Source organism: Natator depressus, chromosome 3 (assembly GCF_965152275.1).
Source record: "Natator depressus isolate rNatDep1 chromosome 3, rNatDep2.hap1, whole genome shotgun sequence".
Taxonomy (NCBI): domain Eukaryota; kingdom Metazoa; phylum Chordata; order Testudines; family Cheloniidae; genus Natator; species Natator depressus.
Genome location: NC_134236.1, coordinates 4251432 through 4390880, shown reverse-complemented (window position 1 = coordinate 4390880; position 139449 = coordinate 4251432). Strand labels below are relative to the sequence as shown.

Genomic DNA, 139449 nt, shown 5'->3' with positions numbered 1-139449 from the left:
CAGGTGTTCTGAATACTAATCCTACCTTACCATGTGACCTTGGGCACTTCCTTCACCTTTTCTGTGCCTCAGTTTCCCCAGTTGTAAAATGGGGCTATTACCACATTCGTGGGGGAGGAGGGGCTCTGAGGCTTAGTTCATGCTTCTCAAGCACTGTGAGACCCTCCCATGAAATACATAGGACTGTAGCAAATCTGGACATCACAGATTCTGCCCACCATCACCATTTGGACCGTTATGGCAGCAGGATTAGAAACTTCTTGCTCCAAAATCCCATGCTTCTGCCATTTGAACTAAAGAAGACTCTCCATTAGATGTTTGCAGTACAGGGCCTAGGACACACAGTTCAGCAGTTCTGATTTTTTTCCAAAAAAGGGTCAGGGTAACACAGACACCCCAGCTAGTTCTTCATCAGTCATTTAACCTGACAGTGCCTCTTTGGTTTGCCTGGTATTTCTTCTTGGGGTCTAAAAGTCCCCCAGATTAGGTGCAATAACAATGTGAAACAGCCAGGTGGAGACTGATGGAGCAAGGCAGGTAGAGGATCTCTGAGTCTCAGCTCCCAGCAAGTGTGCACAGAGATCAGGAGACAAGGGGTTAATCTGGTGGGGGTTGGGGTGCTCTCACCCCCATTTACACATGGGGGGCTTCCTTTCCAGGTTGCACCGGGAATATCTCTCACCCCTTCTCACTTGGTTTGGCCGGAGAGCAGCTCTTGCGTGCCGCGCTTGGCATCCAGCGATAACACGAGTGGTAAACGTTACCAGCCGCTCTCTTGGCTCCAGGTGAAAGAGGTTCTTGTGCCGAGGGGGAGGTTTGCCTCCCCGCGTATGTAAACGATCATCCGATTATTCCCAGGGCCTCTGGCTCAGGCGTATCCTCGCTGAGGAGGGATGGGCTGAGAGCCTGAGCTACTGCTGATTCTCTCCTTCTCACTAAGCATATTGGGGCTCAGAGGGTGGCGATTTTGTCACCAGTCTTGCAATGCTGGGGGGGGTTCCCCTCAAGCCCCAGCTGCTGGAGTCATGGGATTAGGTGAGATCTCAGCTTGCGTTACACTAAGAAAAGGAAGCTGCTAGCCCATCTGCTGCAGAGCAATGCTTGGAAACACAAATGGCAGGCGACCCTAAAGGCTCTGGAGCCAGAAGGGAGTGAAGCAGAACCCACCATCGGCTATATAAATCTCACGATTTTTAAAGTCGATCTCATGGGCCCTGACTCATGAGTCGGGAACCCCACAGGCTGGCGAGGCTGGGGCGGCTGGAATTCAGGTGCCCGTCTGGGCCTGCCTCCCTCCTGGGAACAGCCATCACCCATGCCTCCTGCAGGGCCGGGTTCTGCCCATTATCATAGGCAGGGCTGGACCCAAAACATTTGGCAGAGCCTCTCAGCTGGAGGCAGCCCTGGGCATATTTCCACCCAAAGTGGGGGTGGCTGTGATGGGGGCTTGGAGCCAGCGCCAAGGGGACCCCTGTGGCTGGAGGTGTTTTTATCCTTCCATCTGGTGTGGCCCGTGGCTCCCCCGTGATGGCCCCTAGGCAGCGGCTGCAGAGCGCACATCTGGGCTTGGTTAGCGGATGGCGCTCAACTTCTGCCAGTCCCTCTTACGCCCCCGGGTCCCTGGAGCCCTGCCTCGCCCTTTCCCTCACTGCTGACCTGTTGCTGCTGTTGGAGACCTGCCAGGGTCTCTGCCAGCCCAGCGGAGGGGGCCTGCCCAGCACAGAATCCCAGCCTTGCCTTTAACCCTCAGGCCGCTGCTGGAGTCCTGGAGGTCGACACCCATTATCTGGACAAAATAACCAAGCTGCATCGTCCTCTTGGGACAGGCACCAGACTGACAGCCCTGGAGATCGCTGGCTACCCCCGGAGCAGCTTCCCCGCCAGCCCCCCCACCTCTGGGACCTGGGCAGAACCCCTCCAGGAGGAAAATCTACGGCCCACTCCTTGCTTCCAATAGAGATGTAGATTTGCGAGGGACATGGCTGCTTGGGGGGAACAGCGCTGAGACCCCCACCTGCTCAGATAGCAATGCCTTGGGGTCGGCAGGAACCGGGGCCAGTTTCAAACCCAGCCCTCCATGCCCCAACACGGGCTGCTGGGAGTTGGGCTGTGGGGGAAGCCGGCCCCTGGGGTGGGGGGAGCCGAACCCGGCCCTGGAGGCATTTGGGTTTGCATTAAAAACACGGGAACTGCCAGACTGGCTCAGACCTGAGATCCGTCCGGCCAACTAGCCTGTCTCTGACCCTGGCCAGCACCAGCAACTTCAGAGGAAAGGCCAAGACCTGCCGGATAATCTAGGTCCAACCCGCCACAGAGACTGGCTGACGCAGGGGGTTTTGAACATCTGGTCACCCTAGGACCAAAGGCCACTCGCCCCGTGCCTTCCCCCAACCTCTCCTCGCCTCGGCTGGGTTTTGCTAATGCATTTGAAACGTTATCCTCCCTCCCCGGCAGGCGAACGCCCGGGAAGGGCTGCCCACGGCACTAGTCAGCTGCCCTGGCCACGGGAGGCTGCCAAGCCAGGCCCTGCACGTTCTCCCGCAGCAGGGGAAGGCATCCACACGCCGGCTGCCCGGTGTTATCATCAAGCAGTTTGCAGGCCTCTCCTGCCAGCGGGGCTCTAGACCCGCCCTCTTCCCCCAGCAGAGAGCGGGTTCCCTAGGGTGACCGGATAGCAACTGTGAACAAATGGGACATCTGGTCACCCTAGTGTTCCCGGGACATCGGTTCCAGTGGGCTTTTGTGATCCAGGCCATGCAAGTTTCCATGGACTCGAGGAGTTCCTGGGAAAGAGGCTGCCGGCTCCTTTAACAGCTCCAGGGGCTTGTTTGGGGAGAGGAAGCGTTTTCGTATCCCTGCCAGCTGGGCTTTTACCCAGCCCTGGTGTAACCTGGAGCCATTTAAAGGGCCAACTGGGGTAAATGAAAGGGCCAGGGAGACCTCCTCGGGCTTTGGGTATAAGATCAGCTGCTCCTCCTTGGATCCAGCCCTGCGGAGGGACTGTCGGCAAAGGGATTTAGCGGCAGGGCTCTTGTCTGTGCAGGAGGCGGCAGAGTGGGCTAGTGTAGAAGGGGCTGTGCTATGAGACCTGGGTTTTAGTCCTAGCTCTGCTACGGACGAGTGACAGCCCTGTTCCGTGCCTCAGTTTCCCTGTGGGTGCAACGTGATGCTATAAATAGAGTTGGGTGGGGAGAGAAAGCCGTTGGTTTTGTTCCATGCAAGATCAAAAGCCCAGCCTTGCATGGGATCAGAGGGAAGAGACTTTGTTAAGTTCTCTTGCAACGGCAGAATAGAGGCTTCTGGGTACTGGATGAATCGACTGATGAGGTCACTGGATCGTGGACAAAAAGTGCTCCTCCCAAACCCCTCCAAGAACCCCTCTTCCCCACTCCCTGCCCTGACCCCGCCCTGGGTGGGAGCATTGTCTTTCATGGGACTCAAAGGGGAAAAGAAAACACACACACACCCACACTCTGGAAAGCTGGGGGCTTGTTTGGTTTCTTTGGTTGTTTCTTTTGAAAATCGAACGTACCTTTGGCTTGAGGCACCATTGCTGAGAGCAGCAGAAATGCCCAGCTCCTGCACATGACCCCACCCCACCCCCAAAACACACAGACACACGCACACCCGCTCAGCTCCCAGTAACCACAGATGGTAACAGATCTACGAAGCAAGCTGACACCCCAGCCATCTCCCCACTCGCCGGTCATTACGAGGCTGCTTAGCCCTGGAAGGCGACACCAGCAGGGAAAATCCAAACTGGTTGTGGGAGCCTTTTGCTCCACACATCCAGAGGCCTAGCGCCCTGCGAGAGGAGGATCCGCTTAGATCCGGGGTGGGCAAACTTTTTGGCCCAAGGGCCACATCGGGGTGTGAAACTGTATGGAGGGCCGGGTAGAGAAGGCTGTGCCCCCCCAAATAGCCTAGACCCCCCCATCTGCCCCCTCCCACTTCCCGCCCCCCTCAGAACCCCCAACCCATCCAACCCTCCCTGCTCCTTGTCCCCTGACCGCCCCCTCCCAGGACCCCCGCCCCTATCTGGCCCCCGGACCCCATCCCCTATCCAACCCCCCCCCCCCCGGCTCCCTGTCCCCGGACTGCCCCCCTGGACCCTCTGCCCCTTTATCCAACCTCCCGCCCCCCACTGCTGCCCCCTCCTTACCATGCAGCTCAGAGCAGCAGGAGCTTGTAGCCACGCCACCGGGACGGAGCCAGCCACGCCGTCCGCGCAGAGGCGTGGCTGCGGGGGAAGGGGGCTAGTGGGGGAGGGGCCTCCCCAGCCGGGAGCTCAGGGGCCAGGCAGGACTCTCCTGCAGGCCGGATGTGGCCCGCGGGCCATAGTTCGCCCACTTCTGTCTTAGATCCATCCTACACCCATCTCTCGGGGGTTCTGTGCCTGCCCCTGGCCCATGGTTCTGCTGCACGCTGCCCTCCACTGACGTGCCCCGGCCCTGACCTTCAGGGGGTGACAGAGGAGAGTTAGTCTCCATGCTGCCTCTGTCCTTGGCCTCTTTGCTGACTCTGAGTTCCCTCCCACTTTCTCCGCCCTCCAATTCCCTTTTTCTTGCCATAAAATGTATAACAAATCTGTGGTGGTCAGGAGGGCTAGAATTGGATCCTCCTGTGCCAAAGGTTTCTGCCTGTTGAGCTAATGGAGAACCACCATTAGCACTTAGCAGTATAGGGTTTATGACACACACAGATGAGCCATTTGGATTCCAACCAGCAGAGGGCAGCGGTACAGCACACACCATCCAGTATACTACAAGTTCAAATGAAAGCAGACCATAGAAACCGATGGGGCTGTTTACAGCTTCCAGTTACACTTTGCTTCTGGATTAGTCTGTATTAAAAGGCAGTGTGGCCTAGTGGATAGAGCACTAGGCCGAAGGAAACCTGGGTTCTATTCCCGGCTCTGCTGCTGGGTGACCTTGGGCAAGTCATTTCCCCTCCCCGTGCCTCAGTTTCCCCATATTTGAAATGGGGAGCATGACACTGACCTCCCTTGTAAAGCGCTTTAAGATGTGTGGCTGAGGAGTGCTACGTAAGCGTTGGGTGTTATTACAGGGACTCTCGTTACTGTGGGGAAAAAGAAGTTTCACCGTCATCATCCTGATAAACAAAGAGCAATCTGCTTGGCCCCTCTGCGGCATCGGCAGACACGTCTCAAGCATCGCGGGACCTTTCCTCCGGCTCTTTACTTCTCCGGCCGTCAAGCCAGAACGCTGGGGAAGGAGACGCAGCTCATCAGGGAAAGCAAACCAGTCAATCAATGGTGCCCCCCAGCGTGAGCAAGCTACCTTGTCCCCAAGAGAAGGGACTGGAGCTGCGGAAGAAGTGGGAGATGGGAGACAAGGGAAAGGTTAGCCCCATTTTATGGGGAAACGGAGGCACAAAGTGATGAAAATCAGTGTTTTCCACAGCGATCTCTGATTTTGGGTCAGCCTCCCACTGACTTCAGCTGCAGTTGTGGATGCTCGGCCTCCCCTGAAAACCAGGCCGCACTGGTCTAAAGTTGGGAAGCTGTGGCATCCAAACTCTGAGCTCACTTTTGAAACCCCTGGCCCCAGTGACTTGCCACAGGGTTGCCCAGGGAGTCAGGGGCAGAAGGCCGGGAGCAAACCCAGGTGTCCTGTCTCCCAATGTCCTGCTCTAACGGCTAGGCACCACTTTCAGCAAACAACAACAAAGGAATACAATGCAGAATGGGCCGTTTTAATGTGGTGTTCACAATTCAAGAGAGGGGTTCAGAGAAGAGCCACGAGAATGATCAAAGGGTTAGAAACCATGTCTCAGAATGACAGACGCAAGGAGCTCAGCCTGTTTAGCTTAACACGAGACGGTTAAGGGGTGACTTGATCACAGTCTGTAAGTACCTACATGGGGAGCAAATATTTAGTCATGGACTCTTCAGTCTAGCAGAGAAAGGGATCTCACGATCCAATGGCTGGAAGTTGAAGCTAGACAAATTCAGACTGGAAACAAGGATACATTTTTAGCACTGAGAGTAATAAACCATTGGAACAATTTACCAAAGGCCATGGTGGATTCTCCATCACTGACCATTTTTAAATCTACTGGATGTTTTCCTAAAAGACCTGCTCTAGGAATTATCAAGGGGCAGTTCTCTGGCCAGTGCTATACAGAAGGTCAGACTAGATGATTACAATGGTTCCTTCTGGCCTTGGGATCTATGAATATTTTTATCATCCAAACCCGGTTTACCCCAGCAATGGAGAAAGAAATCGATGGAAGCAGAAGCCACCAGCTGGCACTATGGTTCAGGGCACTGGCCTTTCATATCAGCCAGACACGTCTCCAGCTGCCATCATACAAAGGGTTGGGTTTGTAGCATGTTGACATTTTTTGCAAAGAAAAAATTAAGAAGTAGCTTCGGTTTGGGACGGAAGACAGTTTGTTTGAAGGCTGACGAGCCGCTCAGGTCATAAGGCAGGATGCGGTTGCTGGTCTCTCAACCATGAGGTCACGCGCATCCCACAACCGCACACAGTTCAGTACTGCCGGAAGGGTCTGTTTAGAAGATATCCGGGAGCAGGATAACGGGGAGCAGGGGCCTGCAGGCCAGGACCCAGGGAAAGCAGCAGAGCTACTGTGCGGGGAGCCTGGGGCTGGGCTAGCAGAAAGAGCTGCAGCTCCAAAGTTTGGAGCCCCAGACTGGGCTAACAGGGAATGCCGTGGCTCAGAATTTAAGGTGGCTTTTCAACCCTGGGTCGCGATTGCAGGGAGTTCCCCAGATACAGCCTGAGGCACTCTGGCAGAGTCAAGAGGGCAGAACTGGAATAAGGGGGGCAGAGATGCCCTAGGTCAGGATTGAGGGGCACTGGCATGGAACAGAATGGCCATTTCACCACTTCTGGGGTGTATCATGGCAGCTGTTTAACAGCCCACAGCAACACTACACAACAGTTTAGGACAGGAAGTTGTAGAAGGGCAGACCCACTGCTGGCCGCCCCCTCATGGCTCAGTGTAGCATAGCAGGCTCTCTTTCTCTAGAGCCCTCTGCTGACAGTCAGTCCAGGCCCATGGCAGTCGGCCTCTTCTCACAACTTGGTTTTCTGGCCAGGTCTTGTTTTAGCCTCACTCCTTCCAGGGTAACAAATAGTCCAACCAACCAGTCCAATAGCTTCACAAAAGATCTTCAGCCCTCTCTCTGGGCCCCAGGATCCTCATGTCATCCATATCCCCTTCTCAGGGCCGCACGCCGCCTTCCCAGTGGCTGGCTGGGGAGGCCCAGGCCCTCCCACTATATGGGGTTCCAGTCCGGAGACCCTATAACCAGCTGCCTCGGTCTGCTCCCTCAGACTCTTTGCTGTGGCTTCCCTGGACTTCTGTCTACCGTAGCCTGCCAGCGGCCCTCTCCCACAGCTTCTCTAGATCCAGCCTTTCCTCAGGGCTGGGATGTGCAGGGCTCTCCCTGGGGATCCCCCAACAAAGCCAAAGCAGAGGTGCCAACTTTCACCAGCTTCTGCTCTCCTCGGGCTTGGCCTTTCATGCCACCTACGTTCCCCTAATGCAGCCGTGATTGCACAGTGTATCATGTAGCTCTGTCCTTTATCCCATGGATGCCACCTCCACAGGGGCACACACGCCCCTGGCGTTGCCCTGGTAAACCCAGGCGCCAGCCGGGACAGGCTGAGAGAGCGTTCAGAACAGGTTCCTAGCAACTGGACAATACCAGCAAGTCGTTTGGAATAACAAATACTAATAAAGGCAGGCCCCAAAGCAATGGCGTTGGGAGACTCATTCTGTCAATTACCCAACCTCTTCCGCAGCCCTCCGAGCTATTTCTGTACCAGAGGCCGGGGGCAAAGCCTACTTTAATTATACAGTGAATCAGAGCATTATCACAGCACTCCGGCTCATCAACTCTATGGCCACCAGAAGTCCCAGGGCATCATTAACCTCCCTAGCGCCGCTTCTCCGCCATCTTGCTGGCAGGCTGTGGGCTGCCGAGGCGTGCTGCTTCATAAACGCAGGCAGCTCGCAGGAGGTGCCTTGCTTGGCGACTCCGCTTGCTCCCAGCCGGTCCGTTTTGGACGACTAGAACGTACCACCCGAGCGGTCAGAGCTGCCTGGCCTGGCCCTACCCACGTCGGTCGAGTCCAAGGGAAGAGCTAGCTGGGCAGTGACAGACTAGGACTGTCACGTTAGAGAGGGTTGGGGGTGGGTGGGCGCTCAGGATTACAGGAGCAGGGTGGGGTTTGGGGACAGCAGCAGACCTAGGGGTGGACGGGGAGACTTTGGCAAACTAGTAAAGTGCCTGAAGCCACTATGGCTTATTGCTAAAAGCAGCCAAGTCAGCAGGCTGTAAATTGGCCAAGTCAGCAGGCTTAGCTTAACCAAGGCAGGAGGAGAGGGGGGGTCTTTGGGTGCCACAGAGAGGGCAGCTTGACCCCGCGTCCTTCCTGATAAGAATTGCCTTGAAGTAGCTGATACATGCATCTTAGAAGAGCAGGATGTGCCCCAGGAATGTCTATTGGGGCCTCAAGGCTGCAAACTCTGGAAAAACCCACACCTGGCTAATCGATAATCAGAAGGAGCCTCTTGCTTGACTATTGAAACGGCTTACTTAGCAAGTTTTCTGTAAGGGACATGTCATTCTATTACTAATGTATAAATAAGGGAGGAAAGTTTGAGGTAGTTGGACTCTTTTTGGACTCTCCCTCTGGATACAACTTGCCGTCCCCACGGGCAGACGGAAGATTTGCCCCTGTGCCACTCGAGAGCCACACTCAGCTTTGGTCATTATCAAGGGTTGGGGGGTTTTACTAACCTGTTTGCTTGAGACTAAGTCAAGCTTAGCTTTAAGTGAAAGCCCGCTTGTGTTGTCCTGTTTGTGCCAGCCATCGATCGGCCCCGTGTCTCCCCTGATTTATTTCCTGACCCCACCTCGCACAGAGTAAAGGTTACCAAGAGCTTTGGGTTGAAAGAACCTCGGGTAACAGGGGAGGCCCAGGACTGGAATAGCCGGAGCTGGGTCAGGACTGAGGGGCAGCCGCAGGGGAGCGCTTGCACTGGAATAGCAGGTGGGGCTGCAGATGAGGACAGGAAGACTTTGGCACGGTTGGGTAGAGGAGAAAGAGCAGTGACTGCAAACCTTGCTGGCTCCTAGCTTCACCCTCTTGGAGGCTCTGCGAAAGGGGAAACTGCGTGCGTTAGCTTCCCACCCAAAAGTCCAGCCAGGCAGGTTGGTCGGAACATTTCAGTCCAGCGAGCCCCAGTCACATGGAACCGCCACCAGAGCCCTGGTTGCTTTGCCTTCCCCATATGACTCAGCCTCTCCGTTCAGCCTGAACTCAGCTGGGTTCTCCGGCCGGGGGAGAACCAGCTTTAAAGGGGAAAATCATTGGCTGGAAGACGAAGGGCCGCCCTGATCCCAGGGCACTTCAGCGACGGGTACAGGAAATCAAGCCACAAGGAAGGGTGGAGGGCGCAGGGGAGCGTTAAAAGCACCTTCACCTCTTGATTGCATGTTTGAGTCCAGCAGCAGGCACTGCCAGTTATTTGCCCAGCCAGCAGGACTGTTTGGTGGCCTCTGTGTAATGAATTCACTGGCCCTCTGGTTAGCAATCCTAGCAGAGGGGCCAGGCGTCAGACTTCACTGGAGATGAATCACCTGCCACAGAGCCCTGTTATATAAACCACACATGCAGTGGGGAAGCCCAGGTCTAGAACCCTTGACCTCCAGGGCCCCAGACATCTAGATCTTGAGCTAAAGAGCAGCTCCCTTAGCTGTAAAAAGAAAAGGAGGACTCGTGGCACCCTAGAGACTAACCAATTTATCTGAGCATAAGCTTTCGTGAGCTACAGCTCACTTCATCAGGTGCATGCAGTGGAAAATACAGTGGGGAGATTTGCAGCAGCAGGTCTGTTGCACACCTTTGTCCCCGGGGCTCAAACCTGTGGTCAGTGCAGGGTTCTGAACTGAAGTGCAAGGGAGGAGCAGCTGGTGTCTCTCCCTGTCTAATTTATTCCCCCAGTTCCTTACTTCTTCCATTGCCAGTGGATCTTTTCTTTGCCGTCCCCCCAGTCCCGCTCCTTCTGCAGCGAGGTGGCAGGACATGGGTTATTTGACTGGCTTAACAAACAGCCCCACAGCCAGGCTTAGGCAATTAGTAACTCTGGGAAGAAAACAGGAAGCAGCATTGCCAACAGCAACAAGCAGCCTGGGGAGCTGGATCCCTCGCCCTGCGGGGGAGCAGAGGGGTGGGGAGCGACTGCCTTTCCCACCGAAAGTCTGCAAATACCCTGACAAAGGAACGGACCCAGGAGTGGAGCCCCTCTCCCCAAGCACCTCTTCTCGAGGTCCGGTCCAGCCCCACGTCTCTGATTCTGTAAGAGACTTGGCAGTGCCGCGCAAATCGCTGTCGCTCCGTCCCTGCTCTTCGCAGCGCTCCGAGCGTCTTCCAACAGCAAAGACGCAGCCTAACCAGTAGGAAAGGGGGCCGGCCAGTGAATGGTGGCCCAGAGCTTCTGGAGGAGTTTTTGAGCAGTAGCACCTGGCAGGCCTGGTCCTGGGACCAAGGACTACGTCGCGCCAGGCGCTGTACAAACACAGAACCAAGAAACAGTCCCTGCCCCAAAGCGCTGCCAGTCAAAGTACTGTATAAGAGACAATGGCTGGAGACAGACGGGGAGTCCAAGGAAACACCGAGACGCTATTGGTCAGCCTGACGGTGGTCTCGGCACACCAGCAGCCGAACCGTTGTCAGGCTTTGTCCAGGCCTCATGGCAAAGGAGGGGTTTGACGGAAGATAACAGGTAGTTTGGTGGTCGGTTACGGGAGTGCCTCCCACACGTGAGGGGCAGCAGGGGAGAAGGCACAAGGGTGCTTGTTTGAAAATGTAATATGGGGGTGACGGAGGGCAGAGGTTGCCCTCTAGCGACTGAGACCCCAGACAGGGTAAAGGACCTGCTACTGCTGCTAGCTAAGGGAGCTGTCCTGTAGCTCCAGAGCTTAGAGGCCTGTGTCTTTGGAGCTGCTGGGCCAAAGCTACCTGGGGAGGAGCACGCTCAGGTGGGAACAGGAGACAAACACATCCAATGCGGGGCAGCACCTGCTGGATACAGGGAGAGGGGCCGGCCCCTCCAAGAGAGCGGGGCTCTTAGGGGCAGGGGGACACCTTCAGCTGGGCTAGTTGGAGCCACGTGACGCTCACGCCTGCACCTTTGCAGGCAGACTTTCACCAGCAGGCACGGGGGCTTCAGCAGGGCCCTGAAACAACGGAAGAGCTTCGCAGCCGCCTGGCTTCGCCTTTCACATGCGTTGGCCCCACTGGTGTAGCGATGTCTCTACTGCCCTCCACTGGAGAGAACCAGAACTGCTCCAGTGTGTGTCCCAAGCCCTCTACTGCACACAGCTACTGAGGGAGGATCCGATTCCAGCTGGTGTGGCAGGGGCCTGTGGAGCGGGAGGGGCGGCATTCTGCCCTTGCTGTCCCTGGGACATTCAGAGAGGCTGCAGGAAAGTGACAAGGGCAACGGTCCCAGTGGCCCTAAATGGGGGGGCCCAGCTTCCGTGGAAGGATGGCTGGTACAGGGCCGGGCAGCGTGCACGTAACAGAGAGCCTTTGTGCGCTGGGCTCTTGCGGGCTGAGCAGAGCTGTACCTGGCCAGTGTGCGGGCGGGAGACCACCGCGAAGGACAGCTCAGCAGATGCAGACAGCCACCCTGGAGGAGCAGGAGCGGGCAGCGTGGCCCCTTGCTTGACAGCTGGCAAAGGCGCCTCCGACCCCATTCAGTCCTCCACAGCTGAAGGAGGCGTGGGTGGCAGATAAGGAGGCCGGTGAGACACAGGCATCTGGGGGGTCCCTGAGCGGGGTGCGTGGAGGAGGGGGGCGGGGTAATAGGTGTGCTATGGCATTTCCCCTGCCCCCTGCTTTAGGAGAAAACAGTCTTCTGCAGGAGGCAGCAATGTGTAGTGGTTAGGGAAGGGGAGTGGGGATCAGGACTCCTGGGTTCTATTCCCAGCTGTGACCTTGGCCTCAGTCTCCCCGCTGCCTACGGGGCAGCCCCCAGCCCAGTGCCGCCCCGCTGTGTGTGCTCGGTTACTAGTCAGAGCGCTGGGCCCTGCAGCAGGAGACGGTCGCGTTTGCTCCGGAACCTCGATCCTTTGCTCAGCCGCAGTCATCCAGCAGGCTCCTCACCAGGGCCCTGGGCTTCTGCCTCCCTCTTCTCCTTCCCCACACAGGGGTTTGGCTGCTTTTCCCTGCTCAGCTCCACACGGCTTTCCATAAAACTGCTGCTGCCCTCAGGCCAGGCCCTGGGCCCGTCCCCTGACACACCCCAGGCACAGAGCGGATGTCATCTACTCCCGGAGCCCTCAGCTTCAGTTTCTCGGTTAAGACCTGGTGAAACCCCACAGCATCAAGGGTCAGGACACCCCTAAGACGGCCCCCAGGTGTGTTCTGTCTGGTCCCACGGAAACACCTGGGCAGGGGCATAGCCGGATACTCAGGAGTGCAAACAGACCTGTTCTAGCCTGTCCCCCGACACGCACATTTGTACCAACCCCTCTTCTGTTGTCTCTCAACCAGGTTTGAACCCAGGTCCTTCGAGGCAAACAGCATAAGCCTGACCTACCTGAGCTAAAAGGAGTCCCTCTGTGAGCTTGCAGCAGTATTAGGCTGTTAGCCAGTTACAGGAGGAAGGACACTGAGCACACACTCAGGATTGGATGTTCTTCTAAAAGACGTTCTCTAGTTCAAACAGGAAAGATTTCGGGGAAGTCCTCTGGCCTGTGTCATACAGGAGGTCAGACTAGTTGATCACAGCAGTTCCTTCTGGCCTTACAATCTATGAATAAACCAGACAGTTACATGTACCTGGAGTTATTCCCAGCAGACATGGGCCCAGATACATGGTGACGGGGGTGACACAAGTACCAGGACGGACTGAGGGCCGTCAGCCAGCCCCAGTGACTCAGCAATGCCCTGATCCAGCCACAAGAAACCAACAACAATGCCACTTTCCTTTAACCACACACGACCTGGCGTTTTCGTCACAATCAGAATTAGGGTTGCCAGGCGTACGGTTTTTTACCAGAATGCTCTCTCGAAAAGCGACCTTGGTGGCTCCAGCCAGCACCACTGACCAGGCTGCTAAAAGTCTGGTTGGCGGCACAGAGGGGCTAAGGCAGGCTCCCTGCCTGCCCTGGCTCTTTGTGGCTCCCGGGAGTGGCCGGCAGGTGTGACTCCTAGGTGCAGGGGCAGCCACGGGGGCTCCGTGCGCTGCCCCCACCTGGAGCTCCGGCTCCGGAGCTCTCTTTGGCTGGGAACCATGGCCAATGGGAGCTGCGGGGGCAGCGCCTGCTGGCAGGAAGCAGAGCGCCCTGATGCCTCCCCTAGGAGCTGGACATGCCGGCCGCTTCCAGGAGCAGCATGGAGTCAGGGCAGGCAGGAAGCCTGCCTTAGCCCTGCTGCGCCATGGCCTGGGAGCCGCCTGAGGTAAGTGCTGCCTGGCCGGAGCCAGCACCCCGAATCCCCTCCTGCACCCCAACCCCCTGCCCCAGGTAGGAACCCCTTCCTGCACCCAAACTCCCTCCTGGAGCCCACACCCTGCACCCCCTCCTGCACCCCAACCCCCTGCCCCAGGTAGGAACCCCTTCCTGCACCCAAACTCCCTCCTGGAGCCCACACCCTGCACCCCCTCCTGCACCCCAACCCCCTGCCCCAGCCCTGAGCCCCGCACCCAAATTCCCTCCTGGAGCTCACACCCTGTACCTCCTCCTGCACCCCAACCCCCTGCCCCAGGTTGGAACCCCATCCTGCACCCAAATTCCCTCCCGGAGCCCATACCCTGTACCCCAAACCCCTCATCCCCAGCCCCACCCCACAGCCTGCACCCCTAGCCAGAGCCCTCACTCTCTCTCACTCCCCAACCCCCTTACCCAGCCCAGAGCCCTCTCCCGCACCCTGAACCTCTCATTTGTGGCCCCATCCCAAAGCCTGCACCCGCCAGCCAGAGCCCTCACCCCCTCCTGCACCCCAACCCTCTGCCCCAGCCCGGTGAAAATGAGCGAGTGAGTGAGGGTGGGCGATGGGGGGGGGCGGATTGAGCAGAGGGCGGGGCCTCAGGGCAGGGGGTGGGGCTAGGGTGTTCGGTTTTGTGTGATTAGAAAGTTGGCAGCCCTAAACAGAATGTCTGCGCGTCAAGCCCCACACGGAGCAGCCGTCTTCCCTCCAAGAGCCCGGCAAAGGAAACTGGATCCTCCCACCCGGACCAGTGCCATGAATCCCCACAGCTGGTGGGGTTTACCTTGGCAGGCCGCCTGACTCTGTGACCCTCTCCCCTGCTCCACCTGCCACCCCCCCTTATCCCATTTAAGCCTGGCCAAGCTTCCTAGAGCTTGGAAGTGGCTGGAAAAGCGAGATCTGGAGGGTTTGCTTACGTCTCAGCACCTCCAAGGCCTGACATGCTCACCCGGTGGGGCATGGGGGGCAGGCAGGATTTGCTCTTTTCCTGCCGGGCTGTTTGCAAGCGGATCCCGAAACCAGAAGGAGTTTGGGGGGTTGGGAGCCACCCCCCTGAGGCAGGGGTTGGCCCTGGTTTCTGATGGGAAGAAGCAAGCAGAAGGACATGGGGACGGGGACATCCTGCAAGGGACGGCGAGGCAGAGGGTGCCGGATGGGGACAGGGGGTTTTGCTGCCTAGGAGAAACTCTGGCACGCCACAGCTCCAGGTGGTGGGACTGGGACGGGAGAGCAAGGGCCACTGCAGGGGCATTGGCAGAAATGTTCCCAGGACTGGGATAGCGGGGGCGGGTGCGGGGCGGGTTGGACAACTGCAGGTCGGGATTGAGGGGCATTGACAGAGCTGTGGGGTGGGGGGAGCCCAGGGCTGGGATAATGTGGGGGGCTCTGGGTCAGGATTGAGGGGCATCGGCAGAGCTGTGTGGGGAGCCCAGGACTGGGATAATGTGGGGGGGGTATAGGGCTGGATTGAGGGGCATCGGCAGAGCTGTGTGGGGAGCCCAGGGCTGGCACAGTGGGGAAGGGGGGCTCTGGGTCAGGATTAAGGGGTATCGGCAGAGCTGTGTGGGGAGCCCAGGACTGGGATAATGGGGGGGGGTATAGGGCTGGATTAAGGGGCATCGGCAGAGCTGTGTGGGGAGCCCAGGGCTGGCACAGTGGGCAAGGGGGGCTGTGGGTCAGGATTGAGGGGTATCGGCAGAGCTGTGTGGGGAGCCCAGGACTGGGATAATGGGGAGGGGGGTATAGGGCTGGATTGAGGGGCATCGGCAGAGCTGTGTGGGGAGCCCAGGGCTGGCACAGTGGGGAAGGGGGGCTGTGGGTCAGGATTAAGGGGCATCGGCAGAGCTGTATTGGGAGCCCAGGGCTGGCACAGTGGGGAAGGGGGGCTGTGGGTCAGGATTAAGGGGCATCGGCAGAGCTGTATGGGGAGCCCGGGGCTGGCACAGTGGGGAAGGGGGGCTCTGGGTCAGGATTAAGGGGCATCGGCAGAGCTGTGTGGGGAGCCCGGGGCTGGCACAGTGGGGAAGGGGGGCTCTGGGTCAGGATTGAGGGGTATCGGCAGAGCTGTGTGGGGAGCCCAGGGCTGGCACAGTGGGGAAGGGGGGCTCTGGGTCAGGATTGAGGGGTATCGGCAGAGCTGTGTGGGGAGCCCAAGGCTGGCACAGTGGGGAAGGGGGGCTCTGGGTCAGGATTGAGGGGTATCGGCTGAGCTGTGTGGGGAGCCCGGGGCTGGCACAGTGGGGAAGGGGGGCTCTGGGTCAGGATTAAGGGGCATCAGCAGAGCTGTGTGGGGAGCCCAGGGCTGGCACAGTGGGGAAGGGGGGCTGTGGGTCAGGATTGAGGGGCATCGGCAGAGCTGTGTGGGGAGCCCAGGGCTGGGGTAGCGGGGATCGGCACAGAGAAGGCTCGGTAACACAGATGGTCGGCCACCACAACCCACCAGGCTGGGGACCCTTCAGGAGGTGCCTTCGTGCTGTGATCTCCTCCTGCATTAGTCCTCAGTGGCCTGCCGCTGCCTGCACTTCCTACGCTCGCCCTGCTCAGCAAATACGGCAGCCGGGCCAAGCCAAAGCACCGGCCCCGTCTGGCCGCACAGCCGCCTCCACCAGGGTTATCCTCCCAGGGCGGGGTGAGGCCGAACGGTATAAAGCAGGGAGTCCTGCGTATACCCGGGAGGAGCGAGAGGAGGGGGCTCTGTAGCTTTTCTGATGCACCCTGCTGCTCTTTTCCACAGCGGGTCTCTGCCCACCTGTGTCCACAGGTGCACCCCGAGTGCAGCCGTTGCTGTTTCTCTCCAAGGCCTCCTGGAATCGCTCAGCTCAGCACAAGCTGCTGCCTCTGTAGCCGTTCCTTTGTCCCTTCCCGAGATCTCTGCAAGGTGAGTAGCTGTGAGGTTCCGGCAACGGGACTCAGAGCAGGGAGGACACTCCGCAAAGGGGACATGGGGTGAACCCCGCCAGCAGAACCAGAGGAAGTCAGCCGAAGTTCATAGAAATGACTCCAGGCCACAAATGAGAGCAAGACCTCATTGTGCTAGGCGCTGCACAGACATGGCAGGAGAGACGGCCCCTGCCCCAATGACCTTGCAATCTAAACAGAGATGGGGAAGCCCCACACAAAGTCTGTGGGAGAACTGGGGATTGAATTCAGATCTCAGCTTATTACCCTCAGCACTGGAGCAGCCTTTCTCACACTCTGTGTTATTACACACACAAAACTATGTTCAAAGACATTTATTAAGGCTGCAAAGCCAAGTGCTCTAAAGATAGAGCATGCCTGAATTAAGCTTGCCTGTGTAACCTTAATTCAGCCCCCTTGTGTGTATGCAGTATGATACGGTCTTTAATTACATGCTCACATGCTATGGTTTCCAAATCTCCGAACTTTTCCAGAATCATTCAGCCTGAGGCCAACATCCAACATGGAAACTTTTAGCCTAAATGGTTGAAGTCTGACAAAGTTATAAGCAGCTGAAAACAGGGTCTGAGACGGGGAGGTGTTTCCAGCCCAACCCACACTGTTGTAAAACGGCATGAGCGTCAATGGACATAGGGGCGTGATAATAGCAGAACCGTAATGCAGGCTCATACAAATGCATCGCACTTATGTGGCCTCTTTAAGCACTTTGCAAACATAAGCCCCACCCCTTCTCTCAGAGGTGAGCATCATGTATCCCCATTTTACAGATGGGGAAACTGAGGCATAAAGAGGGGCTGGGACTCTTGGTTAAGGTTATACAGGAAATCAGTGGCAGAGACAGGACTGGAACCCAGGCGGCGTCCTGACTCTTGTTTTGATACCCTCCCAATGCCAGTTCCTGGCGATCTGACTCACAGCCTGGTGTTCTACCCACCAGACAACTCTCCCTCCTAGAGCTTAGAATAGGCAGGTGTCCTGGCTGCCAGCACCCGGCTTTGGCTACTAGACAGCCCTGTGCTACTTACGATCCTCTTTCTTCTCCTTCTCAAGAAATAGAAATCAGGGCTGGCTGCCACCAGGCCCCCAGAGCCTCCAGGAAGCCCATGAAACAAGCCCATAAATTTTGCTAAGTGGGGTCGGGTGTGGGGAGCAGCACTGCCAGCCACTTGAAATAAACCAACTCCTCTGCCATGCTGCAGATGGGGAGAGCCATCCAACCCAGCTTTTCCCTTGAGCTGTGTATTTCTCTTGGCACTGGCGGCTGTAGCCCAGATCCCCATGCCAGGGAAACCTGGTACACAGAGTGAAGTTGGCTTGGAGGCAGAGAGGGGAGAGATGGCTGCCAGCAGACACCATCTGTTCCACTTACAGAGAGAGGAAAACAACTCACGCCCACCTGCCCTCCTGTCTACCCTGGCATTTCTATGCTGGGGCCTGAGCTGAGACAGCCAGTTGGGATTTTAAGCACAGCTCTGAGCAGGGTTCGAGATTGATCAGTTTCATTATCCCCAGGTAACCGATGGGCAAACTGAGGCACAGAGCAGTGATGTGACTTGCCAGAGGTCGCCCAGCCGGCCAATGGCAGAGCCGGAACTAGAAACCCATGTGTCTGGGACTCTATCCTCTAGACCACACTGCCTCCTCCTAGGTGACAAGGTTGTCACGGCGCCAGCACCTCATCTACACCAGGCCCCTCCCCATTGCCAGCAGCCAGAGCAATGATGGGAAAGCTAGACAAGGTGTGTGACCCGGCTGATCAGCTCCTGGGGCCCTTGTGGGGAATACAGCAGGGGACGGGCTGATTGCAAATGACTGGACTGCTGCATGCCTCTGTGTCAGCATGTCTAGACTTAAGGTCTGATTCAGTTCCTGTTGAAATCAAAGGGAATCCTTTCCTTGACTTCCCATACACGGCCAGCCAAAGAGCTCAGCACGGCTGCCCTTGTAGTCGGAGCGCCGTGCTCGGTGTGAGGAGACCTGGCTTCAAGGCCTGGCTCTGTTACAGGTTCCCTCTGTGACCATCCACGGGCAAGTCACTTTGGGGTGAGGAGGGACCGAGTGGTGTACTTGTGCCGTGCAGATGCAGTGATAGGGCTATAGAAGTGCTCATACCAGGAGAGCTGGTGTCGGTTCCCCTGACTGGCACAAGCTATCCTGGGATAATTGTACCCACGCGAGGGTTCAGTGAAAAATCACCTCCCTAAGCAACAGAGCTCTGCTAAGAACTTCAATCTGAGTCTCTCTGGGATTCACTTCCCCAGCTATAAAATGGGAGTAAAATCATCATAGCAACGCGGGGCTGGAAGGGACCTCGAGAGGCCGTCTAGTCCAGCCCCCTGCGCTGAGGCAGGACCAAGTAAACCTGGCCCACCCCTAACAGGAGTGTGTCCAACTTGGTCTTACAAACCTCCAGTCATGGGGATTCCACAACCTCTCTGGAAAGCCAGAGTTTAGCCACCCTGAGAGTTGGGAAGTTTTTCCTAATATCGAACCTAGCTCTCCCTTGCTGCAGATAAGGCCCTTTACGTCTTGTCCTCCCTTCCGTGGGCATGGAGAACAACTGATCCCCGTCCTCTCTGTAACGGCCCTTCACGGATTTGAAGCCTGTTACCAGGTTGCCCTCAGTTTTCTTTTCTCAAGACTAAACGTGCCCGGTTTCTTCACACTTGCCTCCTGGGTCAGATTTTCTAAACCTTTTGTAGCCAGTTATTTGAGTTTATTGTTCATTTATTGTGTTACAATTAACTAACATGTTATGTCATATATAATCACTGTATGCTAAATAGATATGGTCAATGCTCCATTTTTTACTAAGCTTTGACATTTGGTTTGGTTTTTCCATAATCCATATGGGATTTCATCATTTATTGGAGAAGATTTACCTTCACTTGTAATATGATTTATATCTTCCCCGCCCCAGGATTCCTTAATTAAGGGAGAGATTCTATTCAATCCACAAAAGGCATTTGTTCCTTTTCTTTTATGTCATATTTAAGAACAAGTTTTTTTACCTATTACTTTTAACCTTTCAATAAAATTTGGAAAATAATTCCTCCAAGTTTCTGGACCTCCAGTGGAAAATCCTTCAACAATACAAACTTTCACTTAGTCTTTAATGCGAACCATATTCCAATCTATACAGACTTGACACATGACTCTGTACCTTATGTACTGTCACAGTTGTATTATTGGTCCATGTGGAAAACAAAGTTTTATCCCAAGTCTTATTTATAAATTGTCTGTTTCCTAGTGGACAGGACCCCTGTTTTTCCTCCTCACCGAAACTCAAATCACATCTGGAACTACCGGGCTCCTTTGGTGGAAGCGGTGGGGATAGCAGACTGAATGGGCCATAGACACCTAGTCCCCCTCTCGCTCCAGTGATGGCCATTCTGGGTCACAGGTCATGAGCTTCACCCCACCCTGGTCTGACCTATGTGGGGCACCACGGCAGCATGGCTCACACACACCTTCCGAGTCCCAGGCCTGGCCAGGAGATATTCCCTAGGTGGGGGGAGGGTTGCAGTCCGTCGGCAACCTGGAAGGAGCATGGGCGCATGATGGGTGGGGGTCTATGAGGCGACTGCATGGAGGAGGGTACAGAGGTGAGAGTGTGAGAAAGACACGGGGCGTGGATGGATGTGCGGCTGGGGGTGAGCAGATGGGGACATGGCAAGAGTTTAAAAAGTCCTGTAAAGGGGCAGCACATGACTTATGAGGAGAGGCTGAGGGAGCTGGGATTGTTTAGTCTGCGGAAGAGAAGAATGAGGGGGGATTTGATAGCTGCTTTCAACTACCTGAAAGGGGGTTCCAAAGAGGATGGCTCTAGACTGTTCTCAATGGTAGCAGATGACAGAACGAGGAGTAATGGTCTCAAGTTGCAATGGGGGAGGTTTAGATTGGATATTAGGAAAAACTTTTTCACTAAGAGGGTGGTTAAACACTGGAATGCGTTACCTAGGGAGGTGGTAGAATCTCCTTCCTTAGAGGTTTTTAAGGTCAGGCTTGACAAAGCCCTGGCTGGGATGATTTAACTGGGAATTGGTCCTGCTTCGAGCAGGGGGTTGGACTAGATGACCTTCTGGGGTCCCTTCCAACCCTGATATTCTATGATTCTATGATTAAGTTTCACTGGTCTCAGAGGACCCAGGAACGCCATGTCCCTGAGGGCCGCCTCCTGGTGCCAGCTCTAGTCACTGCCTATTTTCCCGTAAGAACATAAGAACGGCCACACTGGGTCAGACCAAAGGTCCATCTAGCCCGGAGTCCTGTCTTCCCACAGTGGCCAGTGCCAGGTGCCCCAGAGGGAATGAACAGAACAGGTAATCCTCAAGTGATCCATCCCCTGTCGCCATTCCCAGCTTCTGGCAAACAGAGGGTAGGGACACCAGCCCTGCCCAGCCTGGCTAAGAGTTCCTTGGGTTGACTGTGCGTTGTGTGAAGAAATACTTCCTTTGTTGTTTTCAACCTGCTGCCTTTTATTTTCATTTGGTAGCCCCTAGTTCTTGTGCTATGAGAAGGAGTAAATAACACTTCCTTATTCCCTTTCTCCACACCAGTCATGATTTTACAGACCTCTATCATATCCCCCCTTAGTCATCTCTTTCCCAAGATGAAAAGTCCCAGTCTTATTAATCTCTCCTCATATGGAAGCCTTTCCATATCCCTAGTCATTTTTGTGGCCCTTTTCTGACCTTTTCCAATTCCAATATCTCTTTTTTGAGATGGGGAGACCACATCCGCACACAGTATTCAAGATGTGGGCGTCCCATGGATTTCTATAGAGGCAACAGGATATTTTCTGTCTTATTATCTCTCCCTTTCTTAATGATTCCCAACATTCAGTTCACTTTTTTGACTGCCACTGCACACTGAGTGGATGTTTTCAGAGAACTATCCACAATGCCTCCAAGATCTTTCTTAAGCAGTAACAGCTCATTTAGCCCCCATCATTTTATATGTATAGCTGAGATTATGTTTTCCAATGTGCATTACTTTGCATTTATCCACCTTGAATTTCATCTGCCATTTTGTTGCCCAGTCACCCAGTTTTGTGAGATCCTTTTGTAGCTCTTCGCAGTCTGCCTGGGACTTAACCATCTTGAGTAGTTTTGTATCATCTGCACATTTTGCCACCTCACTGTTTACCCCTTTTTCCAGATCATGGTGACTATGTTGAATAGGACTGGTCCCAGAACAGACTCCTGGGGGACACCACTACTTACCTCTCTTCATTTTGAAAACTGACCATTTATTCCTGTCCTTTGTTTCCTATCTTTTAATCAGTTTCCAGTTACCGAACCATGAGAGCACCTTCCCTCTTAGCCCATGACAGTTTACACCAGCGTCTCACTTACAGCGCACTCCCGGCACAGCCAGCTCCTAGGCCATGCAGAGCCGAGGCAAGCAGCCGCCACGGGAGAGATGGCCAGGGGTGGAGTGGCTCTGAAGTTGCCAGCAGGCCTGCAGCTTTAAAATGGACTGCACCAGAGCCCTGGATGCAACACGCCCGGATTTTGGGGTGGTTTGGATCTGGGGCTGAAATTCTCAGCTTGGGCCCATCACCTGCCGTGAACTACAACCTCGAGGTAGAAGAACGTGCCAAACCTCTTGCTGATTCAGCGTCGGGGCTGCTCGCCCCTTCCCTCGAAGAGTTTTCTACAGACCCTTTCCAGGCTGTTTCCTCTGCCTCGCGCCAGAATCACCCCTAATTAGAACCAGCCTCTGGCTCGGCTGCCGGGGCGTTTGTTTCCCTTTGATGGTGGCCGATGGACATTTGCTGTTTGAAATCCGAGCTGCAGGCGTATCGGTTCCCGCAAGGCATGAAGCTTGCGCTTGAGCTCTGGGAAATGCCTTTGTTCCACAGGGTCATCCTTGCTTTCAAAGCCACAGCAGGAGACGGGACAACAGTCTCCTGGTGGCATGGATTGTGTGACCTGCCTCCCAGAGTTCAGCCCAGCCTAGACACCTGGGACCTGTGCTTTGTCCCTCTGTGCATCGCAAAGGGCCTTAGCGTGGGTGGAACCAGCCCTTTGACAACAGCTCCAGCACAGAGTACGTCAGGGTCCTGCTCTCAGCCCCTGGGGCGGGGAGCGGGTTGGACTGTGGCTGTTCTTCATGTCCCAGAGACCGTCCAGGGCCATGGGCAGCACAGCGTAAATTTGAGCATCCTGAGGCTGCTCTGACTCCCAGCAGGGGCCAGGCAGGACCCCGCACGGCCCCAGAACCCGGGGAGGCTAAAAGTGACACCTCTCGCCCTCCCACCCCATCTTCGCCCCGGACCTGGCTCTGGGGAAGCTCAGATCTGTCTCGTGCGTGGATGGCGCAGACCCAGACATCTCGGCACAGGGCCAGCCTGTGCACACCAACCCGAACGCCCCGAGCTTTGGGGCCAATAGACTCAGCTCCGGTTCTGGAACTGGCCGGCAGGGCTTGGGCTGAGCTTGGCTACGAACCCAGAGCTCTCAGCTTGGCTGGCAAAGTGGTGAGCTGCAGGGTGATCACGGCTTGTTCGAGTCTTTGCATTAAAAGCCAACACAGGGGCCAAAGGGCTGCTGGAAAGCCACCTAGTGGTGAGAGCAGGCGTCTGGGAGCCAGGACTCCTGGGTTCTCTCTCCTGTTCGGCCAAGCTGTTGTGTGACCTGAGGCCCTTGATTTTGGCTGTCCCCATTTCTGGGAGCCCAGCTAGAGACACGCAGGAGCTGCTTTCCAGCACCGCTGGCCCCTCGCAGGCCTTGTTGCTGCCAACTGGAATTGTGGGTGAAAATCAGACCCTGGATCCCAGCATGCACCTGGGCAATTGGGACCCAGCAAGGAGATTTCCCAGTGGAAAATCTGAGCTAAACACGCATGTCCAGAATAAAAACTCTGGGGCCACCTCGACAGCTGTCACTGGGCTGCAGTCACTTGGCCCTTCTGGAATTCAGATCCTCTAGTTCCAAAAGCCCATGTCCCTGCTACTGGGGCTAAAGGAGAATCTCCACTAGCTGGTGGCAGTTATAAGGCCTATGACACACAGTAGATTCATTAGGACCCCTCCCAGTATAGGGCAGGGACACATGCACACACGCTCACTTGCACACATGCTTACTTGCACACACACGTGCGTACGCCCTCACTGGCCAGTTGGTTACGTATGGAGATGTACAGCTTACTCCTGGCCTTTCAGATCATCCATGGGGGCAACACAGCTGAGTCTTTGCTCCCTTGTTCCCCTCCCAGGCTCCTCTCCCCCCTTCCCCAGCTGATTTACAATGTCAGTCCCTCCCACAGCGCCGAGCCCGGCTGGATCTCAGGGGTTTATGTCAAACCTGCAATTTTAGTTGGCTGCAGCCTTTTGCAACTCATGGCTTGCTGGTTCCCATGGCATCTGCCGTTCCCATTGCGAAGGGCCGGAGGTGCTTGGCTTCCAGGCCATGTAGAAATTAGGGGTCAGCGCTAGCGGTGTCTTCCTGCCGCGCAGGGGTTGAGGGGAGAGTGCTGGGGGTTGGGGGGTGAGCGAGGGGCCGGGCGCTTCAGCCCAGAGCTTGCGTTTCCTCCAAGCACAGAAGGGAGGCCTCTGGAGCTGGCCAAGGCCGGCTGGGTCCTGTCTCCTCCACCTCGCTGCCAGCCAGTAGATGAGATACTCTCGGGAGACTCTTCCTCAGCGTGTCTCATTGTCACTGGGTGCCCGGGGTCGGGGGGCTGCCCAAATCCCCCTCCCTGCCACCAAACCCTTCCTGCCTGGCACGTGCAGCCTCAGTGCACAGAGCTCTCTGTCCACCCAACCCCCCTCCCCACTCGGCACCCAGTGCCAGGAGGAGAGCCACTTAAAGATGGCCTGGAGCCAGCTGCCTGGACCCCGGCATCTACTGCACGGGCTCGACCCCTTGCCGCTGCCAGCCGCCGGGCGCCGGCACAGGTCTCTGGAGGGGAGGCTGCTGGGCCTCTCTGTAATTCCCTCCTGGCGTCGCCCGTTTCCCGTGGAACGAGCGGTGACTTCAGGGAAATGAGTCTGGGTTCGGCGCAGGCCGGTCACTCGATCCCGGCAAGCTTTCTGCCATGGGACGAGGGGGTTTCGCCAGCTGGACTTTGTTACAGGCTTTCTCTGTACTGCGGGGAGCCACCTGCCCATCCAGCTGTGCACCGAGCCAGAGGGGGGTTTGGTCTGGACCCAGGCGGGCTGTGGCACTACCTGGAGCCATGATGGGCCGACTCCCAGGCAAGCTCCTCACTGTGGAGAGAGCTGCTGCCCACCCCACCCTGTGTGGCCCCGTGGGGGTGTTTTCACCCCACTGTTCATCGGTTCCAATCTGCCCCAGGGACTGAAAGTCACGGCCCCCTGCTCAGCAGCCTTGCTGAAGCGAGACCATGCAGAGGTGGTTTCCTGAGCTTCTGTGGCTCCTTGGGTGGGGCGCGGTCGCAGACTCAGACCCATTGAATTTCACCTGCCGCTTCGTTGCCAGTCCCCCAGTTTTGTGAGTTCTGTTCCAACTGGAAATAACCAGGGCCATAGGGGCTGTCCCAGGACTAGGCCAAGTGTCCACATGACGTACAGCAGGGTCCTGCCTCCGCTGGAGAGCCGCACCTCTGGCTGGTTGTACAACACACGGGGACTTTTCCTCCTGGTCCCAGCAGCTCTTGGGCTTGTGCCCGTAGCCGGACGGGTGCTCTCCCCCGGTAATTTTATCCCAGCGAGGTGTCGTTGCGTTCACTCTCCCCATCTGTCTCCAGCTCTGGCTCCCCCTAATCCATGCAGCTAGTGGTTATGCCGCTCGCTTTCCCTTTCATGCACCCACAGTCGCGGGCCCCTGTGTAAACAGAACCAAAGGTCACAGTAGCTACCAAGGCTGTTCCCCGGGGGACTCGTCCGGCTCCTCTTCCTTTCCTGTGCCAGGCCAAGCTAGCAGCCATGGCAGAGATTCCCAGGACACGGAGAGCCCCCGGAGCCAGTTATCGGCCAGGGCCAGCAGACTGGTGGCTCCAGCGGTGAAAACCGACGCCTCCCGACCTCTGACTGGCACTCTCTTAGCAGCTGGCACCGGGACAGCTGGCGCAGGGGTGGGATCAGAGGGATACACTGTGGAAAGGCCCCCGCAGGGTCTGTTTGCTCGACTGAGTTCCCCGGCTGGTTTGACCAGGGCGCTGAGCCAGTCATGCCGCAATGCGGCCCACCCAGCACGTCGTGATAGAGAGCTCGGCACCGGGTTCTGGGTCTCCTCTCACTTATGCTGGTGCAAACCGGGCCCGAGGTCGCCGAGTTAGCCCAGTGTCGGTGAGAGCAGGACCAGCCCCGGAGCCCTAACTGCCCCTGTCCCCCACAACTTGCAGCCCCTGCTACAGAACGTGCTGGGGGATGGGAAGGGTGAACTTGGCCCTCCAGCTCTCTGGGGCAGCGGAGTGGCCCATAGACAGCCATTCAAAGCTGGGGTTTCGTGTGCAGGGGCTGCGTGCTGTTGGTGGCCTCTGATCTACAGGAGGTCAGACAGATGATCTGGTGGGCCCGTTTGGACGCTAAAGCATTTAGAGCAGCCTGGGGGTTGCTCTAATTTATATCGGGGGCCAGGCCCGGCATCCTTCGGGGTACAGATCTGGCCTAATGCCACCCAATGTGCTTACGCTGAGTGCTCTGAAGGGCGCAGCACAGAATGGTGGCAGGGCCTTGAATTCGGGTGGGCTCTTTGAGTGCGATTGTGAGGGAGAGGGTGGGGGTGTTGTGGGAGGCACCGTGGGCTGCGGGCTCTGGGAGACGTCCTGCTAAGTAGCTGGGCGGGCGACAGCCAGTCGGGATTGTAACGTTGCCTAAACGGGCGATTTCCTGGGTGTTTACTAGCTATGTGGGTAGCAAATGAGCAATCAGAACTGTGAGTTAAAGACTTTTGTGGGGGGGGGCACATGCACGCACCCACACCCCCACACATGTGTGCACACGCGCACACACACACACACACACACACACACACCGCACACATACACCCACCCCCACCCCCACGCACACCGCACACATACACCCACGCCTGCCCGCACACCCACACCCGTGGACACAAGCGCACACCCACATGCACGCGCGCACTCACACACGTGCATACACATCCACACACACCCACACACAGGCGCACATTCTCTACTCCCGCCAGCCCAAGGCGCGTGAAATCAGTGGGGTTGCGCTCATGAGGACTGTACTGAACGCGGAAGGAAGTGAGGAATCAGAACGGGTGTTTCCATCCAAGAAAGAATACCAAAAGCCCATCAGTGCCATCGTCCAGACAGCCTGTATGCCCTTAACTCTGCCCCCTTGTGTGTGCGTTATGAGGCATGCTCTAATTTCACAGCCACACGTTTTTTTTCTCCAGGACCCTGCCTTGTTCAGGGCACCGGGTGGGTGATGCCCAGAGAATGAGGCCGGGATATATTAGGAATGAGGCTGGGGCCTACCCCAAGGCTGAGCCCCTCCGCTGATGCTCCTCAGCCCTGAGCACCATTGCTAGTCCAGCCCGTAATCTCCACTGCGGCTCCTGCCCCCTCTCCACCTCAGGGCGCCCGCAGGCTGCGGTTTGCTCTCTACCACGCTCCCTCCCTGCACGCCTCGCCCTGTCCCCGTGAGGCACGTGGAGGTCGAATCAATTGCCAAGGCCACACAGAAAGTCAGGGGTAGAACCCCAGAGTTCCTGGCACTCAGGCCTGTGTGCAGGCCACTAGGCCATGCAGAGAAGACAATGGAAAGGAGAACAGCTGCCCCCTTGGAATCATGGGGGAACTGATGAGGTGGGAGATGCTCCCCTGATCTGTCAGTCCCCCACCTGGTGTTAGACTAACAGGGGCGCTCCCCGAGCGATCCCCAATCGGTGCTTCCATGGGGAAGGCAAGATCCACCGAGGCCCCACTGTGACCCCTTGATGCTCACTAGGGGCAGCCTCGGAGCGTACAGGGATCCCCTGGGTCTGATCTCGACATAATCATCAAAGGGTGTCAAGTAAGGTCTCTCCTGAAAGCCCGATCATTGTGAATTGTCTGTACGGGTAATAGGGAAAGAGTGATGTGTCCCCACTAAACTACGGGCTTAAGGGCTGTGAGTTGGGGCTGGTCACCAGAAGGTGATAAACAAGTTTCTTTCATGCTTATCTCCCCGTCTGGCTAACTGTAAACTGAGTACTGGGTATGTCGCAATGGAGGCCTGTCTGCAGTCCAAGCCAAACCAAGCCATTGTAAAAGCAACAGGAAAGGAACCTGCAGGAAAAAAACAAAACCAGGGGGGGCCGGGGGGCGGGGAGGGCATAACCTGTCTATGAGTGAAGACAATGGATTGTTGGGGGTATAACTTGGGGTGCAAAGAGACACCCTTCCCCTAGGGGACAAGCTGGCCGCAGGCTTGGCTTACAGTTTCACTGGGTATCCCCTTTTTCTAGTTAACACTGCGCATGATACAAGGAACTCCCGATTTACCTGCTTCATAATCATCCATTATTTCATAGGCTTCAATCAGACGCTCTCCTGCTTGGCTCGTCTTGAAACAATGTTGATATTCCAGTCTCTCCTGTGACAGAGTCTCTCCTAGCTTTGAATAACCGTGGACCCCTTCTACCTTGTTTTTATTCAGCAGTATAATGTCACTGTCTAGTCAGAGCAGTCCCCGCACCCGGAGCGAGCACCGCGGTGTCGGCTGGTTTCAGTGACTGAACCCAGCGTTCCCTGTGAAGGGGGCAGTCTGAGCTACGTGCTGTCCGTGAAGCGGCGCAGTGATCCGGAGGGGTGACTGGTAAACTGGGGGGGCGGGGGGGACGACTGTTCCTTTGGAAATAGCGGTATGACGCTGGCAGACCAGATGCCAGCTCGTGCCCAGGCCTCAGTGGACACTTAGAAATGCATCGCTGGAAAGTGGGCTTGCTGCCCTGTGTGTTAGCATCACCACAATGGGCATCAGATGTTCAGTTGATGAGTGGTGGTTAGTGTTTTTTAAAAATGCTTGTAAGCCGCTGCATGTATTGTCCTCAATCACCTGTACCCCAGGTTATAAAGTGATAGCCAGCGTCTGCGCTGTAAACCGCTGTGACTACGTAACTCATCAAACAGAGCAGAACATAAGAGCGGCCAGACTGGGTCAGACCAAAGGTCCATCTAGCCCAGTATCCTGTCCTCTGACTGTGCCCAATGCCAGGTGCCCCAGAGGGAATGAACAGAACAAGGAATCATCAAGTGATCCATCCCCTGTCGCCCATTCCCACCTTCTGGCAGACAGAGGCTAGGGACACCATCCCTGCCCATCCTGCCTAATAGCCATTGATGGACCTACCCCCCATGCATTTATCTAGTTCTTTTTTGATCCCTGTTATAGTCTTGACCTTCACAACATCCTCTGGCAAGGAGTTCCACAGGTTGTCTGTGCGTTGTGTGAAGAAATACTTCCTTTTGTTTGTTTTCAACCTGCTGCCTATTCATTTCATTTGGTGACCCTGAGTTCTTGTGTTATGTGAAGGAGTAAATAACACTTCCTTCTTTACTTTCTCCACACCAGTCATGACTTTATAGACCTCTATCATACCTCTCTATAGTTGTCTCTTTCCCAAACTGAAAAGTCCCAGTCTTATTAATCTCTCCTCAGACGGAAGCTGTTCCAGACCCCTAATCATTTTTGTGGCCCTTTCTGAACCTTTTCCAATTCCAATATATCTTTTTTGAGATGGGGAGACCAGATCTGTGTGCAGTATTCAAGATGTGGGCGTATTATGGATTTGTATAGCGGCAACATGATATTTTCTGTCCTATTATCTCTCCCATTCTTAATGATTCCCAGCTTTCTGTTCGGTTTTTTGGCTGCCATTGCACATTGAATGGTTGTTTTCAGAGAACTATCCACAATGCCTCCAAGATCTCCTTCTTGAGTGGTAACAGCTAATTTAGACCCCATCATTTTCTATCTATAGTAGGGATTATGTTTTCCAATGTGCATTACTTTGCATTTATCAACCTTGAATTTCATCTACCATTTTCTTGCCCAGTCACCCAGTTTTGTGAGATCCCTTCGCAGTCTGCTTTGGACTCAACTAGCTTGAGTAGTTTTGTAGCATCTGCAAATTTTGCCACTGCACTGTTTACCCCTTTTCCCAGATCGTTTATGAACAGGGAGAAAGCCTTGTAGAATGCAGACGACGGTCTCTAACTAGAAGGTGCTAAATCCTGTTCATTAAACACAAATGAGCCATTGTGCTAGAACAGGGCTCTCAACCTTTCCAGACTACTGTGCCCTTTCAGGAGTCGGATTTGTCTTGCGTACCCCAAGTTACACCTCACTTCAAAACAACTTGCTCACAAAATCAGACATAAAAATACAAGTGTCCCAGCCCACTGTTACTGACAAATGGCTGACTTTCTCATTTCCCCATATAATTATAAAATACATCGATTGGAATATAAATATTGTACTTACGTGTCAGTGTATAGCATATAGAGCAGTATAAACAAGTCATTGTCTGTATGAAATTTTAATTTGTACTGACTTGGCTAGTGCTTTTTGTGTAGCCTCTTGTAAAACGAGGCAAATATCTACATGAGTTGAGGTACCCCCTGGAAGAGCTCTGCGCACCCCCAGAGGTACGTGTATCCCTGGTTGAGAATCACTGTGCTAGATCAAGGATCAAAGACTTTTTTAAGTGCATCCCCCCCACCCTCCACCCGCATGAAGCAGGGACCTGTGTGGGAACTGTTGCTATCAGCTTGATTTCCGAGGGAAGAAGATATAAAAATGCCTCACAAGGAAAAAGCATCGTCTCTTTGAACTCTCACGGGGCCAGAGACAGTAGCTAAAGCGGAGACCCCCGAGGGCCAACCTGGGTCCGCCCTGAAAGACATTTTGATGGGACAGATTATTACAGCCTTGTCACCTTTAGGAACCATAAATGGTAACTCAGGTGCGTGTATGTTTCCTTGCTTTAACATGAAAATGACTCTCATTTCTTCTTCCTAGTTAATAAACGGTTAGTTTTATGCCAGGGTTGTCTTTGGTGTAAGATCTAGAGTACCAGTTGATCTGCGGTAAGTGACTGGTCTCTTGGCACTGGGAGCAACCTAAATGTGGTGTGATTTTTGGTGTAAGTGACCAGGGATCTCTAAATCCAGCTTGCCTGGTGGCAACATAGATCCGGAGAGCCCAAAGGGACTGTCTTTGACTCCATGGTAAGACTGTTGCAGAGATCCAGGAGTTCACACCACCAGCTTGGGGCGTCTGCCCTGCTTTCGACAGTCTGCCCGGGGGTGGGGACTCACGGTTGTGAGTGCCTCCAGACAGTGTGACAAGCAGGTCTGTGAATTCGGGGAGCATCCAGTGGGCCAGGGGCTGGGCGTGCCAGGGTGATGCTTAGAGGGATCGGGGGACGGGGTGTAGCTATCGCTAATCTGCAGCGAGACAGCAGAGTCTGCGTAGGCTGGGGGAGGGCAGTGCTTGAGTTGCTGGGGGTCAGTGGAGTCGGGGAGCTGACCCTCGGCAGGCACAGACAAGGCTCCCTCACGCTAAGGGCAGGTGGCAACGCTGAGTACCCCCAGGAAGTGTCACATTCACCAACATGCCCTGGGGGACCATCCTCCCTCACCCCAATCTGGCAGTCCAGGTACCTTCCATCTCCAATTGATACCCCAGGGCATGGCTGGTGCCTGCCATTCCCAGGGAATGGATCTGTCTGGGGCCTGGTGGGGTGGGGTGGGGGGTGGACAGAGGTTTCAGAAGGCCAATTCCCCTTGGAGGGGAAAAGCCCTGTAACATCTTGAGTCATTTGAGCCACACCAGCTGATCACTGCCCCCCTCTTTCTGGAGGGAGCCAGATGTGCCGGAGCGGCCGCAGGAGCTGGGAGCAGTGGAGAGCCTCCCATGTCCTCGTCAGAAAGCAGCTCCGTTGTACTGGTGAACTACCCATCTTGGGAGCTTTGCCGCTGTGAATACCCCGTCTGCGATCACACCCCAGGACTGCAGGATCGCTCCCTGGTTCTTGTAAACCTTGATGGTCGGTTGTGCCCCTGGAAAGAGCTTTAGTCCAAAAACCATCGGATGTCTGAAATATTTCTTACCCACAATAGGTAAGACAGGCGGTAACGTGATAAGCACTAAATAAGTGCACCGAGCATACCCCAGCAACAGCTCCAGGCTCGGCGTGGCTTGCTGTTCTGGGCGTTGCAACTGCTGCAGCCAGGGTCTGCAAGCAAGGCCCCCACATCAGAGGGGCTGGGTCAAAACGTGTGTGAGCGGCATGTGCCCTGATGCATGGGGGCGCAGTGCCACTCGCTCATCTTTGGCTTGGCCGATCTCCTGCCATCATGCCGGAGGGGTGGCTGGGCCGAAGCTGAGTGGTGCTGTGAACCCCATGCACCAGGTCGCAGCTTCCGCAGTGGGGAGCAGCCCAGCCAGCCCCATTGGACTGGAGCTGCAGAGCTGCCACTGTGGGGTCAGTGCAGGGCAGGCTCTGCAACCCTCCCCCAGGGACAGGACCTGACCCCCCAGGTCTCCCAGCCTCCCGGGGACAGGACCTGCTTCCCCCACCTCTCTGGCCCTCCCACATGGTTGTGACCCACAGGTTGAGTAACCCTGGTATAGACACACCCAGTGAGTCCTGGCTTCATTTGGGGGCGGCAGGAGGTGTCTCCTCTTGGATCCCCAATTCTTGCTCCCTTCCTCATGTGGGGAGGGTCCACCCTTCCACCCCTGCTGTGCCCTAAACAGCTGGTCAGCACCAATCTGGGGCCTGCCAGCATGATTGATGCTGAAATCTCCCCGTCAGGAGGGGGGCCCCTCACCCCCCGAGGTGCCAGCCGGGAGTGGGGTGTCTCCAGGAGCCAGCCATGCATTGGGCACTCGTCTCTTTGCCTAAACATCAAAGCAATGGGAAATGCCGCACACACAAAGCCAGGGCGCGGGCTCTCCCCATACAGTCATATCTTTATTGATCCAGGAATACATTTGCCACTATATCGTAGGTAGATACTGGGGTGAAAAGGGCAGGAGATGACGCAAACCAGCTGCACCATGTAGCACACACGCGACATCACACCAGCCTGCGACATGTCTCATCGCGTAAGGCACCCTCGGCGCTCAGCAGGAATGGGGCAGGACCCCCTCCTGCCCTACGGCTGCCTGGTCCCAGATCCAAGCGCTTGTCCCTTTCCCAAGGGAAGGGCAGGGGACTTTGTCTAGGGGATGGGTTCCTCGGGCCTGGCACAGGGGTGACAGCCAGACCGGGCACTCCCCAGCGTGCTGGTGTTTTAGGTGGGTTTGGGGCGTTGAGGCAGGCTGGGGGATAGGGCTGGACGGTCCTGCAGGTAGATGCCCACGCCAGCCCGGGCTCAGAGCACGAGAGACAGGGTCTGAACCGTAATACAGTGGCTGTTCCGGGGCAGGGCCGGCTCAGATAGCGAGGCTGAGCGTTGTGTTCCCACGGGCCTCTGGGAGGCCGTTTTGCCCAAAGTTTTGTGCCTGCATGAACCGTGGGCCCCATGTTTGAACAGAGGCAGGGCCTGGGCCCGTCATCCTGGTGCAGCGCTGGGGCTGCTTGCCGGTCAGGGTCTCAGATCCAGGGTCTCCCTAGCCTCTTCACTGCTCCTCTTCCCAATCCCTCCCAGTTCCCCAGACAGCCCGAGACCTCCCCCAGCCTGCTTCACGTCTAGGCCCCCCATCCAGACTGCTCCCCAGCGCTGTCTCCCACCAAACACTTCCTCTTCCATTTGGCTCATGACCCCGGTCCCACAGCTCAGCCTCCCCCACCGCCCTGGGTGCTCCCCAAAAGCCACGTAGTGCCTCTCCCCAGCCTTTTGCCACTTCTCTAGGCCTCCCCTTCCTTCCCCACCACTAGCTTCCTGCTCTCCCCTGTACTTCCCAGCCGCTGCAGCTGTGTAAAGTCCCCCGCATGGCTGGTTCCCCCATGCTCCAACAGACATTGACCCCATGGTGATGGATTGCTGAATAGGAACAGACGGGGACTGAGCTGGGCCAGCGGCAGATCTCCCTCCATCTCTATCTAACCCCACGCTGCAAACAGGCCTGAATGGCTGTAACAAGCAGCGCTCTCCAGCCACACCTCTTGAAGCTGGGGGCTGGGGTGAGTCTGGTTGTTCCCATTTCACAGATGAGGAAACTGAGGGGGACGTGCAAAGAAAATTAGAAGGGGGCAGATTCAGAAGGTGATAAAAGGAAATATTTTTTTCACAGAAGGCACAGTTAGTCTGTGGAACTCACTGACACTGGAGGCCATTGAGGCCAACAACTTAGCATGAGTCAAAGGGGACTTGGGCATGTCTGTGGGTAACAGGAATATCCAGACTTATAACTAACCATTAGAAATCAGGATTAGCTCTTTGTCAGGGGCAGGTTCTCCCTCATCAGCAACTGGCGGGGGGGGTCTCAGACCGTCCTCTGAAACATCTGATGCTAACTGCTGCCGGAGACAGGATGCTGGGCTAGCTGGGCCGCGGGGCTGAGCCAGTCTGCCAATTCCTGTGAAACCCTGGTCTTCTGGCTCCCGCCGCGGGCACCGGCTCCTGCAGCTCTCTGCCAGGGACTGCCGCGTCCCGCAGCCGGAATCCGGAGACCGGGGTTCAGTTCCCAGCTGTCCGGCTGACTCGCTGTGTGACCCCTTCCTAGCCTCTCATTGACTCCCACCCAGCTTCTGCCATGAGCACGGGGCGATCTAAACATGATTCCGAGCTGTGCAGACCAGCCACGGAGGTAGCGGTGCTCCTCTTGATCAGCCACCGGCCAGGGAGTCAGGGGCTTTGGGTCTAATGCCAGCCCTACCCCTGGCTCAGCAAGTGGCTTTCGGCAGGTCACCAGGGCCTCGGTAGCTGTCAAATGAGCTTTTCATGGATCCCAAGGCCAGAAGGGCCCACTGTGATCGTTTAGTCTGACCCCCCCTGCATGACACAGGCCAGAGACCCGCCCCAGAATAATTCCTAGAGCAGAAGCTTTGAGACAAAAGTCCAGTCGTGATTTAAAAATGGGACTGATGACAAATCGAGCATGGCCCGTGGTAAGTTGCTCTAATGGTTAAGTACCCCCCACTTTGTAAATTGCACACCTTATTTCCAGTCTGAATTTGTCTAGCTTCAACTCCAAGCCATTGTGTAGTGTTGGACCTTTCTCACCTAGACTCAAGAGCCCACGATTAGATACTTGTAGACTGTAATCAAGTCACCCCCACCCGGCTCTTTGTGAAGCTAAATAGATTGAGCTCCTTGAGCCTGTCACCATAGCATACGTTCTCTGACCCTTTCATCAGTCATGGCTCCTCTCTGACCCCTCTGCAGTTTGTCAGCATCCTTTTTAGGGGCTCTCGATGCAAAGAGGCTGGAGGTTTTACACGGGAATTTGGAGCCTGCTGGCTTGGCTGCCTAGGGCACAGTGTCTGCTCCCCAAATCCCTCGATCCTGACTTAGAGGGAACCCTTTTCATGGGGAGCAGGGATTCCAGGGATCATTCGATCCTTGGCCCCTCTATCGCAAGCAGCCAGGGAGGATGCCATCCGAGATGGCGGGTGATGGTGCCGTGGGCCTCTGCCTACCAGGAGCTGAACGGGTACCGACAGCTGAGGCCACCTGGACCAAGCCCAGCTGGCTGCCATGCGGGTCAGGAGGGAGAATCGAAATGTCCGAATACAGAACTGTGGGATGCTCAGGGATGGCCCCGACCAGCTGTGGCATGAGAGCGCGGTGCCCAGACCCACTTGCAGTGAGCGAGGTCTGGAGCAGAGGCTGCAGGGAAAGAAGTGGATGATGGAAACCAAGGCAATGATGCGACTGGAGGCACGTCCATCTGTGCCAGGCAGCAAAAGGCCCAGGCTCTGCCAGCGAAAGGGAGACATGGGAAACCTGCTGGGGCCCAGCTCCCCAGATCCCAGCAGCAGGGCAAAGCCCAGTGCATTCTTGGCAAGGCCTAGCAGAGTCCCGAAGCCAGAGTCTCTCTCACACACACACGCACTCCCATTGACACACGGCGATTTAGCTCTTTGCCTTTCAAACATCCCCGCGTGTCTGGGTCAAACAGGTGCAAGCAGTGTCTTGGAAAGGGAAGGGCAGGACATGGACAGCGCTGGTTTCCCATCCAGGGGGGGCCGTGCTGCCCTCGGCTGTCTCTGAGGGCGTGTGAACGAACAAGGGGTGCTGGCTGCTGGAGGCGCTGTGCAGGTCAGCATGGATCCAGGTCCTAACAGTGAGCGGGGATCCCAGCCGCTCTGCTCAGGCAGGACGTCCCGGGAGGGATGCGGGGGGGTCGGGCTCCCTGCTGGGATCGCCGGCTGAATCTCCTGCAGGGCCAGGGGAATGCTGGTGACAGACCTTGGGATGCGCCTCTGGCCAGCTGGCACATTTACTCAGCACTGCAGAGACCTCCCCTCCCCGTCCCAGCTGGGCCAGCATCCCGTAGGGCAGGGCTGCGGGTGGGGCTGGCTTAGACACCCGGCGGCCCCTGTAAGCCTGGGGGCCCACGCACACCGGGGTCTCCCTTCAGACCCGGTGGCCCAAGCTGGCCTGGTGACCCTGGCTTCCCTGGGATCCCTGGTTTCCCTTGTGGCCCTGCTGGACCCACTGGCCCTGGAGCTCCCTCCGGCCCCTGAGGGCCTATGTCGCCTTTCAGGCCCATCTGTCCTTTGAGGCCAGCTTGCCCAAAGCTGCCCTTAGCACCTTTAAAGCCCGGCAAGCCTTTCACGCCAATAGGTCCCCTCTCGCCTTGAGGGCCTGGGATGCCTGGAGGTCCTCTGGAGCCCTGTGGGCCAGGAGAGCCCAGGCCCCCGGCATCGCCCTTCTCCCCCTTTCTTCCTGCAGGCCCCTTCACTCCCATGTCGCCTTTGAGTCCTCTGGGTCCAGGGAGGCCAGGCACACCTGCGGGGGAAAGGATCAAGTGGTGAGTGCAGAGCATCGTTAACCAGTGTTACCTGGGTTACAGTAACCAGGCAACATGAAAGGAACAGGTGGGGAGGGCAGAGCATTGTTAACCAGTGTTACCTTGGTTACAGTGTCCTGGCAATGGGAGCCTGAGTGGTCCTCCTGCCCCGCAAGGGGCATGCCACTGGATAGCACTGAGCTCTGCAGCTGGAGACCCCCCGCCCTACCCCAGGCAGGTGACACATTAAGGCAACGAAGGACCAAAGTCCATGGGCACAAATCACATGGGAGATGCCTACCCCATCCTAACCCTGCTCAATGTCACAGAAGGGAGGGAGCCTAGCCAACGCACCCAGGGAGGGAAGCATCTTTCCTGCCCCTGCTCCCCGCCCCAGGGTTTGGAGAGCGGGTTGACCCTCTGCCAGAATCGTTGGGGTTAATCGTCCAGCTCCCAGGAAACGGCTGGTCTCTGAGTAATTGTCCGATCTCCAGCTGGGGGAGACTGTTGTGGAATTGACTGGCATCCCTTGGGGACCACATGGAGAAGTCCACCAGCAGGAGCCAAGGGAAGGCGCCAGGTGCCCATCCCCTGCCAGCTCCTCCTGTTTACCCTCCCTGCCCATTAGAGATGCCGTCATGTGTTGACTCAAGCGGCCCTGCCAGCAGACGGACACACAGCGAGGCACTGTCTGAGGCTAGGGGCTTTGTGGGAGGAACTGCACCTACTGCCCGGCCCTGCCAGGTCCACAGCTTGTTTTGCATTGCTCCCTTTTTCCGTAACAGGACAACAGCAACAAGAATGGCAGCCAGGAGAGCTGGGTGTGTTTGTGCCGGGGCCGCTCTCTGGGAAGCTGGGATTAACCCCTGCTCCCCCTTCACCTCTAAGCACTAGATGCGTGCTCTGTCTCTGGACTGCAACATGCTGCTAGAGGGGGGTTAGCTAATATGGGATGTCAATAGGATGTTCCCTGGTGCTGGAGCACCCTGGCCATCCTGGCCAAATTCCAGCATGGGCAATGATCTCCCTTTCTATACTCCCTCCTGCAGCTTTCTCTTGCCCTGGCTGCAGTGTGTTGCCAACCAGCTGCTGTGCTCCATCCCAGAGGTGGCTGCATTTCAGTGGTCGCTAAAGTAATTCCTATGCCCTGGCTTTCACCCAGCAGGTTCCCAAAGCGCTTTCCAAAAGGCACCCAGGCTCAGCGCTCAATAGGAGAGTGGGGGCTGGCTCGGCAGCAGGGGGAGGCAAGAGAGCTGGGGCCGGGGTGGGGGGGAACATGCGACAGCTGGAAGGCGGGGTTTGGAAGTCTGCCTGCGCAGCTGGGGGAATAGTGACTAGGCTGGGGAAGGGTTTGAGGTGGAAACTGGGCCTAGGCACTTGTCCAGTGGTGGTGCTGGGGGGGGGGGCAGGACATGGGGAGGGGGGGCTCTGTAGCTGCTTGGGCGGGGGTTGGATATAGATGATAGTGTTATTTATAGCACCCCTGTGTGGGTCAGACCCCCCTCATCACAGAGCAAGACACAGCAGACCTGAAATGGGCCCTGGCTTCAGAATTCAGAGCTGCTGCTGCCTGAGGTGACGGGGTAGCTCCCCTGGGAGGCAGCAGTAATAGGCTATTATCCTGCAAGCAGGGCAGCTACGGGAGGGACGAAGCCAACGCACGCTCGACAAGCCCGTCACTCCAGCAGCCCGTGACGCTGCTAAGCTCACCCTCACTTGATCAATTCTGCAGTCGTTAGAAAACCCAGGAGACATCGCTCAATCAGACCCCGGGGGAAGGACGGGACAGAGGCTTGGCTGAGATGGTCCAGTGCTGACTTAATACGGGGAGTGAGGGGCTGCAACACACGCTTTGGGGCACTAGGGGGCACTCGCGGGGAGGGTAATAACAGGGAAGCCAGCTGCTGGCCAGGGCGAATTATCTTAATTAAAGGAGCCAGCCCTGATCGGGGGGAGGGAGGAGACTGAGCAGGGTCATTGACAAACGAGCGCCCTACAACACAAATGACCGGCTAGACATAGGTGGTTTGCTAACAGATGAGCTGCCGGTGGATGGGGAAGGTCCCAGGCCTGGCCCCCTTGCCGGAGACAGGGCCATTCGAGTGACCGTGTGGGGCATGATAAAACTGGGGATGGGAAGAGAGAGGAAGCCGGGTGAACAGCAGGAGCCCGTTAATGACAGCAGAGGAGCGGGCAACCCAGTAAGGATGCAGCTGAGGTCGGTCCATGAATGCCTCCAAGTCTGGCAGGGCTGGGTGGGCCACGGCCGAGGGAGAGCCCTGCGGCCGTGTCTCGTGGTGTCCTTGCGGAGCCGGGCACGCAGCCAGCCCAGCCCGCGCTCTGCACATCCCAGAATCAAGGACAATCCTTCTCCCCTCCAGAGACAGCCCGGAGGGCAGGCAAGACAGCATCAGCGGCCCAGAGCCAATGGCCAAGAGCAGGGCTGGAGGAAGGCCGAAGAGACCCACTTAGTGGGACGGCGAGGGGAGGGAGTTTGGGGAGGTCCACCAGCCTCCTGCATGACCCGGGGACCCCAGACCCCAGGACTTTCTGGGGGTACGTCAGCACACTTGGCAGTGCTGTCCTCGGGGCATTTCCAGCAGCTGCACTGGGAGCGAGGGCCCCTGGCTAGCCACAGAACAGGGGGTCAGAGTCCACGCAAGCCACCCCCACGCTGCCCCCTGCTGGCGCACCCCAGCCGCGCCCAGCAGCGACCCCCTGTCGTGCGGAGGGAGAAACAAGTGGCCCATTGAATACACAGCCTGTGTATGAGGGTGGGGGAGGAAGAGGGTGTTGGGTGTGTTGTGATGTGTGTGTGTGTGTGTGTTACAGTGTGTGGATGAGTGTATGTGGGTGTGGGAGGAGGAGGGTGTTGTGTGTGTGTGTTGTGATGTATGGGTGGATGTATGTGGGTGTGGAGGGGTGTCGTGGGTGTGTGATGATGTATGAGTGCGGATGGGTGCATGTGGGTGTGGAGAGAAGGGGGTTCAGTGTATGTGTAGGGGTGTGTTGTGATGTGTGTGTTACAGTGTGTGGATAAGTGTATGTGTGTGTGGAACGGAGAAGGGGTCGGGTGTGGGGGGATGCGTTGTGATGTGTGTGGGTATGTTATGTGTGGGGGTGTGGGAGGACAGGAGAATTGTGGGGGGGGATACGTAGTGATCTGTGTGTGTGTGTTACAGTGTGTGGATGAGTGTATGTGGGTTTGGAGGGGAGAGGGGGTTAGGTGTGGGGGATGCGTTGTGATGGGGGGTGTTATGGTGTATGGGTGAGTATATATGGGTGTAGAGGGGAGAGGATGTTGGGTGTAGGGGGATGTGTTGTGATGTGTGTGTTACAGTGTGTGGGTGAGTGGATGTGGATGTGGAGAGGAGAGTGGGTAGGGTGTGGGGATGTATTGTGATGTGTGTGCGTTATGGTATGTAGGTGAGTGTATATGGGTGTAGAGGGGAGAGGGTGTTGGTTGGAGGTGCATTGCGATGTGTGTGTTACAGCGTGTGGGTGAGTGTATATAGGTATGAAGGGGAGAGGGGGTTGGGTGTGGGGATGCGTTGTGATGTGTGTGTGTTATGGTATGTGGCTGTTTGTATATGGGTGTGCAGGGAGAGGGGGTTGGAGGTGTGGGGGGATGCACTGTGATGAGGTATGTGTGTATTATGGTGGGTAGGTGAGTGTATATGGGTGTAGAGGGGAGAGAGGGTTGGATGTGGGGATACGTTGTGATGTGTGTGTGTGTGTGTTACAGTGTGTGGGTGAGTGTCTATTGGTGAGGAGTGGAGGGGTGTGGGAGGTGCATTGTGATGTGTGTGTTACGGTGTGGGGGTGAGTGTCTATTGGTGAGGAGTGGAGGGGTGTGGGAGGTGCATTGCGATGTGTGTGTTACGGTGTGGGGGTGTCTATTGCTGAGGCGTGGAGGGGTGGGGGAGGTGCATTGTGATGTGTGTGTTACGGTGTGGGGGTGAGTGTCTATTGGTGAGGCGTGGAGGGGTGTGGGAGGTGCATTGTGATGTGTGTGTTACAGTGTGGGGGTGAGTGTCTATTGGTGAGGAGTGAAGGGGTGTGGGAGGTGCATTGCAATGTGTGTGTTACGGTGTGGGGGTGAGTGTCTATTGGTGAGGCGTGGAGGGGTGGGGGAGGTGCATTGTGATGTGTGTGTTACGGTGTGGGGGTGAGTGTCTATTGGTGAGGAGTGGAGGGGTGGGGGAGGTGCATTGCGATGTGTGTGTTACGGTGTGGGGGTGAGTGTCTATTGGTGAGGCGTGGAGGGGTGTGGGAGGTGCATTGTGATGTGTGTGTTACGGTGTGGGGGTGAGTGTCTATTGCTGAGGCGTGGAGGGGTGGGGGAGGTGCATTGCGATGTGTGTGTTACGGTGTGGGGGTGAGTGTCTATTGCTGAGGCGTGGAGGGGTGGGGGAGGTGCATTGCGATGTGTGTGTTACGGTGTGGGGGTGAGTGTCTATTGGTGAGGCGTGGAGGGGTGGGGGAGGTGCATTGTGATGTGTGTGTTACGGTGTGGGGGTGAGTGTCTATTGCTGAGGCGTGGAGGGGTGGGGGAGGTGCATTGCGATGTGTGTGTTACGGTGTGGGGGTGAGTGTCTATTGCTGAGGTGTGGAGGGGTGGGGGAGGTGCATTGCGATGTGTGTGTTACGGTGTGGGGGTGAGTGTCTATTGCTGAGGCGTGGAGGGGTGGGGGAGGTGCATTGCGATGTGTGTGTTACGGTGTGGGGGTGAGTGTCTATTGCTGAGGCGTGGAGGGGTGGGGGAGGTGCATTGCGATGTGTGTGTTACGGTGTGGGGGTGTCTATTGCTGAGGCGTGGAGGGGTGGGGGAGGTGCATTGCGATGTGTGTGTTACGGTGTGGGGGTGTGTGTCTATTGCTGAGGCGTGGAGGGGTGTGGGAGGTGCATTGTGATGTGTGTGTTACGGTGTGGGGGTGAGTGTCTATTGGTGAGGAGTGGAGGGGTGTGGGAGGTGCATTGTGATGTGTGTGTTACGGTGTGGGGGTGAGTGTCTATTGGTGAGGCGTGGAGGGGTGGGGGAGGTGCATTGTGATGTGTGTGTTACGGTGTGGGGGTGAGTGTCTATTGGTGAGGAGTGGAGGGGTGTGGGAGGTGCATTGTGATGTGTGTGTTATGGTGTGGGGGTGAGTGTCTATTGGTGAGGAGTGGAGGGGTGTGGGAGGTGCATTGCGATGTGTGTGTTACGGTGTGGGGGTGAGTGTCTATTGGTGAGGCGTGGAGGGGTGGGGGAGGTGCATTGCGATGTGTGTGTTACGGTGTGGGGGTGAGTGTCTATTGCTGAGGCGTGGAGGGGTGGGGGAGGTGCATTGTGATGTGTGTGTTACGGTGTGGGGGTGAGTGTCTATTGGTGAGGAGTGGAGGGGTGGGGGAGGTGCATTGCGATGTGTGTGTTACGGTGTGGGGGTGAGTGTCTATTGCTGAGGCGTGGAGGGGTGGGGGAGGTGCATTGCGATGTGTGTGTTACGGTGTGGGGGTGAGTGTCTATTGCTGAGGCGTGGAGGGGTGGGGGAGGTGCATTGCGATGTGTGTGTTACGGTGTGGGGGTGTCTATTGCTGAGGCGTGGAGGGGTGGGGGAGGTGCATTGCGATGTGTGTGTTACGGTGTGGGGGTGAGTGTCTATTGCTGAGGCGTGGAGGGGTGGGGGAGGTGCATTGCGATGTGTGTGTTACGGTGTGGGGGTGAGTGTCTATTGCTGAGGCGTGGAGGGGTGGGGGAGGTGCATTGTGATGTGTGTGTTACGGTGTGGGGGTGAGTGTCTATTGGTGAGGCGTGGAGGGGTGGGGGAGGTGCATTGTGATGTGTGTGTTACGGTGTGGGGGTGAGTGTCTATTGCTGAGGCGTGGAGGGGTGGGGGAGGTGCATTGTGATGTGTGTGTTACGGTGTGGGGGTGAGTGTCTATTGGTGAGGCGTGGAGGGGTGGGGGAGGTGCATTGTGATGTGTGTGTTACGGTGTGGGGGTGAGTGTCTATTGGTGAGGCGTGGAGGGGTGGGGGAGGTGCATTGTGATGTGTGTGTTACGGTGTGGGGGTGACTGTCTATTGCTGAGGCGTGGAGGGGTGGGGGAGGTGCATTGCGATGTGTGTGTTACGGTGTGGGGGTGAGTGTCTATTGCTGAGGCGTGGAGGGGTGGGGGAGGTGCATTGTGATGTGTGTGTTACGGTGTGGGGGTGAGTGTCTATTGCTGAGGCGTGGAGGGGTGGGGGAGGTGCATTGCGATGTGTGTGTTACGGTGTGGGGGTGACTGTCTATTGCTGAGGCGTGGAGGGGTGGGGGAGGTGCATTGCGATGTGTGTGTGTTTGTGACGTGTGGACTCCAGCCCTGTTTTCACCAGGGCGCCGCAGGCCGTGGTTTCCCTCTGTGCTGTGGGTGCCACGCTTCCCTAGGGGTGGCACCCACAGCAGCAGCAGTGGTTACCCCAGCTGCCCGGGGCCGAGCACGTCACAGCGGCTAGGGCTTCGGGGAGCCCGGCTGGAGACACCATAAAGGGGCCTGCAAGCGCTGAGCCCCCTCCCCACCACTGAAAACCAGGCCCCTTCAAGTGTCTCCTGTCAAGCACCAAAGATCACTCATCACTTCTGAAATCACGGCCCTGAGATTTTTGTGGTAGAACCAGTGGCCCAAGATACCTCCAAAAGCCCCTGTCTGCAACCAAAATCCTCCCATTCAGACACATAACAAGAGCTAGCTCCCCCATTTGGGTCACCTGTCTGCTGCCTCAGTTTCCCCTCTGGGCTCCCTGGTGAACGCACACACACTCGCGTGGGTCACCACCACAGAAGAGCTTTATGAGCTTGCTCCTTCTTCCACCCCAGGGGCCTGGTCCTTCACCGCTGGCAGTCCCGGGTCCGAGCCCCGGACAAGATGTACCCACGTGCAACTCGCCTCGTAAGATGGTGACGTTGCGCAGGATCTCCCCGTGCCTGACGTCCACCACTTTCATTTCCTCCATGACCATGGACAGGTTGCGGATGTCGAAGTCCAGCCGGGCGCTGAGGAGGCTGAACCGCTCCCTCAGCAGGTCCGTGGTGCCCAGCATCAGGCTGACGGACTTGTTCAGGTAATACAGCTCCTCGGCGTGGGCGTGGAAGCCCAAGGTGCAGGAGAGCCGCACGTCGTCCAGGTACTTGAGCATGCTGTGCACGTGGCTGTCTGTGGCGTTGATGTTGGTGAAGATGGTGCTGATCTCGATCTCGTGGGAGGTCATGCGCCCCTCCAGGGTCTCGAACTGCTCCGCCGTCCGGTTCTGCGTGTACCTGGTGTGGTACTGCAGGTCGTGCATGTTCTCCTCGTGGTCGTCCAGGAAGGAGGAGATATTATCCAGCTGCAGCTGGAGCCCCATCACCTGTAACACCAGGTCATGCATGCCTTCTGAGTTCTGGCTGATCCTCTGCGAGGCCAAGCTCATGCTGGCCTGGATGCTCTTGACCAGCTCGCTGGTCTTGGAGGAGGTGGCCCTCAAGCTCCCGAAGAGCCGGGTGTAGTTCTGCCACTCGGTCACGACCTTCTGCAGTGTCAGCGTCTCCTCGTCCGTCTTCCGCTGGATGGCGCGGATCCACTCCGAGGTCTGCCCCACCGTGAAGTTCATCTGCTCCACCACCGCCTTGACGTCGTACCGCTCCTGCAGCAGCCCCTTCAGGGAGTCATCCAGCGCCGAGGTGGCCGCCTGCCAGCCTCTCACCTGGGCTAGGAAATGCCCCAAGGTCTGGTTGACCTGCCGGATGGAGAATGAGCAGCCGTCCATCTCACTGGTGATCTTGCTGCTGGTGGATGAGAGCTGCTGGTAACTCTGCGAGGTCCGGTCCAGCAGGATCTCCTGGACCAAGAGCATCTTCTGAATCTCCTCCAGCTCTTCCTGCAACTTGCTTATCTCCTGCCCCAGCTGCCTTGTGTCATGGCAAAAGGAGCAGTTCCCCGAGGATTTCTGATCTGAACGAGAGATACAGAGCTCTTCATGCTGTGCGCCAAGCAACGACACACAAGTCAGCTGTGGAGAATGGACACATCCCCCTCGGACTAGACCCCGGTGTCTGCGAGGCTCTCTCCACAACACGTTCTTCTCCCCATGTGCTCTGGGATTCCTACTAGTTGGACACAGGTCCTGCTAAGCCACATGTGGGCAAACTACAGATCTCTACAGTGGGGGAGGCCCAAGAACCAGGATTGCCTGGGTTCTAATCCCAGCTCTGACACTGACTCCCTGCATAGCTTTGGGCAAGTCACCTATCACTATGTGCCTCAGTTTCCCCCACATGTAAAACAAGGACAGTGATACTTAACCTGCCTTTGGAACACACTTTGCCATCGACCCATAGAGTGTGCTCAGGATTATTATGATCCAGCTTTCCCATATTTCCTACAGGAACTTTTACAAGGAAATTGTGGGAGAGATGTAGGCCTTCCCTCCTCCCCCTCGGACTTCCTCCTAGTTCTTTCTCCAGTCAGGATAGAGGCTCTCACTGAAGGCTCTGTAAGACCTTCCCTGCACCAGCCCCCTTCCAACTGCTAGAGCAAACAGCAGCTTCCACCCAGCTGACTGGCAGCAGAATTGCCCTTCTCATGTGGTGCTTGCACCACTGACCACCAACCCCCCTAATCCCATCTGACTAGTGACCCCGCAAAGTCCCTGAAGTCCAAGGGCTACGCTGCTGCCCGAGGGTTCGCAGCCCATGGTAAGGAGATATAATGGGGCCAGTGCTCCGTGGGGATCAGAACACTCACCGAGCTCCTGGAGGTTCTCCTGGACAGACACGATCTTCTTCTCATAGTAAGTCTGGGCCGAGCTGATGTCATCGGCTATGGAATTGACCTTCTTAAAGACTGCGGGGAAGAGAGAGATGGGAATATGGAGGGTGGTCTGTGCTTTCAGCTCTTCTAGGTAAAGTGAGTGAATAATGATATTTTCTGGAAACCAATTTGTCCGAAATGGATTCTCTTCCAATAGAAAGAGCTGTTAGTTGGTTTTAGCATTAGCAGACATTTTGGGCCAAATCCCCAGCTGGTAGAAACTGATGAAGCTCCTCTGAACTCAATGGGGCCAGATCCCTATCTGGTGTAAATAAGCATAGCTCCATTTAAATCAATGGGGTCAGATGCTCAGCTGGCATACATTTACACCAGCTAAAGTCCTGACCTCTAATCTTTTGAATATATAAGAAATGGAAGAAAGTGGAATTTGACAGTAATGAAAATAAATCATAAGCTAGGTATTGTAGAACAATGATAAGCGATGCAAAGGGACACATGGAGAAATCCATGGCCAGCAGAGTTAAGGACAATAAGGAGTTTTCTAAGTATATTAGGAACAAAAAGAATCCTGACAATGGTATTGGTCCATTACTAGATGGAAATGGTAGAACTGTCAATAGTAATGTAAAAAAGGCAGAAGTGTTCAATAAATATTTATATTCTGTATTTGAGGAAAAAGCAGACAATGCAATCTCAACATATGATGATGATAACACTCTTTCCATTCCACTAGTATCTCAGGAGGATGTTAAACAGCAGCTACGAAAGTTTCACATTTCTAAATCAGCGGGTCCAAGAGTTTTAAAAGAGCTGGCTGAGGAGCTCACTGGACCACTAAAGTAGATTTTCAATAAGTCTTGTAACACTGAGGAAGTTCCAGAAGACTGGAAGAAATCTAATGTCGGGCCAATAGCTAAAAAGGATAAATGGGATGACCCGGGTATTTACAGGCCAGTCAGCCGGACATTGATTCCAGGGAAGACAATGGAGCAGCTGATATGGGACTCGATTAATAAAAAAATAAAAGAGGGTAATGTCATTAATGCCAATCAGCATGGGTTTTTACGGAAAATAGATCCTGCCAAGCTAACTTGATATCTTTTTGTGATGAGATTAAGAACATAGAATATAAGAACTACCATATTAGGTCAGACCTATGGTCCATCTAGCCCAGTATTCTGTCTTCTGATAGTAGCCGGTGCCAGATGCTTCAGGGGAAATGAACAGAACAGAACAGGGCAATTACTGAGTGATCCATCATCCAGCCCCAGCTACTGGCAGTTGGAGGTCTAGCGACACCCAGAGCATGGGATTGCCCCCTGACCATTTTGACTAATAGCCATTGATGGTCCTATCCTCCATAAATTTACCTAATTCTTTTTTTAACCCAGTTATACTTCTGGCCATCACAACATCCTCTGGCAATGAGTTCCACAGGTTGACTGTGCGTTATGTGATGAAGTACTTCCTTTAGTTTGTTTTAAGCCTGGTGTCTGTTAATTTAATTGGGGGAGCCTTGGTTTTTGTGTTACATGAAGGGCTAAATAACACCTCATTACTCACTTTCTCCACACCAGTCATCATTTTATAGACCTCCATCATATCCCCCCTTAGTCATCTCTTTTCCAGCTGAAAAGTCCCAGTCTTTAAAGTCTCTCTGCATATGGAAGGTGTTACATACCCTCAATCATTTTTGTTGTCCTTCTCTGTACTTTTCCAATTCTAATATATCTTTTTTGAGATGGGGCAACCAGAACTGGATACAGTATTTAAGATGAAGAATTATTTATTATTAAATTCAAAGCCAAATGCACTGCAGGCCCCACAAGAGAAAGGCTGGTCCAGTGGTTAGGCCACCAGTCTAGGACTGGGGAGACCTGGGCACAAGTCCCTGCTCAGCTGTAGACTCCCTGCGTGACCTCAGGGGAGTCACTCAATCGCTCTGTGCCTCAGTTTCCCCATCTGTACAATGGTGATAACAGCCCTGCCCTGCCTCACAGCAGGGTAGTGAGGATAAATATTGTGAGGTGCTGTGATACCAGGGTGATGAGTACCTGGGATGGGCTGTGCACCCCACACCAGTCCTGACAGAGTTAGCAAGGGCCTGAGAAACCAGTTAGGTTACCTGGTAGCACCTGAGAGAGGGAGGGCCAGGGCTAATTGAGAGCAAAACCCAGCTGGGGAAGGGCTGGGCCAGCACCATAAAGCCAAGAGGCTGAAAGCAGAAGGGGCCTGCAGTTGCTCCAAGAGGCATCCAAGAAGAGGAGGAAACACAGCAGGAGGGTAAGTCCGGGGATCCTGCCCTGGAGTAAGGCATGTGGCCAGTGGCCAGGAGGGGGGGAGTAGTAGCTATGGGGAGTGGGGAAGGCTCCAGTGGTGAATCCAGAAGCAGGAGAGAGAAGATAGGGAAGGAGCCCAAGGAAACAGGGATGGGGCTAAGAACCTTGGCTGGAACCCATGTAGCATGCAGGCCTGGGTACCCCTGCCAGCCACTGGTGCAGTGGTACAGAGCTAGAAGGGTTGAGCACCGGCTGGCACCAGCATTTGGGCAGGAATCTGGTTGGACTTAGACCACCCCTTCCGGGGTTACAAAGTGATGGGCTGGCCGGAGGGCAAAGTTACCTGCAGAAAGGCTATCGCGGAGCAAGCGCCAAGCAGCCAGGGGGCACCCGACATGGCCGGAGCGACACCCCCCAACCTAGATGTGCTGGTGGTGAGTGGTGACCCCATTCCAGTGCCACATAAGGACCGTAAGCAGATAGAACCCTGCCCGCTGTGCAAGGAGCTTTCCGAATCGGCTTGCTTTTCCGCAGGAGCTGAGCAACCCCCAGGGAATGAGGGATGCTTCTGTAGCCCCCCCAAGAGCACCGGGCACTAAACAGAGAGACAAGTCCTCATGACACCAGTGCACAGTGGTGTAAATCAGGATGGTGGCACTGGGCACCTGCTTGGTGCTGGCATGAAGCTCAACATCTGTGCCCAGAGGATCTTACAGTCTAAGGCCACTTCTGACCTGGAAATCTCTCATCCCACCCATCCTAGAGCCTAAGGCCAGAAGGGATCACCGGATCAGCTTCCAGACCTCTTGTGTATCCCAGGCAACTAGCCCCACCCAGCACCTGCCCACAAAACCTCTGGCCAGCCGTGGCCAAACCTGGGGCTTCAGAGGAAGGAAACAAAAAAACCTAAACCAGAATACACTGAGGGGGAAAATAGCCCTTCCTGACCCCTGCAGGTGACCAGCAGAAGCTCTGAAGCATGAGAATCTGCCTAACCCTAAACCTGGGGCAGATGCTTCCTCTCCCCTCTGCCTTTCTTACCAAGGCAGGTCTGACCCTGCAATCGGATCAGCCACTGGGGATGGGCACCGGGGTCTGCGCAGCTCAACACAGACATGATCCAGACCACGTTCGTGGTTAAGAGAGAGCGGGTGTGTGTGTGTGTGAATATTGGCCCCCGGGGGCAAGAGCCATTTCCGTGCTGGGTGCTGCTCAAACTTTCCAGTGGGAGCAGCGGCGGCTCCCCATCCATCTCCCTCTGCTGATTTCCTCCCAGATGTAATTTACAAGCGATGAACGTGACCAGAGAATGTCTATTTGTAATGGGCGCTGGACACGCGGGAAACCTTCCAAGGCGCTGGAGCGGCCAGCCGTCGCTGGAGCGTAACAAGGGGAGGAGAAAGCGGAGCCAGCATTGGAAAGGATTTGCTCGAATCCTTTGGGTGGGTGGGATTGACGGGGCTGCACCCTCAGCCGGTGGAAATCGGGGGGAGCTGCGTGGAAGTCAACAGCGCTCGGCCACTTTGTACCAGCTGGGGTCTGGCCCACTCATGCTATTTCTACAAAGGACCACCTGGCGTTTCCAACCCTTGCCAAGCGAGCCAACCCCTGTGTCAGCTTTGCAGAAACACTGTCGCCCACATCACCTCCCTTTGCCAAGAGCTTCTCCCGTATCATGGCTCTGTGGTGGGCCTCTTCCCGTCCAAACCTGATTATGGAGGCAATTTTCATGGGATGACAAATGGGAGCAGCAGCCAAAGGCTAAGATGACACTAGCCTCCTGCCGCTCTGGAGTGCGGGGTGGGCAAGGAGCCCAGAGTGGGCGGGAATCAGACCCGCCAAGGGAAGCCAACCCTTCTTCAGGAGTTTGGAAAGGGAAAGGTTACGGACCAGGGAAAGGTCACCTACACTGGGGCATTCGTTGAGCTGCTGCACCAGGGCTCGGCAGGCCAGGGGAGAAGGGACGGGCGCTGGCGGGCAGACAGGGTCAGGAGAGGTTCTGGGTTTGGATCGGAGGTCCCAGCCCGAAGCGCTGTCTCAAGCGCGTTAAGTCTGACCGTTGACTCAGCCCCTGACTGGGCATGTTCAGGTTCAGATCTGGGAATAGGCGCCCCCCAGGCTGCGGGTGCTAGGTTCTGGTTTGGCCCATTGCAGAGACACGGGATTAACAACCTAGCTGGGCTGAAGACTGAGCTTGTCAACTGTACAAATGGGATTCCAGGATGGGGAGGCCCAGGAGAAGACTCAATGACCCAGATGGGCCGGGCCCGGCCCGGCCTGTGTTCCCAGCTCCCACCCTGATGCCCGCGGGAGCAGCTTCCCTGTAAGTGGATGCAGTTCTACTGCGAAGGTGGTGAGTTTGGATCCAGCTCTTGGTTTGGCCCCATCATCTGTGACAAAACAACTTGTTTGTTCTATCTAATCTCTCGCAGGTACCTGCAGGGCCCCCATCACCGCAGTATCTGGGCTCTTCACAATCGTTAATGGATTTAGCCTCTCTTTGCCCCCGCCCCCTGCTAGCCTCTCGGAGCCCAAGGAATGTGCCAGGCCCCTGCTCGGGGATGCCCAGGGAAGGGAAAGCCCCTTTACCCCAGTGCCGGATGAGGCCCTATCTAATGGCACTGTACTGCATCAGCACAGACTGCAGCTGGGTCAGATCCAGCCAGCTGGTCTCTGCGGGCAGCCTGGCTGTGGGGCAGTCATCGCACAGCATGGCAAGATTGCCTCACCATGTCAGTGTCGCAGCCAGCTGGTGCTGCAGGGCCAGACCGGCAGATCTCCACTTCCCCTGGTGCAGTGGGCCAGCCAGATGGCAGGGGTCCATGGAGAAGACCTGTGCTCTGGTGGCCCATCCTAGCTGGGGAGGAGGAGAAGCCGAGGGTGTGTAGGAACTTCCATAGAGCAGGGAGGAGAGGGCTGTTCCAGGCCACCCATGCTTAGCTCCTCGCAGCCGGTGAGAGAGCGGAGCTCAAGCAGAGGCTCCTCCGATACCCAGGGCTGTGGGATCTGGCAGCTCTCTGCCCAAAATAAAACGCTGCAAAACAAGCCAAAAGGAAACCACCCCTGCCAATTACTGTGCTTAACTGGCCCAAAGGCCCTGTCCCAAACAAGAGATTCCCCGGGCAAGACTTCTGGCCTACGGCTCTGGGGGACTGTCGGTGGTCTTCGCTCGTTGTGGGAGGCACAAACCCACTCTGCGACTTGGGGATTTCTCCAGGGCGTGCTCTCTGGGATCTCTGCTCCCCGGTGGGCTGCAGGTCAGGGGAGCCATGCTGCTTTCCCATAGAAGCAGCCACAAGAAGACCAAGACGCCGGGCTCACTGGTGAGCGGTGCCCTGCCGGGATGCTCGCCAGGTCTCGGACCATGAGCTCTGTGCTGAGAATCAGGGGATGGAGAGGGGGTTGGACGCTGGCTTGGTTTGGACGGGTGCTTGTCTAGTGCCCGGGGCACTGGAGACCTGGGTTCTCTTCCTGGCCCTGCAAGGGCTTGAGAGACAGCGAGGGAACAGACACAGCTAGATGGTGAGGGTAGGAGGCAAAGGAGAGCCCTTGTGATATAAGAGGGCTGAGGGGTGGGACTGAATTATGAGTGTTCAGGCAGTGGATTGGAGCTGGTCATTGTTATGAACTAGGGGTCATCAAATGAAATTAATAGGCAGCAATTTTAAAACAAACAAAAGGAAGCATTTTTTCACACAACGCACAGTCAACCTGTGGAACTCCTTGCCAGAGGATGTTGTGAATACCAAGACTATAACGGGGTTCAAAAAAGAACTAGATAAATTCATGGAGGATAGGTCCATCAATGGATATTAGCCAGGCTGGGCAGGGATGGTGTCCCTAGCCTCTGTTTGCCAGAAGCTGGGAATGGGCGACAGGATGGATCACTTGATGATTCCCTGGTCCGTTCATTCCCTCTGGGGCACCTGGCATTGGCCACTGTCGGAAGACCGGATACTGGGCTAGATGGACCTTTGGTCTGACCCAGTATGGCCGTTCTTATGTCTCTATGGCATGAGGGCTCTGCAGCATATAACAAATCCCTGCAGCAGCAAGCCCCGTTACCCACGAGTGGCTCCTGGAGCAGTTGGGGGAACATAGACACCATAACAAATCTTGGGCTTTACGACTGGCTGCATATGGCCACACTCAGAACTTCGCAGCAGCAGCGGGGACAGCACCCAGAGCCTTCTGCTCCCAAAGCCCAGGCCCCTGCTGCCATAGCTAAAGGGGAGTCTCTGTTAGCAGTAGAGGGGCTATGACACACAGCAAAGCAGTTTGGATTCTATCTGCTAGTGGTGTCAGGGGTGCACATGCATACTTAACCCAAGCAGGCGAGTGGCTCAGGCCCTAGTGTTAGGAGACCCAGGTTTTAGTCCAGCTCTGTCACTGATCCACTGCATGAGCTTGGGCAAGTCACTTCCCCTCTGTGCCTCAGTTTCCTCATGGGTAAAACGGGGGTGATTGTCTTTCTCCCCCGCCCACCCCCCACCTTTGTGATGTGAGGATTTCAAGCGCTAAATATCACAATTATTACAATCCTCCTAGCCCCATGGTGACCAGGCAGGTCTCCCAGGCGGGGAAATCCCGTGTTACGCTGGTCCGCTCGTGTTTCCTGGGGAGGGGCAGGCAGGAAGGAAAAGGGAGTCAGGTCCCCCGAGGCTGCGCTCACCCAGGGACGCCAGCACCATCACGGCGATGATCAGCAAGACGCAGAAGACGTACAGCCCTTTGACGGAGGTCTGGAGCGACAGGTTCTTCTGGCACCGGCTGCAGTTGGTCCGTGTCCTGCCTGAACACGGACAAAGGCGAGAAGGGAAGCTTGGACTTTTCTGGCAAAAGGCCTGGAGTCCACCCTCCGGGGATGGGCAGGAAGGATGCACCTCTCAAGCCCCTCTGTTTGCCCCCATCCTGCCACACACGACCCTCCCGATTGTGAGCTCTGGGGCAGCTAACCCTATTTACATCCCATCAGCGGGCTGCACAGCGCCATCCGGTCGATCTCTTTAAGCAGAGGGTAGAATCAAGGACGTCCCCCACAAATCAACCCATTTTGCCCACCAGATCTAAGAGCATCTCCCTGGGTCCCCTCTGGTACTGACAGCAGAAAGGCCAGGCTGGGAGCCTGAGGTAACGGCAGAGCTGGAGAGAGGGTAAAGAAAGGAAAAACGCAGCGTTTCTACCTCCTCCTGGCTCTGTGTCCTGTGTTTAGAGAGTCCCTCCCCCGCATCCCTCTTCCAAAGGCTATGAACAAGGATCCTGCCCTGCAACCTGCAGTCGCCCACTCTGGGATAACAGTCCCATGGGTTGGCACGGCCCAGGCTTTGGGGTAGGAGCCGTTCGCCCGCTCCAGCCGGGGCACAACCAATGCTGGGGTTAGCTAGCTGGGGGTGGACAGGACACGGGGCTGGAGGCCAACGTCCTTTGAACGCAATGGAAAGGCTCCCACTGACTCTGGTGGGCCGAGGACTAGGCCTGGATGCATTTGCTCTGCCTCTGCCCGGCCATGATGAGAGCCGGGTTTGTACAGGTTTTTGGGCAGCTCAAGACGCAGCCGGGTGCTGAGGGGGATTTTTAAAAGCACCCTGAGGTGCCTAAAAACTTTCAAAAACCCAGGCCTAGGGTCCCAGCCAGCCAGGCCCGAAGCCCACTTTTCAGAGCCTGCCCTGAGCGTCTCCTCAGTTACCTCCTCTAGCCAAAGTGAGGAGAGATCGGGGTTCTCCAGGGCTGGCCGAGGGCTCTGAACCCAGCTGGCTGGGCTCCCTTCTCCAGAGAGCGAGCATCAAGCCCGGAGCACAGGGCCTGGGACAGTCCCTGCCCTTCCATTAGCTGATGGTACTGACCGATGCCTCAGGCTGGTGGGACTTCACAGGGACCCCCCGGCCATATAGGCAGCAGCCCCCCTCTGTGACTGCCTAGCCCGAGCCAGGGCTCAGCAACTGTGCAGACTGAGAGTGAATCTGGGAGCTGGAGAACCCCAGGGTCCTTTCGCGTCCCGACTCCGGACACTACAAGCTACTCCTGTCTCTGCTCTCCTACACCTGCCCGCCAGCAGAGGGAAAAGGCCACCACTCAGGGAACAAAACCTGCTCGCCTTCCTCACACCCTTCCCCAAGACAAGGCCCTGGTTCCCTCCCTCCCTCCCCCTCAGTTATGGGCACCTGGGCTAATTAAAGTTCTCCCCCATACAGCACGTCACAGCCTCGGGGCCTTGCCATGTGGAGCGAGCATCTAGGGAGCATCCCTGCATTGACCACGGGGAATGGAGTGGGCGACACCTGATGGGCCTTCGCATGCACCGAACTTCCCAGGCCGGTCGGTGCCCTCACCGTCTGGTCTGTATCTGAAGGATGGCATGTCGTCGTCTTCTCCAATGAGGTCTTCTTCTGAAAGACAGGCAGATGCTTCAGAGCTTTCCCTGACTTTGCTCCACGGAATCACTAGCCGTGACGGCAGAGGGCCAGATTATGCCACCTGTCCCCACCCTGCGTAGCCCCTTACTCTACAAAGAGCTCCAGTGGATAAGATGCCACTCGGCCTGAGTAGGGGCAGCAGAATCCAGGTGGCGGTGGAAGGTGCAAAGCTGGGTCCATGGTTATAATCTATTTTGGGCCTTTCTCCCATAAACTCCTTTGGGCTCAGTTCCCTCGAGCTTCCTCCCGGGCCAGCCAGGCGGTTTGGAAGGTGGGAAGACGCCCAGGCAGGCTGCGTTGGAAAACACACTGTCCGAGCTCCGCTTTGTTTCTAAACAAGTGACGCACGTTCCCAGCAGCTGCAGTTAGCTGGAGCGAGCTGCAGTCCCACAGGTTTCCCTGCCAGCCACTGGTTGGGCTCGGCTCAGCAATAGGGAAGGAGCCTGTCCTGTTCCCAGCATTGCTCTTCTGCCTGTAGACATCTGCTGGGTCCTAAAGCCCTTCGGCCTCTTGGCAACCATCAAGGGCTAGATTAATCCCGGGATCCTGACTCCAACGCACTGGAGCCTATCCCGGACTGCGGGGGAAGCGCTCGGGCTCATGTGCATCTTTGACCCCAGGTTACTGAGAGCAAGACGCTTTCCCGGCATATGCACGAGAAGTAGAGGTGCAGGGGGTGCTGCAGCACCCCCATGTTTTATGTGGGGCCACTGGCCCCACTCCCCAGCTGCTGGCTCCGTGCATAAAACCTGGAGGTGCTTCCTGCCCCTATGCCCTGCTCCTGGACCCCCGCCCACACTCTGCTCCCCAACCCCTCACCTCATGTGGGGCTTGGGTCTCAGTTGCTGGCTGCTGGCCCCCGCTCGCTGGCCCCATGCCGGCCCCACCCCCGCTCCCAGGCCTCTGCTCCCAGGGACTGCCCCACTACCGGCCCTGTGCCCGGGGCTCTGCTCCTGGGACCCCGGCCGCTGGCCCCGCTCCCCTACCGCTGGCCCCATGCCTGGGGCCCCGCGCCCAGCCCCATGGCCGGGGCTCAGTTCTTGGCCCTGCATGTGGGGTCCCAGCTGCTGGCCCCGGCCCAGGGCTCCACTCCTTGCCCCACACCCGCCCCCAGCTGTGGCTTCAGCCCCGGCCCTTACCCCTGTCTGGGTCCCCCCCTCCCGGAGACACAGCCTTGCTCCCAGCCTCAGGACTGGCTTTCCCATGATGCACACTAACCTGTGGAACTCCTTGCCACAAGATAGCACTGAGGCCAAGGGCTTATCAGGCTCGTGCATTTAGATGGATAATGTGAATAACCCCAGTACATTAGACAGGACAGAAAAAGGGATAAGGGATATAAACTCTCCTGCTTCAGGGGAATCCCTGACTGATGGATGTTGGGAAGAAACTTCCCCTCTGGGCAAGTTATTCCATAATTGCTCACCAAGACATTTCTTGCATCTTCCTCTGAAGCAGCTGGGACCAGTTACTGGTGGGGACAGGACGCTGCCCTAGCTGAATGTTTTGTGAAGCTCAACAAAGATAAGTGCTAAGTATCTGCTCGAATAGGAGACATTTATATTTCTAGCTAAGGCAGTGCTCTCTAGATAAACCACGAGAAGCACCCCTGCTGGGCTGAAGCCACTCATCAGAGAGGGGGAGAACACCAGACCTGACATAGTCCTACTCTGGGACACCAGCCCCAGGATGGACACTGACCCACAGCCCCTGCTACCCCAGCTGGGGCTCCCCATCCTCAGCTCTGCCAGTGCCCCTCAATCCTGACCCGCAGCCCCCTCTTCCTGTTGTTCTTGGGCAGAGGCTGCCAATCACATACTGAGTTTGTGCAACAGACAAAAAGGTTGCTAGGGCTTCGACACGACCCAGACCCACGTTCCCACAGCGAATGAATCGGGATTTGACCGGAGGCCTCCAGCAGCCACAGGGTTGATGTGCCCGCCACCCAGCCCCTTCTGATCTGCTCTCCTCATCATGTGACCTTCTGTTACAAACTCCCACGCCAGGCCAGTGGGGTGTTGGAGGGGGTCAGCTGATGGGCTAGGCTGGAGCCAGCCCTTAACTCCAGTCGTGGCACCAGGGCTGGATTTGGCCCAGGTGTTGTTTTGTAGATCAGGGGCGCTAGGTGCTGTACACATGCACAGTAAAGAACATGCCCTGCCCTGCCCATCTCACAGTCTAAGGAGAAAAGACAGAATGATTAACCCCATTTTATAGCTGGGGCCCAGAGACACACAGAGATCCAGCACCTCACCCAAGAGGCCGCAGCAAAGCCAGGAAGAGACACCGTATCTCCTGAGTTCCAGACCAGTGCACTAGCCAACACTTCCTTCCCACTGAGCCCTGAACAGTGCAGGCGTTTGTGAAGGGACCAGCCCACTGGGGTTTCTTGTTAAACAGCAGGTGGGGAGAACCTGGCATATCTCCCATGCTGAAAGATGGAGGGCCCCATCCTGACTCCTCGAGGGGCTCAAGTTATCACCCCCAAGTTCTTGACCAGCGCAGGGAGCAAGGCTTCAACCCATCCTGGCTGGAGAGGGCCTGGGGGGTCAAGGGGAACCTGCGCAGCTGAGGGTCTGGCCCCATTGACCTGGGTCCTCCTCAAAGCGTCATTAGAAAGCGGAAGGCCCCTTTCAAAATCCCCCCCTAAATCCAGCCTCTCTCATTCAGAATCTGCAGGGCTCTCCTCCCATGCAGACTGAGACCCCGGGCAGCCCTGCTGGGTCAGATCCAGAACCAAAGGGCAGGGCAGAACACGTGGTGGCATTGTTCACAAATGAGAAGATGCAGTCAAGTCCCTCTGGCTATGCCCCGCAAATGGCTTCTTATCCCTGCTTGTCCCAAGGATCTGCTCCCCAGATCTCGGTTGGACGGAACCGAAATCCTGCAAAATTTCATCACAGGGGACTCCCTAAACCTCACCTGTATCTGAACCAAATCCATCTATCTTGGTAACGTACAACATGCTGTTATGGGCAAACACATGCACCCTGAGGAAAGAATGACACATCTTCCTTTCTCCCCTTGACCTAGAGAGGCTGGTAAATTAATCATAGAGACAAGGAAAGACTGAAATACACAAGGAGCGATCCAGGCCGCTCACTGCCTCTGTAGCGTGTTTTGTTTCACATGAGAACGGTCACAGGACAGGAAAGGGGAAAAAAGAGATCTCGTCTGAGTCTAATTTCCCCTGACACTGCAGATAATATGCACAATTCAGCTCCTCATCATCGAGTCGCTGCATTGAATAAAGGCACTAATGAGGCCTAATCTGCTTCCAAATATTTCCTGAGCCGTAACGTTCGGAAGTGGGTTCTGAGGGTGGTTGGACTGGGGTTTCGCCTTGGCATGTCAGAAACATGGGAGAGCCAACTGTGAAATACTGATTGTGCTTTCAAACCACTTCCCACTAAACTCCAGGGCTGCCGGGGAGAGAATGTTGAACGTAGACAGGATTTTGGCTTAGCCTCATCCCGACTAAGTATCTTACTTTAGACAACGCCATGTCCAGAGGCTTCTTCATTACAAGATGTTGTGCTTTAAAGAGTCAAAGGATGGGATGCATTTCTGCAGCAGCCCTTGCTGACAGATGACCTGTGCCCCATTAGGGTTGGAATGTCACCCTGGAGGTAATAAAAAGTGGTGTTTATTAACATCCATCTGGAGCACAGTTTGTACATTGTTCCGGATCTGAACCCCAATTCTTAGCATTCTCCCTGAGTACAGTCATAGGTAGGTTACAGGCTACATTGACTCTGACAAGATGCTTTGGAGTTTCTTTGAAATTACACGCTGTAGGGGGAAAAACCTCAGAGGTTAAATGAGATTTACGTAATTAGGATTTTTACTGTCTTTCCATGGACATGGGAATTTCCCACTTGGCTACCAAGGTCTAGACAGATGTCTAATCAATTAGGGAATTACATGAACATTGATTTTCCTGATCAGTCCTAGTGCCCAGGGAAGTCAGATGACGGCTAGGAACCATCTGTCAATCTTGGATGTAACCAAATTTACTTAACAGATATGTCCAAAAAAATTCCACTGAGATTTCTAGCACATGAAAGAGCCACATCTCACAGCTTTGATGTAATTACCATGAAACAGGACAGTTTAGCCAATAGGATCACACTATGCAAATAGCTGAGAGTCAGTTTCATGCTGAGTGGCTGAATCCCCTGCCAAAGCCAGAATTCTACCCATCAGGAAGAAAGAACAATCTGTAATTTACTGCTTGGAAGTGAAATTGTAAAGGCTAAAAAAAGATTCTCTCCCTTAACCAGGGCCCGGGGAAGTTCTGCAATATGGGGGTTATGAAAACTTGCTGCAGTTCTAATCTGCAGCTGGCTCCATCCCAAAGCTCTAATCTCAAAGTGCAGAAACTCCGTCAAAATCCCCAGGTTTCATATCAAAACTAGAAAGGCACAAAAATAACCGAGGAAACACTGTGACATTTGCAATAGCTTTCTGTGGACAAAGGCCAGTCCTTTACCTGTGAGTAGGTTCGCAAACCTGAGTTACTGTTTTCATTCTGTGACCAATGGTACTTTCTATTCATTCTACAGGAATGGTCAAACCTGCAGGTTTTGAGATTTACAAATTCCGCGGAGATTCTCTCACATGGCCCTCGACTCATGAACCATGCAGAACTGAAAATGACACATGGCTTGATTCTGTTCTCAGTTATACCTGTGTAATTCCCGAGTAACTAACCCCGCTGACATCAGAAGAGCTACACCGGTGTAAACCCGAGGCGAGCTGAGAACAAGGCATATAATTGATGTGACTCCATAAATCAGTCGCAGGTTTGCGCCGATCTAGGTTCACAAGATGGAAAAGCCCTCCTGCACCGTGGTCCGAGAGCTTAGTTTGAACCAACAACCTTCAGCACCAAAGCACAGACTTGAGCCCGAGGAGTAACTCCATCGTCTGGTGCCAGTACTAAGCGCTTATCCTCTGTGGATGCGTAACACCCACATTACAAGGGTACCCAGCCCAAGTGTGGCTTTATAACCCCTCGCAAAACTGGGTGAGTTCTGCACATTCACAGGCTCCTTCACAAACATTTCATCTGTCTCTCTTTGCAACACCTGATCTCTAGCAAGGCCAAATGTTACCAAACACACACCCAGGAGGGGAGAGGAAACTATTTGTATACAAGATTTTAATTTTTGTGGTTTTAAACCTGTGTGTGATTATATTAATGTGTGGTCGGTCAGGTATTTTTAACAAAACAACCCAGCAAGTGGTCTCCTGGTTGTGACTGAATCAAAAAGCCAATTGATTCGTGCTCTGTTGATTCCTGTGATCTCACCAAAGACCTTCCTAGGGTGCACATATCGCTCACAGTCACCTGCGCAGCCATCCCGCTCCTCCACCTTCTGTTCCCCCTCTGTGTACGACATCAAGGCAGCCTGCAGCCCCGAATGGGCACACACCCCACCTCTCAGTGGTGTCAGGACACGGTGTCAAGCTGGGAGGCCAGGCCAAAGCGGGTTGTAATCACCCGAGAGCCATGAGGTCAGTTTACCTGGCATTAACCCTGGTGCTTTGCCTTGGTCATTGGAGCCAGATGCCCTGCCCCAGCAAGACCCAACCGTAACAGATTCCGGGGTACAACATAGCTGCTCCCTCCAGCAGAGCTCCGACTGTGCTCTCCCCGCAGATAGCCAGAGAGAGAAGAGGGATTTCTGCGGACAATTCCCACCAGCAGTAATGGGACGTGTAAAGTATTGGCTGAGGTTCTCAGGAGGTCAGGCTAGATGATCATAAAGGGTCCCTCTTAGCGTTAGCATCTGAAAAATCCCAGAAGCAAACTGCCACCACAAAGAATAACACTTTGCATTTCCACAGCACTGCCACTGGAAGATGGCAAAGGGCTGTTATGAGAAACATGGAGCCTCCCAGCCCACCACTGGGAGGCCAGTGTCATTGTCCCCATTTCATAGATGGGGAAACTGAGGCACGGGGGAGCATGACTTGCCCAAGACTACAAAGTAAGGTCAATGGCAGGGCTGTGAATAGAATCCAGCAGCTGAAATGTCCTGTATGTGGCCTAACCACGAGGCATGCTTCCCCTCTCAGGTCTTTCTCCTCTCTCTGCATCCATCCAGGAACACAAATTAGGAGGCCAAGCCGAACACTGTACAAATGGGACACGCAAAGCATCAAGCAAGTGACAACTTACTTGCCAATGCTCAATCATAACTCAGACCTAGTTCTTCTGTTATTTACTTGGACAGCATATTATGAACATGTATGAAATGGTGAACATGAGTCCATGTCAACTATACATGAAAATTCGATGGAAGACACCCATGTTCCTGATAAGGTGAAAGACACTGAGCAGTCCTGCAACTCTATACTGCTTCTCTGGCTCACTTATTGGATGTGGAGAAGCTGGGAGTGTGGTCTGAAGATAATACCGGTCCTTAAGCTATAATTAATGCAGCAGTGGGAGGTTAGGATTATTAAGTGTGATTTTCAGTCCTCTGATGTGTGCACTGAACATAAGAATGGCCCTACTGGGTCAGACCAAAGGTCGATCTAGCCCAGTATCCTGTCTGACGACAGCGGCCAATACCAGGTGCCCTAGGGAATAAACAGAACAGGGAATCATCAAGTGATCCATCCCCTGTCACCCATTCCCAGCTTCTGGCAAATAGAGGCTAGGGATGCCATCCCTGCCCATCCTGGCTAATAGCCATTGATGGACCTATCCTCCATGAATTTATCTAATTCTTTTTTGACCCCTGTTATAGTCTTGGCCTTCACAACATCCTCTGGCAAGGAGTTGCACAGGTTGACTGTGCGTTGTGTGAAGAAATACTTCCCTTTATTTGTTTTAAACCTGCTGCCTACTAATTTCATTTGGTGACCCCTAGTTCTTGTGTTATGAGGAGTAGTAAACAACACTTCCTTATCTACTTTCTCCACACCAGTCATGATTTTATAGACCTCTATCATATCTCCCCTTAGCCGTCTCTTTTCCAAGCTGAAAAGTCCCAGTCTTATTAATCTCTCCTGATACGGAAGCCGTTCCAGATCCCTAATCATTTTTGTTGCCCTTTTCTGAACCTTTTCCAATTCCAATATAACTTTGAGATGGGGCGACCATATCTGGATGCAGTATTCAAGGTGTGGGAGTCCCATGGATTTATACAGAGGCAACATGGTATTTTCTGTCCTAATTTCTATCCCTTTCTTAATTATTCCCAGCCTTCTGTTCGCTTTTTTGACTGAAGCTGCCTATTGGTTGAATTGAAGGGAGCGTGCGGGAGTGAGTGGTCCGGCTGTGTCCCGATGCTAGTGGGCCTGACGACTGGGATTGGGTTGGGTGTGGATGTTGCCTAGACTCAGAGAATTGAAGATTTTAAAGCCACCAGGGACCTTTGTGATCATCTAGTCTGACCTGTATCACACAGGCCCTACTTCCTGTCTGAACTAGACCAGCTGTTTAAAAAAACATCCACTCGCGAGTGAAAAATTGCCAGTGATGGAGATATGATCTCTCTTGACTTCAGTAAGACTTTTGATACTGTCTCATGTGATTGTCGCATGAGCAAAATAGGGAAATACAACCTAGATGGAGCTACTATAAGGTGGGTACATAACTGGTTTGAAAATCATACTCAGCGAGTAGTTACCAATAGTCCAAGCCAGGCTGGAAGGGCATAATGAGTGGGGTCCCACAGGGATCTATTCTGGGTCTGGTTCTGTTCAATATCTCCAGAAATTATTTGGATAATGGCAGAGAGAGTACACTGATAAAGTGTGTGGATAATACCAACAAACATGATTAAAGATCTAGAAAACATGACCTACAAGGGAAGATTGAAAAAGTTGGGTTTGTTTAGTCTGGAGAAGAGAACATTGAGGCGGGACATGATAATGGTCTTTAAGTATGTACACAGAGGAGGGTGATAAATTGTTCTCCTTATCCACTGAGGACAGGACAAGAAGCAATGGGCTTCAATTGCAGCAAGGGAGACTTAGGTTGGACATTAGGAAAAACTTCCTGTCAGGGTAGCTAAGCACTGAAATAAATTGCTGAGGGAGACTGTGGAATCTCTGTCAAGGGAGGTTTTTAAGAGCAGGTTAGACATAGGCGCCAACTTCTGCTCCCGCCGGTGGGTGCTCAATCCACCATTGCCCTTGCCCCCCCCCCGACTCCACCCCTGCCCCCATTCCAACCCCTTCCCCAAAGTCCCCACCCCAACTCTGCCCCCTCCCTGCCCCTATTCTGACTCCTTCCCCAAATCCCGGCCTCGCGTCTTCCCCGCCTCCTCCCCTGAGCACGCCGCATTCCTGTCCCTCCCAGCATGCCGCCAAACAGCTGTTTGGCGGCGGCCGGGCGGGAAGCACTGGGAGGTAGGTGGAGGAGCGGCGACACGCGTGCTCAGGGGAGGAGGAGGTGGGGCACGGGAGGGTGGGGAGCTTGGCTGCCGGTGGGTGCAGAGAACCCACTAATTTTTCCCCGTGGGTGCTCCAGCCCTGGAGCACCCACGGAGACAGCGCCTATGCGTGGCAGGGATGATCTAGATGAGCAGTTCTCAAACGACCCCATGTTAATGAGGTCACCAAATCTGGCTTAGACTTGCTGGGGTCTGGGGCTGATGCTGAAGCCAGAGTACCACTGTGCGGGGCTGAAGCGTGAGGGCTTTAGCCCTGGGCATCAGGACTCAGATTACAGGCCCCTGCCTGGGACTGACGCCCTTGAGCTTCAGATTTGTCCATCTGTCTGTCCCCCCTCAACCTGGGGCTCAGGCTGGCTCAGGCTTCGGTTCCCCCCTCCCGGGGCGATGTCGTAATTTTTATTGTCAAAAGGGGGTCAAGATGCAATGAAGTTTGAGAACCTCTGGTCTAGATAATACTTAGTCCTGCCTCAGTGCAGGGCACTGGACTAGATGACCTCCCAAGGTCCTTTCCAGTCCCAAATCTCTATGATTCTATGAATGCACTACCAACCCTTGGTAAATCGTTCCAAAGGTTAATTATCCTTGAATTGGCTTTCACTTCGACCCCTAGTCATTAGACTTTGTTCTGCCTTTGCCAGGAGCTTGAAGGGCCCCCTAATATCAAAAATCTTCCCCCTGAGTAGGAACATACGGACCCTGACTTGGTCACCTCTGAGCCTTCCCTTCCATGAACTAAACAGAGCAAGCTCCTGAATCCTTTCATTGTAAGGCAGGTTTTCCAGACCTGTGCTCCTGATTCCTGGTTAATGCTTGCAGTGTTCTGAGCAAATGCTCTTGAGCGCTAAATTAACCCAGGTTTCCATGTGTGACTCCACAGACTTTGCAAACAGATATTCAACGGGGCCTGAATTTCAGCCTCTGACAGGGTTGCATTTAGCACCAGTTTAAAAAACTCCCTCTCCTTTACACAGGGGCTGTCGGAGCCCGGCCATGCGTGTCATTTGCCAAGGCAGGAAAGCTGCCCTCTGACTCTCCATCGCACACGCACCATCGTGGCGAGCGGCTCAAATATTTGCCATCTGATGGAGTGCACCGGGCAGCGAGTTTACAGTTTAGCTGGAACTCTCAGCCCTCGGATGGTTATTTCTGGGCGGCCAGTTTGGAACGTGCCCATGCTGCCTCCCAGCACCTGGGGCACGGCATTTCTCCGTGGCCGGCATTATAGTTGCGGGGGGGGGGGGGAAGGGGAATGGCTGGACCTGCTCCGATGAGAATCAGCCACCGCCATCATCCTAAACTCTGCCTTTGACCCTAGCAAGCTTTACACATTGTATGCAGGCAGGGCAGCCCGCTCTGGGGTGGAGGGATCGTGCTGCATGGATCTCAGTTTATCTGCCTTGAAAAGACAAAAGGCGGAGCCAACCCTCCCATGTGGCTGTCGGGTCCTTACCCGGCCCCCATTATCACGGCACCCAAGCATGTTACCATCGCAAACCCTTTCTCCTGTATTAACCTTCCTGGGCAGGGAAACTGCGGCTTTAGGACCTTGCAAACCCGACACCTAGCCCCCTAAGCACCCCCCACTCCCCCGACCCGGGGTCGCAATGCTCTCCAGTGTCTCTGAGTAGGGGTGAAGATACTGCAGCGCCATCAGCAGATACAGGGCGGCAGGGGGCTGCCAGGCGGGCACTCAGAAATCCCCGTGAGCTAAGATGCAATCGGAGAAGCTTCCATCCTCCCAGGCCCGGAACAAACTCACTCCCAATCCCCGTCCCTGAGCTGGCAGCCTGCCATATGCCCTCCTGCGCACCAGGAAGGATGAATCCCTCTAGGCAGCGTGGATGGTGTGCAGCACCAGAGCACAGCATCCTTGCTCACCGCTGCTCGGTGGCACACAGGCAGGGCTGACGGGGGTGGGGAGGGCAGCGGCTGGCCCTGGGGGACAGGGAGGCAGCTCCTCGCATGGCTGATCTTGCACCAGTCCCTGTGGACTCACACAGCACTGAAGGGATGACGTCCTTGGCACAGGGATGGGGGACGCCCTGGATCCGCGCTGGGGGCTCCCTCTTCAGGATCCTGCCACAGGCAGATGGAGCAGGGGGGTTGGGACAGTGAGGGGCTGGTCGGAGGGGATTTCTCAGCTCCTGACCCCAGTGTCTCAGCCCCTTCCCCACCTTATACCACAAAACTATCCCTTGTCCCCTCCCCTCTCTGCTCCCAAACGCTCTCTCCCCGACCCCTGTCTGCCCCCCTTGCTGTCCCCAATTCTGTATCTGAATTCAATGCAATGTCTATACTGAGGAAGGTTCTCTGGCCTGTGTTAGACAGGGAGGCTCAGACCAGGGGGTCCCTTCCGGCCTTGGGATCTGTGAATCTGTTTCTCCTCAACCACCCCACTTTCAGCATCCCCAATTCACTGGGTCCATTCCCGGCCAGCTGCCTCCCCGGTTCCCTTAACCCTGGGCTGGATACTCCCACCTCGCCCGGGGCAGCCAGGAGACAAAAGGGCACCTTGTGCCTTGCAGGGGCTGCTGTACCCGGGTGCAGAACTCACCTTTCATGGTCCTCTCGCCAGGGGCACGGAGGGGCCGGGAGCTGCTGTTCCGTCCAAGCAAGCGGGTTCTGGGGAGAGGAACGCCCAGGAAGGGAGGCTGGTCAGCCCCTGGATGGGAAAGGCCCCACAGCCGCCTCCCTGCCGACACGTACCCCCCTTAGTGCTCTGAGCCGGGGTCGCCTCTCCTTGTGGGCATCCCCGTCTGGCCTGCTTGGCCTCAACGAGCCGAGTGCATGATCCTGGCTCCTCCCGGCTCCCCCTTTCCTCCCTCTCTCTCTCTTGCTCCTTGGTCGGCAGCCCAGATCAACTTCCTCGCTATTTCAAAACCACCCCGAGAAGCGGGTCCGTGCCCCGCCGTCTCCCCCGGCAGCCTCCACTCCTCCCATGGCCGCGGCCTGGGGGGCTGGCTGGGGCGAGCCAGCCTCGGAGTTCTCTCCGCCCGAGCTCGCCCACCGGAATACGACACACAAAGTATGTGCTGGAGAAGACAGGCTGCTCCCCGCTCCCTCCCGCCAGTCCTAATTGCTAACAAATGTCCAGGCTCCAGCAAAGAGCGGGGACTCTGCTGTGTGGGAGGAACGGGGCGGGGGCAGCTGGGGTGGGGATTGGGGTGGGGAACGGGCCTCCCCAGAGCTGGGGTTTAGCTAGCTGCAAAGTTCGGTTGGCTCTGAGCATCTACAAAACTGTAGGAGCGTTTGGAGCCGGGGGCTGGGTCTGCCCGTCTACAGAAATCGGGGACAGTTGGGATCCAGTTCAGACCCAAATTCAGGGGGGAGGGAGCTGGGTCAGTAATGCTGGTCCTGCCAACCGTAGGGGCCAGATCCTGAGTGGAGCTGGCACCTGGCTCGGGGAGGGCACGTTTCCCGATCTGGGTTCCTGCATCAGTCCATTTACAGAAATAGGGGCCAACGGGGCATTTGGGGGAACGATGATCAGCTCTGGGGTGCTGGGTCTGTCAGTCACAGAGACGGGGAAAGTGGAGCCGCATTAACCCTTTCACTGCTGCTGCCATGTTTGGTTAGCATGTGAGCGGAGGGGCTGGCACGCAGAGAATGGGCAGCTTCAGTTCCTCACCTGCTGAGCGGCTCCCACATCTGCTGCTCTCGACGGTGTAGCACAGTCACCAGCGTTTAGCAACGGCTTTTCGGGAACGGGCAGCTTGCACCCAAACCAGTTTGGAAGTGAGTCCCAGTGTCTTGTAGACAACAAATCCTGCATCTTGGCAGGGGGGTTGATTACATGACCCTTGCGGTCCCTTCTAACCCCATGGTTTCAGGTTTCTAGGATTCCCTGCTCTGAGCAGTCCCCCGTCTGGAGTGTCTCACCAAGGCCCTGCCAATACTTGCTGGGGGTGGCGACGGAATCCAAGGGTGCGTCTAAAAATGGGCCCTTCTGGTTGGGAAGGGACCCCCCAGGAATTAGAGTCGCTGGGTCTGTAGCAAGTCATGGCAAGTGCACAAAGCACAGGAAGAAGAATGCAGGGCAATGGCGTTATTTCCTGGGGGTCTAAGTTAAGTCCCAGGGCACTTCACGAGGCAGAGCTGGTCTGACCCCTCCATCGATGACAGCTCGGGCCAGCGAGTGCACCGTGGCCACGGGAAACGGTCGGATCTGGAGGCACTCTGGCGGGGACTTTGACCCCAGATGGCCCAGCCACCAAGGCTCCTGGTGTATTGTAGCAACACCAAGGGATCCTGGGCAGGGGCCCACAGAATTCTGAACAATGGGGTCCTAGGCAGCTTGGGGGATGTGGTGGGACCGGGCTGAGAACTCCGGGTGGTGTCGCAGATAGCAGCCCCCATGGCGGTGAAGAGCTGGGGCTGGGCTGTAATGACTCTACCAGGGGTGCAGGGCACAGGGAGACTTGGTGACTCTCTCTGACTCATGATTCGTGCTGCCTGGTGTCACCACGCAGGGCCTCCCTAAGCCCTGGCCTGGACTCCACAGTCAGGGAATCCTAAACTTCCTATTTGGGGTGCTGGTGTCTCTGGGCCGGCACCTTGGGCACAGCAAGCCCTCCTTGCTCTGGGCAGGGTCCCAGTGGATGCCTGACCCCATTTGCAAGTGAGGAGCGCCACAGTAGTGGGGTCGATGGGAGCCAGGCAAAGAGGCCGATGCTGTCTCTGCATGCTTCTCTCTAGCCTTGGAGCCAGACCCGAGAAGGGCTGCGTCATCCCGTGCTGCCCTCTGCTGCGGGAAAGGGAAGCGAGAGCACAGAACGCAGCCTTTCAAGACCAGCACTCGCTTGATGGCCCTGCAGACTGAAGGCCCCTGACACAGCATGGGCAGCACGGGCTTCCCCACCAGAGGGACCCTGCTCTAGGGCTGAGCATGCTCCATGCCTGAGATGGTGCAAGGGGCTGGGCAGTTCCACTCTGATCCTCAACGGTATTTAGGCACTTAACATCCATTGATTTAGATAATGGCATAGAGAGTACACTTATAAAGTTTGCAGACGATGCCAAGCTGGGCAGGGTTGCAAGTGCTTTAGAGGATAGGATTAAAATTCAAAGTGATCTGGACAAACTGGAGAAATGGTGTTAAGTAAATAGGATGAAATTCAATAAGGACAAATGCAAAGTACTTCACATAGGAAGAAACAATCAGTTGCACACATACAAAATGTCTAGGAAGGAGAACTGCGGAAAGGGATCTGGGGGTCACAGTGGACCACGAGCTAAATATGAGTCAACAGTGTAACGCTGTTGAAAAAAAAGCGAACATCATTCTGGGATGTATTAGCAGGAGTGTTGTAAGCAAGACAGGAGAAGTAATTCTGCTGCTCTACTCCGCACTGATTAGGCCTCAGCTGGAGTATCGTGTTTAGTTCTGGGCCCCACCTTTCAGGAAGAATGTGGAGAAATTGGAGAAAGGCCAGAGAAGAGCAACAAAAATGATGAAAGGTCTAGAAAACATGACCTGTGAGGAAAGACTGAAAAAAAACTGGGTTTGTTTAGTCTGGAGAAGAGAAGACTGAGAGGGGACATGAGAGCAGTTTTCAAGTACATAAAAGATTGTTACAAGGAGGAGAGAGAAAAATTGGTCTTCTTAACCTCTGAGGAGAGGACAAGAAGCAATGGGCTTAAACTGCAGCAAGGGGGGGTTAGGTTGGATTTTAGGAAAAACTTCCTAACTGTCAGGGTGGTTAAGCACTGGAATAAATTGCCTAGGTGGGTTGTGGAATCTCCAGCACTGGAAATTTTTAAGAGCTGGTTGGACAAACACCTGTCAGGGATGGTCTAATACTTAGTCCTGTCATGAGTGCAGGGGACTGGACTAGATGACCTCTCGAGGTCCCTTCTAATCCCATGATTCAGGCACCTAAATCTGCTGAAGTTATAGGCCTCAGACACCTCTCTCCTTGGGCCCGAACAAGACTCCACTAATTTTGCCTGATCAATAGCTGCTGCATGATGCCAAAGCTGGGTTAGATTTGAACCCATGACTTAGGGGCATGCTACCCCTAACAGCCCAGGGAGCCATCTCCCAAGAGATGCACGCTTAGCCAACCCCATGACCGAGATCCAGATGCAACCCCAAGCTCCCTCAGGAGCCAGGGGAGGAGAGCTGCACTGGGGGAATCAATCCAGTTCTAGGTCATTATAGACCAAAGCCTGAGCTGGGGAGTTTACCGGCAGAGTCTCATCCAAGTGTTCCCAGATTCCTGCAGTGTTTGGCCAGAATGTGCTGACTTGATCCCGTACCGTAAAGCACCATTATACACTACAATCCTATACACAGGTGCCATCAGGCCCCACTCACATGTGGTATTTATGCTAATTAGGGATGGCATTAGGCCCTATATATTCTCTTGGCCCAGTCGCTTCACTGCCAGGTTATAACCCAGTTCAGCTAGCCCCAGGGCCAGGGCAATTTATAGGCCCCCTAATGCAACCCTCTAGTTAAAATAAGCCTAAATGTGGGTTACATTATGAAATTTACCAACAACTTCAACCACACCTAGTCCTCCCGGTCTGGGAAAGTGCCGGAAGCAGGCTGGGCAAAGGGTGGGGCAGGAGAAAGGGCAGCAAGACTGGAAAAATAAGTGGTGCAGCAGAGAGATGGGAAGGGTTAAAAAGCCATGCGTAGCCTCCGAGCACCTGCCAAGCATCCCCTGTCCGCAGTCCTGCCCGGAGTGACAGAAGGGGCAGTTTCCTGCAATCTGCTTGGAAAACCTTATTGAATGATGTTTAAATCTCTTTGGAGTCCATTGTGCTAAATACAAAGGGTTTGTTTTATTGTGGGCGAGGATCGTAGGTAACCTTTCTGCAGGGGATCAATGGGACATGAACTCTGGGAAGCGTTCTGAACTTCAAAGGATTCGACAGTGACAAGAAGGACTTTGGGGACAAAGAGTATGAAGTGCCTGGGGAAAGTCTAGCGGGAGGCGAATGCAAATGCAAATTCCCACCTCCAGTTACGCAAAAACTGAGGCTTTGAAGCTACCCCCTGATGAGTGTGATTGTCTGCGGATTACCTGTTCCTAAAGATCAACGGTCCAGGTGATATAAAGAAACAGGCCAAGTGGCCCAACTAATCTGAGTTGAGGCTGTTGCAAACTTGCAGCCACAGCAAAACCCTGTGGTGGGGCTGGAAGGACTGACTCTTCCCAGAGCCCTTGTTGGAATCAGGGTGATCTTTGGTAAGCCCGTTAGCACGTGTGTAGGTTCTTTGAGTCTTTTTACTATGTTCTCTTGGTAATGCTTTCACCTTAAGAATAAAGACACTTGCTTAGAAAGGGCGGAGTGGTCACTTCTAACTGGGGGCACTTATGCTCTTTATGGCCTCCGAAGAGAGAGCAAAGTGTAGACACTGGGCTGTTTAGGCAGTCTGGCTTGCTGGGGATATCACAGTGTAGGCAGGGAACTGTGCAGCCTGGAAAAACCCCGGTCAGGAGGGAGAGAGATGTGGGTCTCCACCAATGTTCCCTCTAATTTTTGACAGGCCGAGTGAGCAAAAAATTTCTTCTGTGCAAACTGTTGTGCTTCTGTGCAAATGTTTGTGTGCGTGGTGTTTCGCCGTGTGCACCGGCTTTAGGATTGTGTGCGCGCACACGCACACAGCTTAGCGGGAACAGCGGTCTCCGCCCAAGAGAGGTGCTGGCTAGGAATCAGAAGCCCAACAGTGGGTGCCTATAAGCGTGAAGTACAGATGCAGTTACCCTGAACTGTGACTCAGATTCAAATGTTAAGGCCAGAAGGGACCATCAAGATCATCTGGTCTGACCTCCTGCACATGGCAGGCCAGAAAACCTCACCCACCCCCTCCTATAATATACCCACAACCTCTGGCTGAGTCACTGAAGTCCTCAAATCGTGATGTCAAGACTTCAAGTTACAGAGAATGTACCATTTACACTAATTTAAACCTGCAAGTGAGCCCACACGCAGAGGAAAGAAAAAACAAACAAACAATCTCTGCCAATCTGACTCCAAATACTCCAAATACAGCGATCAGTTAGACCCTGGGCAAGTCTGCAAGCCCCACCAGCCAGATACCTAGGAAAGAATTCTCTGTAGTAACTAAGAGCTCTCCACATACAGTGGCCTATCTCTGGCCACTGGGGATATTTGCTACTAGCTGCTGCTGACGGGCCACATGCCGTTGTAGGCCATCTCATCATCCCATCCCCTCCATCAGAGTATCAAGCTGAGTCTTGAAGCCAGTTAGGTTTTTGCCCCCATTGCTCACCTTGGAAGGCTGTTCCAGGACTTCATTCACCTGGGAATGAGCCACCCACCTCCTAAGGGCTGCTGTGCCATTCCGCCCCCAACCTCCCTGCCCCCCATTGTGCCTCTCATTACAGAAGGGCAGGCAGCTGGGAAGGAGGAGCACAACTTACCTGCTAGCCCCAAATGGAGCCAGGATCTGGCTGGACAAGCTGTGAGGAGGGAGACAGGCCTCTGGAGGTGATGCACACAGCAAAGAGACTGGTGGGGGTCCCACTGGGGACATTGTGTGGAGACGGCTGGTGGCCATGGGAGGATGGAGGAGAAGGGAGGAGGCTGTGGGTAGAGAAAGAAGGGAGGAGGAGGGAAAAGAGAAGATGTAGTTGGTAGAGAGAGGCCTGAATGGGTTTGCGGTTAATGGGGGGAGGGGGAGGGCAGGACTCCTGGGTTCTATTTCCAGCCCTACCACTAACTCTGGGCCTTAGTTTCCCCCTTCCCAAAGGGGGATGCTCTTCCTGAGCCGTCTGTCGGGGGGAAAAGGGGGCAGGAAGAAGGAGCACAGCGTAGCATCATCCCTGGTAACATATCCCTAGATGGCCAGACAGGCCGACTCACTGCCTGAGGCCCCCGAGCTAGCCGGAGATGGGGAAGGGGCAGGCAGACCTGAGCTCTGCAGCTCTCACCAGCTCCACCCCCTGCAGGGGGGCAGGATCGGACCCTTTAATCTCTCCTAAGGCACCTGCGGCAGAAGGGGGCAACCCGGGCTCCTAGCGAGGGGCAGGGGGGAGAGGAAAGGGGCAGTGAAGTGCCTGGTGTTTCCCAAACCAGGGTATGGGGCAGGGCTGCAAACAGACCCAGCACCGGTCACCGTCGGGGCCTTGAGCCCCCATGGTCGCTGCTGGGCTGAGTGACCCCCAGGGGCCTGGGCAGGGCTGGCATGGATGGGGCAGGGCCTCAGGGGCACCCAGGAGCTGGAGCAGCCCAAGGCACCAGCCTGGACCGGTGGGACCCAGGCAGGAGCGCATTTATGGCCCTGCCAGAGAGCGGGGCGGCCGGGCGCCCCTCACCGCAGCCTCGCTCCAGCGGCCCCCTTCAGCCGGGCAGCCCCCGGGCCTGCGGCTGGGCAGGGAGGCGGCAGCCCGGCCGTGCGCGGTGCAGGGGCGCCCACTGGCGGCCGCCGCGGCGGGAGGCGGGGGCCGGCGCGGCCCCCTTCCAGGCCGTTCTGCGGGCGTGACTCAGAGCGCGGCGGCGGGGGAGCCGGGGCTATAAATACGGTGCCCAGCGCCGCAGTCCCCGCTTGCGCAGCGCAGGACGCGGAGCCGCAGAGGTGAGCCCCGCAGGGCTGTGGGGGGGGGGGGGAGAGAGCTCGCGGGGGGCTGGGGGCTGGCTGGGGGATTGTTGGACCCCCACCCCCTTAGTCGCGCAAACTCCGCGGATCGCCGGCAGCTGCCCGTGCGCCCTGCCGGGGTGAGGGTCTGCGGCGAGCCGTGTGCGCGCCACAGGCTCCGCAGGGGCGGCCCTCGCCGCTGGGCAAAGCTGGCGCAGGGCACGAAGCTGGCGCTGGGCGCAAGGGCTGGAGCTGGAGGCTCCGGGGAAGGGGCGCTCTCCGCTTCCCCAGCGTCCGGGTCTGTGCGCGCCCTGGGGCGGGGAGAGAGACGGGGGTGGGGGCTCCTGATCCGTCCTGGGTGGGAGGGGGATGGATCCATGCAGCGATCTCTAGGGAAAGAGGGAGCCGGGTTAGGTTGGCTAGTGGCCCTAGCTCACCCTGCCCGTCTGGGGAAAGGACCTGCACACCCCATTTGCACCTCAGAGAAGGGATGGGCTTGCAAGGGCTTTCTCTGACAGATTGGTGGGTGTAACTAAGGGCTGTGCACTGCTTGGCCCAATGGGGTGGGGGCATTTAACTGTCTGTCCCCCCGCCAGCTCTCAGCAGCATCCCCTGTGTTTCCACCTTCCCTGCAGGTATGTAACCCAGGAGAATTCTTTAATGGTTCTGAATCCTCATGCTTCAAGGCTCCCCTCCTGGTGTCAGGAGGGAATTCCTACATCTTGGCCAGTTCTGGGGCCTCGAGTGGGAATGGGCTGCTCTTGGACATGTCATACTGGGCTACAGGCCCCAGTGATTTGCCATGTCATGACCATTTCTAGCTTTTCACTGGCATGTCTTGCTTACGGTGACATGAAAGTGGGGTGCTAATAATCAATGTATGAGAGAGAAGGCCTGAGTGTGAAAGAGTGATGCAGTTAGTGGATCTTGGCATTCGGTTGGTCCTCGTGATCAGACCATTGGCCTGGCAAACCTGGGAACTTGGCCTCTAGGAGTTCCCAGTGCCAGACGCTTCAAAGGAAGGAGAAATTTGCCTGGTGCAATGCAGTGAGTGACAGTGTTGCTGCCAGGGACTATTTTATTGCAGGTCTTGTGATAGTTGCTGTTTTCTTTCAAAACCCCAGGCAGTCACATCCTGGCTTACTTTTTAACAAGAAACCTTCCAGCCCTGCTGGGGCAGAGAAGCTTGAAAATGGGACCTCTGTTCAAGGCCCGGAAGGCCAATAAAAAAAAAAAATCCAGCTTTTGTTTTTAATCTCCAGATTGTTTTAAAACAAAAAGAATCTCTTGGGGCTCTGACTCATGGTATTTAAACATTGGGAAAATAACCATAATGCACCTCATCAGTTGAGCAATGCGGGGTGGGGGGGGGTAACCACAATGCACCTGGCTAGTTGCCTAGTGTGGGGGTGGGGAATGCATGGATGTTTGGGGGGGAATCCGTCAAACCCAGGAGTAGTTTCATAGCAGCGCCTGGTGCAGGGAGCCTGCGCTGGTGGGGAGTGGGAGTTCAAGGTAAAGGCACAATGCTCTCCAACCACAACACTGTACAGCTACGCCACTGTCCTTGAAGCAATTGCTCTGTAGGGAGGGGGGCCCCACAGGCCATATTGTTCCCCCTCCTAAACCACATTGAAGAGATTTACGTGGGACCCATGGAATGCCGGGGTAGTGCCCAGGGCTGCAGTCAGGTTGTGCTCCGGGCTTCCATCACAAGCGAGATGAGTCTCCAATCTTATCCTAACTCCGACTAGATGCTGGACAACTTTAGATGAAAACTACCCCCCGATTCAGCAGGGTTGTCGGTCTCTGTTTCACTCAGGACTGCCGCATCAGAGCTGTGTGTGCGAAGGCTGGGCCTGGAGGAGTAGGGAGGCTGTGGGGTCAAGATTGGGATGGGGGGCATCTATGGAGCTGTCTCAGGGAGTTGGGGAATAGCAGGGGGCTGTAGGTCAGGATTGGGGGACATCTGCAGCACAGGGGAGCGCAGGCTGGATTAATGGGGTAGCTTCGTTCCTTCACTTTCTACAGCTCTAAATAACCCCGGAGCCCATGGCACTGGACCAGTTCTGATCTCCCTGGCTTGCCTTGTGTTTCTTTCCTTGCCCTCCTGTCCAGTCCCCCCTCCCTGTGAGAGGTGCTACTTTCCAGCTTACCGCCCCCCCCCCCGGACTCCTACACTTCCCTCTACCCCCCTCTCTGTTGCCGTGCAGCTCCTGCTGCTCAGCCCCCTCTGGGCCAGCTCCAATCGATCCTGCTGGCTCTGGCCCTGAGGGATCTGGTGTTTCTGGCAAGGTCGTTCAGTGTCTTATCACTTTAGTGTCATTCGCTTGGGCTGGGTCCAGCCCCACCGCAGAGCTGGAGCTAAACCCAGTCTGGGTGCCGCCCTACTTCCCCGGTGCTGCTGGCAAATGGGGCCACCTGTGCAGAATCCTGCTTGATGCGGGACTCTGCATTGATTCCTGCTGTCTCCAGACGTGAAAATCCCCAGTGACAACCCTGTCCCCTATGCCAAAGGCTTAATTCAAAGCATCCCCCGCTGCCTAGGACTGAAAGGGAAGCCCAGGAAGCAATGAGCATGCAGTGAAGTGCGTGCTACCTGCTGATCTGCGAGGCAGTGCCGTTCAGTGGCTACAGCATGGAGCTAGGAGGCAGGAGGGTCTGTGTGGCCTGTGCCTTGCTGTACTTCAGTTTCCCCAGCTGTTGCATGGGGATCGTGCTACCAGCCCATCTTTGAGATCTGCTGATCAGAGGTCCTGATCGTTAACTTTATTTCTGCTGATCTCCACTCTCCTGGTGTCTGACGCACTTGCCCCCATTGTATCCGGCTGTAGGCGTTACGCTCGAAGGCAAACCTGTCCGGCATCTGGTTCCGACAAACAGGCGAGCTGGGCTCTCGCCGGTGGAGGAAAACCTTTCATGTTCTTTCCTGGCTGGAAAGTGCAGGAAGCTTTGCTCAGCCTCGGGGGCTCCGTGTTCTGTTAAGCACCCTTCAGCTGGATTTGGGGTGTGCGAAAGCGAGGGCTGAGCGCTGCTCTGTGCCTGCGTCCCGCACGGCTGTAGCGAATGGGAGACAGCAGAGATGGGCCTCTGCTGGTTAGTTTTTTCTCCTCCTTTAGTCTCTAGCTTCCGTCAGGATTCGATGGAGCTGCTCACTAACACTGCGGGTGAGAAATCTGAGGCAGCCTGGCCCCAGACTCCCCCAAGCCCATGCCAATTGCGTTGTGATTCACTAACCTGTCGGGAAAGAGCCCCCCGCAAGCAGGGCTGGAACTGGTTGTCCTCCAGCTGCTCACAACATGGGTTGGGGGCTCTTATGTAAGATCTTCTGATTGCTGCACAATAGAGACGTTCCCAGACATCAGGTTTTGGCATCTGCTCCCAGACTGAGTTCAGGGCTGCAGTAGCTCCCCTGGGCCAGAAATTCGTGGGCATTTGGGTCACAGCAGGGACACCAGGGCCTTGTGCTTGTATAAATAAGCAGATACCCCTGGGCGTGGGGGGTTGAGTCATTAGAATGAGTCATAGCTCATTTTTCTCCTGTGGTTTTTTTGTTTTGGTTCTCAGGGCAAAGCTTGGCTAAGCCATCGTAATTCTGAGCGACAGCCTGGCTTGCTCATGGTTGGAGCAGTCACTCTTCAGTCCTCCTTTATTTAATCCTCTTGCTTTGAAATCTGTGGGTTCATGCAAATCGGGGACTCCTGGGGTGAAGACCCTCCTCTGCCTGTGGCCAAAGAGCCATCTCCCCTGAGCCTAGAACAGCCCTGCTCCCCCCATGAGCATTCCTCCGTGTCCCCAGTCCAGACATCCACCCCAGCAAGTCTCTGATGTGGCTGGGATAGAGTTAGAGATGGAGCTGGATCCAAACGCCCCAGACCACTGAGCACTCAGAATCCAGATCATATTTTTTCCAGCTTGCTGATATCAAAAGCCCTCCCTAAAGGGTCATTAGCAGGATAGAACCTGGGACCTTCAGCACAGAAAACATTGACTGTGATCTAAATGAGTAACTCCATAAGCTGGTAGCAGTAGTAGGCTCTTATCCTCTGTGTGGACCAGCCCTTGACGTATTGGAGACGCTGAACCGGTGGGTTAAACAGTCACTTCAATACAAGCCTTATCCAGGGTCTGTGCTGGGCATAGCTGGTGCTAGCTACAGGCTGCTGTAATATGTAGCACTTAAGAAAGACCTGATGCTTTCATGGTGCTTCCCAAACACCTGTGTGAGGTAACCTCTCTGCCTTCCACTGTAGTGTGGGGATAAGTGACATGCCCATGGCCATGACGGGAGCCTAAGTCAGAGCAGAAGTTAGAGCTTAGTTCTTCCTGGCTCCCAGGCCTCTGGTCAGGCTGGTGGAGTTTGGCTCTCTTGTTAAATCCCAGACAGTTTTTAGCCCCATATCTTGAATGCGTTTCTCTCTCTTGGGCATCTGGGCTGGAGCAGCCTGTTGTATTCACTTAGATGCAGAGCAGGGGCTAAAGCTGTCAACGTCACTAGTCACCGTCCAGTGTTAAACAAGGCTGGGGGTTAGCACCATGGCAAACCTACCTTTTAAAATGGTTTGTAAAACCTATGAAAGATCTAGAAAAGCCGTTGGAGTATTTGAAATGTAAAGTATTGAGTCAGGCTTTTGTTTGAACAACATCCCTTGTTCCTTTTACCTGGAGACCATTTTTAGAAGGAAAAGCCCCCAGTTTGGCAGTCTCTTAGATGGCGTCAAAGATGATCACTCCCATGGCAGGTGGTGGTTGGGACACATCTGGAGGTGGCGATCTCATCTGGGTTGCTCTCTCTGGCCTGTTCTGGCCAGGACATCTCTCAGGGGGAGGCTGAAGAAGGTCCAGGGGAAGGTGGGGTGCCAGTTGGGATGGGGAAGCTTGCTGGAGTAGCCTGTCTGTTTTTATTTTTCTTGGTTTTTTTTATACTTTTCCCCATTCAGCTATTTTTTCTTCTAAGGATCCCAAAAGCGAGTGATGGGCAGAATAGCCCATCCCCCTTGTTATTTTGTCCATGAATTAGGCCTAAACTCTGACATACTTATTTCTGGCTCCAGGTCCTGTGTGTTGTCATGAGCATAATTGCAACACTGTCCTTGAATCAGATCAACTGGCCTTTTTGTTTAGATTCATTCAGTCGCTCTGTCTCCTTGTACCTTGTCCTGGCACCATTTGTCCTCCTAGGTTATTGTAACGTCCTATGAGTGTTCACAGACTTGTGACCGCTTGAGTTCCTGTTTGGGTAAATATGTAGGCCCTCGGCCTGGGGAGCCTGCCCGAGTTCTCCTCCCTGTCTTTCAGGCCTGCACAGGACCTTGGAGTTTGCTCGGGGGTGAGGAAGATGAGGCTGCTGCTGCTCTTGCTGCTGGGGCTCCTGCTGTCCTGGGAGGAAGGCCAGGCCCTGGTTCCGCCCAATGAATTGCAACGTAAGTGGCGTTGGTGGGGCTCTGCGTGCCGGGGCAGAAACTCCCCGGGTGGCTGGGGCTGGTGGGATCGGCACATGCGGAGTGATTCAGGACACACAGCACCACCGACTGCATGAAGCTCAGGTGCAGGGCCAGGCAGGCTGTTACAGGGATCAGTTTCTCTGATTTGTGCCCCGTGCTCCAGCTGACAGGTGCCTCGCCAGCCACTGACCACGGCTGTTACTTGGGCTTTGCTGCTAGGGCTTGCCTCTAGGACCCCCAAAAAGCGGCTCTATTTATCTATGGTGCCCATCGCTATTGTACTGATTGCCTGTAAGAGTCAGGGGAGTGGCGTGTGCATGGGGGGTTAAATTGGGGTGTGGGACCCCAGTGTTTATATGGAACGAGCAGGGGAGGGGGCTAGGCTGATGTGGGTTTAGATCTGAAACGTGGCAAACCTCCAGGAGTTTGGCTGAGTTTCTCTTCGGATTAGGCTGGAAAGAACCTAGAAACGGGGTGCAAGAGCCCCCAGGAACCAAAACAAAAGATCAGGGATGGACCTGATCAATTTACTGAGGGCCGTGGTGGATTCACCATCAGTGATGTATTTTACTTTATTTTTTTTATTTTTAAATCAAAACTGGGTGTTTTTCTTAAAGCTCTGCTCTAGGAATTGAGGGGTAGTCTCTGGCCTGTGCTGTACAGGAGATCACAATGGTCCCTTCTGGCCTGGGAATCTAGGAATCTGTGGTCCAAACCCATGAGGCCAGGACCCCAAGCCCTGGGGAAATCTGGATCTGGGCGGTGTGGATCAGGACCATCTAAACAAACTTCTCCCCCAAGTCCCTGGCATCAGGAGTGTCTTGGGTCCAAGCCAGGTGCTTGTGTCATGAGATCATTTCTCCCACAGCTTCCTGCCAGGTAACACCGCACAAGTATCGACTCTTCAGGGTTTGCTAGGTCGGGTCCTGTGGACAACGATGCACCCGAGTAGCAGACCTGAGAGCAGGCTGTTGCGGCTCTGAGAGAGGAGTGGGCTCAGGGGGACTGGGTGGGATCAGTCTTTACTCTAGATCTTTGGCACCAAAATTCAGTTGTTCTTGGCTACCTCCCTCTGGCACGGTCCCAGCCCAAATCTAAGCAAGGTTAGAACGGAGCTGGGCAAATAAGAAGTTTGTGTGAAATTTCAGCTGAATTGGATTTGACCCTTTTGGGGGCAAATAGGCTTTGGAGATGCAAATATTTGGGTGGGAAAGATGTTATGTCAAATCTGGGCAGCCATCTTAGAAGAGGTGTCCTCAGCAGAAGGCCATCTTAGCGTAGCTCTCCTGAGGCAATTAACTTCTCCCCTTCCCCCCGCCCCTTTCAGAAATGTCTGTAGCGGGGAGCAAATACATAGACACCCAGATCGAGAATGCCATCAACGGGGTGAAGCAGATGAAAAGCCTCATGGACAAAACCAGCAAAGACCACCAGGAGATCCTGACCACGTTGGAGGAGACCAAGCAGAAGAAAGAGGTGAGCAAGTGGCAGGCAGGGGAACCAATGGGAGAATGTCCCTGCAAAGCTTGTCGCTGAATCTCACCACGATTCGGGCCACGGGGGTCCGATGCTTGCATGGAACATGGCTGCGTCACTTATCCTCTCTGCATTGGGAGCTTGGGGGACAATCTCTAATGAATCCACAGCCCCCCTGAAGTTTGCTGGGGGGTGGTGGGCTTCCCATGCTAGTCAGCAGCAGCTTCCTGGCAAGAGTGGGGCTAAACTATGATTCTCCTGCACTAAAGACCCAGGATCCTGCCTCTTGAGCTAAGGGAGAATCCCTGTTAGCTGCCCAGCCCCTCACAGTCGGGGCTTTAACCCATTCACTTCCAGCAAGCCATGCAACTAGCCAAGGAAACGGAGAAGAAGCTGACCGAGAAGCCGGATGTGTGCAATGAGACCATGCTGGCCCTGTGGGAGGAATGTAAGCCTTGCCTGAAGCAGACCTGCATGAGGTTCTATTCCAGGACGTGCAGGAGCGGCTCGGGCCTGGTTGGCCGGCAGGTGAGCGAGCTGTTCGGTCTAGGTCCTTCTCTGGCGCTTGGCATCATGCTATAGGAGAGCCTGGACCTCTTTCCACCAGGGTGTGGGACGCGGTGGAAGATCAGCAGGGCTTGTATGGGAGAGTAGTTGCATGTGAATTAGGTGATGTGGCTGAGGATGGAGCCTGTAGGGCTCCTTGGCATGAGGAGACCCGTGAGCCAGTGCTTTCTTGGTAGACAACATCAATAGCTCCAACTCTGAGATGGACAGAATGCACTGGGGGGGCTCTAGCCTTGATTATCTCCCGGCCGCTGGAGAGCCAACAGGAGTTAAATGATGGCCATTGTCCACCCCACCTTCCATATGGATGTGGGTCCGCAGCACCTGTTCCCTGTGGTCCATTGCAGTCACTGACTTGGCCCAGTTGAGGCTGGTAGGGAGCAGGTCTCCCTGTGATGCAGCGGTGTGGGCCCCAGCTCTGTGTAGGGTGGGTGGCGGGTGGGTCTGCAGAGGCCTGCCAGCTCACTGCATCCTGTCCCTGTCTTGCTCTGGTAGCTGGAGGAGTTCCTGAACCGCTCCTCCCCCATCTCCATTTGGGTGAACGGCGAGCGCATTGACTCCCTGCTAGAGGAGGACCAGCAGCAGGGCCGCTGGCTGGAGGATCTGGAGGAGCGCTACAGCATGGTGGAGGACAGTGTGGACGACCTGTTCCAGGAGAGCACGCGGGCCTACGGCCGCATGGCCCCATTCTTCCGCTCGCCCTTCGCGGAGAGCTCCCGCAGGGCCATGCATGCCCCCGCCCCCTTCCGCTTCTACTTCCCCTTCGCAAACGCCAGGGTGGTCCGTGACACACACCCCTTCTTCTCCCCACTCCGGCACCATGGCTTCCACCGCCTCTTTGAGCCACTCTTTGAGATGACCCAGCGCATGTTCGAGGGAGCCCAGAAGGCCATGGAGCAGGACGGCCAGTGGTTCGAAGGCAGCCAGGACCCCCTGCTGGGAGGGTCCACCACAGGTGGGGGATATTCAAGGGCCTAGGGGCAGATCCAGCAGAGCTGCAGGGGGGAGGAGGGTAATGACCAGGGCCAGAGCACCTGCCCCCAGGCGCACACTAGTCACCAGGGGTGAGTCCGGAAGGAATTGGGATTCCCTTATCTAGCACTAGCCTTGTGCCAAAGACACTGTTAAAACAGTGAGTGTGGTTAACCCTTGGAACAACTTATCTAGGGATGGGGGCAGGGGAGGTTCTCCATCACTGGCCATCTTAAAATCAAGATTGGATGTTCTAGTTCAGAGAGGAATTAACTCAGGGCAGTCCTATGGCCTGTGTATACAGGAGGCCAGAGTAGGTGATCAGTGGTTCCTTCTGGCCTTAATCTGTGGGGTCCCCACCCCGAGAAGGCCTCCACTCTGGGGACAAATGGTCTGGTTCGCATAGCTGGCCCCCCAGCTGGGCACCTGGGCAGAGCCCAAGGTAGGGCTAGTGGGGAAACTTCCAACCAAATGTTTGGGTTCAGCAAAAGGTGCGTTTGTGTGTGTGGGGGGGGTTGTTTTTAAGAAAATCAAAAAATGTTGAAATCCTGGAATTTCCCACAACATGTAATGTCTGGTTTCCACCCAGCTCCAGTCCTGCCCTGAGCGAGCCCCACACTGAGTCGTCCCACCCCCTCCCCCCATGACCCTGTTATACTTTCAGCAATGGTCAGAGCAGGCTGCAACAGCAGTCCAAGTCCCATCTGCTGCTCACAAAGGAGGGGGAGCGGTCTCCTGCCCCCACCCGTGCTCCGATCCCTGGGTTTATTTTGCGAGGCAGCAGCTCTCATGGAATGAGCAGGCTGCAGGAGAAGGGCACTGGTCAGCTCCCTGCTGAGCAGGGGGGTGGTCTTTCTGGTTCAAAGCGCCACTTGGGGAAACCACACGAGGCGCCCCCGGATCCCATGACCGAGGTTTGCGCCCGTGAGCTGAGCACAAGGCGGTGAGCGGGGGAGAACGCTGGCTTCCGCTCCAGCGTGGGGCGAGTCGCTTTGTCTCTGCCTCATGTTCCCTAGCCATTGAGTGGGTCTGACTCTTGACAAATCCGTGGGTACCTAGGGCTCAGAGATTGTCTCTATGCTGCACTCGGGCCACTGGGAAGTTTGCAGCAAAGCTAGACCCTGTAACCTCCCGCTCCAGATAACAGCACAGGCCCTGGCCATTTGAGCTAAAGGGGACGCTCTGTGGGCTCATAGCAGCACAAGGCCTATGACACACAGATGGGCAGCTCTGATTCTGTCCAATAGAGGGCAGTGCTGGTTGTCTCACCTCCCTTACACGGGTGGGCAAGACTTGATTAGCTAATGTATGAATAGGCTGAAGATGAAAGGTGCTAACAATACCACTGGAATTACTCCAGGAGACAGGAGGTGATGTATTGCCTCCTCTCGGCTTGGCTTGAAAGCAATCGCGGAGCATTTTCAAGCCCTCTTGTAGAATAAATAAATGTCAGAGCCCGGGAATTATGGCAAAAGCAATCTGAAGCTTATTTACACTCCTAAGTAGGTAATTCACAAGTTCATAAATCATTTGCCAGACTTAATAGGAATAACAGGACAGACTATATAAACCTTCAATTCTTGTGCGGGTGTCTTAGGGATAGCAGTTGATAGGATAGGAGTTGAAAAGACTCCAGGGCCTGGTTAATTGCTATATTTCCCTGGTTCTGAATGGCTGCAGTATTCTCTGTTTCCCATCCTGAGCTGCTATGCAGAGTTGCTGTGTTCTAAACAGCTGCCACACGCCACCCCAGAAGCAGCTGCATTTTAGTGGGGCAGGAAGGCCTTACTGTCTACATGACTAGTACTTTGTAAAGAGCATTGGAGTGCAAGGTGCTGTATGAATGCATGAGAGCTGGTGCATCTGGCAGCGTCAGGCAGTTTTGCCCGTGCTGAGAAGTAAAGCTAAAGCGCTGTGGTGTCTCCTCCCTCCCGCACCCCTTCAGAGACTCTCAACTCCAGCGACAACCGCATGGTGTGCCGGGAAATCCGCCGCAATTCTGCTGGCTGCCTGAAGATGAAGGACAAGTGTGAAAAATGCCGGGAAATTCTGTCTGTAGGTGAGCGAAGGAGACCCAGTATAACCAGGGGCTGGTAACTGCTTGTAGCTTCATAGATAAACACACCACAGGGGGCATAGAACCTGCTTCCTCTAGTTCCATCCCTGCCTGGTCAGCACCTTTCACCGGCACTGGGGTTTCTCACCCCTCTTGGGTGAGATAAAGGGGCTCTTCTCCAGATGTAATTTTTCCCCCCCTCTCTGCCCAGCAGGCAGCCGTGTTGCATCCCTCCCCCCTGTGTATTTTGTGTTTCTAGATTGGGCAGGTTGGGTGCAGAATATTGCAGATTTCAGTACCGGTCCAATATCTTAGACGCCAGTGTGTAACCAGCATTTAGGCCCCCACAGATCCAGGACCAGGTTCTCAGTGGTGTAAACTGGCACAGCTCCAGTGGAGTCATGCCAATCGACGACACCTCAGAGCTGGCCATAGACCTCGGTCACCAGCCCACATGTAACATGGAGGGGAATGGAAGGGGAGGCCTTCTGCACCAGACCCCCCAGGCCTCAATCAACTGAGCAGCCGGTGGTTCTGAGCGCCAAGTGGCGGCTGGCCGGCTCCAGGTTTGGTGGTGGGGTGCAAGTGGACTCGGGTGCTGTTAACCTCCCCACCCTGCGTTAGCCAGCAGGGGAGCCGGGCTGGAGGGCCTGGTGCTGTTAGGGGAGATGCGGTCATGTCCTGACACCAGCAGTGGCGCTGGTCGGTTGGCTTTGCTGGTGGAGCAACCAAGGGCCGACAAAGCCATGGAGCCAGAGTCCCGCACTGATCCCTTGGCAGGGGTCTCTACAGGGTTTAGACCCACTGTCAGGGCAGTAGGCAGGGAGCCAGGTGTCCTGCTGCCCTCCTGCTTTCAGGGATCCTGGCAAGTCTGTCTTTGACCCCTTCTTGTGTTTGTAATGCCCTCTTCTCCCCTCCCCCCCGGGCTGAAGACTGCTCCCAGACAGACCCGGCCCAGGGCCAGCTGCGGGAGCAGTTTGAGGACGCCCTGCGCCTGGCAGAGCGCTTCACCCGCAAGTATGACGAGCTGCTGAGGACCTTCCAGGAGGAGATGCTCAACACCTCCAGCCTCCTGGACCAGCTCAACAAGCAGTTCGGCTGGGTGTCCCGCCTGGCCAACCTCACCCAGAACGGCGACGGCATGCTGCAGGTCACCACGGTGGGTCCCCGCTGCCCTTCCTGCACTGCTTGGGGGGGGGGGGGGGGGCTGGGAAGGGGTGGGGGGGTGCCATGGGCTGCTAAGATCAGTGGACAGCATGGGAACCATAGATTTCCCTCCCCCGTCCTGTCCCCCCGCTGGCCCATGGGGCACTCCCTGTGGTCTCCGGAGAGCTGGTGGGCATGTGACCCTCCCTCTTCATCACAAAGAGCCTGGACTGGAGGCAGCTGACTGCAAGGAGGGACCAGCTGAGGGGCAGAGCAGGGGACTAGGGGACATGGAGGAGCAGGGTGGCCCATTGGAGCCTGGCATTGGGTGCTACCTGGTTGGCACCAGCTGGTGCCGCCCAAATGAATGAGGCATCAAAGCCAGTTGGGAAACCAACCTCTCCGAGGGGCTCTACGCTGCCAGGACTAGCCCGTTCCCCACGGCCCCCTCCCCAGCTATATTCCCCCCCCACCCCGTGGATCCTGCATCATGCTGCCCATGTGCCCAGCTGGGTGTGGCACTCCTGAGTTTGGCTCAGCTGCAAGCACTGGCTCCCCTGGCCCCTCCCCTGAATAGCAGAGAGCTGGGAAGAGGCAAAGTGGGTCAGGAGTGGGATGCATATAATCAGGCAACTGTCTCCAGGGCAAAGTGCTTCTCTCCCCAGACAGCCTGACACAAGCCTTTGAGCTGTACAGCGCCAGCTGCAGGCAGGGGCACTTGGGGCTGCAGCCACTGGCATCTGCCCATGCTTCAGGGGCCCCAGGCTGGACTAGAAGCAGGGAGGCTGCGGGTCAGCAGTGAGGGGTCCTGGTGGATCTGAGGGCTGGACTGGCAGGGATGCGATTGAAGGGCACCAGCGGAGCTCTCCACTTTCCCCCGTCCCCTGGTGCTGGATGCCTAAAGCCCTGCGTCTGTGCTAACGGGCTCCTTCCTGCTTCCTCTCCTAGGTGCTTTCCAAGACCCCCAACCGCAAGGATTCCCCCAGGCCTTCTGACACCCAGGTGACCGTGCAGCTCTTTGACTCGGATCCGCTGTCCCTGACGGTGCCGGGCGAGATCCCCTGGGACGACCCCAAGTTCATGGAGGTGGTAGCGGACGAGGCTCTGAAGCACTACAAACAGAATACCATGTGAGTTCGCAGCCCCGGCACGTAGGCTCCCAGCCTGGAGCAGCTGCTGAGCTCAGCCGAGAGCAGAAAAGCCTTGCTCAGGCCAGAGTGCTCTGGGGTGTTAGCTCGTCAGGGCTCATAAGCTAAGTAGGGTCAGGCCAGGTCAGACTTCCCCTCCCCTTAAAATCCTTCCCCCAGTCTCAACAGCGATAAGCAGCTGCTTCTCCCATTCCCATCCTATGTTGTATAGTACTGCTGTGTTCCACTCCAGAAATGGCTGCATTTCAGTGGTGGGTGGGCAGAGGTTTGAAACCATGAGCTTCATAAATGACCTTGGGATGGAAAGGGCCAGAGAAATGACCAGTCACCATCAAAAGGAACCCTGCTCCAACCTCTCCAAATCCCCATCACTCATTTGTACTGGGCTGCGTTATATGATTTGTATTCTAGCAACACACTGTTAGGTGCTGCACAAACCCACGAAGACCATCCCTGCCCTAAAGAGCTCATGCTCTAAACAGACAAGACAAAAGATTGGGGGGGGGGGGGGAGGCAGGAAATAGTCTCTGCTTTGCAGCTGGGTATACTGAGGCAGACTCCATGACTTGCCCATAGAATCAAGGGACCTTGAGAGGTCTGGTCCACTCCCTGCACTCATGGCAGGACTAAGCTTTATCAGACCATCCCTGACAGGTGTCTGTCCACCCTGCTCTTAAAACCCCCCAATGACAGATTCTAGAATTTATTCCTGGGCAACTTATTCCAGTGCTTAGCTACAAAACCTGCAGCAGAACTGGGAGCTGAGCCCCAGACTAGGCCTTTAGCACCAGGCCAACTCTTCTCTGAGGAGGATCTCCTCAGGGCAGTGATCTGATTTCCTTAACCCTCTCCTGGCCCCGTGCCACCCTACACCCCACTCCGCCACCCCATAACCTATGCTGTGCTAAACTCAATGCACCATCTCTTCTTTCCAACAGCGAGTGACACCATCGTCTGCCCTGATCTTCAGTCTCGTCTTCGGAAGAGATAAGCCATAGCCTTAAGCGATGCCCTTCTCCATGCTGCATAGACCCCCTAGAGCTGCGGAGGAGCCCTCGGCCTGGCACGCAGCCCTGATTCGCGCTCTGCACTAGTAGGTTAAACACTGTACTGCCTGTACTTTGCTGCTGGGTTGTAGGGACCCAAAACAAGAAATAAAATTTAGATCTGACACGGAGAACCTGCCTGGCTTGCTGTAGTTTATTGGCTTGGCCTCTGCGACCAAAAAGGCACAAGAAGCAGGTGGGTGAGGGAAATGCGGTGGTTCTTTAGTGGCTGAAGGAGGGCACAGGTGAGGTGGGCTTTAGAGGGCATTCCAACCCACTGGTCCAGATCAGTGTAGTCATTATTCCACCATATGGCCCACGCTCTCAGCCCAGATCTACCGCACCTTCCACCTGCAGCACTCCCCGGAGGTGGGTCGCAGGCAGGAACCCAGCACGGGGCTTGTGCATGGGAAAAGCACAAGCCGGCAGCTAACGGCACTGCTCCACCAACTGCAGGCAGCAGCCTCAGACGTGGGCCCTAGCCTCTACGGCCAAGCTAGGAGCCCCACTGCGGCACAAAGGAGAAGCCCTCAGGTAGCCTAGTCATGGGTGCTGTAGCAGCCCTGCTGCCAGGGCGGGAGGGGATGTGCAGAGTGCTGGTTAGGACAGCTCTCTAAAATGCCCCACCCTTAACCACATGAACAGCCCCTGGGGCTGGCTCCAGCCAGGGGCTGTCAACTCACAAGTGGAAAATCAAAGAACTGTCCACATCCACCCCAAGCTGCAGCCAATCTGGCCCTACAACACCCTTCCCCCAGCCCGTTGGGGCCCAGGCAGCTAGCTCAGGTTGGAGTTTGAAATACCACGAAGGGCCCATGGGCAAGAACAGGCCAAGACAGCACCTTGGCCAGAGCACAACACTCATTAGGTGGGCCGCAGAGCCTCCCTTAGTCTCCTCCTGCAGCCAGTGGACACTCTGGCCCTGACTGCGCTGGGAGGGACGTGTGCCCAGCGCCGGCGAGACAGCTGGTCCCAGGGTCCAGCCCAGAGCGCTTCCACACTCACCAGGCCCCAGCCCAGAACCCAAGAGAGCCAGAGCTTGTCTCATCTCACTGCTCGCATGAGATCCCTGCAGGGACTGATCCATGTTCACAGGGGGGCTGGGGGCAGCTTGAGAGGGTGAGCAAACTGGGGGGCATGCCCAGACAATGCCCATAGCCCAGGGAGGGGGCTAGCTGTGTAATGTGGTAGGATCTAATACATCTGCACAGCTGATGCCAAGCACTGCCCTAAGTGTGATGCGGGAGGGGATGGACTGACCCAAGGGTAGTTGGGGGGGGGGGGTCAAAGGTTTGTAGGAACAGTGCCAGCCCAGAGAAGGGCATTCCCACAGGTAACAGTCCACTATGCTCCAGTGCTGGCCTGGCCCAGGCAGGGGTGGGGGTCCCCCATGCCATCCCCGCTAGGACTTGTCAGGGCAGCGCAGGGCTTAGCCCAGCCCCACTGGCACTCCACATCCCAGCTCGCAGATCCAGGTGCCCCCTAGTGACCGCCCACGGCCAGCTGCTGGAGGGCAGCAGCCACAGAGGCGACGGCGGCGGTGTTGGCCTGGCAGTGGTAGAAGCCGGAATGGGTGGAGAAGCAGCCGTCCACGGTGTGCAGGAGGCCCGGGTGCTGGGCCTCCCGTTTGCTGCAGGCGTAGAGCTCGGCCCGCTCCTTGGGCTGGTGATGCAGCACCACCAGGATCGTCTTCCTCGCCGCTGGGCCGGAGAGGAGAGAACAGGAGTCGGGCAGATTAAGGTTTCCTGGGGCCTTAGGACACAGCAAGTAGGAGGGAGGAGTCCTTCCCCACCCCTTCCGCCTGTGACCCCACCCTCATTCCACCCCTTCTGCCTGCAGCCCGTTCCCCAGGCCTGCCCCCATTCCATGCAGGGTCCCCCGCAGCCACAAGACCAGAGAATCTCCATCCCTGCACCACAGCCCCAGGCCACAGTGGGGGTCTGGGTGATGAGGCTTCCCCTGACTCTGCCCAGTGCTTCGGAGCACTGGGGCTTCTGGTGGGGGGCCTCCTCCACCCAGCAGCTGTGGCCACTGGAGGGGGCTTTTCCCCCAAGCCCATCTGGCAGCTGCTGCTGCAGAGTCGGGTCAGGGTGTGGGGACTTCCCCGGCCCTGGCAGCCGGGGCTCCAGGCGTCTGCCAGGAGCGGTGCATATTTTCCAGAGGCCCCCAGCCACGGGCCCAGTGGCTAATCTGCCACTGTAAGTTAGGGGGCAGAGCACAAAGGGGAGGGTAGGGTCAAGGAGTGATGGCTGGGGTGGGGATTGAGGTGCACCAGCCAGGCCAGTCCCTGGCCATTCAATGCCTGCACCAGGGTCCACCCGTTTAACGGGCTCTGCTCTTAGTCACCTAGTTTAAGGGAAGTGGGGGGCAACTGCTGGAGAACGGCTCAGCCCATGCAGGGGAAAGGCTACTCACCGGAGATCCCCTCCAGGGCATTGCTGATGTCTGTGCCCAAGCGGGACGAGATGGGGCAGAAGAGCAGCAGCGGGCAGCTGGAGTGCAGCTCGTACTCCCCTGCCTGCAGGGAGATGCCCTGGGCCGCAAGGAGCTGAGCCACCTGGTCCAAGAACTGCCTCTCGCAGCCAGCCGTCTTACCGCTCGTGCGGACCTGCAGGGGCAAGGCTGGCAGGGACCAGGGTGGGTTAGAGACAAGTCTCCCCTCGGTCCTTGGCTCAGCCAGCTCCAATGAGAGCTAGCAGGATGGAGCGGCGGGGCCGTGTGCCCAGCTGTACGTTAGGCCCAGCTCTGTTCCTGTGCAGGGCAGTCTGCCCCCAGTGGCTGCAAACCCAAAGGAGTATAAGCCCTAACCCTACTATGGGTAAGGGCAAATCCCTGATGCCACAGAAGACTGGTACTCAAGGGGGCTGGAGGGGCCTGTCTGTTTTAACCCTGCCAAATTGATCCAGCTGTTCTCAAGTATCAATTTGGTTCAGGGGGGAAAGCTGGGGCTATGGTATGAGTTTGCTGGCACTCGTTCCCCCACTTATCCAGCAGCACAAGATATGCCCTTCCCCCCACGCACCAATCAGCACCAGCCCCCCATACACACCCAGCAGCGCTAGCTCCCCCCACCCACCTCCCCATAAGCACCCAGCAGCGCCAACCCACCCCCACACCCAGCAGTGCCAATCCTCCTCTGCAGTGGCTGGAAAGTCCTCCTGCAGCCTCAATCCCATAGGATTGTGGGTAAAGACGGTCATGGGAGGAAGATGGGCTGCAGGAGGGACTTTCAGCTGTTTCAGGGGCCATAGTTCAATCAGGGTGGAGCACTGCTGCCCGAATCAATCGAGGCGACCCCAGCCCCACTGCTCCCTCGGCTTGCCTGGCTTTAGGTCTCTGGTCCCTGCTCCTCACAGGGGAAAGGAACCCCCATTCCAGCCCTACCCAGGCTCCCCAATGTTAACCCGGTCAGGCGAAGTGCCTGCCCATGGCATGCCAGTGCCTACCTGTGCTCCGGGTGGCCAGGGAAGGCGGTGTCTGGGAGGTCCAGGGGGACGATGCCCAGTGAGCTGGAGGCTGGCTGGCTAGTTTCAGGGGTGGTGGGGCTGCCAACCTGCCCTTCAACTCCTCCACCTCCTGCCGTAGTCTCTGGTTCTCAACGAGCACGCGGCTGGCAATTCTGACGGGTGCATCTAGTGCCTGCAGGAATTCCAGTGTCTCGGGGTCCGAGGAGCCTTTCAGAGCCTGCGGGGAGTGGAAGGGGCTCAGTGCTATTCAACATCCCAGCACAGAGGACAGGCACCAGCCAGGGAGACACTGCAAGATCCCAGTCTCACCAGGGACCAGGACTCCTGGGTTCTCTCCCTGACTCGCTGCGTGACCTTGGGCAAGTCACTCAGGCAGGCCCAGATCCTCCAAGGCATTTAGGCGCCTAACTCCCAGTGCTGCGGTGTCTCTGTGCCTCAGTTTCCCCAGCTGTACAATGTGGATAATAGCACGTCCCAATCGCTGGGTGTTGTGAGGATAAATACATCAAACCCTGTGAGGAGCTCAGGCAGATGGAGCCTGGGAGGCAGCAAGTACTGCCTAAACCCAGAGAGGGCCATGGGTCAACCAACGTGACAAAGGAGCGTCTGAGGGCTGCCCTACAGACGAGTTTTGTACCAGAGGAACTACGGGGGACAGAAAGCTGATTCTTTACTGAGTCATGCTGATCAAAGCCCCAGTGTGGACACAGTTAACTGGGATAGAGGTGCCAGATATCAGGAGAGCTTAGTCCCTGGGATTTTTAAGTCAAGGTCAGTCAAACACTCGTCAGGGCTGGTCCAGACAACACTTCGTCTAGTCGAGGCCCCTGCACTGAGGCAGGACAATCTGTCGAGGGCCTTTCCAGGCCTACATTTCTAGGAGCCTACGTGTTTCGCAAAGCAATGCCCCGGTCCACACAGGAATTCATCCGAGGAAGTCCGGCAGCCTTGGTAGGACAGACTAGATGACCACAGTGGCCCCTTCTGGCTTTGGAACCTACAAAGCCCCTTCTTGAACAGAGCTAGCTATGCCCGTATCGGCACCTTTATTCACTCCTGGCATAACTGTGTCCACACCAGGGGGCGCTGTACCACTCGAACCAGACCGGAGTAGTTCATGCGGTACGACTCCTATATGCTGCAGACACGGCATGAGACACAGAAACGCTTCCTGAGCCGAGCGTCCCAAGTGCAGGGAAGCAGGGGAAAGAGATCCCACAAATCGTCGGGAATCGTCAGACAGCCATGAGGAAAGAAATGGGATCTCACACTACCCAGCAACCTGGTCCTTTGAGCTCTTTGGGGTAGGGACCGCCGTTTTGTACAGCACCTAGCACCATCCTGGACCAGGACTGGGGTGCCAGGCTCTACCATATTAGAAATAAACGATAGATGTATTTACTAGTTATTACTCGTCCTTGTCACTGGATCAGTGACAAATGGATGAAGGATCGAGCCCCAGAGACAGCGTGTAGCTTTACCCTGGGTCTCTCTTACTCTGAGAGGTACACAGTAGTTTTGTCTCTAATATGAGCCGTCGTGTGTAGATTTGATCATGTTGACAAAGTCTCAGTGAATCTGAATGGTCAGAAAGTCCCTCACCTCCAGCTGAGCCTGCAGCCTCTCCGCTGTCTTCCGGAGCTCTTGTGCTGTTCCAGCTGCTCCCCGGGCTCTGTTAGCACCGAGCTTAAAGACAAAGAGACAATCGAACAATAGCAATAATGCCCAGTGTTTGGCCTGGTTTCAATCTTTGTCCTTTGCCATCACTTGAGTTTCAGGGGACATCAGAGGATCGCTTCAAATCAAGGGCTCAATCAATCCACAGGTTCTGGAACTAGGGGTGCTGGGGGGCTGCTGCAACCCCTGGCTTGAAGCGGCTTCTATCATATCCAGGGTTTACAGTTTGGTTCAATGGCTCTCAGCACCCCCACGATACAAACTGTTCCAGCACCAGTGAATCAAACTGTGGAACAGTCTCCCACTGGGCATATATCTGAACTACCCACAGCCCTGGAACATGGCTGCAGTGACGGGGGGTGGGGAGTGGGGGGGGGGCGCTGTGTGCAAGAGGGACCTAAAGTGCCTTTTCTGTCTCTAACTTTTGTGAGTATCAACTGGTTAAGGAACAGGGCTGGGAGTCACACCTCCTGGGTCCTATTCCTGGTTCTACCACTGGTGGACAGCCCTTCTTTCTGCCTCAGTTTCCCCATCTATAACAGGGGACTATGGTACTTCCCTTGCCTCCTGGCAATCCTCAGTGAATTCACATGCCTAAACACGCAGCTAAGCCAAAAATTGGGGGAGTGGTAAATAACAAAGAGGACAGGCGCAAGCAAACAATATGCAGTTTAATAGGGCTCAGTGTAAAGGTATACATTTGTAAACAAAGAATGCAGGCCACAGTTATAGGCTGGGTAATTCTATCCTAGGAAGCAGCGACTCCGACAAAGATTTGGGGCTCGTGGTGGATACTTGGCTCAACATGAACTCCCAGTGTGATGCTGTGACCAAACTAACACGGCTGTTACTCTGAAAAGAGGTAATGTGATCCTGGGATGTATAAATGGGGAATCTCTAGCAGGAGCAGAGAGGTTATTCGACCTCTGTATTTGGCCCTGGTGCAACCGCTGCTGGAATTCTGTGTCCAGTGCTGGTGCCCACAATTCAAGAAGGATGTGGATAAACTGGAGAGGGGTCAGAGAAGAGCCATGAGAACGATTAAAGGATTAGAAACCTGCCTTCTAGTGACAGACACAAAGAGCCGAATCCATTTAGCTTAGCAAAGAAAACATAAGAACAGCCACGCTGGGTCAGACCAAGGGTCCATCGAGCCCAGTATCTGGTCTTCCAACAGTGGCCAATGCCAGGTGCTTCAGAGGTAATGAACAGAACAGGGAATCATCAAGTGATCCATCCCCTGTCGCCCATTCCTAACTTCTGGCAAACAGAGGCTAGGGACACCATCCCTGCCCATCCTGCCTAATAGCCATTGATGGACCTACCCCCCATGCATTTATCTAGTTCTTTTTTGATCCCTGTTATAGTCTTGGCCTTCACAACATCCTCCGGCAAGGAGTTCCACAGGCTGACTGTGCGTTGTGTGAAGAAATACTGCCTTTTGTTTGTTTTCAACCTGCTGCCTGTTAATTTCATTGGGTGGCCCCGAGTTCTTGTGTAATAAGGAGTAAATAACACTTCCTTATTTACTTTCTTCACACCAGTCATGATTTTACAGACCTCTATCATATCTCCCCTTAGTTGTCTCTTTTCCAAGCTGAAAAGTCCCAGTTTTATTAATCTCTCCTCATCTGGAATCTGTTCCATACCCTTAATCCTTTTTGCTGCCCTTTTCTGTACCCTTTCCAATTCCAATGTATCTTTTGTGAGATGGGGTGACTTGATCTCAGTCTATAAGTATTTACATTGGGAACAAATGTTTACTAATGGGCTCTTCAATCTAGCAGAGAAAGGTCTAACATGATCCAATGCCTGGAGATTGAAACTAGACAAATTCGCACTGGAAATAAGACATCAGTTTTTAATGGTAAGAGTAATTAGCAACCATTTCCCAAGGGTTGTGGCCGACTCTCCATCACTGCCAATGTTTAAATCAAGATTGGATGTTTTCCTAAAAGCTCTGCTCTGGGAATTAATTATTCTGGGGGCAGTTCTGTGGCCTGTGCCATAGAGGGGGTCAGAGTAGATGATCACAGCGGTCCCTTCTGGGCTTTGAGATTCCTGGATGTCAAGGGAATTAGGCTCAAATCCTCAAAGGTATTTAGGCTCCTCCCTTCCATCAAAAATCAACAGAAGGGAGGAACTTAAATAATCTTCCAGGATCTGGGCCTTAGTATCGAAACTTGGCTATTTTTTTAAAGTCCCAGTTAACTAGGGAGAAAGCCAGGGAGGGGGGAGCCCATTCTAGAGTTATTCCTGTCCCCCAGCTCATACCCGGCACCTCTCAAATAACAGCCCCCCCCCCAGTTGCTATTGCTCGGGCTGTCGCCCCAGGGCTGCACCCAAAGCATCTTCCAGCGCCGCTGGGCTAGGTTGGCCCCCTAACTGTGCCTTCCCAGCCCGCCCTGCAATGCACCCAGCTCTGGGGTGGAGCGCCGCCGCAGCCCCACAACCAGGGCCTGAGGCAGGGCCGCGCTGGGTGTCCTCACCTGGGGCACCGGGGTGTCCGGCTCCCCGTCCGGCCGGTCCCTGCGGCTGGACGCCTCGGGGCCCTTCGCAAGTAAGGAGAGGAGCCAGGCCATCACGACGGGTCCCCTCCACTCGGCGGGGCTGGGGTCAGCGCCTCCCCCCGGCGCCGCAGAGCCGAGCTCCGGCCCGCGGGCGGTGCAAGCGGCCGGGCAGCTCCCGGGCTCGGCTCCTGCGCGCTGGCCAGGCTCGGGGCTCGCCCCGCCGCCGGGAGACTCCCCTGCGCCCGCCTGCCCCTCCGTGCGGCTGCGGCGCGCCCCTTGGCCGCTCTCGGCCATTTCCTGGCGGCCGAAAGCGAAAGCAGCCCGGCCCGGGAGCCGGCGCGCCCAGCCCCGCTCCGCGCAGCCCGCCGGCTCCTCCCCCGGCCGGGGATTTCCGGCCGCCCTGCGCCCTGCAAACTCCCCTGTGCAAAGCCTCAGCTGGACACAAGCAGGCGCCCGCTCCTGCCAGGCCGGAGGACTCTGGTTGACTCTGAGCTTCCGCCCTGTGACATTAACCCTTGTAGCCTTCAGCAGGCGATGATGCTTTAGCTTCTTGTTATGTCACCATCGAGCTCTTCACACCCCCTCCCCCGCAAAGTTAACCTGTGGAACTCATTGCCAGGGGACGTTGCGAAGGCCAAAAGTATAACGGGCTTCAGAAAAGAACTAGAGAAGTTCCTGGAGGACAGGTCCAGCAATGGCTGTTAGCCAAGACGGTCAGGGACGCAACCCCATGCTCTGGGTGTCCCTAGCCTCTGATTGCGAGAAGCTGGGCCTGGAAGACAGAGGATGGATCGTTTGAAATTGCCCTGTTCTGTTCATTCCCTCTGAAACATCTTCGGGCACCGGCCACTGGCGGAAGACAGGGCTAGATGGATATTGGACTGACCCTGTATGGCCATTATGTTCAGAACTGGGGAAGGTACCCAGATCTTAACACCCTAACCCTCAATTGTCCACTTAATTTTGTTTTCTCCTACAGCAGGGGTTCTCATCCTTTTTGTGTCTGAGACCCTCCCAGCATGCTATAAAAACTCCAGGACCCAGTGAGGGCTCCTGGCTTCAGCTACGGAGCGGGCGGGGGGCTCGGGGCTTTAGCCCTGCACGACTGAGACTCAGGGCTTCAGCTGCTGGCAATAGGGGGGCACCTCCAGGCTTCCTCCTCGCAGGGCACCAGGGCTCTGGGCTCCCCGGCTTTAGCCCCTTGAGGCACGGAGGCTCAGGGCTTCTGCCCCTCGAGGGCACAGGAGCTTGTGAATCTGGGTTTCAGCCCCACGGCTCCAGGCTTGAGATCCATGGGGGGCACCAGGGCTCAGAGCTTCTGCCCCATGGGGGACTCCAGAGCTCTTGCCCCATGGGGGACTCCAGAGCTCGTGGCTTCAGCTCAGCAGCTCCACACTTCAGCCCTGCGGAGGGCAGCAACTCTGGATTTCATGCCACGGCTCCTGGCTTCAGCCCCTTGGGGGTTTCTGGGGCTCAGGCTTCAGCTGCGGGTCCCCATGGAACCTTATACAACCCCCCCACCCTCAGGGGCTCCTGGTTGAGAACCGCTGTCCTACAGCAGGTGTGAACCAATAATCTGACCCAATTTGTATTTAGTGCCGACACGCCGGTTACCTTCCCCAGACCGGTACAAGAGCTCTGTGAAGCTCAAAAGCTTCTACTTCCCAACAGATGGTCCAACAAAAGACTTTCGCTCACCTACCTTCTCTCTTTCCTATCCTGGGACCAACACAGCTGCATCGACGCCACAAACAGTCTTAGGCTTGGCAGAATTTAATTTTTTTTTTATATAGTGTCCGGGGCTAATCTCTGTGTTTTATTCTGAAGCATTTTTTGATGTTTATCAATTTAAATGTTCACAATTGTGGGAAATCACGGTGGGGAGAGGCCCGCACTTATTTAATGGCGGTCGACATTCATAATTCAAGAAGTGAAAGCTTGATAAACGGTTCAAAGACAAATTGTCAATGTCACATGTCAAAATACACATCGAAATGATCCTTGAATCAACAAAGCAAATCTGGTTTGATGGTTCATTGATGCAGCCATTTGTAACCAGCCTAACTCCAAGCTCTAAAGCACTGGATTTTCACCCTAAGTGCAAGTTTTCAAGCAGCATTTTTCTTACTTTGACGGTGTGTAAATTTTGATTGTTATTGATGAAAACATGTTTTGCTCAGTTTGTGAAATCAACGTTTGCCGACATAAATCCAACCCTTCCAAACCTGCCTATTTTATAAGGCTCCCACCACGGTGGCAGCTGAGTCCCTCATGATCTTTAAACCGAAACACGTGCACAATCTTTGCGGTCCTGAAATGTGAAGTAGGGCAGAGTGCAATCACTTCTATTTTAGGGAGGGGAAACTGAGGCACAGAAAGGCTAAGTGTACGGCTCAAGTGCCTGCAGGTAATCTAGGTTGGAGTAAAGACTTGAACTCCTGTCTTCCAAACCCAAAGCCATCCTTCCTCTCATAATTAGCTTACGGTTTCCTTGCTCATCCTGATCATTGTATTCGCCTGCTGCCTCCTACCTTATACTTCAGGCCAGGGGCTCTCTCCCTAAGGATCTGTACAGCACCTAGCGTAACAGGGCCACAATCCTGATAGATGCTCCAAGCACCACCCCAGTAAGCTGCACATATGCAGCAAGCCTGCATGCAAATTGTTGAGAGTTACAGACACTGCAGAGGGAGTTCCTAAGAGAAGGAGGCTATGCGGCATGGCAGCCCGGAGAACCGCCCCCTTCACCTAGCGACAGGGGTTCCTCAGTGGGGAAGGGGAGGAATTCAGCCCTGGGTTGAGGGCCAATGCAAGGCCAAGGCAGCCCCCAAGTCCCACTTCAGCCCCATAAGCAGGACTTAATTTGTGCCTCTGCCTTCCTTTGCCCCTCTCCCCAGAGCCAAATTCCCCCCCGTGAGCCATTGACCCGGGGTGCATTCTCCCCCAGCTCTGCAAGGAAGCCCAAGCCCCCAGCTCCCTGTCATGGCCTCCTCATGCTTCTTACTGAGAGGAAAGAGGTGACGGATTGGTAGCACCGCCTGCAGGAGATGGGGCTCCCTGATCCAGGGAAAGGGCCCCATACACTGCTGTGCAGAGCATTGCATTGCAAGGGACACCCAGGACCCTCTGCTGCAGCCTCCTCTCAGGGGTTAGCTGATCGCCCTATTTGGGGTCGGGAAGGAATTTTCCTCCAGGGCAGCTTGGAAGAGGCCCTGGAGGTTTTTCACCTTCCTCTGTAGCATGGGGCACGGGTCACTTGCTGGAGGATTCTCTGCACCTTGAAGTCTTTAAACCATGATTTGAGGACTTCAATAGCTCAGACATAGGTGAGAGGTCTATCGCAGGAGTGGGTGGGTGAGATTCTGTGGCCTGCGTTGAGCAGGAGGTCAGACTGGACGATCATAATGGCCCCTTCTGACCTTAGTATCTGTGAATCTATGAATCCCAGGCTCTTCAAGAGCCGCCCATCACCCGGACATCGGAGCGCCTGCTGCAGGCTGTGCCCAGTGCCCCCAGGTGGCGGAGTGGGGCCGCAGCAGCAGTGCCCTGTCCAGCCAAGACACACAGGGCAGAGCCTGCAGAGGTGACATGCCAACGGGGGGCATCTCTGCCAACCCAGCCAGAAGGTGCTTTGCCCCAGCATCGGCTCCAAGGATGCTAGTTTCCCCAGGCTGCACTTCCCCATCATAGGAGCCAGCAGGCCCTGCATGCAGCTTCTCTACCCCTCTCGGCCCAAGTAACTCGCCCCCCTCCTCTCCCCGGGGATGCGCTGGAAGTGCGCATTTCCACAAAGCTGGAAGGTTTGAGGGATGTAACATCCATCTTAGCAGCCCCAAACATGGGCACGGCCCTCTCTGTACCAGTGCCTGCCACGCTGCCGACACGCGGACGGTGGAGGATGTACGTAGGGGATTGGACACAGCTGGCTACCGGGAAGGAAATCAGCTTCCAGAGCTGACTGGGGCCTAGGGAGGGAGGATCCCACCTGGCATGCACTGCACCAGAGCAGATCAGCTCCTGGCCTGAGCCCCACAAACTGAACAGAAAAGCAGGTGGACAGAGGGAGAGTAATGGGGCTGCTTTTACTCCATTGTGTAAGGGAGAAAGGTTTTGAATTTTATTGGAGGTTGGGAGGATGCGTGGGAGGGAGGGAATGAGTGAGCTGGGGAGGAGAAATGCAGAGGAGAGCGAAGAGAGAGAACCCGGGCTCCCCAGCCGTTCAGCTCCCTACAGCCGGACCCTGTTCTGCAGGGTCCTGGACAAGCCTTGGGGAATTCAGAGTCACGCTACTGAAGTGAGTTAAACGTTCGTGAAGGAGGGTTAATACCACGGGGTCCATTGTGTTAAACATGCAAAACCGTGCATCTGGAGGGGGGGATACGACCCTAGTTCCTCCGGTTATCAGCCCTTTGAAGCCAGCCCCTGGGGAGAAACGCAATACAAGTCCAAACTCCATGCTCCAGGGGCCAAAGAAAAGATTTCTGGATAAATACCCTGATTTTAAACACACGCAGGGCCTTCCTCCTGAGCCAGCACAGACAGGACCTCTGGTCCACAGCGGGTCCCAAGCCTCAGGGCAGGGGTGGGAGGACCAGGCCCCATAAGCCGGGGTGCTTGGTGTGAGCTGAAGCTGTGATGAGCTAGAACCCACGGAAACCCCTGGAGTGTGGCGGTGAACCAGCCCGCAGGGGCGTGGTGCCTATGTACACACTGCATGCCCCAGCCCTACAGCCGATTCCAGCCAGCCCCTGCAGGGAGGACGCCATTTTGTAGAACAAAATGGCCCCCTCCGCCCAGTGTGACCTTGCACACGCTGTTTGCACAAGGTCACGCCTTGCACGCACGTGTGGAATGGCACATCTTCCTGCACATGGCACGGCACGCCCCTGCCAGCCACCTGTGCTCCACTGGCCCCCGGCAGCCCAGCTCCTAGGGGCCAGCGGGCAGCATTAAAGTCCCCCAACGCCACCCTGGGTGCAGCAAACATGGCCCCACCCTGCAGATGGCTTCAGCTCTGTGCCAGGAGATGGCCGAAGCAGAGAGCTTCCAGGGGAGGGGAATAGAGACCTCCATGCGTGGGAGAGTAGGCACTTGCTGGGAGACGAAAGCACCACCCCCTCCTTCCCAGCTATACAAGGGAGAAGGGTGATCCCCCGCAGATCAGGGCCCCGCCTTCAACCTGGGCTTGGGGCACCATGGAACCAACAAGCCCCCGGCCTGCGTTCCACTCTTACGCCTCCAGGCAGGGCTGGCGTGTGCGGCTAACGCAGAGCGGGCGTTGCAGAGAAGCGTTTGCCCTCCACGACTGCTCTCATGGGGCCTCCCAGGCCGGTCCATGAGTCCAGTGCTCCTCCAGGCTCCATCTGCAAGCGGGACAGAATAGGGGTCATGGGCCTGTCCCACTACCTGGCAGAACGGTTTCCTCCAGTTACACCGTCAGACGTTGCAGGTGGAGCAGGAACTAGGTGGGTAGAGCAAGTCCTCCCCCTTGGGGGGCAGGGGAGATGGTGAAGGTGCCCCCGCTGAAGGTCACCAACAAGGGCATGCATGGCCCTCTGATGTGCACTCGCCCATGCTGGTCCATCAACCCATCCTGGCACAGCCCTGGGTCGTGCAGCCAGGCAGGCGGCAGAGGTCGGGGAGAAGGGGGGGGACCCACAGAACAGGATGTCACTGCGACCCCCTGGGAGGAAGGGGCGGATAACCCGTGTGCGCCCTTGGTAGGGCAGGGCCTCCGCTGGGGATGGGCAGAGGCATTTTAATCGGGAGGGGGAGCACCTCTAGTGACCTTCACTCTCCGAATCCCGGAGGAGCCGGATCGAGCCCAGAGGAGCCGTGCCCAGAATGCCTGAGGCCCAGTAGAGCCAACAGAGCACAGAGAGACGGGCTCGGTGTCCCAGCCCGTGCCAGGGGGCTGGGGGGGAGGCGGGGCGGGGATCTGGCGTCCACGCCCCATGGGGTCCGGCTCCTCAGCTGTCCCCGTTGATGGGTGCCCTCTCCCCTCCCAGCAGATTCTCCCTCTCGGCCTCAGAGCCCACGGCACCCGCTGCAGGCCGGCGCCAGGGCAGCCTGGCGAGCAGGGGCTGGTGCAGGCCGTTGTAGAGGGCGGCGCCGGCCAGGAGGATGAGGAAACCCAGGATCTCCAGGCCGTGGAAGGTCTCCCAGCCCACGGCCAGGCTGACGGCCCAGATGACCACGGTGCGCAGGCTGTCCAGCACCATGCGGGTGGTGGCGCTGATCTCCTTGGTGACGCTGATGCCGGCGAAGTTGAAGAAGGCGATGCTGCTGATGTTGCCCACCAGGGCCAGGGCGATGAGGGGCTGGCGGCCGATCTGGCAGAAGGCATCCAGCGTGTCCTCCAGCACCTGCCGCGGGCTGCCGCTGAAGCTGCCCGCCGGGATGTAGTACATGGGGATCAACAGCAGGGACAGGATGACAAAGCCAAAGAAACCTGGGAGGGAGCAAGGCAGGGGGTGGTGATGGGGGGGCAGAAAAGCCAGGCGCTGCTGGTTGGGGCTCATTCCCGAAGAGTCCCCCCCGCCCCCTCTTAACATGGGGCCTTTCCTTCCCCGGGAATCCATCTGGGGCCCCTGAACGCTGGATCTGGGTTTTGCGGTGGGATGGATTTGGGGAGAAAGATGCAGGTTTTTCAGAGGCTGTCCTGGGTCACGCAGGATCCAGTCACCCCCCCTGCCAGGCACAAGTGAGCTGCAGGGGCAGGAAATGAACCAGAGTTTTAAGGAGACCTCCCCTAGACCCACCCTATATTCCTCCCCCTTGCTGCAGTATCCACCCCCGACACCGTTTCAGTCACACGGAAAACAGCCTAGCTAAAGACAGCTCTTCCAAGCACCCCCAGCCCCATTTACTGTGACTGGAGTGGTGGGTGCCCAGCAATGAGACCCTTGCTCCCCTCCCGCCAGCTGCCAATTTGCCCTTGCTGTCTGGGCACAGACCCCGGACCCCATGTTTTCAGTGGACCGGGACACTTCAGGTGCCCCCCATAAATGCTTCAGTCCCCACAACCTAGTGCCAGCCTCGGAGGCTGCGATGCAGGATGCCGCCCGCTGCGTCTCCCAGTGCGAGCGGCAAGGGGGCTCGGCCGCAGGCTCCCTGCTCGGAGTCAGTAGCCCAGAGCGGCCCACAGGGCACCAGAGCTGCTTCCCCCTCCTCCACCTAGCACCCAGTATGGGGCTCCCCCCACCCAGCCCCCTCCCCCCGCTGCCACCTACCCTCCGTGCCGACGGCCCGCAGCGGGTGCACGTCGTGTTTGTAGATGAATTTCTCCTCCAGCACCATCTGAATAGCGACGATCACCTGGGCCATGATGATGAGCAGGTCACCTGGAGGGTGGCGGGGAAGAGAGAACGTGGGGGGGTCTCCAGACACAGCAACGCCCCACCCGCCGGGCGGAGTAACCGCAGCAGGGATCTATTGCATTCAGGACCCGCATTCCCGGAGCCAGTCCCACCCAGCGCTGCAGTCCCACTCGGAAAAATCTATCCCCAGTGACGACCCCCTCTCAGATTCCTTCGTGGCCCTCCCAGGCCGTCTTGCACCCCCCACGTACCTGTGATGACCTCGCTCAGCTTGTGCGTCTCGTCGCGGCTGCCGAGCATGTCCGCCAGCCCCACCACCACCAGCCCGGCCATGGTAACCAAGATCCCCAGCCACTGGCTCGGCACCAGCTTGCGGCCCAGGAAGGCCACCGAGAGCAGGCCGGTGAAGATGATCACGGCCCCGCGCAGCATCTGGAAGCTGGAGGCGCTGGTCATGTTCAGGGCTACGGCGAAGGAACGTGCTTGTGAGTGGAGCTGCCGGACCAGACGCACCTCAATCCTGACCCCCAGCTAGGCCATTCCTCCCCTCCCCACTAGATGCACCCCAGCCCCATTGCTATTCCTGTTTTGCCAGCTGTCTCCACACCAGGCCATTACAGGAGCCCATTAAGCAAGGGACTCATTGTTCCCCTGCAGAGTAGCATGCGGGTGGGTGACTACGTCACCTTCTGGTGGCGGGAAGCCCAGAGGATAAATGCCTTTATACCAGTACAGCTTGCAGAGCATCTCCTCCAACTCAAACGCTAGAGCTCTGGTTTATCACAGCCGAGGGTCCCGGTTCTAGCCCCCCAAAAGGCAGCATGATGAGGCCTTTTAAACCTGGGAGGCATGGAGGGAGCGATTGTGCCCAGCAGAACGTTTCAGCCACGGCATCCTTCCCAGCCTGCAGTCAAAGCTTCCCCCGCTCCCCGTCCCTCCAACGGCTCCAGCCTGCGGGAGAATGCGGCTCGAGAACACAACCACCGGACGTTAAATAGGATTTAATCAGCATCAGTCTGAGCGACGTCTCCTTTGACGTGCTCGCAATTAATTGTGCTTCATCCATCGCGCGTAGGAGGGTCACCGGCTCAACGCCGCTCCCAGCGAGGGAGTTTTTGGGGTGACTTTCATTGGACCTGTGAGCTCTGTGCTGAGACCTTGTGGAAAGGGCCCCGCCCCCTCTGCTCGAGGGCAGGACAGCTTGCGTTTTGTGGTGGATGGTTTTATTTCCTGATTTTAACGTGACCGAGCCAGCTGAGCAAGAACCCCTTTCCGAGCCTTCTCTCGCAGCCAGAACTCCTCACACCACTAGGTCCAGGAGCAGCCAGAATGAGATTTGTGCCCCTGGTTTTAAAGCCCGTTTCCCCCCCGACCTTGCCCCTTGTGTTATTTATAGCTGGGCAAAGTGAACGCAACTCACGGCATTTCCCACCCACTCTGCACAGGGGTGAATGAGGATGACCCAAGGGGCAGGGCAGTGGGGAATCGGGCCCTGAGTTTCTAGGGGGGGGGTTATTAAAACTGATTATTTTCATAAAGGACATCGGAACATAAGAGCTTCTTCGCCATTTGCGGACACAGGGCTTCTGTCCTCACCTTGATTGGCTGGAGGAAGGAAGTGGTCAAAGCAGATGATTTGGGGGATGGCTTGCTTAGAGGAAGGACTGTGCCAAAGTTAGGACGCTACCCTGGGAATCAGGAGGCCAGGGTTCAAATCCTAGCTCCGCCAGATTCCCTGTGCGACTGTGGGCAAGTCGCTGCCTGTCTGTGCCTCAGTTTCCCCTCTGTACACTAGAGCTAATAGCTCTGCCTCACAGAGGGGTCTCATGGAAAGCTGCACTCCAGAGTGTGAGGTGCTCAGACGCTACAGTAATGGGGCCAGATAAGTACTTAAGATAACTTCAGTTTCTGCCCACCTAGGAGAGGGCACCCCCTACGGGAAGCGGGCCTCACTCCGAGAGAAGGTGCAATCTCTGGAGAGCTGACCGGGGAACACACATTGCTCGGTGGCCTGTTGGTTTGTTCTCTCTGCAAAACAGATGAGCAATGCAGTGCTCCGGGGGGATTAACTGTGGGGCGTTAACCCCCCCCAGGAAGGACCACCTGCAAAAAGGCATGACGTTCCACAGGGTTTTAAAGACAACTCCACTTGCCCCTTGCTTATCAGGTGCCCCCTTCCGCCCCCCAGGCCCGGAGCACCCAGCACTTACCCACATACATGATGCTGGTCCCGGTCATGTCGCACAGCGCCGGGGGCAGGAAGAGCAGCGGGTTGAAGGGCTGCGCGGGGGCCAGGCTGGGCTCTGCTCGCCGCCGGTCCCTGCAGACCAGGAGGTAGAAGGCAGCCAGGCAGGAGAATTCGCCCAGGAACATTCCCACGGCCTGAAACACGGACATGGCAGCTCTGTGGGGAGGCGGCTCGGCAGAGACGGGGCGCTGGTATCTCAGGGGCAGCCGCAGCTCCGCGCCCAGTGACTGCTCCCTGGAGCGAGGCAGACCCAGGAAGCTCTGCCGCCCCACAGCTCCAGCAGTGCCCCTCAGCCCCAAACTGTAGCCTCCCCTCCAGCTGTGCCGGTGGATCCCGGAGCCCCTGGATGGCGGGACAGGCCAGAGCTTAAAACATTATACCATCAGCTGCGCAAACCTGCTGATCCGGGAAGGGGTGGAGAGACGGGGAGGTGGGGGGAGGACATGACACCCCCCCCCCCCAATAACCCTCTCTGCTCCCCGAAAGGCGCTGCCATCAGGGCGGGCCAGGGAGGAAGCATGGTCAACAGCTGGCCTGGGGCTCAGCAGAGCTGGGTTCATCTCCCCTCCCCCCGCCAGGGGGGCTGGGAGGAGAGATCTGCCATGAGCGGGGCGTGCGTGCGCCCTCCGAGTCCGTACGCCTGGTGAAAGCCATGGCCCCGCGGGGCGCCGGCCGTACCTGGAGGAAGGGATGCTGGAAGCTGTGCTCTGCAGTCCCACCGCAGCCCCCCGCGTTGAAGTTGTCAGCCCATCTGAAACCGAGACGGGGTGGGGGGGAGGGTTGCCGTTAGAATAGGAAACCTGCAGAGAGTAAAACCCGGCCCTTCCCCTTTCAACGAACCAGGGACGTGCTACAGTGATCCCAGCTACCGCTAAGCCAGGGTCCCCAAACGTTTTACCTCACGCCCCCCCCTTACCCCTGTCTGTGTCCCCCCAAACCGGGGCCAGGAGCAGGGCCACGGATCTGGGAGGGGGGGACACAGACAGGGGTAAGGGGGCTGGGGTCATAGCTAGAGGCTGAGGCCGGCAGCCAGTGCCAGCAGCCGGGATCTCAGACATGGGGCCGGCAGTGGGGATTGGGTCCAGGAGCGGAGCTGGGGGTGCTCCCTCCCTGCCCCCTGTGGGGGCTGGCCCAGGCCCCAGCTGCACCCTCCCGAATGCTCCTCCATAGGGGTGCATGCCTCCCCAGACTGGGGACCTCTGCACTAAGTCCTGCTGGAAAACACCAGCTTTCTGAGGGTTAACAGCCGGGGCCGGAGACTCTTGCATGCAGCTACAACCGGGAGACAGCCCCTTCTGACCGACCAGATCCGCTCTGGGTCGAGCAAGACTCTCTCCCACCAGCCCAGCGCAGCGCTGGCAGAGCGAGCTGGATTCTCCTCCGGCTCACGCATCCCCAAGAGTCGCGCTACCCAACGGCCACTTTTCAGAGCAGACGGGCAGCCCCCTTCCTTTAGCCTGCGGGGGAAACCAGTGCGCGGCTGTAACGGGGCAAGGTTCTTCCGCAGCCGGCGAGGAAAAGTAGTCTCTAAGTATCGCACTAGGTAGCGGAGGGATCTCTGGCATTTACCGAGGAACACGGCTCGTCCGAGGACACTTCCCCACCGGGCAGGTGGAGAGCAAACTGCGCCAGGGGAGTGCTGCATTTTAAAAATGAACAGCTCTCTGCACAGCTGCATCGCCTCGGCCCGCTTCTTACTGGGAGCATGGTCCAGCTATTAGAGCAGGGGCCCGAGGCCCAGGACTCCTGGGTTCCAGGTTGCTCCATCAGCCCAAGCCATTATTCGCTGTTTCATGGCTGGTTGGGGAATATTTGCCTCCCAGGATGCTGGGAGGGGAGGTTATCGATCTGGAGATCTTTGGATGACAGGCGCTAAGGAGAGGACAGGCTGATCTCTGCTTCAATCATGTCTTAGCCCTGTACCGGCCCACTGAGGATTACTTAGGGCTGGCTGAAAGACAGGAGGAATTCTTTGCCCCCCACCCCCTTTTCTCATCCAATGAGATTTGTAAAGGTCTGGACAAGCTCTTGGGTTACCCCCAACCCACCGCCCTTTAGGAAAGCGCTTGAGGTCACGGAGCAGCTCACAGCATTTCATAAACAAATAAGCTTTATTCAATACCCCCCCACAGATCACGGTATATCCAGGACGGGGAAAGCGCCGTCTTCCTGTCACACAACCTGGCCTCTGCCCTGGGCAGCCTGCACGACAGAACTGAGAGGTGGAAAATGTTTCAGGTCAAGTCCAGCTCCCTGCAAATGCAAAATCATGGCCGACCATCAAGGCCCTGGGCCCAGCACGCGGCAGTCTGGTGTCAGCAAGTTCTCTAGCAGCGTTTTTGGACTGAATTTAAAGGGATTCATCCAATCTGTGCTGTGTCCTTTGCACTATGTGTTTTGACATTATGTGTTTTAAGCGGAACCCAAGTTCTCCATGTGTTACGTGTTCTGACAACATAAACCTCACACTGCTGAAGATTAGATTGCAAGGGGGAAGGCAAGGGGTTTTTGGAGGGAACAGCTGGGGCTTTTAACGGTTTGAGAGGGTAGGAGAAACCCACCAGCTGGATGGCTTTTAAGCGATCAACAGTGAAACAGTTGGCAATTTAAGCAGAGTTAACCCGTCAACCTGAAGGGGGCACTCCACCCCTCCCTTAGCGGGCGTTTCAGCCTGGCTGCCACCCCAGAAAGACTACACTGCATCTGTTTGCATTTGGAAGGCTTACCTGACAACCATAAATACCAGACACTTGCAATTCTGGAGCAAAGGATAGATTTTGCAACTAAGAAGCATGCTGCAGAATACACAGGGCCTGGCCTACTGGACACATACTGCTGCTTTATCTAGCCTACTATGTCACCAGGACTAGACGGACAATGAATCAGAACAGAAGGCGACTGCATTTGTCTCACTCCAGTCACCTTGGCTGCCCAGATTTCCGTTTCTAGAGAATAAGTCCAACTTTTCAGGCGGGATCACTAGGCTGGAGCTGTTCCAGTTAGTCTGGGCCAGTGACGCTCAGGGCTCTCTTTGATGGGAGCCGTTGGGCGTGCTTCACAGGCTTGCAGATTTGGGGAAGTGGCTAAGAGCAGCAGCGTGCACAGTCCAGCCGGGGAACAAAGGGAAGAGCCTTGCTTTGAGAAGCTGTCAGAGCTCTAGCTGCGTAGGCAAGCCACAGAACACTGTCTGAGCGGAGTCAGGGGTTCAAGTCCCCCATGGCCATGTCACCCACCCAGAATGACAGCGCCGTACCAGGGACACCTCCCAGCAGTGGGCAACACAGTGCCCCAGGTCCCTACACTGCTGTCAGTGATTTGGAGACTGACTGCAGCTGGGACGCCCACTCCAGCCCTCACTTCTGGGGCAGGTTGGCAGAGGGGCCATTGCCTCAGGGGGCCGATGTCTTTGCAGTTCACACTCAGCGGGGAACGCTTGCCCCGTCCCGGGAATATTTTCAAGAGTTTTGAATTTTTTACCATCCCGAATTGGAACCGCAACAAAAATCTTGACGTCTGTGGCCGAATGAGCCATCAGAAGATTTTTGTTTGGGTCAAGCCAAGTGTTTCATTTTGATCGTCTCTCTTTTTTCTTTTCAGCTGAGCGAGCTTACGTTCTGAAAAGAAGTCACTTTGAACTGGGAAACTTGCCATGTTTCTCCCAAGTTGGGAGATTCGTCCAAACCAGCCCCATCTTGTGAACCCTTTCTGCTTTGACAAATTAGCATTTTTGGGGGACAAAAAGGGATTTGTCAAAGAGTTCCCAGCCAGTGTTACAGTTTACAAAACTCCTGACATGCAGCCAAGGTAAAGTGCTCTTTGGAGACCACCCCAGCAGCAGATACTTCCCAGGAGGGAAAAGGTTGCTTTCAAAGGGGCCTGCAGACACAAGGGCTGTCACGTGGGCAGTCGCTGTACAGACTCGCCTGCAAGCCCAGTGGTGAGCACAAAGCTTTAAGTTTCCTGGCACCGATTCCAGCCCCTCCCTGGCCGGGAGTGACAGTGAGGCGAACTGGACACCTCTATGTAACAGACAGAGTAAGAGAGCCACGGCCCCGGGAATCAGATGTCAGCGCCGCGTTAATCTTCACTAGATCAGCCATGGTTGCGGGGAAAGAGAGATGCCTAGTGAGAGCCGGGGATCCCTCCAATCAGGGAGCAGCACCCCCTTTGCAGGCAGGTGATCCTGTGCATGCGGAGATAGGAATGGCGGGGCAGCCCTTGGGGAGGTGAAGACCGAGCCAGCTGAGCAGCCGCCTCCCATCCCCTTCCCCTGCAACATTAACCCATCTGGAGGCAGGTTTCTGCATCCAGCAGCAACAGGCTAGCAAGAGAGAGGGGCCCCTCCTCTGCCCTAGTGTGTCCAAGCCATGGGGCCAGCCCCAGCCCAGCACTGCTTGCCCAAGGGCAGCTTTCAGAACAGCACCATCCGCTGCCCGGGGGGTTTGCATCAGCTGCTGGCAGGGGACAGGAAGGGAAGAGCGTTCTTCCCCTACGAAACGGCACTGCCTTTGCCCCTGGATGCGAGACGGGCGGAGGCTGATCCTGGGCCCAATTCCCCCTGCCCTGCCCCTTCACACCCATGTTACGCAGATGCCAGGCAGGGAGAGACCAGGGCCCGTGATCAGCTGCTGCCCCCCTTGCCAGCAGGCGCGCTGTTCAGCGGGAGCTGCCGGCCCAGCATCCAGTTACGCCAAACTAGAGAGGGAACAGCGACAGGGTCTAGGCACCAGCTCTGGATGCCAGCCACTCCCCACGTGACAGATCAGAATCCTGGCTGCAGCGACTTCTCTGCCTTGGAAAGACGCAGGGCTGAGCCGGTCTTACGTTCGAGGCTCTACCGGCTCCGTGCTTCAAGCCGATGGTCTCCCTTGCCCCTCCAACACTGGCACAACCACCTCCACCCCAGAGGTGGCTGCAATTCAGACCCAAGGTCTCAGCAACTAGCTTCCTATCCTCTGATTGGACGTGCTTTCAGGTCTGCCTCTGCGGGACTCCTAGTTTGTTCCTAGACTATGAAGGCCAGGAGAGGTGGGTGACCGGTCTAGGGATGGATCTGTCTTGCCAGCAGTTTAACTAGTTCCCATGTGCGCCTAACACCCCACCCCCACCCCCCAGACACTCACACATCAGAGAGCCAACATGAACCCGGCTAGCTTAGCTGAGGAATTCACAAGGTCAGTCCCCAGGTAATTACACAGAGGCGTGGGCTCCAGGGGAGGTTCAGGGATGGATTGCCTGTTCTCAGACGTGCAGAGCAGAGCAGAGCGGGGATGCAAAGTGCTACCTGGGGAAGGAAAGTTTGATATGTGGGGAAAGGGGGTGTTTCCAGGGCTTTATTCTCAGACCCCCGAGCTGCTGAGAAGAGCTGAGTTTGAAGCCTGAGAAGCCAAGGCCCCCGTTTCCACAAAACAAGGGGAGTAACTAGTGGCAGGGCAAACACTCTGCACCAGGCTTCCAGCCTCCCCATCTTCTCCGCCCCCCTTCCCCGATCTTTAAGCGCCCATGATTTGCCACACACGTGTCCACCCTTCATAGGGGCAGAGCTGCTCACAAAATGCCCATGGAACACACACACGCCGTCTCCTGCAGTGGATGCCGGTTACTCGCTGTCACGCTGTCTGGAGTGACCGTGAGTGCCCACCTCCGGGCAGACTGTCAGAAAAGAGGGCAGACACCCCAAACCGGTGGTGTGGTCTATGATCAGATTTCCCCAAGAGAATGTGAACTCCTGGGTCACTAGACCAGTCTTACCATGGAGTCACAGACACTCCCCTTGGCCTCTCCAGTCTCTCTCGCCACCCAGACCAACTGGTCTTCGTGATCAGTGGTCGCTTACGTCAAAAACCACACCGCATCAGGTTGCTCCCAGTCCCAAGAGACCAGTCATTTACCCCCATCAATTGGTACCACAGATCTTACACCAAAGACTACTTGAGAACTGGCTACCAGTGTTAACTAACTAATGGTTTATTAGCAAAGAAAAAGTGAGTTATTGACGGGCTAAAGCAGGTAAAATATATGCACAGGTGAGTCAGAGTCTATCATTCCAAATGGTAGCGGAGATGTAGCAATCTGCCAGTTTCCCCAAAGTCTCTCAGAGCTACCCAGAATAACCCTAGGGACCTCCCTCGTCTGGTGCACCGTTAGAATCCAGGCAGCCCAGAGACAAGGATCTTTCCCTGAATCCACACTTGTCTTCTTCTCCCAGAATACAAGCTGCCAGGGTCACTACCCACGGGTGCGCTCTGAGGACAGAGAGTGAGAAATGCATCTAGAGTCTTCTCTCCGATCATCACACACAATGGCCACTTGCTTTGAAAGTGACATTTCGCATTAAAGTTCTTCATTTGCATTCTCGAGGCTCTCTCTCTCGAGACGAGGGGTTATTAAGGCTGCGTCTACACTACACAGCGTTTAGGGACGTGGCTGCGTCTGAGCCGCTAAAAGCCACGCAGTGTAGCCACTGTTTGTCGGCTCTCCTGCCGACAAAAATCTTCCACCCGCCATGAGCAGCGTTTGCACTCTCCTGCTGACCACGCGCTGTTCACACTGGCCCTGTGGCGGCAAAACTTGTGTCTTTTTGGGGGGGGGGAGGGGAGGCGTTGGGTTTAACTCCTCTGAAAGACCACAGTTTTGTCGTTCAATTGCCAGTGTAGACACAGCCTTGGTGACGGGGTACACGCAATGGAAATGTTCGCTGCTCCATTACAACGGGAGACAGACAAGTGAAAACACTGCAGGCATAGGCACCGACTCCGCGGATACTCCAGGGCTGGAGCACCCGTAACCCACACACCTCTGGGCGTGGTGCTCTGTCCCATCTAGTGGCACCGAGACCACCTAGAGAGATTAATGAGTCTGCTTTACAGCTTTAGCGAAGAGCCACATGGCTTTCAGCTCATGCAGGAGAGACTCATACATTTAGTTCCTGAGGTCCCAGGTTCAATCCCTCCTGCCTGCCAATGACCGGGGTCTGTCGGTGTTACACCCACATGGAAAGGCAGCCACGTTTCCCCCCCCAGCGCCTGCTGCAATCAGCTGTTCCGTGGTGCGTGTGAGGGAGGGAAGGAGCAGGGACGGGGCATGCTCAGGGGAGGTGGTGGGAAGAGGCAGGGTGGGGCCTGGGGCAGGGGTGGGAAGAGGTGGGGCTGGGCAGGGCTGAGCACCCTCCGGGTTAGGTTAGAGAGGAAGTCAGCACCTATGAACGCAGGTAACATCCCACTAGTTTTCAGGAAGTTTAAACACCAAACACAAGCACTTTGAGCTCATAGACAAGTGACTCGACCTGGCTTCCACCTATGCATCTGTCAGCACCCAGTGAGGCCCGGGGCTTCGGCATGAGCGGGCACCTAGTCTGCCAGCGTCGCACTGGCAATGCTGATGAAGACAGCTTTCGAGTATTAGCAACGGTCCCCTGAGCACCGATCCCGTCTCACGGACTTTAACAGGAGTCAGATATTAGCAGGGTGGATAAAAATCAATGATTTTTTTTAAAAAATCTGTTTTTTATTTAAATCAGATTTTTTTGATAAAATGATTTTTGAGGAAAAAACCTATCTAAAGATAGTTTTAATTAAGATACATTATAGCTCAAAGATATCTCATCATCGAATAGGGATTATACATTCTAATTCTATAGTATGAGACAATATATTCATGTCACGTTTAAGAAAAGTTTTGTAAATGAGTTCCAAAAGTTCGTGGATTAGGGACCCAATCTTATGGGGTTCCAGGGGCTTCTGTAGAGATTATTTAGGTTAATTTTTCTATCTACCCAATGGGACTCAGTGCTCAGTCTAGAAAATACCACCAGAGATGCTTAGTTTTGCAGTTCTCAAACTGTGGATTTGTGTCTCCAGAGATAAGATACTTGTTAATAGCAAAAATGCTTTTAAATAAATAAATAAATATATAGAGGTGAGAAATAGTTAAATAAAACAATTGAAATGTCTGTCTGGTGATGTTCTCCTCCTAATACAGCCTGGCAAGAAAGTCCTCCAAATATTAAAGATTAACCTTTTGAATTGGAGATAGTTCACCTCCCAATGACTTCCTAAATATCTGCTTCAATTATCTTTGGTAAATGAAATAACCAAACAATCATTTTCTGATATAGCTGTAAAACTCATCTGAAAAGTTTTCAAAATAAAACATCAAAATTAAAAGTGTGTAGTGTGTCCCTTCTAAAAATGAAACCTACATCTATCTCTGAGTTGTGAAGAATATGTATTGAGGTTATAACAACCAACAAGAAGGCACTTTTATGTAGAAATCCATGATTAAATCGAGTCTTTCTGACTAGTGATTTAAATCAAATCCACCCTGGATATTAGCAATGTTTTTGAGCAGGGAAGAGGTACCGTGCAGGCCCACAGGCCCCCCTTCCCCATTGAAAGCCCCAGCTGCAGGCAGATTTGTAGGGCTGCAAAGGAAGGAAGCCCTGGGACATGTCAAGCCCAGGCCCCTAAGCTGCAGCCAGGGTTTTCCATGGGGAGCAGGATGCTGGGAGTTCATGGGGCTGCACGGAACCCCTCCCTGGACCCTGCTTCCCGTGGCCCTGGCTTGCAGGCAGGTTTGTAGGGTTTGCAGGCAGAGAAAACAAGAAGAGGTACCATGCAGTCCCACGTTCCCCAGCACCCCTGTCCCCAGTGGAAAGCCCCAGTATCCAGGCTGCAGGGCCCCCTCCCTGCTGCCCGACCCACTGGCCTCCCCTCCCACTCCGCAGGGACGGGACTCCTGGGTTACCTCCTGTGAAGGTGGCGGGCCCCTTGCCACCCCAATCTGCTGTCCCAGGCACGGGCCTTTCACTCCTCGGCAACTTCGGGCTAACACACTTCCCGGGGAACAGAGAGGTTGAGACTAACCGGCACCCACCGTATGTCACAGAAACAAGGGGATTTCGACGCAGTTTCCCAAACAGGAAAAAGTCAAGACCGTTGTATATGAAAGTGAAAGGGCTCAAAAGCGGGTTTCACTGCTCCCAAGAGGAAATATTTTGGAATTTCCATCGTGTGGGAACATTTTTTTTTGTTCTGACTCCAAAGTTTTTTTTTTGTTCCAAGTATCACAACATCCCTAGGCATGGCCATTGCGGTTCCCAACCTGTGCAACATATGGGGGGCTACTGCCACATACAGAGGCCACCTTAAGTCGCCCAGCCTCAATCAGTCCAACGCACTCTGGATGTAAGTACAACCCCTATCAGATCAGCAACTGTGACGAAGCGGGACTGTTCTTAACGTTTCCTCTGAATAGTGTGGGGGTGCCTCAGTTTCCCCTAGGCAGTTCTTAAGTATCTAGGGGGTGGGATAAGGGTGTATGATCGTTGCAGAGCCCTAGAGGGCAGGTGTGTGCAGGGGTCTGGACACAGAGAATGGCCGACACCCTGTTTCCTGGCAACTGATGGCCTGGGCCCTTCCCCCCTGCAAGGTGAGAGCTAAAGGGTTGGAGAACAAAGGAATCAGGTGACCTCCTGGCCTGGGAAAGGGACAAAGCCCAGAGGAGGGGGGGCTGGAGGGAGTTTGTCAGTTTGGGGCTGGCTGGGGACATGGAGTGAAGTGCACACGTGGTTGTCTGGCTCACTGCCCCCCAGAATGGACCCAGCTGAGGGGTCCTGTTCTCTGTACCTACAAGCTCTGTTTTAGACCATGTCCCGGTCGTCTAACAAACCTCTGTTTTACTGGCTGGCTAAGAGTCACGTCTGACTGCGGAGTTGGGGGGCAGGACCCTCTGGCTTCCACAGGACCCCGCCTGGGCGGACTCACTGTGGGAAGCGCACGGAGGGGCAGAGGAGGCTGAATGCTCCGAGGTCAGACCCAGGAAGGTGTAAGCTGTGTGAGCTGTGTGTCCTGAAGACAAGCCGTTCACAGAAAGGAGACTTCCCCAGAGTCCTGACTGGCTTCGTAGGGAGCAGTTCCAGAGCATCGCCCAGGGACTCCGTGACAGCAACGGCCTTGAGCCACATGTGCCACCGGCCTGAATTTAAAAATCGACCACGCAAATTAAATTGCCTGTGGATTCGAGGTCACTTCTAACCGGGGTGGGGAAATCAGGAGAGGCAAAGCTGAGTTTTGTTGGAGAAGCAGAAAGCATGGGTTGCATCTTGCACCACGAGCGAAGGTAGCATCTGCGCCATGCTTTGAGCACCAGGAAGGATGTGTTAAAATGCGGCCTCAAAGCTCAGCAGGAAAAGCTAGAGGGACCGGAGGTCACAACCCAGACAGTCCCGAAGTAGGGCAGGGGGCGTGTGACGGAAGGCGCCCCGGTACATCACAGAGTGGAAGCCGCTTTCTTGACTTTGCTCACGTCTTTCACGCTAAGTCAGCAGAATTTCTGCACAAGTCAGGGCAGAGCCTGACCTCACCTGCCACGTGACCAGACACGCCAACAACCCCGCCAGCTGACCACCACACTGACTCAGCTCTGCATTTCGCAAGAGGCATACAAAAAGGCTAATCAGAGGTTTCTGTTGAGATGCTTGCCAAGGCAGGGGCTCAGGAGATGTGGGGTCGCTTCCTGGGCCACCTTGGGCAAGTTGCTTTAATTTCCCCGTGACTCAGTTTCCGCATCTGCGATTTCATTCATTGCGGCAAAGCGCTCGGACACAACAAAGACGGGGTAGACAACGCTCGGAGCTAGCGCTCCGCCCCCCTACTCGCCTGAAGGCACAAGAAGCCGGGAGATCAGAGCTGGCTTCCTATCCCTCTCCCCATGCAGGCTTTGCAGGAAGGGAAGTGGGCAAATCCCCACTCTCAGCTCTTTCACTGTCTGCAGAGGGAAAGGAAGCCCCATTTCTAACCAACTGCATGTCCTTGGCTTTATAGCACCGCAACCTTTGCAAGGCCTAGAAACCAGAAGCAACTTAACAGCGAGTTTACACACAGCCCCACGGCGGGAATTAGCTCCAGCTTGGTGAAGAGTCAAGTCCCTTAGTCGGGACCAGCCCATGGACAGATGCATAAGTTGTAGCTGTAGGGCCGAACAGGTGCAGCTGTGTGGGCCGGGCGAGGAGATCTCAGTGCATACCTGATTGGCAGTGGCCTGGCATTTTGGGGGCAGGCAGAGAAATGGGTAGAAGAAATCTCCCCTCCCCAAATGGTGCAGCGCTGCCCAGCGAGGGATATTACGACTTCCCTTGCAGAGCAGGGCATTGCCACCCTCAGAGGAGGGACGGTTGTTTCCGGGCGCTATTCCTCACACTGAGCCACCTTATGAAAGGAGAACCCCAACCCAGTCAGGATTCGACCTCAGCAACAGGTTAACTCACTTTGCTGTGCCTGGCGGGGGGCTGTTCCCGGCCGACCTTTGGAGCATTAGCTCCGCATCAAAGGCCCGTGGCTACGTGCCCCTTCGGAGCAGGCACGTTGCTCCAGGGCCAGAGCCGGGCCCCCCGCCGAGAGCCTTCTGGCGGTGGAGCCGAAAGCACGGTACACACGCATGCCAGTGGGTTAAGCGCCGGCCACACACGGCGCAGCAGGTGGAGAACCGAGGCACGGAACGGGCCGTGTCCACACGCACAGCAGCAGGACCTTAACCCCAGCGGGGCAGTGACAGGGTCACAACCCCCCCTCAACATGGAGCAAAGGGCCCATCCCACCGCAGCTCCCCCCTATGGGAAGGGAGGGCCATTGCCCCAGCTCCCCCAACCCTGGTCCCAGGAGAAATAGGGTCCCTTCAACACCCAGCCTCTCCCCCATTTACTGAGGGCTGGAGGGAGACCGAGGGCCCCACCAGGGGAGCCCAGATCAGAGCCTATCTCCTACCCTCCCCACCAGACAGACCGGGGGGAGCCCACAGAAAACACCCCCTATCTCTTTGCACCCTCTGTTGCTCCCCGGGACCCGGGTGCAGCCCCCGTCCCCTGCCAGCAGCGCCCCCCGCGTTGCTCCCCGGGACCCGAGTGCAAGCCCCCCCCCTCCAGTAGCGCCCCCAGGGTTGCTCCCCGGGACCCGGGGGCAGGGCCCCCCCCCTCCAGCAGCGCCCCCCGGGTTGCTCCCCGGGACCCGGGGGCAGGTCCCCCCCCAGCAGCGCCCCCAGGGTTGCTCCCCGGGACCCGGGGGCAGAGCCCCCCCCCCAGCAGCGCCCCCCGGGACCCGGGGGCAGGCCCCCCCCAGCAGCGCCCCCCGCGTCGCGACCCGGGGGCAGGCCCCCCCCAAGCTAAGCTCCCGCTCCGCAGCGACTCACTTGGCCGAGAGGGTGTTGATGGAGCCGGTGGCCAGCATCAGCCCGGCCAGGAAGAGCTGGTACCGGGTCCAGGCCATGCTGCGGGGCCCGGCTCGCTCGCCGGCCGCGGCAGCTCCAGGGGCGGAGCGAGCCCCGGGCGGGAGGAAGAGGAGTCGGAGGAAGGGAGGTCACGTGAGCGCAGTCAGCTGAGAGAACCAGCCCAGCCCTTTTTTTGCAGCCTGACCCCCCACCCGGGGGGACCCCGATCCTCGCCCGGCCCCACAGAGCAGCGGGGCTGGGGCCAGGGGCTGCCCGCCTGGGATGTACTGGAGCAGGCTCGGGCCCCCCGGCTGCTCCCCGTGGGGCAGGACAGCAGGCAGAGCTTGGGGGGGCTCTGAGCCAAGGAGCCGTGCCCCATGGCGGGGCGGGGGGCGCAAACCTGCCAGGGCTCAGGTGGAAGGGGTGGGGGGGTGGCAGGCAAGGCTGTGCCAAGGAGAGACCGAGCCAAGGCAAGATCCAGGACACAGGCCTCGCCTTGTCGGGCGTCTACAAGGTGGTGGGACCCGCCCTGGCTGTGTTTTCTGGCGGCTTCCTGGCAAGGGGTGACAGTAACTTCTGTGCAGATGGTTGTTGACCCAACAGAGCAAATCTCACCCCGTCACGGCTCTACCCAGCCCAGTAACGTGGATAGATTCCAAGGCCAGACCACTGTGGTCATGTAGCCTGACCCCCTGGGTAACGCAGGCCAGAGACCTGCCCCACAATAATCCCTAGAGCAGCTGATCTTTTAGAAGAACAGCTGGTCTTGATTCTAAAAATTGCCAGTGATGGAGACTCCACCACGCCCTGGGGTAAATTGTTCCAAAGGTTAATTACTCTCACTCTGACAAATGTACACCTTACAGTATATCCCTCTGAATTTGTCCATCTGCAGCCATTGGATCGTGTTAGATCTTTCTCCGCTAGATTGAAGAGCCCTTTCTTAACACAAATATTTGTTCCCCATGTAGGTAAATACAGACTGTGAGCGAGTCATGCTGTAACCTCTTTGTTAAGCTAAATAGATTGAGCTCCTTGATGCTGTCATTACAAGGCAGGTTTTCCAGTCCTTTAATCATTCTCAGGGCTGTTCTCTGAACTGTCTCCAATTAATAAACCTCCTTCTTGAACTGTTGATACCCAGAACTGGACACAGGATTCCAGCAGCGGTCGCCCCAGTCCCAAACCCAGAGACAAAATGACCTCTCTATTCGAGATCCCCCGTTTATGCTTCCCAGGATCGCATTAGCTCTTTTCCACTGGAAACTCATGTTTAGCTGATTATCCATGACCCCCCAAATCTTTTTCAGTCCCTGCTTCCCAGGATTGAGTCCCCCATCCTGGAAGTGCAGCCTGCAGTCTTTGTTCCCAGATGTACATGTTTACATTTAGCAGCTTACTAAGTGATCCAGATCTCTCTATATCAGTGACCTGTCCTCTTAAGTATTTACCACGCTCGCAATCTTTGTGTCATCTGCAGACTTTACCAGTGATGATTTCATGTTTTCTTTCCGTTCATTGATAAAAATGCTAAATATAGGGCCAAGAACTGATCCCTGTGGGACCCCTCTAGAAACACACCCACTCAGTGTTGATTGCCTATTTACAATTATATTTTGACACCTATCACTTAGCCAGTTTTAATCCATGTAATGTGTGCCATGTTAATTTGGTATCATTCTAGTTTTGTAATCAACATGTGATGTGGTACCAAGTCAAATGCCTTACAGAAGTCCAAGTATATTACATCAGCCTTATTACCCTTATCAATTCAACTTGTAATCTCATAAAAAGGATCTCACATTAGTTTGACAGGATCTATTTTCCATAAACCCATATTGATTGTCATTAATTACATCCTCCTCCTTTAATTCTTTAGCAACTGAGTTCCATATCCGTTGGTCCATTGTCTTGCCTGGGATCCGTGTCAGGCTGACGTGCCTATAACTACCTCAGGCATCCTATTTACCCTTGTAAAATACCGGCACAGTGCTAGCTTTCTCGCAGTCTTCTGGCACTTTCCCAGTGTTCCAGGACTTATTGAATATCAGCATTCATGGCCTAGCAAGCTCATCAGCCAGCTCTTTGAAAACTCTTGAAAGCAATTTATCTGGACCATATCTTCCAGAAAGGCATTCAGTCTTGATATGAAGACATCAGACTTCCTTTGTTTGTTCCAGTGACCATCACAGTCCTGTAACCTGGCTGCCATCTTTGGCTCAGACCTCTCTGTAGGCCCTCACATCCAGACTATCTCTAAATCTTGCTGGTTTTTTTCTGCATCGCATCTCTACGGTTTGGCCTTTCCTATCCATGCCCACAGCTGCAGCTCTCATCCCAGCTCATCCTCTGGCACCTTGGTTGCTGCAACAGCCTCCTCTCTGGTCTTGACAGACGCAAGCTTGCCCTGCTCTGGTCCATTCAGAATACTGCTGCCAAAATCATTTCCCCGGGCCATCGCTTTGCAGCCCTCCATTGGCTCCCCTTTCTCTAGCATACCTTCCTGGCCAATCCTCACCTACCTCTCGTCTCATTCACTACTGAGATATTGACTACCAGCTAGGTTCAGAAAAGGGCCACACAAATGTTGAGGGGGATGGAACAGCTTCCACCTGAGGAGAGATTAATAAGACTGGGACTTTTCAGCTTGGAAAAGAGACGACTAAGATGGGATGATTGAGGTCTATAAAATCATGAGTGGTGTGGAGAAAGTGAATAGGGAAGTGTTATTTACTCCTTCTCATAACACAAGAACTAGAGGTCACCCAATGAAATGAATAGGCAGCAGGTTTAAAACAAACAAAAGGAAGTATTTCTTCACACAACGCACAGTCAACCTGTGGAACTCCTTGCCTGGTGATGCTGTGAAGGCCAAGACTATAACAGAGTTAAAAAAAAGAACTAGATAAGTTCATGGAGGATAGGACCATCAATGGCTATTAGCCAGAATGGGCAGGGGTGCAACCCCATGCTCTGAGTGTCCTGAGCCTCTGTTCGCCTGAAGCTGGGACTGGACGACAGGGGATGGATCACTTGATAATTGTCTGTTCTGTTAATTCCCTCTGAAGCACCTGGCATTGGCCGCTGTTGGAAGACAGGATACTGAGCTGGATGGACCACTGGCATAGCCGTTCTTATGCTCTTACCTCCAATTCGCCCATGATGCCAAGGTCCACCACCCACTTGTTCAGTTTTCATATAAGCACCTTTGTGTGCTCTCCCCTGCCGCTCCTCGCCTTTGGGACAAGCTCGTCACAAACACCCACAAAACGACCTCATTATCCTCCTCCACTGCAAAACTCTGCTGGGCTGTGATGCCTGCAGAAAACTTCATGACAGGCTGCTGCTGGGCCCAGACCACTGCCTGTCGTGGGATCGATAGTGTCTCATCGCTTCCTTGTACTCCCCCATCTGTCTGTCTCCACCTGATGCCTCTTGTCTTATACTTCCACTGCCAGCTCTCTGGGGCCAGGGACTGTCTTTTCGTCCTGTGCTTGTGCAGTGCTGAGCACACTGGGGTCCTAATCTGCCACTAGAGCTCCAAGGCACCGTACGGACGAGGCCTTTGCCTGTGGCCATGTTGTAAGGCCTAAGGCCTTTGTCTGTAGCTATATGAGGAAAGCAGCAGCCATTAGGCAAGAAGCAGAAAGTCACATCCTCATATTCCATCTAAATTACATTAAAACAATGTAATATCGGGCCGTGTCGGAGACACTCCTGTCCTAATAGCACCCACCACCCCCAGATAAAGAAACAGATCTTAAGATGGTTAAAGAAAACGTAGTTTGCTAGCATCCTGTCCGGCAAGGAATCACTTATCAATAGTTATGGCACCTTAGAGACTAACCAATTTATTTGAGCATAAGCTTTCGTGAGCTACAGCTCACTTCATCGGATGCATTCAGTTAGCTCACGAAAGCTTATGCTCAAATAAATTGGTTAGTCTCTAAGGTGCCACAAGTCCTCCTTTTCTTTTTGCGAATACAGACTAACATGGCTGCTACTCTGAAACTTATCAATAGTTGTGCTTGTGAAATCTTCATTTCTTTATTGTTCTGTCTTTATGGTCCCCACTTCTCTATTGTTTATCTGTATGGTCTCTGTCTGGTTCTTTGATTGTTTCGGTCTGTTACATAATTAATTTTGCTAAGTGTACATTAATTAAGGTGGTGGGGTAGGATTGATTAAAGAATAGGATTGGTTAGAGAATTGTTTACTAATATTTTAGCAAAAAGATTGGTTAAGGTACAGCTAAGCAGGAGTCAAGTTTCACTATATAAACTGGGGTCCAAAAGGAAGTTCTTGGGAACCAGCTCCAGGACACAGCCCCAAGATCAGAGCTGCCAGACCTCAGCGCAGCTTCTACCTCTCCCCCCAGCTTAATGTCATCTGCGAACTTGCTGAGGGTGCAGTCCCATCGCATCATCCAGATCGTTAATGAAGATGTTGAACAAAACTGGCCCCAGGACTGACCCCTGGGGCACTCCGCTTGATACCAGCTGCCAACTAGACATCGAGCCGTTGATCACTACCCGTCGCACCCGACAATCTAGCCAGCTTTCTATCCACCTTATAGTCCATTCATTGAATCTGTACTTCTTTAACTTGCTGGCAAGAATACCGTTGGAGACCGTATGAAACGCTTTGCTAAAGTCAAGGTACATCACGTCCACCATTTTCCCCATATCAACAGAGCCAGTTATCTCACCCTCAATTTGCTCTCCAAGTCAGCAGGCTAGTTCTGTGCCGTTCGCTGGTTCTCGATGCCTGGCTGGTGGATCTCGCTCACCTGCTCCAGGGCTAAACCTGATGGACGCATGTGCAGCTAGGAAGGGAATTCCCCTCAGGCCAGCCTGGCAGGGATCCTGGCGGGGGGGTTCATCTTCCTCTACAGCATGGAGCATGGATCACCTCATCCCAGCACATCTCACCTGCCCTTGCAGGGGCCTGGGGCGTTGGTACCCCCTTGGATATCCCCCTTGTCTGCCTGTGACACACAACTTGGCCTCCCTTTGGGCTTAATTCAGGGGCATCTGGATGGAGTGTGCCCTTGTTGCCAAGAAGGCCAACGGCATATTGGGCTGTATTAGTAGGAGCGTTGCCAGCAGATCGAGGGAAGTGATTATTCCCCTCTATTCGGCACTGGTGAGGCCACTTCTGAAGTATTGCGTCCAGTTTTGCCCCCCCCCCCCCCACAGAAAGGATGTGGACAAATTGGAGAGAGTCCAGCAGAGGCAAGGAAAATGCTTAGGGGGCTGGAGCCCATGACTTACGAGGAGAGGCGAGGGAACTGGGCTTGTTTAGTCTGCGGAAGAGAAGAGTGAGGGGGGGGATTTGACAGCGGCCTTCAACTACCTGAAGGGGGTTCCAAAGAGGATGGAGCTCGGCTGGTCTCAGGGGTGGCAGATGACAGAACGAGGAGCAATGGTCTCAAGTTGCAATGGGGGAAGTCTAGGTTGGATATTAGGAAACACTATTTCACTAGGAGGGTGGTGAAGCACTGGAATGGGTTACCTAGGGAGGTGGTGGAATTTCCTTCCTTAGAGGTTTTTAAGGCCCGGCTTGACAAAGCCCTGGCTGGGATGATTTAGTTGGTGTTGGTCCAGCTTTGAGCAGGGAGTTGAACTAGATGACCTCCTGAGGTCTCTTCCAACCCTAATCTTCTTTGATTCTACGATGGAGAGGCCGCAGCTGGTACAGGCCATGGCGACTGGGTCCCTGTGTCCCCCTCGAGGGCCCAGGCTCCAGCTCCTCCGGGCAATGGGAACTTGGTCTCACAGGGGCAGGCTCCCCGTGGCTGGCAGCAAATCCGCCGGTGTCGTCCCTCGTGGAAACATGGGCTCCTCTAGAACCTGAATCTCCATCGCACCCCTTCCCGAATCCCATAACAGTTTGCAGAGGGGTGGGGTGGGAACTGAGCCCCTGGGTGCACACACAGGGACAGGCTAATGGGAGCTGGGATGCAAGATCCATCCCCTTTTGCTGCCGCTCAGGATTTGGTGGGGGAAGACGAGACATTCCCATGATGCTCTGGGCTTGCTAGTTCCCCTAAGGCTCCAGGGACGCAGTTACCTGGCCCTGAAGACTGGTAAGGTGGAGGGGTGTTAGGGGGCTTATTCCTTCACCCACTTACTTCCCTGGTCCTTCTCGCATGAACAGAGAGCAACAATACCCGAAGTCCAAAGGTGCAAACAATTCGATGTTTATTGGGGTGAACTTCCAGCAAGCATGATTCCAGTTTCCTTCCTTAGCGTCCACAGTGTGCATCCGATGAAGTGAGCTGTAGCTCACGAAAGCTCACGCTCAAATAAATTGGTTAGTCTCTAAGGTGCCACAAGTACTCCTTTTCTTTTTGCGAATACAGACTAACACGGCTGTTACTCTGAAACCTTCCCAGCTCTGACACCACAGAGCCTTACACCTGTGTCCCTGTTCCCATTCCTGCCCTTAGCCAAACATGATTCCAATTTCCTTACCCCCATTCCCTGTTCCCATTTCCCCCTTTAGCAAAACATGATTCCCACTTCCCCACCCCCATTCCCTGTTCCCATCCCCCCCTCACCCCCATTCCCTTCCTGATTGACTGTAGACTATACAGTAAAACTTGAGTTCTGCTTTGCTATACCTTAACCAATCATTTTCCTGAAATTTAACTAACCAATCCTAACATATTGTAACATGATTATGTAACCAATTATATCCCACCACCTTCATTAGTTTACACCCAGCAAAATTAATTATACAGCAGACAGGAACAATCACAGAACCAGACAGAGATTATACAGACAAACAATAGCAAAGTGGGAACTATAATGACAAAACAATACAGAAGTGAAGATTTCACATCCCAGTTCTTGATAAGTGAGTTCTTGCCAGACAGGATGCTATCAAACTAAGTTTCCTTTTACATCTTCTAGGCACTTCCCTTTCTCTGGAGGTGATAGGAATACAATCCTGTCCTGATAGTGCCTGACAGCCCAATAGCACCTTATTTCAATGTGACTAGTTTGGAATGGGAGGAGGTGACCGGTCGCTTCCCAGTTTATGGCTGCCTCTATCGCTTAGCCAAAGGCCTTAGCCTAAGAACAGGGCCTGAGACTGTCACAGGGAGAAAAGGCCCTTACACCGGCAGACAGTGATTTTGATTCTTTCTTTTATACCTCTAGAACTAGCCAAGTGATAAGAATACACCTACATTCTTAGAGTCTAGGCCTTTACAGACAGGCCTGAATATCTATATCCTAACAAGGGGGAGCCGGCAAGCGGCCCCCCAGGGGAGGGGACTCCCAGCCCAAGGCTGGAAAGCTGCAGGTTTTGGTCCATCCCGAAGGCATTGAATAGCTAGGAGAGGATGCTGGAGCCTCGGGAAGGGGGTGGTTGGTGGTGGTAGTGGGGGGGAGGACATCTGTGGCTGTGCAAACAGCATCAACCCGGCTCTGCGACCTGGCCTGCTGGGCTTTGGGTGGAACCCACAGTCGGGGCGGGCCTGGGTTTGTACCCACACTGTTGGCACAGGCCTAGAGGCGCGGCACGGGGAGGGAGATCACAGTCAAGCCCAGAATCTGTAGCGCCGGTCACTGAAGCTGAACGTGCACAAGTCCATGGGGCCGGATGCGTTGCATCCGAGAGTGCTAAAGGAATTGGCGGCTGTGATTGCAGAGCCATTGGCCATTATTTTTGAAAACTCGTGGCGAATGGGGGAAGTCCCGGATGACTGGAAAAAGGCTAATGTAGTGCCAATCTTTAAAAAAGGGAAGAAGGAGGATCCTGGGAACTACAGGCCAGTCAGCCTCACCTCAGTCCCCGGAAAAATCATGGAGCAGGTCCTCAAGGAATCAATCCTGAAGCACTTACACGAGAGGAAAGTGATCAGTCAGCATGGATTCACCAAGGGAAGGTCATGCCTGACTAATCTAATCGCCTTCTGTGATGAGATTACTGGTTCTGTGGATGAAGGGAAAGCAGTGGATGCATTGTTTCTTGACTTTAGCAAAGCTTTTGACACGGTCTCCCACAGTATTCTTGTCAGCAAGTTAAAGAAGTATGGGCTGGATGAATGCACTATAAGGTGGGTAGATACGCTGGAGGGCAGGGATAGGATACAGAGGGACCTAGACAAATTGAAGGATTGGGCCAAAAGAAATCTGATGAGGTTCAACAAGGATAAGTGCAGGGTCCTGCACTTAGGATGGAAGAACCCAATGCACAGCTACAGACTAGGGACCGAATGGCTAGGCAGCAGTTCTGCGGAAAAGGACCTAGGGGTGACAGTGGACGAGAAGCTGGATATGAGTCAACAGTGTTTCCTTGTTGCCAAGAAGGCCAATGGCATTTTGGGATGTATAAGTAGGGGCATAGCCAGCAGATCGAGGGACGTGATCGTTCCCCTCTATTCGACATTGGTGAGGCCTCATCTGGAGTACTGTGTCCAGTTTTGGGCCCCGCACTACAAGAAGGAGTGGATAAATTGGAGAGAGTCCAGCGAAGGGCAACAAAAATGATTAGGAGTCTGGAACACATGACTTACGAGGAGAGGCTGAGGGAGCTGGGATTGTTTAGTCTGCGGAAGAGAAGAATGAGGGGGGATTTGATAGCTGCTTTCAACTACCTGAGAGGTGGTTCCAAAGAGGATGGTTCTAGACTATTCTCAGTGGTAGAAGAGGACAGGACAAGGAGTAATGGTCTCAAGTTGCAGTGGGGGAGGTTTAGGTTGGATATTAGGAAAAACCTTTTCACTAGGAGGGTGGTGAAACACTGGAATGCGTTACCTAGGGAGGTGGTAGAATCTCCTTCCTTAGAAGTTTTTAAGGTCAGGCTTGACAAAGCCCTGGCTGGGATGATTTAATTGGGGATTGGTCCTGCTTTGAGCAGGGGGTTGGACTAGATGACCTCCTGAGGTCCCTTCCAACCCTGATCTTCTATGATTCTATGAATCCCCAGCACCTGCCTCCAGCCACATGCGATTGCAGCCGCAGTCTGATGGCCAGCCTCTTGCGTTCTCGCTGTGGGGCATTCTCGCTCGAGGCAGCCAGACATGCCAGTTGCCTCTGAGATCGTCAGAGCCACATCCTGCCCGCTGAGATCCGAGCCTCCGACCCGCCCCAGGGTGAAACCGGAGGGGGCAGCGGGTGCAGGGCTCTCGCCGACGCCTCCCCCTCCTCGGCCTCCTTTGGTCCCACCGCAGCTGGCTGTGGAGGAGCAGGGCAGGTGGAAAGGGGCCCAGGGCAAAAGCGTCTCCCCCTGCCTGTTCTCTCCGCATGCCGGGGCTCTCTCTCCCGGCAGATGGCACTGCTGCAGCGGCTTTGGGAACAGCCGGAGCGGATCTCTTCCTCCTGCTGCTGTGTGAAGTCATTATTTCCTCGCTTGCTGGCTGGAGAGCAGACAGCAAAGCCGCATTTGCTTTACAGAGCGGGGCTGCTCAGGGGCTGGGCTGCCAGGGAAAGGAGTGTAATCAGGATCGCATTCGCAAACCACAAATCAGCCCCTCCCCTCCCCCTGCCTCTGCCAAAATAGCATGAGATTGGCTTAAAAATCATGAGAGCTTTTTTTAAAATAATAACCATCGGTTCTATTTCTTTGCTTTTTGGTTTCTGCCTTTGGCGTGGAGGTGGGGGGTGTTTGGGGGCTTTCCTCTGCAACAAGCAGGGTTAGGAATTTGTGTTTGCTTTAAAATGAAAGCTGTGATTCTACCGTAATCCCAGGCCTCCAGGAGCTGGGAGTTTAAGAAACGCACTGGCTAGCAGGAGGCTTGCAATAAAACAGCACGGCTGCATCATGCCCTGCTGGGCTCCACAGATGCCAAAGAGCACGCTGGTTTGGTGGGCGGGGAAGTTCTCCAGAGGGAGAGCTCCAATGCAAGCTCTGAGGTTGGCCCCTTCGGGACACATCTCTGCAACCTGGCACCATGCCGGGTGTCAATTCCACGCTGATTCAGAGTGGCCAGGAACGCCTCTCCCCATGGCATCACCAGCATCTCTCCCCTTGGTCTCCCATCCGAACACTGACCCACCCTGCCTGGTCTGGCACCCGCAAGCTGGGATCTCACCCCCGGTGAGCCCACCTGTACGCCCCAAGCTACCAAAGTGGCTGCATGAGAATTTATGGCCACAGAGGACAGCCCGGTCTCCTGCCATCCGTGCCAGCATGGGGAATGGCCCCCTCCAGCCTATTCCACTGGGGTGGGGGCAGGATCAGCCCCTCCAGCCTATTCCACTGGGGTGGGGGCAAGATCACCCCCTCCATCCTATTCCCCTGGGGGGACAGGATCACCCCTCCCCCAGCTTATTCCCCTGTGGGGGGCAGGATCACCCTTTACAGCCAAGTTCCCCCCCAGGGAACCAGGATCAGCCCCTCGGCTCATCCTCCCCCCATGTGGTTCTATAGGACCCGTGCACTGGGGCTCTGACCCCTTGCCCCGGGACAGCATCCTGCCCCCTAGCAGATTTCCCTGCCAGGAAACATTTGCTCTGAGTCTGTGTAGATTTCTCCTCTGCTCAGTCTCATCCCCTGGCTCCCAGCTAGGGCCCCACCCCACCCCCCCGAGCACCCGCTGGGATCCAGGGTATTTCACGAGCCAGGGGCCTGGGAAGGCTGCGTTTACACCTGGTGTGGATTTTTCCAGCCAAGCAGCTAACCCCCTGGAAGTGCGCTGCTGTCTTACACTCCCCCCGCAGCACCAGCCCAGAGACAAATTGTTTTTCCATCCGACGTCAGCCTCCCGGGGCCGTGACCTGCAGGAGGCCAGGGGGGAAAATCATGGAAAAACACTGAAAAGGTCTTTGCCAAGGTTATTTTCATTCCCTGGCTTCCATCAGCGGCGAAAGGAGCGATTGGCGGGGCAGTGCGGCAGGTTCCGAGCGAGGCTCCCCGCTGCAGCAGGCGTGTTCGGGCCCACAAGTGAGACACAGCGTTCTCCCTCTGCCTGCCGTGCTTCGGCCACCGGGATCCGGCACCGCAGCTGTCTCAGAGCCACCGTGCAGGACAGGAAGTGAAGGGGGGATTTTAGGGAGACGGAATGTAATCACCCAAAGGGGTTGGCTCACTTACACTGATCGCTTTGTCTGCCACTGAAATGCGGCCACCTCTAAGGTGGAGCATGGCAGCTGTTGACCCGCATACAGTAATGCTGGCTAAGAGGCTAAGACAGGAAGTGAGAAAGGATACTGTTTACAGGTGAACCTGAAAGCAAAGGTTTGGTAGGCAGCGTGCAATGGCCACACCAGACTTGAGCCAGGACACAGGGCTAATGCCCTGATAAAAGCCCCAGGTTTCATTGTACTGCACCTAGCACAATGGGGCCCAGCCTGGCTGTGGTCCTGTAGGTGCCACTGCAATCCAAATGTTAAATATTACGATTATTCTTTAACAACTGCAGATTAAATGTTAAATATGTTAAAAAATCCAAATGTTAAATATTACGATTATTCTTTAACAACAAAGCAGTCATGGTTTTGGTTTCATGTCTCATCTCCAACACCACAGCGCCCCCTACCATTAGGATGGGTCATTGGTTCAGAGTGAAGAGCGGCCCCTACTGGCTCTCTAATGCAGCACCTGGGTTTTCATTGGAAGTCTCTCTCTCCACTTCCAGGGTTTGCAGTGACACCAGCCCCTAGTGGCACAGTACTGCTGCCTTCCGGACCTGGCTTAACCCCATGATCCTGCGTGCACTATGCGGAACCAACACATTCCCACATGGCCATCCAGTCACCACTTATTGCAGGGTGCTCAGCGCTGTACAAAACTCACAGGAAACGATGCCTCCTGGAACTCACAGGCTAAATGGCCCTACTGCACAGCCCTACTTAAATGCCCTGCCTGCCTCTTCCAATATGCCGGGAGCTCCTGCTCTCACGCCAAGCAGAGGCGCCTCCCAAAACAGGAGTCCCAGCAGGTGTCATGGTACAAAACCAGGGAGCTGCGTGAGCAGCAAAGAGCCGCTGTGCTTGTATTTCTTATGGGCCAGCGCCAGTGCTGCGGGGGAAGCCGTGGAGCTCTGCTGGGCTGGCGCCATGAAATCACACGGGAGTGGCCTGGCTCTTTGGTTTGAGTGATGCCCTTTTTCCCAGTTTGCTCTGCAGCCAGGTGCTAGGTAGGGCCCGGCTTCACCCTCAGGTCTTGAGGTTTGGTTTTATTAACCAAGAAAGTAACAATCACATAAAGTTCAGCTGAAACTGTCTCCCCGGGCTGCACTGCTCCTCACCCGAGCTGGCTCAGCCCACACTCTAGATCCTCTCTCCTCAGAGACCCCTTTCCCCCTCCCTTAGTGCCAGGCCACTTGCCTCAGGGAGTCAACAGAACCCATTTAACCCTTTCTCACTGGGCCAAACCCTTTGCTAACAGGGCGGGGGTGTTCTAGGCAAACCCCGAGAACCTGTTCCCCTTTCTCCTACTGAACTAGGCTCTCTCGTTCTCCGCTCCTTTCTCACCTCCCTATCCCATCTACAAGGTCCCCAAGGTGCTCCGAGGCCCAGCTGCTGACCCTGCGCTTCCCTCGAGGCAAGGGGCTATGACAGTTGCCCCCAGAGCCAGCCACATCCCGGTACGTGGAAAGTGAAAATGAAATAAAAACCAATCTAAATGCATGGTGTCCTCCCCCCACTCCAGCTTGCAGCCTCTCCCTGGCCCTGTAGCCTCATTGATTTCTCCTTCTTTGGTGACACCGAGTGCACGCTCATTTTTCATAATCCCTCACTCGAGACAGAGAGACAAACACACAGACGAGCGGGTTTAGAGATTTATAACCAGTGGAAAATAACAAGATGATAAGATCAGCCCTGGTCCCTCTGCTATCCATTGGAGGGGGAAGGGGGAGGAAGCCAGGCACGGACGAAGCGCTCAGGAAGAGGGGAGGTCTGGTAGGCAAAGCGTGGGTGTTTGCTCTGTGCCAGGTGAAGCCAGCGACGTGTTTGCACAGGGATTTTGTGAGCTCAGACTTGATTAAAACCTGCTGCTCAGACAGTTAGAGGGGTGGGATTTCATGCAGGTGGGGCAGGGTTGATGATGGAACCGATCGACGTCCAAAGGGGCACGAGCCGCCTGGCTCAGGGCCCCCGGTTCATCTTCGCTGGGAAAGGCAGGGGAAATCCCAACGCTGTGGCCAGCTGGGGTTTCGCCGCTGTCACGTTGCTGCATGTGGAACTTCGTGGCGAGAGCTCAGGCCCCCCTGTTCCAGCAGCACAGACCCTGCTGTCACTTGGGCATCCATCTCTCTGTCTCCGCAGCATCTGAGTTCCTCACAAACATTAACGAACTGAGCCGCAGAGCACCCCGCTGAGGGAGGTTGGTGCTCGCATCCCTGGTTTGCAGAGGGAAAACCCAGGCCTGGCCTTACCCTACATCCCCCACACACAGATAGTGGCAAAGCCAAGAGCTGAATCCCCGTCTCCAAGTCTGGTGCCTTCTTCAGGGTCTGACTTGGGATCAGCAGTACAGGGCATATGAAACACAGCTGGGCAGATTTAATTTATTCCAGTAGTAACACACACTTGCCTCAGTTTATTCCAGGTCCTGCACACAGTATGGCTAGAGACTACACAGCGGAGGGCATTCACTTTAACAGGAGATGGATTTTCTTAGGTTGGGGTGAACTTTCACCACATATGAAAACATTCGTGCGTTAATTAATTACAACCTGCTCTGGGAGGGGAGGCGGCTCATGCTGGCGTTTGCAGGGCGCTTTGAATGTGGAAAGCGCTGTGTAAGCGCTGGTTTTTATAGCCCAGAAGTGGCAGCGTGGCTCTGTTTTGAAAACGTATAAACAGAGGATGATATAGGAACCCAGGAGCTGCCGTGCTAGGGCTGAGCGGGGTGCTGTGTCCCCTGGTGAGCTCAGCTTTGCTTCTTCTAAAGCTCGGCAGGGGGATAGTGGCTGGGTGGGGAACCGGGACGCAATGCCTAGATGCAGTGTGCTAGGAGATGTAAATCTTTGGCCCTAGCCACTATGGGTTGACGTGATCACAGGCACTGAGGCACTCATTGGCAGTGCCAGGTAGGAGACCTTAGGTATCCATCCATCCTGGGTTTTAGTATCCTAGCCACATACTGTGGCACCTGTCCAGATTCCTGCCTCAGTCAGCACCAGCTGAGCTGGAGAAAACAGCTCAGAGCTCCCGTGGGGATGGTGGCTTGCAAGAAGCCGGTGGGCCGGACTGGAATCAGAGAGGCAGAGAGGCCGGTGGTCTGGCTAGCTTCAGGAATGTGTGTGCAGTTGGGCCACATGGTTAGCAGCTTTCCAGTAACCCCGGCTGCTGGTGTTTATTTATAGCTTCCACTGTTTGTCTTGTGTGAGCTATAAAAATACAGAGCAGCCATCTGTGAGGAAAAGCAGCTGCTAAAAATACCCTGATGGACTGGCACCTGTGTGGATGTTACCACTTCCTTCTACTACAGAGAATCTGCACTGCTCAGCTGTGTGTCATATGCCCTATACTGCTAACAGTGATTCCCTTGAGCTAAACTATGTGCTTTGGGGGCAGGAGGATGCAAAATCTGGTCCCTGGTGCTGCCTGAAAGTTCAAAGGGGCAACAATAGGGGAAAAAAAAGTGACAACTGAGTCTTAGGCCTTGTTAACACTGTCACTTACCTTAACATCTCTGACTTTTGGTAGCTGTGATGCTGGCAGACCAGGTGCCAGCTCATGCCCCAAGCTCAGTGGAGCACTGACAGATACCTAGCTGGAGTCAGTCTGGCTCACTTGTGTTAAAACAGGTGGTAGAATTATAACATTTTTAGTGTTTAGCCTTTATTGAGTGCTTGTCAGTGGCTGCCTGCAGTCCCCTCACTTACAACATCTGTACCCCATATTGTACTCCTGGGGGAATTCTGTGCCACTGCGCATGCACAGAATTTATGTCCCCCATAGATTTCTTTGCTTTCCCACAGAAAAATGACTTTCTGATGAGGAAGTGAAGAGAAGTCACAAGAGCGGTCATGCAGCCCTCCCCAGCAGTATGTTTCGGGTGCCCAGGGCAGCCGGCAGAGAGATAAATTACTGTGGGGCAGGGGGTGGGACAGGGGAAGACCCAGCTGGTGGCTCCTCCCTGCACTGGGCTTAGCTGCTAGTCCCAGCTGGACTGGGGAGGACGGGATTTCCTCTTTCCCTGCATGGCATCTGGGGTTGGGTCAGACCCACCCCCAGATTTCTCCCCAGGCTGCAGAAAGCTCTGCAAACTCCCCACCCCCACCCTGCTTCCTGCACCAATTGCTCCTCAGCTGCAGGAGGGGGGATTCCTGTACAGGGAGCTGCTCCCGCATCGGCCCAACCCCCGTGCATCCAGACCCCCTTAAACCCAGACCCTCCTGCCAAGCCTCACCTCTCCCCCCGCACTCAGAACCCCCCCCAATGAGCCCCACTCCCCCTGCACCTGGACCACCCCAACAAGTCACCCGCACCCAGATACCCACCCCACCAAGCCCCAACCCCACTGAGTCCCACTTCCCCAGTATCTGGACCCCACACTGAGCCCCCCACACCCAGACCCCCCTGCCGACCTCTATCCCCCCCGACAACCCCAACCACCTTCACCTGGACCCCCCTTCAGAGTCCCATTACCGTTGCACCCAGAACCCCCCAACAAGCCCCTGGGCATCCAGATCCCTCCTGTACCCAGATCCCCCACTGAGCCGCTTGCACCCAGATTGCCCTACACAGAATCCTCTTAACCCACACCTGGATCCCCCCACACTAAGCCCCTCCACACTTGGATCCTGCCTGCCCACACCTGGTGCACCTGGCATGGAGGGACAAGGCACTGGGGTGTTTCTGGGGCAGGCCCAGTCCTTGCGCTGTGTCAGGGTTGGGTGCAGCCTCACCGCTGAGTCTGTGTCCTGGGCATGAGCTGCACAGTGATCTCCCACTTCTGCGCAGCCAGTGACCTGTGCTCCCAGCTCCCCAGTGCCATGCTGGAGCCTCCACCTTTATTTGACAAATAAAATTTTCAGATTTTTGCAGAATTTTAAAATATTGTGAGCAGAATTTTTAATTTTGGGGGGCAGATTTTTTAATTTTTTGGCGCAGAATGCCCACAGGAGTAATATTGCAAGACAATATCTTCGGGGTTGTATTATATGCCTCTGTGACTGTGTAAATCACCAAACAGGAGAGAGAGACATAAACTAGTGTGAAGTGCTGATCTCTAACAGAAGGCATAATGTCCTGCCCCACTGGAAAGATCCATCGACACCAAACAGACTAGAGTGGGGTGTTAGAGAGGACAAAAGGCACTGGTTGTTCTGCCCTCTCCCCCCATTAAGAGGGGTCATGCCAGTGGATTCCTCCTGTCAGCTGAATTTGCAGCTCAGAGCACAAGGGAGGAGGGGGACAAAAACTCCTAACAAGAGGGACCTGGATTGCTAAACTGCTTGGACTCTGGAGTGCCAGGTTTACTAGGCATCAGCAAGAAATCCCCAGCTGCTTAGCCTGGGTTAGCTCTAAAGGTCGTATAGAGCTTGCTTATTATAGAAGCTTCTATTACTTTTTAAAACTTAAGATTATAACTCATTGGTGTATCTGTTTACCTGCTTAAGCCTTGTAAATAACTCCCTGGTTTCTCTTTCCTACTTAATAAATCTGTATATAGTTTATTACAAAATTGGCTACAAGCGTTGTCTTTCGTCTGAGATCTAAGGTGCAATTGACCTGGGGTCAGTGACTGTTCCTTTGGGACTGGAAGTAACCTGAATATAGCTGTGATCCTTGCCATAAGGGACCCCCTATCACAAAGGCAGGCTCATCAGGGTAACCAGTCAGATCCGAGTGCCCAAGGGGACTGTCTGGGACGCCATGGTAGGGCTGTTATAGTGCCTGGGGTGTTTACACTCGGTGGGTGAAATCGGAGTCCAGAACTCACAGCCAGTTTGGGGTTTGTGCCCTGCTCTCGAGTCCCTGCAGGTAGCATTGCCGCAGTAACCGCGGGCATCGGAGGGTCTGTTCACAGTGCCTGGGCTGGCATCACCGTACCAGCTTTAATCTCTCTAACGCAGCTCAAACCAGCAGGGAAGATGCCAGCACGCCCCAGGGTCCATGCCACCGCCCCTTCACTGCTCTCTCTGGCCATGCTAGCTAGATTAAGGGCAGCACAGTATTCCAGCCCCTGTTGCAGTGTAGACACACCCGTGTCAGACCCGCCCCTGGGCAACCCCCTGTCATCTGTCTCTGCTCACACCCGGGCGAAGTGAGGTGGGGATCAGAGCTCCCAGTCGGCACTTCGCGCTCTCTGATTTGCTGCCGTGGTGGCAGCTGGTGGCAGATTTGAAGGAGATCCAGGTGCAGACACAGACATGGGTGGCCGTGGATTTTTTTCTCATATAAAATCTATCCAAAGGGAGCACCCGAAAGCCTGGGGAGCAATGTGCAGGGGTGAGAGCAAACCCTGGTGGTTGGAACTGCCTGGGGCCGTGCCCGGAGCTGGACAGACAGACGGGAACTCTCCTCGGGACCTTGGGCTGCTGCAACCCCTGCGATGTGTGAGCCGGTGCCCGGCCCACGCCAGAGAGACCAGCAGTTCTCCTGGCCAAAGCGCACCTTGGCCCTGGCACAGCAAGGCAGCTGGGGCGGCCTGGCCCCAGCTACAGCGGGGCGGGATTTTCTTCCTTCCACCCACAACAGTTTTGATTTTTTGGCAAAAATTTGAATCCTGCAAAATTTCAGCCGAAAACCGAAATATTTCTATTTGGAAAGAGAATCGCAGTGGCTCATGGGAGTTGTAGTGCAGGTGCCTTGTGCTCCCATTCTCCTTTATAGGTGGGGCTCCCTAGTTGCACCACATCTCCCATGATGCACCATGGTCTCCCCTCTTGGAGAGTGGAGGCCGTGTGTCACGGAAGTCCCTGGCTGTGCTGCATCCTGGGAGATGAAGTCTGACTTTCAGGCCTTACAGCACAGATCTCTGAGCTAAAGGAGGCGACTCCTGTAGCTGGCAGCAGCAGTAGGCTGTTATCCCCCATGTGGCGCACTTAGGCAGGAATGAGCCCTGTACTAACCACGCTCCCAGATTAGCTCCTGAGAGGTCCCAGTCTGTGGCGTGGCACAGGGAGGTGGGTGGGCCCTGTCTACACTCCAAGACCAGACTGAAGTGTAACTAGCTTCCCCAGCACAATTGCTGTACAGCCCAGACGGTGCCTTAGTCCCTGATGGGCACAGAGGTGATTTCATCAATGAATGGCCCTGGACCCAGATGCATTCTCTCCACAGGGCGGATGGGCAGCGGCAAGCTGCCCCACAGCTCCTGCTGGCATTGCCACCCTCTGGGGGCCCGTTCTATGCTGAGGAGGGCCAACAACCCCCATCGCTGCCCGTTCTGCTGGCATTTCCCGGGCTGTGGGCACCAGTCCAGCCAGAATGGGCCTGAGACAAGCCAGATCTCAGGGGGGGCTTTACTTTGCCCCACCTCCCTGTGGGGTGAGAGGCGTGTCCCTGAGGGCATCCCCATGTCCTTTCATTCCCTCACACTCACCCTGCTTGTGTCCAAGCAGGAACGAACAGGGGTCCATGGGTGGGGCTATAGGGCTAGTGTGTAGGGTGAATGGGGCTGTGTGTGGGGTTATAGGGCTGGCGTGTGGGGTGAGAGGGCTGGTGTGTGGGGCGAGAGGGGCTGTGTGTGGGGTTACAGGGCTGGCATGTGTGGGGTTACAGGGCTGGCGTGTGGGGTGGATGGGGCCGTGTGTGGGGTTATCGGGCTGGCGTGTGGGGCGAGAGGGGCCGCACCCCAACCCTCTGTCCTAGCCCTGAGCCCCCTCCCACACCCCAAACTCCTCATCCCCAGCCCCGCCCCAACCCAGAGCCCATACCCTCCCGCACCCCAATCCTCTGTCCTAGCCCTGAGCCCCCTCCCACACCCCAAACTCCTCATCCCCAGCCCCGCCCCAACCCAGAGCCCTCATCCCCCCACATCCCAACCCTCTGCCCTAGCCCTGAGCCCCCACCCCACACCTCAAACCCCTCATCCCCAGGCCCACCCCAACTCAGAGCCCTCATCCCCCCACATCCCAACCCTCTGCCCTAGCCCTGAGCCTCCACCCCACACCCCAAACTCCTCATCCCCAGCCCCGCCCCAACCCAGAGCCCTCATCCCCCCATATCCCAACCCTCTGCCCTAGCCCTGAGCCCCCACCCCACACCTCAAACCCCTCATCCCCAGCCCCACCCCAACTCAGAGCCCTCATCCCCCTGCATCCCAACCCTCTGCCCTAGCCCTGAGCCCCCTCCCCACACCCCAGACTCCTCATCCCCAGCCCTGCCCCAACTCAGAGCCTGCAACCCCAGCCAGAGCCCTCACCCCCATGAACCCCAACCCTCTGTCCCACCCTGAGCCCCCTCCTGCACTGTGAACCCCTCATCCCCAGCCCCACCCCGCAGCCCTCACCCCCACACCCCAACCCTCTGTCCTAGCCCTGAGCCCCATCCCCACACCCCAAAGCCCTCATCCCCAGCCCCAGAGCCCTCATCCCCCCACACCCCAACGCTCTGTCCTAGCCTGAGCCCCCTCCCACACCCCAAACTCCTCATCCCCAGCCCTGCCCCAACCCAGAGCCCTCACCCTCATGAACCCCAACCCTCTGCCCCACCCTGAGCCCCCTCCTGCACTGTGAACCCCTCATCCCCAGCCCCACCCCGCAGCCCTCACCCCCACACCCCAACCCTCTGTCCTAGCCCTGAGCCCCCTCCCCACACCCCAAACTCCTCATCCCCAGCCCTGCCCCAACCCAGAGCCTGCAACCCCAGCCAGAGCCCTCACCCCCATGAACCCCAACCCTCTGTCCCACCCTGAGCCCCCTCCTGCACCGTGAACCCCTCATCCCCAGCCCCACCCCGCAGCCCTCACCCCCGCACCCCAACCCTCTGTCCTAGCCCTGAGCCCCCTCCCCACACCCCAAACCCCTCATCCCCAGCCCTGCCCCAACCCAGAGCCCTCATCCCCCCACATCCCAACCCTCTGCCCTAGCCCTGAGCCCCCTCCCCACACCCCAAACTCCTCATCCCCAGACCCACCCCAACCCAGAGCCCTCACCCTCATGAACCCCAACCCTCTGCCCCACCCTGAGCCCCCTCCTGCACCATGAACCCCTCATCCCCAGCCCCACCCTGTAGCCCTCATCCCCCCACATCCCAACCCTCTGCCCTAGCCCTGAGCCCCCTCCCCACACCCCAAACCCCTCATCCCCAGCCCCACCCCACGGGCGGGCGGGACTTGGACCCATTCTGGACACCACCAAAAATTATACAAACCTGCCACCCCTGACCGTGGCATGGACGTCACCTGCACACGGCTCGGGCAGGCACCTGGGGCCAGGAGAAGGAGCGGGATGGGGTGCTGGGGGCGGTGTGAGAGGAAGGGACAGAGGGAGGGGGTGAATGATGAAGGCCACAAGTGAGTTCTCAGTGCGTCAGCCATCAGCCCCGCTGCTGTGAGCCAGCGGCTGCAGCTTGCTCATGCTCCGGATTATCCAGGGATTTAGATATTTGTTGATTAAAAAAAAAAATGCCATCCCGGACGGCGCATGTGCCCCAGCCGCTGCCCCCGATGGTGCCAGAGGCAGGGTTATGGGGGCCACGGGCTGGAGCTTCAGCCAGGGACATAGTTATCACTGGGTCGGCACAGGCCAGCTGTCTCTCTGGGGGCCCGGCCTCCAGCTGGGGCCAGTGCAGGATATTGCAAAGGAAGCTGCCCCATTGCCTACTCTCGGTTATCTCCGTACTGCTGGTGGCCCCGGTCACTGGGAGCATGTGGGGAAGGATAAACAAAAATCAATCTGCGACTCGGCTTTTTGATTTCAAAAGGGCTGACTTTCAAAATTTAAGGAAATTAGTTAGGGAAGTGGATTGGACTGAAGAATTTATGGGTCTAAAGGCAGAGCAGGCCTGGGATTACTTTAAGTCAAAGCTGCAGAAGCTATCGGAAGCCTGCATCCCAAGAAAGGGGAAAAAATTCATAGGGAGGAGTTGTAGACCAAGCTGGATGAGCAAGCATCTCAGAGAGGTGGTGAAGAAAGAGCAGAAAGCCTACAGGGAGTGGAAGATGGGAGGGATCAGCAAGGAAAGCTACCTTATTGAGGTCAGAACATGTAGGGAAAAAGTGAGAGAGACTAAAAGTCAAGTAGAGTTGGACCTTGCAAAGGGAATTAAAACCAATAGTAAAAGGTTCTGTAGCCATATAAATAAGAAGAAAACAAAGAAAGAAGACGTGGGACCGCTAAACACTGAGGATGGAGTGGAGGTCAAGGATAATCTAGGCATGGCCCAATATCTAAACAAAGACTTTGCCTCAGTCTTTAATAAGACGAATGAGGATCTTAGGGATAATGGTAGCATGACAAATGGGAATGAGGATATGGAAGTAGATATTACCATATCTGAGGTAGAAGCAAAACTCGAACAGCTTAATGGGACTAAATCGGGGGGCCCAGATAATCTTCATCCAAGAATATTAAAGGAATAGGCACACGAAATTGCAAGCCCATTAGCAAGAATTGTTAATGAATCTGTAAACTCAGGGGTTGTACCGTATGACTGGAGAATTGCTAACATAGTTCCTATTTTTAAGAAAGGAAAAAAAGTGATCCGGGTAACTACAGGCCTGTTAGTTTGACATCCGTAGTATGCAAGGTCTTGGAAAAAATTTTGAAGGAGAAAGTAATTGAGGACATCAAGGTCAATGGTAAATGGGACAAAATACAACATGGTTTTACAAAAGGTAGATCGTGCCAAACCAACCTGATCTCCTTCTTTGAGAAAGTAACAGATTTTTAGACAAAGGAAACGCAGTGGATCTAATTTACCTAGATTTCAGTAAGGCGTTTGATACGGTGCCACATGGGAAATTATTGGTTAAATTGGAAAAGATGGAGATCAATATGAAAATTGAAAGGTGGATAAGGAATTGGTTAAAAGGGAGACTACAACGGGTCATACTGAAAGGTGAACTGTCAGGCTGGAGGGAGGTTACCAGTGGAGTTCCTCAGGGATCGGTTTTGGGACCAATCTTAGTTAATCTTTTTATTACTGACCTTGGCACAAAAAGTGGGAGTGTGCTAATAAAGTTTGCAGATGACACAAAGCTGGGAAGTATTGCCAATTCAGAGAAGGACCAGGAGATCATACAGGAGGATCTGGATGACCTTGTAAACTGGAGTAATAGTAATAGGATGAAATTTAATAGTGAGAAGTGTGAGGTCATGCATTTAGGGATTAATAACAAGAATTTTAGTTATAAGTTGTGGACGCATCAATTAGAAGTAACGGAGGAGGAGAAGGACCTTGGAGTATTGGTTGACCACAGGATGACTATGAGCCACCAATGTGATATGGCCGTGAAAAAAGCTAATGGGGTCTTGAGGTGCATCAGGCGAGGTATTTCCAGTAGAGATAAGGAGGTGTTAGTACCGTTATACAAGGCAATGGTGAGACCTCACCTGGAATGCTGTGTGCAGTTCTGGTCTCCCATGTTTAAGAAGGATGAATTCAAACTGGAACGGGTACAGAGAAGGTCTACTAAGATGATCCGAGGAATGGAAAATTTGTCTTATGAAAGGAGACTCAAGGAGCTTGGCTTGTTTAGCCTAACCAAAAGAAGGCTGAGGGGAGATATGCTCTCTGTAAATATATCAGAGGGATAAATACCGGAGAGGGAGAGGAATTATTTAAGCTCAGTACCAATGTGTACACAAGAACAAATGGATATAAACTGGCCATCAGGAAGTTTAGACTTGAAATTAGACGAAGGTTTCTAACCATCAGAGGAGTGTAGTTCTGGAATAGCCTTCCAAGGGAAGCAGTGGGGGCAAAAGACCTATCTGGCTTCAAGATTAAACTCGATAAGTTTATGGAGGAGATGGTATGATGGGATAACATGATTTTGGCAATTAATTGATCTTTAAATATTCATGGTAAATAGGCCCAATGGCCTGGGATGGGATGTTAGATGGGGTGGGATCTGAATTACTACAGAGAATTCTTTCCTGGGTATCTGGCTGGTGAATCTTGCCCATATGGTCAGGGTTCAGCTGATCGCCATATTTGGGGTCGGGAAGAAATTTTCCTCCAGGGCAGATTGGAAGAGGCCCTGGGGGTTTTTTGCCTTCCTCCGTAGCATGGGGCACGGGTCACTTGCTGGAAGATTCTCTGCCCCTTGAAGTCTTTAAACCACGATTTGAGGACTTCAATAGCATAGACATAGGTGAGAGATTTATCGCAGGAGTGGGTGGGTGAGATTCTGTGGCCTGCATTGTGCAGGAGGTCAGACTAGATGATCATAATGGTCCCTTCTGACCTTAATATCTATGAATCTATGAATCGTTCCTGACCCTGGATGCTCATGCCCTACAGCATGAGGATTCGTCACTGGTACCCTCAATACTGTAGATAGCATTTTACTTGTCTCCGTTCCCCAATACTAGCCCCGTAGGAGAGGGGCTAGCAAAGCACAAAGCATTGATCAGCTATTCCCTGGGCCCAGTCCAGAAGGTTTACGGCAATGGCAGTGCTCGGTGCTGCCACAGGGGGGCACTGTGTTCCTTCAGATTGAAGTCAGCTTTGACAGGCGCCTGGTGGAGATGGGAGCAGGTCCAATCGCTCTTTGGCACCCTCGTCTGGCTGATGCTTGGAGCGGCACCACCAAAGAGTAATAAAGAATCCCTGGCTCTTGTCTAGCACATTTCATCTGCAGATCTCAAAGCACTTCACAGAGGAGGTCAGGCTTATTAGCCCCTTTTTGCAGATGGGTAAACCGAGGCACAGAGAGGGGGAAGTGACTTGCCCGAGGTCACCCGGCAGGCCAGCAGCAGAGGTGGGGAGAGAAGCCAGATCTCCTGGGCCCCAGTCCACTGCCCCTGTCGCCGGAGTGAGCAGCACCAGCAGGCTAGGAGCTTGGAGGTACAGGAGAAGGGGAGTATAAAGGGAGAAAAGCAGAGGTGCCCAGTAACTCCTTCCCCACAGTTCTCCTCCCATCACCACTGCCATTTTGTGGGTTCCCCTAAAATAGCCTGCAGCTCATTCCCCAGCACAGGGATCTTCCCTGTTGGCTAGAAAATCCGACACGTGGAAGGGGAATGGGACTTTATTGGGGGGCCTCTGGGGACATGGCCATCTGGGGCGGGGGCATTGGGAAGGGAGGACTCAGACACACTGCCCCCAGAAACTGGCATCACGTGGAGCTGCCTGAGACGTTCCCCAGGGCATTAGCCTGGTGGGGTCTGTCCCGGCAGGAGGAGCGTAGTCATGTACTAGCTCAGCAAGTGACCAGGTCGCCGTCTAGTGGCTGGGACCACAGGGCGGATAAAAGGCCTCCTATTGCTACCAGCTCAAGGAGCTGAACGTCCCGCCCACAATGCCACGTGGGCAGCGTTGCCGGTGAACATGTGTCTGCACACACACGTGGCTTGGCTGCAGTGTGAGCAGCGCCGCCAGGTGTGTATGGGGCCTGAGGAGCGTTGGGACCTGCCGGTTTGGTGCTCGGACAGTCCCCTGGGAAAACGGTCTGAGCGGACAGGGGAGACGGGAGCAAAGC

General features: G+C 55.4%; 4 protein-coding genes across 8 annotated transcripts; 1 reads left to right on the top strand and 3 right to left on the bottom strand.

Moving 5' to 3' along the window:
- Positions 1 to 33210: 33210 nt before the first annotated feature.
- On the bottom strand, positions 33211 to 71429 carry SCARA3 (scavenger receptor class A member 3). Of its 5 annotated transcripts, XM_074946749.1 has the most exons (8): positions 71409 to 71429; positions 70515 to 70677; positions 64673 to 64740; positions 53618 to 53674; positions 51961 to 52080; positions 44983 to 45081; positions 43147 to 44190; positions 33211 to 36239 (listed from the first exon to the last, which is right to left on the bottom strand). In XM_074946749.1, the coding sequence occupies exons 2-8, from the start codon at positions 70649 to 70651 to the stop codon at positions 35809 to 35811; spliced, it is 1956 nt and encodes a 651-aa protein (XP_074802850.1). In that variant the 5' UTR covers positions 70652 to 70677; positions 71409 to 71429; the 3' UTR covers positions 33211 to 35808. The 5 variants fall into 5 exon arrangements, with proteins under 5 accessions (XP_074802850.1, XP_074802852.1, XP_074802851.1 ...); XM_074946751.1 differs by lacking the exons at positions 70515 to 70677; positions 71409 to 71429 and adding an exon at positions 57192 to 57324 and having other exon boundaries at positions 64673 to 65203; XM_074946750.1 differs by lacking the exons at positions 70515 to 70677; positions 71409 to 71429 and adding an exon at positions 64825 to 65203.
- Positions 71430 to 71526: 97 nt separating this feature from the next.
- Positions 71527 to 85657, top strand: CLU (clusterin). The gene is made up of 9 exons (XM_074947339.1): positions 71527 to 71668; positions 76967 to 77091; positions 78440 to 78588; positions 78946 to 79116; positions 79651 to 80110; positions 82073 to 82186; positions 83116 to 83342; positions 84278 to 84459; positions 85416 to 85657. Exons 2-9 carry the CDS (start codon positions 77007 to 77009, stop codon positions 85420 to 85422), a joined length of 1395 nt encoding a protein of 464 aa, XP_074803440.1. The 5' UTR covers positions 71527 to 71668; positions 76967 to 77006; the 3' UTR covers positions 85423 to 85657.
- LOC141984354 (uncharacterized) lies at positions 85383 to 93358 on the bottom strand. The gene is made up of 5 exons (XM_074947340.1): positions 93157 to 93358; positions 90593 to 90676; positions 88970 to 89207; positions 87939 to 88145; positions 85383 to 87223 (listed from the first exon to the last, which is right to left on the bottom strand). The coding sequence occupies exons 1-5, from the start codon at positions 93247 to 93249 to the stop codon at positions 87006 to 87008; spliced, it is 840 nt and encodes a 279-aa protein (XP_074803441.1). The 5' UTR covers positions 93250 to 93358; the 3' UTR covers positions 85383 to 87005.
- A 5762-nt stretch (positions 93359 to 99120) lies between these two features.
- On the bottom strand, positions 99121 to 115064 carry SLC35F6 (solute carrier family 35 member F6). Its single transcript, XM_074947338.1, has 6 exons — positions 114928 to 115064; positions 103423 to 103495; positions 102707 to 102878; positions 100748 to 100960; positions 100410 to 100520; positions 99121 to 99628 (listed from the first exon to the last, which is right to left on the bottom strand). Exons 1-6 carry the CDS (start codon positions 115002 to 115004, stop codon positions 99147 to 99149), a joined length of 1128 nt encoding a protein of 375 aa, XP_074803439.1. The 5' UTR covers positions 115005 to 115064; the 3' UTR covers positions 99121 to 99146.
- Positions 115065 to 139449: the final 24385 nt, after the last annotated feature.

Coding starts and splice junctions, on each gene's coding strand:
- SCARA3 (XM_074946749.1), bottom strand. CDS start 70,651: ATGGCCACCAGCCGTCTCCACACAATGTCCCCAGTGGGACCCCCACCA. Junction 44,191..44,982: donor GGAGAACCTCCAGGAGCTCG/GTGAGTGTTCTG, acceptor TCTCTCGTTCAG/ATCAGAAATCCTCGGGGAAC. Junction 36,240..43,146: donor CAACGTCACCATCTTACGAG/GCGAGTTGCACG, acceptor TTTCCCCCGCAG/GTGTGCCTGGCCTCCCTGGA.
- CLU (XM_074947339.1), top strand. CDS start 77,007: ATGAGGCTGCTGCTGCTCTTGCTGCTGGGGCTCCTGCTGTCCTGGGAG. Junction 77,092..78,439: donor TCCGCCCAATGAATTGCAAC/GTAAGTGGCGTT, acceptor CGCCCCTTTCAG/AAATGTCTGTAGCGGGGAGC. Junction 82,187..83,115: donor CCGGGAAATTCTGTCTGTAG/GTGAGCGAAGGA, acceptor CCCGGGCTGAAG/ACTGCTCCCAGACAGACCCG.
- LOC141984354 (XM_074947340.1), bottom strand. CDS start 93,249: ATGGCCTGGCTCCTCTCCTTACTTGCGAAGGGCCCCGAGGCGTCCAGC. Junction 89,208..90,592: donor GGCTGCAGGCTCAGCTGGAG/GTGAGGGACTTT, acceptor CACTCCCCGCAG/GCTCTGAAAGGCTCCTCGGA. Junction 87,224..87,938: donor TGCCCTGGAGGGGATCTCCG/GTGAGTAGCCTT, acceptor TCTCCGGCCCAG/CGGCGAGGAAGACGATCCTG.
- SLC35F6 (XM_074947338.1), bottom strand. CDS start 115,004: ATGGCCTGGACCCGGTACCAGCTCTTCCTGGCCGGGCTGATGCTGGCC. Junction 102,879..103,422: donor TCCAGCATCCCTTCCTCCAG/GTACGGCCGGCG, acceptor TCCGTGTTTCAG/GCCGTGGGAATGTTCCTGGG. Junction 99,629..100,409: donor GCGGGCCGTCGGCACGGAGG/GTAGGTGGCAGC, acceptor GCTCCCTCCCAG/GTTTCTTTGGCTTTGTCATC.